Raw genomic sequence first — 144,179 nt, forward strand, 5'->3', positions numbered from 1 at the left:
GGAACCAGAATCATCGGTCGCAAGGGATCCGAACCCAGTCCGTAGCTCTGCGACGGTTCTCCTAATATTTTCGATTTCTGCTACCCAGCATCTATTTGTTTCGTCACTTTGCATAGACAAACGTAACATATCCTCTTGTAAACGGGCAATACTCTCTTGCTGTTTTTGAATGCTATCCAATATTGTTCGCAACGTTGGATCCGTTGAGGTAGAAGTTTGAGATTCGTTTGTCTTAGACATCTTCCTGCTTTCGGGCGAAGATGAGTCTTGGCTACTGAAGCTAGATTTTCTTTCACGGTAACGTACGAAGGAATCCAGTTTACCTTCCTTTGTCACTTCACTCGGTTCGTGATAGTTACTTCGTTGTTGCGGATGACCGTAGTCCCAAATAATTCTATCTTCCGTAGATGATGAATGTCTTTTGGTTTCCGAACAAACACTTTTCACTATCCTGGCAGTAATCGCCAAAAATGTCACGTAAAATAAAAAGCAGGAGGCTCGAACGAAAAGAAAAAATTAAGATAACAAAAAAACAAGAGAATTTATTTCTGAATTTACACTGACTGCGATTTTGTTCTGAGCTCCAGCCGTGACTTTCCAAGACTGAAGCTCTTACAATTTGACTTTCGGTAACATCTGTTTCTTCTTTGTTTGTCATCCCTCAATATCCCCACTACCCTGTAGGCGTACGTGACCGTTGTCACACTTCTAGGACATTCGGTGGAAGGACCGTTAGGATACAGATGACTCATTAGGCACTTCGGCGATATACATTGTCGCCAAGGCCGCCACATCTCTATCTCCATCATCGGTCCATCGGATTTGAAGTATGCCGGTCGTGACAAGAGCAAGGTCGTTCAAGATGAAATCCTCGGCCCTTGTTAAATCGTCTCGGTCGGGGTCGAACAATGCGTTCGCCAGCATCCTCGTTTCTCGGTGATTGCACATAAAGCTGCAATTACTAGAACTTCAGTGGGCGGTAAGCGCTGGTGCTTTTTCCAGTCTCGCGTTCGCGCTTACTCTTACGCACAGTTCGCCGCTGCACTCGCGTGCGTTTGCAGCCGCGTTCATCCGTCCATGTGGCTGCCAGTCGTAGCACGAAGCTCGGTCATCGCGTTTACTCCACTTTTTCGTCGAAACCTTCTGTCCGGGGGTATCGCGATCGACCCGAGATCCGATCGATCGTCTTATCCTTCTGTCCTTTTCGCGAAAGTCGTTCGAATTTCTGTGACGCGCGCGTGGAAAATACTGGCGCGAATCTTCGAGTTAGTGAGAATCTTTGGCTCGAATTTGACGATTCGTTCGCGTGGGAATCGCACGGCGAGGCGTGCGATTGTCGCGATCGCTCTTATCGCTCGCTCCACTTACGTTCCGCTTCGTTCTACCGACTACTAGTTTGCTGCATTCCCGGTTACTTTACTGGTGGTGAATCGTTAATCGACGCGAGTTACCGCCGACGAGTTTGTTACGATACGCAAGTACAGTGGAAAAATGAGTTTAGCGAAACAGTTTCGTAAAGCTAAACGATTGGACGAATCGAAAGGAATTGGAAGTCGTTCTAAGAATTCTGTTCGAAGACAGCTTTGAGAAGGCGAACGGCGATTGAAAAAAGAAGAAATTGAAAGACGTCGAAGGAAATCGAGAAACGTTCGAATTCAACGAGGCAGTTTCGTACGCCTAGAGAGGACGATCGAAGGAAATTGAGAAAGATTCGTCTGTAATTTAAGATTCTGTATCAATTTGGTATAAATAGGTCGAGCAAATATTCACGGTTAATCTTTTCGATAAAACACTACCTACAAAACCACTGCATTCTATGATTTCATTTCATCTCTGGTGTACCGTAGAATCGTTCCCTTTTTCATTATTTCGATCGATTAAACAACACCCTGTGTATTAAAACCAACGATTCACCTTCGTATTACTTCCGCGCGAGCTACGTGATGAAGCGCGAGACATTGAAAATGTTAGAACGCGAGAGTATCGTCGCATCCGCGTCTATATGACACGGCGTTTCGAACGCGTTACGAACCGGCGAAATGAAATGAGAATATCGGGTCTGCGAATTAGCTGCTTTCATTGCGATAACTACGTCTGCGAGTGAACGAGCATGCCTGGCGAGTTTTGGGTAGCCAGAAAATCCTATTGAAATTTCGATCAAAGCGCGCGAGACATGACGCGATCGAAACTTCCCAGTTTTCTCCTCGCCACGTGGCTGCTCGGCACGATCGCTACTAAGTCGCGAATGAGCGACTTTCTGCAAAGCTTGCAGGAATACGAGATCGTTTACCCTCGAGTGATCCCGAATGAGAGCGCGCGGAACAGAAGATCGACCCACGAATACCGAGAAACTTGGCGCGAGTATCTTCACCAAGAGCCGGTGTTCCTCGAGATCAGCAACTGGACCTTAAGGACCATGGCCAACGATCCATTGATACTGTCGTCGAATTTCACCGTGAATTGGGTGCGCCAGGGTAAAACCAAGTCCGAGCGACGTAACGCCAAGGCGAACTGCGATCTTCCACAAGGCAGCTTGGAAGGAGACGCGAGTTCCTTCGTCGTCGTGACGATATGCGAAGAAGAAGTGTACGCCTTGATGTTGATCGGGCAGAGATCGTTCTTCGTTCAGCCGCTGACGAATGGCCAGCATGTGATGTTTCAGCCGAAAAACGAAAAGTGGTGGTCGATCAGGAATAATTCGAGCTTCGTGTCTGTGAATCCGGAAAATCCTGCAGGTGAGAAGGATCGTTATCGCGATGGCTTTTCATCTTTCGTTAGACGGTTGGATGTAGGTGATTGGTTGATCGATTTACCGACTTCCTTGCCAATTATGTTATAAGCTTCTTACTTTGCGATCCGCCGTTAATTGCTTCTTCTATTCTAAAATTGACTCTGATCGTGATACTGTAAGAACTGATAGCGTCGATATGATAATACCATACATAGAGTATGAGAGTAATCGTAGTACAAACGAATATATATATATTCGGTTTAATAAATTTAATTTAATAAATTTAAACCGTCAAACAGGAAGGGCTTAATCTGCAGGCAAAAAGAAGAAAAAGAAATAATCATTTACAAAGCGAACGACCATTAGCTAATTCCAATTTGAAAATATAGCTAAAGTCAAAGTCATTTTGAACAAATGTTTCCTGTACGCGTTACCGTTTGGCATGGACGAACGTCTCGGACGTTGATGTCCGTACATTTATATATATGTCGGATAGAAGTCAGGATTAAGGAGATGGGCGTTTAATGAATTTTCATTAGGGTTGGCCATTGCCGTGATACGATGGAGAGTTTATTAGCACAGACTTATTAACAAGATTAGGCACTCGTAGCACTAGTGATAATGACCTTAGGTTCGAAACGAATCCGCAGTCCACGGGACTCTTTTATTCTTTACTCGTAGGCAACGCCTAGGTGGTACTCTCAGTTAGCCCGCGAAGTAAGCACTCTATCGAAATGATATCTTAGTCGATGAAATCGTACTCGAAGCTCTCACGATGACACTGTCTAGGAAAAATTGCCCCACTCTCTAGCGACACCAGGTCTTTTATATTCGTGGAGACAAGTCTTCGTTCAGAGAGTGAGGGAAATTGCCGTTGTTGTTAATTAGTCAGTCTTTGGAAGTGTCCTTCACGGAAAAGACTGTTTGCCTATTTTCGTTAATCAAGGTTTAAGGTTTATGACGGGTCGATGTTTTGCGAATATGTCTCGACAACCGGCAATCGACCTACCCATAGAATAGGGTCTGCTTATGACGAGCCATGAGACAGAAACCGTTAGTATGCTTACTGTCAAGTGCCGTTACAACTATTTCTTTTTATGGAGGGCTATAGACTTTTTCATGACTTTGTTAGAAAAACGTTCGTCCCTTGACCGCGGCTACGTTCGGTGACTGGTTGTCACCTCGAACCCAAACTCATTCTCATAGATTGCAGGCAATTACAATCGGGCTGAAGGACGGTGATTGTTTAACTACGGCTATGGTGAAATCCAAACTACAATATTAGGGGTTTTTCCCCGGTTTCAACGGAAGGCTCCGGTGTCGGAGCCATATATATATATGTCGGAGATGTCGGACATATATATATGTCGGAGATGAAAGAGCACCGGAGCCTTCTCCTCGGAACTTTGGGAAGACACCTAGTACTGTAATTTAGATTTCACCATAGCCGTATTAAGAAAACCGTTGTCATTCGATCCGACTGTACTTATTCGAGATTTATGATAGTGAGCTCGGGCTCGAAGCGACAACCAGTCGCCGAACGTAGTCGCGGTCAAGGGGATGAACGTTTTGTTTAACCAAGGCAGGAAGTAACTCTATGACTCTCCTTAAAAGAAATGCTTGGGACAGGGTGCGATGGTAAATGTCTCAATGGTTTCTGTCCCGTGGCTCGCCACACGCAGACTATGCTTCGAGTAAGACGATTACCAGATGTTGATGCGTCTCCACAGTACATGTTCGGCTAGCCCGAGGACCCGCTATAAATCTTAAGATCTATTTAACGAAAGTCCTTCAAACCGACAAACAGCCTTTGTTCCGACTACGGGAAAATTGGAGAAATCTATCCTTCCACGAACGACGCTTCCCGCTAGCAACTTTTCCCAAGGACAGCTAATATCTTTCTCTAACCACCAACATGGAAATTGACCAATTAACAGTAACTCCAATTTCCTTCACTTTCCGAATGAAGACTTTTCTTCACGAATCCGATGATCTCGTGCCCTTAGACACACCCATCATAGTTTTCCTCGACAGCGTCACCGTGATGGAGAGACACACTTTCGTACGATTTGAACGACGATACAAGTAATTCTCCGGTACGTAGTGCTTGTTCTGTGGCGACCTGAATATAACTTAGACTTCCACGAAATATACACGTTCGACATCCCGTTGACCGCGGATTCGTTACCGGACCCGAGGCCATTGTCATAGCGCCGCCAGTATCTAACATTGTGATTAGTTACCAACGCTGTAATACCACTCACTTGTGCCAATAAACTCTACCATTGTTACACCGCATCGATGGCCAATATCAACGAAGATTCATCGAACACCTCCACCCCCAATCCTATCGTCCAGCCGACATATATATATGTCGGAGATGAAAGAACACCGGAACCTTCCCTTTGGAACTTTGGGAAGACCCCTAGTATTGTAATTTAGATTTCACCATAGCCGTATTAAGAAACTGTTGTCATTCGATCCGACTGTATTTATTTGAGATTTATCATAGTGAGCTCGGACTCGAGGCGACAATCAGTCGCCGAACGTAGCCGCGGTCAAAGGGATGAACGTTTTGTCTAACAAAGGCATGAAGTAATTCTATAGCTCTCCTTAAAAGAAATACTTGGGACAGGGCACGAGGGTAAACATTTCAACGATTTCTGTCCCGTGGCTCGCCACACGCAGACTTTGTCCTTCGGGTAAGATGATTGCCAGATGCCAACGCATCTTCACAGTATATGTTTAGCTGGGCGAGGACCCGCTACGAATATTAAGTTTCAATTATACAAAGTCTCTCAAATAGACAAATAGCCTGTGCTCCAACTACGGGAAGATAAGAGAAATCTATCCTTCCACGAACGACGCTTCCCGCTAGCAACTTTTCCCAAGGACAGCTAATATCTTTCTCTAACCACCAACATGGAAATTGACCAATTAACAGCAACTTCAATTTCCCTCACCCTTCGAACGAAGACTTTTCTCCGCGAATCCGATGATCTCGTGCCCTTAGGCACACCCATCATAGTTTTCTTCGACAGCGTCACCGCGACGGAGAATCACTCTCTAGTGCGATCTCATCAGTAATCGACCTGTCTTTCGTATACGTAATAATTGCCCCTTTCTCTAACGTACAGTGTAACTTAGACGCTAACGAAGGGTAAAGTTCGTCATCCCGTTGACCGCGGATTCGTTATTGAGCCTAGGATCATTGTCATTTGCTTCTCGAGTATCTAATTATCGCGATTACTTGTCCAATTCCATCATAGTCATATTTGCACTAGTAAATATCTCCTCTATTGCATAATGATCACGTCTAGCGCCAATAGGGATTCGTTTCACGCCTTTAACCCTAACTCTAATCTTAACGCCAACCCGACATATATATGCATTTCTGATAATCATTTTCAACTCGCACAGGAAAGAAACATCACTGAGGCTACCGTGAATTAAATTCGCGTATCAAGTAACAGGATAGATACGATTCATACGAAGCTTTGCGTCGTTATTCGAGGTAGGAAAAGCTTTAGCAGTGATATCGAGAAAAGCGAAACTACGAAATCATCGCTGTCGTCGAGACAGAAATTGCTGCGAATATCGCGGAAAGCAGAGCGACGGTAAAGAGTATTACAGGAAAAAGTTGTTCGGAATATTAGCATTGGCAAACATATTTCAAAGCCGTTGAATATGGCGAGATTGTCCGCTTTGTAAATATTTACCGAAAAACATGTCGTACGAAGCTGGGCAATAAACGCGTTTTTCCACAGTTACAAACAAGTATCGTACGTATGAAATAAGTAACGACGAATTTTCCATTTCACAGCACGCGACAATTGACCGTATTATCAGCGTTTCGTCAGAGTTTCAAGAACTGCGTTTTCTTTTCTGTATTTATGGTTTCGCAACTGTAAAACGGAAGGTTTATTCTGGAGATGCGAGTTCGCGTGAACAACTAGCGCAACGAGTAAAAACACGCGGTTTTTGCAACTCGATCGAATTGTTAGCAACTGTGTGTACGAGATCGTATTACTCCCATCGTTGATCGATGTCAGGCTTCTATCCGAGCACACGGACAACGTTCTCCAACGACCAATCAAACATACCAGATAATAATTATTCATTGTATCATTATTGTAGCTATTAACGACACGGGCTTGTTGTCGCATGATAAAAAGCATGCAACTGCGCTGACACGATAATACAGCGAACTTTTGCACGCTGCGATGGAAAACGCGTCGTTACCTGTTTCGTACGAACGATACTCGTTTGTAATTCTGTAAAGAAACGTCCGTTGACGAACATTATATAAAGTTCTTCCTTCTTCTTCTTCTTCTTGTCTGTAAATCAACTCCTTACAATTTGACGGTTTAAATTTGGCACACCCCGTATATACAGGATGCAACGGAACAACGTCTGAAAGCGAGAACAACGCGAATCCTTGTGGAAAAATGAAGAAAAAGTATAGGATAAAACGTTCTCATTTTCGATTTGGAGAATCGAGTCTGAAAATTTATCAAGTATACTCGAACTGTATCTGAATATCGGTTCGAATAATAAATTTATTTAATTATATAATTAATTTATTACAAAGGAAATACAATCTGGATGTGAATGTTAAATGGAAACAAATTTTGCTAAGTTGAAAATCGATCGTATCGTAATTACCACGACTCGTTGTTTACAGATTAAAAATCTGTTTTACGAATACGAGGAGCTATATATCTACTATTATTAATCAATTTTTATGAAAAATTTCGTACGATGCGCGGATAAATTCTAATTTGATAAATTGTTGGAAACGTGGAAAATTGAATGCAATAAAATTACGTGGCACGGTTTACACGGTTGCAACTTTATGACCCACTTAGGTCAAGTAGCAATGAAATTTATTGCATATATCGGAAATTCAAGGCACGTAATTGGCAGTTTATAAACAAATTATTTGTTCTCTTAATTAAATTTCCCGCGTCGAAAGCTGTGAAACGTTTTTGTATCGAAATCGAAGAATCCAACATCGCGATCCTATGAATCGAAGAATGCGACGTAAATGTTCGAAGTATGGTTGAGAAACGATAGAAAATTCCAAGTGTTACGCTGTATTTCTCGTTCGATTTAAATCGAAATTTTAATGAGGAACAGCGCCGATTGATATTTAAAAGTGAAACGGTTAAGAGCAACGATACAGGTTTTGTTAAAAGCAATTGGTCTATTTACCTCGCTGTTTAAACAGGTTTGTTTGACGTTACTTTGGTCAATTTCCATTGACACTTTTATAGATAGCATTCTTTTTTACGGATGGAAAGCCGTCTGATGGAAATTTGTCTGAAATGTCCGTCGTAAAATTGCATTTTCGCGGGCAACAGAAAACAATGGAATTTTGTACAAAAGCGCAATACTTTAATTAGCGCAAAATTCCATCTTCCCCGCTGGGAAATTGAATTTTCTATTAAAGCGTGATACGTTTAATCAGCGGTGGCGTAAATTCAACAAACTAACAACTGGAATATTGACTTGTCACAATTTTGTGACACCGTATATGTCGTTGATACGTTCCAGTCTGGTCGTATTTACAATTTCAGAAATTTTGCAACTATTTTTTCATTTTATCCGTAACGAGAATAGCGAAGATAAGACAGGCAAACGTGGTAAAACGTTGATAATTCGGTTACAGGGAAATCGAATAAATTTGAAGTTGAAGAAAGTAAGAGAAAGTCGAAACGAAGCAAACGCGATTCCTTAAGCCACGATGTTCAGGGATTTTATAATCTTTCCGGTGACGTCTTCGACGTGGAATACCCAGAAGCTGAGAAATTGATTCTGTACGATGAAAAAGACGATGTCTCCACAGAATACAACGATACAATAGTGGAAGAATTATCGATCGACGTAAATCCTGTTGAGAAATGCTCAGTTGGTATGACCGCTAGTTACTAAAAGGTTACTAGGGTTATGTTGGTACGACTCCTAACGACGCTCTTTTGCCATAGGAGTCGACCACGCCTTAATTGCTAAGACGCATTGGGAGAGTTTAGACGTTTGCTGTGTGATTTGGTGTTTTGTATAAGAGAGAAAATAAAAGGTGTGATAACCAATCCGAGTGGATCCGAGATTGATTATCAACCCCAACCTATATAAAATAACAAATCCCGAGGAAATTGGATATTTCTCTGGTCCTAAATGGCAAAGGAACAGATTATCAAGTAAGTCAAATATTTTTCCAAATGCCATTCTTGTACAATCGTTGCTTTTCTACTTACCACGTACAATATAGCGGTTAATAAATTAACGAATCATCGAATATTACTGAAAGAAAGAAATTGTACTGATATTCCAATCTATCGTGTACAAAAGTAATAATAACAGCATGTAATATAAGAATAGCTTATCTTCAGCCTTAAAAGGAACTCGGTTTACAATTATTCTCCCTATTGCGTTCCACTCTCGCTTGATCTTCTACACGTTCATCTATATTTCGCTGTTTTTAATTTATTTTATTATTCCCTGTCTATTACACATATGTATATTGTCCATTGCACGAATCTTTATCTATCTTGCCTAATTTAATGTAAAAAAATAGAAAAATAGAAAAATTTGCTGGAGGAATACGTTTACCAAAATTTGTCAAGAATTTTAAAGAAATTTGCAGGATGAAATTCACGGTGATACCGAATTGATATTTTTGAAATTATACTTTTGAAATAATTATTTATATCATAATAATTATTCCACGAATACTTGCTCGTAGATATTAATTTATGCTTTTAATAATCATGCGTTTAAGCTATCAAGTCGAGTCGAGTAGACTTTCTAATTTCGTGGAAGATAAGTCGATTTCTAAGATAAGTCATTTCATAGAGAAAAGACCAGCTGCTAAGGATTCGCCGCCACGATGGCTAGAGCTTGGAATAGCTGCTGATTACTCCGTGGTAGATTTTCATGGAATTCGAGTACAGCAATATATCTTGGCTCTTTTAAACATCGTAAGTAATACCAAACGAAATTCTGTTATTATACTTAGATATAGAATACCTTCTCCTACATATGTACGCAAGCAACCGGGAAACATAGGGCAGAGTTATGCGTATCTCTGTATTTTCAAGGTACGCTACTTGCTTTCAAACATCTCGATCGTATATTCGGATGGAAGCTCTGTATTTTCTGTTTACACTGTTCAAAGCTTGCACGTATCTTTTAAAAAGTTCAGCGAATAATTTATCCGTAATGGAATTTTGTAATCGATTAATTTCAGCCATTCGGTAATTGGTTTTCCAATGCTGTTGAGATTAATAACGTACATTTCCTAAGATAAATATAACGAATAAAATTAATTTTTTAGGAAAATTATATAAGATACGATGTATTTACGAGAGTTTTGAATAATAATTTATTTGTAAGGCTGTAATACTGTTTTAACGCCTGTTACATTTTCGTACGTATTTTAATCCTAGGTCAGTGCAATTTACATGGACCCATCGCTCGAATCCAACATGATTCTAGTGATCGTACGAATGATTTTATACGCGGAAAAACGAGACGTTATAGTAAGCGATTTCCATTAAATTAAATCATTTAACTAAAGTAGTAACTATCTGAGATACGCATATGCGAGTGTCAATTATTTTATTTTCTACTTATCTGTACAGTGTATGGTATATAAATTATATAGGTCAAAATATCTGCGCATGACGTTCTAGATCGATAAAATGCAACGAGTTCCATTTTGTTAAATTGGACAACCGTGAACGATCCCTTGAAAACAAATTTCCAAACAAACAATTTTCACGGATCATTGACAAACCTCGCATTTATCGTGTATCCGAAATATCTGTATAATCGACTATTAAACCTTTTTCATCTCTTAAGAATCTTAATTTAATGTTATAGACCTATGATAATATCATTGATATACGACACTTGCGATTCCTTTTACTTTTCTTTTTCTGCTATTCTTCTCTGCTGTTGAATCAACATTTCAACATTTTTCAGGAAGATTAAAATACTAATAGCGTTACAAGTTACATTTGATTACAATCAACAACACGATTACTTGCACATATATTTATTATCATTGACGAATATTTATATATAGTATATAATGCATGATGTAATAATAAATATAATATATTCGTAATATTTGCTAGCTTTTATTAAGAAAATATTAATAAATTGTCGTAGGTCCGCCGTGGCGATGCCAGACGATCTCTCGAGAACGTGAACAAATGGAACAGAAAGATGCTGTCCTCGAAGGACGTAAATCACGATGTTGCTGTATGGTTGACGCGATTAGATATAGGAGGTCCTTCTGGTTACGCACCTGTGTCAGGAGTATGCTATCCCGCGAGATCGTGCGCGTTAAATCGAGACGAAGGCTTGACCAGCACCTTTATCATCGCTCACGAAGTAGCACACATGTGAGTGTCCCACATGTTGGGATATCGTTGGCAAACTGAAATATTTATAACTGGCCTAGGTATTTACGCAGAGACCGTGTGCTATTTATTTATGCAAATACGTACTTTTACGAGAATAATTTGAAAAATGAAATCTCCATAGGAGAACTTATTATCTTTACCGAATATCACAACGAGTACTGTACTTTGAATCTGCCATAGATTTTTGCGTATTATGTGCGTTCTTGCATTCCTCCTTTCACCTACGATGGCTCTTAAACAAGAAACGATATCGTAACGAGAAATACAACTTAGCTGAGCGTCCACTTTGGTTCCACTAGTGTTGTCCCATACGACTTTGTGTTTGACCTCGCTATTAGGGGACTTTTTACCCAACGTTTCCTTCATCGCCTTCACTACCTTCGATTTATCAAACTTGAGACTTAAACTGGCCGTTACTAAATCTTTCGGCTTCTTCGACATCGGTTGGTGTCTCTTCGTGAACCAATTCGACGGTGCCATAAAGGTCGAAATAGCGGCTTTCGAGGATCCGCTAAGCTTACTTTTAGCTCCGTACAATGTCGACACGTCGAAGCTATTGGAACGGAAGCTCTTCGATCGACTTCCTTTCTGTTCGGTCGTTTTTCCGGGCCAGTTTGATTTGCTATCGTCCCGGGAACTCGGCGCTTCCTCGCCGCATCGGTTGATTTCCATCGCGGAAGACGCTAACGAGCTTACGATCGATATCAGATCCGTATTAGAGCAGACAATGCCCGCAGCACCGGAAACGGATGCACTCGCGGCTCTTGGCAGTTCCGAGACGCGCTTTCGGAGAGAAGACGTCGGCGAAACCGACGGAGTAGGCATTTCAGAGAATCGTTGTTTCGGCTGTTGAGTGTAACGTTGAGCGGAACTGTTACCCTCCAGCGGCTGTATTTCGTACACTTGCTCCGTCGACGTCCTGTACATCCTTAAGCGCACCTGGCAAACGGATTGCTTTTATTCGAAAGACAGTTTCTTTTTTATCATAATTCGTGCGTTATGATACACGTTTCGATGATTGAGCCGTTAAGCGTGACAAAGCGATGGAATTGTTTTGCACAGAAATTCTGGTTCTAAAATTATGTTAGGGATTCTAGGGCGTAATAACATCTTGGAACGCAAAGTTATCGATGTGTCGATGAAAGTTAAGCGAGCTTTATCGAAGCACACGTTCGAGTCTTTGGACGATTGCTAGGAATACGCGTAATGTTCTTTTCTGTGAGCTGAAAAGTTGAACGACTATAAAAGGCGTTTGTAGAGGATTTGAAAGCGGAAGAAGAGGCAGATTATTTAATACATAATATCTTCCTTTATAATATATCTAATATCCTAATAATTAGATGAACGTAATACAAATGTTTAGAATCAGAAATTATCTGTTTATATAGAGATCTGTTTGATGCAAGATCTAAAATCAATCAAATCGGATTGTATGGATTGTGTATTTGTCTGTGTTAATCCTTTGACGTCGATACCAACGATGTATATAGCGAATGGCGGTTATCAGCCAAGATTATGAGCACGTACGCAAACAGACTATAATATTTTGCAAGAATGAAATGTCTTGGTATGGTACGCTTTAATCTATCTATCCAAGTCAAAATAAGTATAAAAATCGCGTGGCAATCAACATATTAAAAAAAAAAAAAAAAAAAAAAAAAAAAAAAAAAAAAAAAAAGGAGAAACAGATGCTTCTATTTATATTCATATTAAAATGATACATATTTGTAATTTTCTGGTAAACTATATCGGTACTCGCATAAAAGTAGATATAGTCATTGAGATTGTGGCTCTATAAATCTCAAATTTAATTCTTCAACACGTTGAGTGTTTAGGTGTTTAGGTGTTTAGGTGTTTAGGTGTTTAGGTACGCAAATAGACTAGAATATTTTGCAAGAATGAAATGTCTTGGTATGGTACGCTTTAATTTATCTATCCAAGTCAAAATAAGTATAAAAATCGCGTGGCAATCAACATGTTAAAAAAAAAGAAAAAAAAAAAGAAAAAGAAAAGGAGAAACAGATGCTTCTGATTGTTTAGTGCATTTTCATAAAATCTTCTAAATGTTTAATTCTCATAGAATAAAAGGGAGAGCATACGTTTGAATCTCAGCAGATTTTATTAATTCTTTGAAACCATAAATATAATATGAGTATTACATCAACTTTAGTTCACACGTGTAACAACATATTATTCTGCACGTAACAGTTACATTTAATGAAACATTTATTTATCCAGTAAATCCATATTCTCTATTAAACGTTCGTTTATTAATAAAACTGCCATAATCGTCCACGCATTGTTCGCTTCCTTAATTATTTTTCAAAGTATAACGATAATCAATGATGCAACAGAAATATCACGTAACATCCCAACAATCTTACATGAGATTTTAGCTGTTTTTACTATACAAATTAAGTCATTATTAAAATAAGTCATTATAATAATATATATATGTCGGAGATGACAGAACACCGGAACCTTCCCTTTGGAACTTTGGGAAGACCCCTAGTATTGAAATTTAGATTTCACCATAGCCGTATTAAGAAACTGTTGTCATTCGATCCGACTGTATTTATTTGAGATTTATGATAGTGAGCTCGGGCTCGAGACGACAATCAGTCGCCGAACGTACCCGCGGTCAAAGGGATGAACGTTTTGTCTAACAAAGGCATGAATTAATTCTATAGCTCTTCTTAAAAGAAATACTTGGGACAGGGCACGACGGTAAACGTTTCAATGGTTTCTGCCCCGTGGCTCGCCACACGCAGACTTTGTCCTTCGGGTAAGATGATTGCCAGATGCCAACGCATCTTCACAGTATATGTTTAGCTGGGCGAGGACCCGCTACGAATATTAAGTTTCAATTATACAAAGTCTTTCAAATAGACAAATAGCCTGTGCTCCAACTACGGGAAGATAAGAGAAATCTATCCTTCCACGAACGACGCTTCCCGCTAGCAACTTTTCCCAAAGACAGCTAATATCTTTCTCTAACCACCAACATGGAAATTGACCAATTAACAGCAACGTCAATTTCCCTCACCCTTCGAACGAAGATTTTTCTCCGCGAATCCGATGATCTCGTGCCCTTAGGCACACCCATCATAGTTTTCTTCGACAGCGTCACCGCGACGGAGAGTCACTCTCTAGTGCGATCTCATCAGTAATCGACCTGTCTTTCGTATACGTAATAATTGCCCCTTTCTCTAACGTACAGTGTAACTTAGACGCTAACGAAGGGTAAAGTTCGTCATCCCGTTGACCGCGGATTCGTTATTGAGCCTAGGATCATTGTCATCAGCTTCTCGAATATTTAATTATCGCGATTACTTGTCCAATTCCATCATAGTCATATTTGCACTAGTAAATATCTCCTCTATTGCACAATGATCACGTCTAGTGCCAATAGGGATTCGTTTCACGCCTTTAACCCTAACTCTAATCTTAACGCCGACCCGACATCAGAAGTGGGATCAGTGCCGATTATAACAGTGTTAGAACTTACGACCATCGTGCGCGAGTAATTCAGTCGCTAGTGCAAAATCGAGTGTGAAACCTAACAAGTTTTCGCTACCACGTTTTAACCCTTAAAATCGCATGTTCCGACCCCGCTGCATGGGGCGCAGCTGTCAACCTGATTATGAAAGGAAACCATAATTTCAATAACGAGTGGCGAGTCGACTTCTACGTACTGGAAGCATCATTGGGTAGATCAAGTCATCTGGGTGAGTCGTTTCCATTTTACTCCGATTCGGGAGCCGAGCGTTCACTAATTAAAGAGTCCGTGGCCTCGAGATTTCTGGCAAAAGAATGACTGACATATTGGTAATGCGAGGAGTAGGAAATACCTGTATTAAACATACGCCTCCCATTTGTTCATCGTGTGTATTAATGATTTTTACATCGAAGATAATTTCTCATGTCCTTGCTGATAGTTATCTAAAATATGATATCGCGATTAGTTGCGGAACTCTAAGTCTGGGTTTTGACGTAACATTTACACAAAATAGCCTCGCTATGTGTAAAACGAAAATAATTAATGTCTGTAATGAAACCACTGCAAACGAGATCGTCGTTAATGAAGTTGACGCTGATGTACATGGTAATAATAAAAGTCGATCAATTTCGCTTCTCGACAAATTCAAAGATTCATTCGTTACGGGTTTCCTACGTATTCGCGTAAATGCAGGCCGGTTAGAAATACGATTAACTGATCCTAACACCACCGTAGGAGGAAGTCCTTATAGACTTAGCGAGGAGGAGCGGAGAGCGGTACGTGAGAAAATAAGCGTTCTAATTAAAGCAAAGATTATAAGGCCTAGTAATTCGCCATTAGCGAGCCGTAACTCGTGAAGAAAAAAAAAACGGCTCAGATAGATTACGAATGGATCCCCGAGATCTAAATCAAAGTATCGTCACGGATCGGTACCCTTTACTCCTTATTGCGGATCAAGTCGCGAGATTGCAAGAGGCGAGATATTTTATTAGCCTGGATATGGCCAGCGGGTTTCACCAAATTCCTATTTATCCTAATTCAGCGGAGTATACAGCGTTCGTTACGACAGACAATATGAGTAGATGACGATGCCGTTTGAACTGAAAAAAATTGCACCGTCCGTTTTTCGGAGGGCCATTCGCAAGGCCCTAGGCGACCTCGCTCATTCGTACGTTGTTATTTATTTCGATAACGTTCTAATTATTGCCGACTCGATAGATCAAGCTTTAGGAAGATTGAACACAGTATTAGATATCCTCGTAAAAGCAGGATTCTCTGTTAACTTTGCGAAATGTTCTTTTCTAAAAACATCGGTGCTCTATTTGAGATATGTAATTCATAACGAAGAAGTTCGTCCCAACCCGGGTAAAATACACACCTTAAGTTCTTTACCTGTGCCAACGGCCGTCACACAGTTCAGGCAGTTCATAGGGTTAGCTTCGTACTTCCGAAAGTTCATCCCTAAATTCTCACAGGTGATGAAACCCCTGTATGCGCTCATCTCAGATAACAGAAATATAACTTGGACAGATAGGCACGAGAAAATAAAACAGGGAGTTTCCGCCCTGATCGACGCGCCGGTGTTAATGATATTCGACCCCAATTATCCGATAGAACTACATACTGACCCTAGCTCGGAGAGTTACGGGGCGATTTCGACGCATCAAGTTGAAGGTAAAGGCAAAGTAATAGGGTATTACAGCAAAAGAACTACCCTCGCGGAATCTAGGTATAATTCCTACGAACTAGAGACGATAGCAGTCGTAAACGCAGTCGAGCATTTCCGTCACTATCTACATGGAGGGGAATTTCTTGTCGTCGCGGATTGCAACTCGTCGAAAGCGTCGAGTAATAGAGTACATTTAAATGACAGGGACCATAGGTGATGGGCCTACTTGCAGACTTTTGTTTTTATGACATTTTGTACCTGGAAAGTAAACGGACGGCCTACGTAGATTTCTTCTTGCGAAACCCCGTAGACTTAGACCACCGTAAAATTGATAAAATTGGGGAGAAAGAAATCAATCTGGCCGAAATATCGGAAGACTGGCTACTAGCCGAACAACGTCGTGATTCTCAAACCTTGGAAGTCGTCAAGGAATTGCAAAACGATGAGCTCGCGGAAGACACCGCGAATATATACGAATTACGGTCCGGTACTCTTTACCGTAGGATACAAAGAAAAGACAGGACTCTCTGTTTACCTATAGTCCTAAGAGGTTTTAGATAGTCTGTTATTAACCATGTGCACCAGTCAATTATGCACTTAGGTTGGGAGAAAACGCTCGAGAAACTATACGAGTATTACTGGTTCGAAGGGATGGCGAAGTACGTTCGCCGATTCATTGAGAACTGTCATGCTTGTCAAGTTTCGAAAGCTAGTTCAGGTAAGATACAAGCCGAACTACATCCTATACCTAAGACCAGCATACCCTGGCATACGGTCCACATGGACATAACAGGCAAGTTGAGTGGTAAAAGCGATTCAAAGGAGTACGTCATTGTTTTGATCAACGTGCTCACTAAATTCGTATACCTGCATCATAATCGTAAGATAGATTCCCGTAACACCATTAAAGCGCTTAAATCCGCTATATTTTTATTCGGAAGTCCCTGCCGATAATAGCAGATCAGGAAAGATGTTCTAAGGGTAAAGAATTTCGAGAATTCTGCGAAAGCAAACGAATTAAAGTTCGCTTGATAGCGACCGGTGCTAGTAGAGCCAATAGACAGGTAGAACGTGTTATGCGTACATTGAAAATATGTTCACGGTAGTAGAGACGACCGGGCGGTCATGGCAAGACGCGATTGGGGAGATACAATTGGCCCTGAATTGCACCACCAACCGCGTGACTAAGGCGAGCCCACTGGAACTACTAATCGGTAGGACAGCAAGACCGTACGACTTGTTGCTACCTGATAGCGTTGAAGAAAGAGGAATAGACATCTCCGATGTAAGACAACAGGCGACAAAAAAATATAGCAAGTAGCACCAAACACGACAAAGAAAGATTCGATAACACCAAAGCTAAAGTGGTTAGGTTTAATGTCGGTGATTTCGTATTGCGCAAAATCGAGGAAAGAAACCAAATCAAGTTAGATCCAAAATTTAGGGGCCCATTCGTAATAGCAGAGATTTTGGAAGGGGATAGATATACTTTAAAGATATTAGACGGCAAACGATCGTATAAATACAGTCATGACAGATTAAGAAAAATGCCGAATAGTTGCGTTCCTGCTGAGTTGGACGTCTGTAGTGATGACAATGGCAGTGACAGTGACGATATGACTACACCGATCTCAGAGGATCATTAACACTATGACCATGACATGTAACACAGTGTTTCCACACACAAGCCTAGTGTTACCATACACTAGCACACAAGCCTAGTGCGACCACACACTAGCATTCGATATTTCCACACAAGCCTAGTGCGACCACACACTAGCATTCGATATTTCCACACAAGCCTAGTGCGACCACACACTAGCATTCGATATTTCCACACAAGCCTAGTGCGACCACACACTAGCATTCGATATTCCCACATAAGCCTAGTGTGACCACACACTAGCATTCAGTGTCTCCATACACGCCTATTACATCAATGCACTCGTGTTCAGTGTCTCCATACACTGCACTCGCATTCAGTGTCTCCATACACACCTATTACATCAATGCACTCGTGTTCAGTGTCTCCATACACTGCACTCGCATTCAGTGTCTCCATACACGCCTATTACATCAATGCACTCGTGTTCAGTGTCTCCATACACTGCACTCGCATTCAGTGTCTCCATACACGCCTATTACATCAATGCACTCGTGTTCAGTGTCTCCATACACTGCACTCGCATTCAGTGTCTCCATACACGCCTATTACATCAATGCACCCGTGTCCAGTGTCCCCATACACTGCACTCGCATTCAGTGTCTCCATACACGCCTATTACATCAATGCACCCGTGTTCAGTGTCTCCACACACGCCGAGTGCGGTAATATGATCCAACAAACTGAGACTCGTCCGTGTACGAAATCGAAAATGATCTGTCATGTCATTACGGTCTGACTGGTAACTCACAAAATGCAACTGGCGCTTTGAATACCAATCATAATGCTACTGACTTTTGTGTTTTTTTTTCTTCCCTACTTTATCATTGAACGTCCGATCGAAATTTTTGTTGTTAACCTGGGCCCTTGACCTATTTGGACAGTTAGTTAAACCATAAATAAACTAGTGTAATATAATTTAGCTAAAGTATAAAGGAGTAAAATATTAGTCATATCAAGTCTAATGTTGGGAGAACCCAATATTTTAGATCCACCCGAGGACGTGTGATAGTCAGAATGGCCGTGTCGGAGATGAAAGAACACCGGAACATTCCCTTTGGAACTTTGGGAAGACCCCTAGTATTGTAATTTAGATTTCACCATAGCCGTATTAAGAAACTGTTGTCATTCGATCCGACTGTATTTATTTGAGATTTATGATAGTGAGCTCGGGCTCGAGGCGACAATCAGTCGCCGAACGTAGCCGCGGTCAAAGGGATGAACGTTTTGTCTAACAAAGGCATGAAGTAATTCTATAGCTCTCCTTAAAAGAAATACTTGGGACAGGGCAAGACGGTAAACATTTCAACGATTTCTGTCCCGTGGCTCGCCACACGCAGACTTTGTCCTTCGGGTAAGACGATTGCCAGATGCCAACGCATCTTCACAGTATATGTTTAGCTGGGCGAGGACCCGCTACGAATATTAAATTTCAATTACACAAAGTCTCTCAAATAGACAAATGGCCTGTGCCCCAACTACGGGAAGATAAGAGAAATCTATCCTTCCACGAACGACGCTTCTCGCTAGCAACTTTCCCCAAGGACAGCTAATATCTTTCTCTAACCACCAACATGGAAATTGACCAATTAACAGCAACGTCAATTTCGCTCACCCTTCGAACGAAGACTTTTCTCCGCGAATCCGATGATCTCGTGCCCTTAGGCACACCCATCATAGTATTCTTCGACAGCGTCACCGCGACGGAGAGTCACTCTCTAGTGCGATCTCATCAGTAATCAAACTGTCTTTCGTATACGTAATAATTGCCCCTTTCTCTAACGTACAGTGTAACTTAGACGCTAACGAAGGGTAAAGTTCGTCATCCCGTTGACCGCGGATTCGTTATTGAGCCTAGGATCATTGTCATTAGCTTCTCGAGTATTTAATTATCGCGATTACTTGTCCAATTCCATCATAGTCATATTTGCACTAGTAAATATCTCCTCTATTGCACAATGATCACGTCTAGCGCCAATAGGGATTCGTTTCACGCCTTTAACCCTAACTCTAATCTTAACGCCGACGCGACATATATATGTAGTATCTATTTACAAGTATCGCAGATTACCTCTTGAAAAGTAAGAAAACATAAAGACTAAAGTAAAGTTGTAAATCTAAACTACAGTTCAAGTTATACAAGGCATGCAAAGCTTCTCTTGAAACGTTAGGTGCGTACTTCGATATACAATATAAAGTAACATAGCCCGCGAGAAAAGCTATATAGTACATACCATACAGATCCCTCGCCATAACTTTGTCAATATGCTCAACGAAATCGGTAATTTCGGCGCCACCACTCAAACGCCGTTTCTCTCGCTTTGGATAATTGAATTAAATCCAGATCGTCCATGTTTACAGCGAAGCAACACGTGATACCGCCAAAAGTGCTTTCCATCCCCTCACATAACTGACATCGGCCGTCCGTGGATCCAACGGAAGGATTTTGAACGTTGGAGAATGCGTAACGCTGATTGGCTATTGAGCTCGGGGGTCGATCGTAGAAGGGGACGCCGGGTCGCAACGAGCCTCACAGTACCACTTCGACTGTGAACGCGATAGGAATTGGATCGTCTATTTTACAAAGCTCCTTTATCTTTTGCAACAATTACATTCGAATGTCTTTTCAAGCGCTAACGACATAATCGACGTTTGGTAAGCGATTAGTAACTGCGAATTCGTAGAATTCGTGGATAATTCTCGAGCTGTTTCGTGCGTACGCGATATTAAGTGGCACGCAAACAGGTGCACCTATTCGCGTAGCGCAAGAAATGTATCACGGAGGTCGTTCGAATTCGGGTGCACGATCTATGCCTATGACTGTGCAGTAGGGCATACTCTTCTCGACCACTTGTCTGGCGCCAACCACCACTATTGTCTCGCGAAGGCCAAGCTGTAAATCTTCGTTGCTTATACCGTTTTCTTGGTGAGTGTTAATTTTTTACTTATTCGATGGTATAATAATACCGTTATTACGAGGTAAAAGTTTTTGGATGTGTGATTTCTTGATTGAAGAGACGCTATCATTATTAAAAGTTTGAATATCCCGCCACTAGCGAGGGAAACATAATACAGAATGATTCTTTCATTTGCTTACATTCGATTTGTTAATTTTACTCCTATTCTCCTTTTTAATTCGTAATTTAATTGTGAGGACATATGCTATGGAGCAATTTTTGTTACTTTTAGCGTCGTTGCTTTATTTGTTAAGACTGTTGAGCAATACGATCGTTTACTTTATTTACTGCCTTGTTTGCTATTATTCTACTTTTAAAGACAGGTATTTTAGAAATATAAACTTCTACATATTGGTATAATATTGATATACTTGAGATAAGCTCGTTTATGCTGTTACTGTTTAGGATCGTTTATTCATTAAAGTTATTGTAATCATATGACAACGAGAACTAGTGTAAAATATATAAAATGTATAGTTCTATTTTAATAATCAATTTTTAGTGCCTTTAGCGAAACGAATTGATTCGTATTAAAAATGTCGTTTAGTGAATAGGAAAATAGGACACTGAAGGTTTAACTAATTTAAAAGGATTTAGTTATTGAAGATAGTACTTGCTGAGCAAATGGATCGCGAAGTTGTCATAATGCTACAAATGATACACGCTTGTTAAATGAAAATCCATCGACTTTTCATTTTTCCATTTGTTTAAGAAATATGTTGTCCTATTAGTTTATTCCATTAATATTTATAATGATATATGCAAACAAAAGTGTATAAATAATAATATGCAAATAATTTTTTAACTTAAATGTCACTTATTTAATGTTTTATAGAATGCTATAAGTATACTACTGATAAGATTAATTAATCGAGAACGGAATTAATGCTGTTTACTGTAATCAGAAAGAAAATGGATTAAGGAGCGAGAAGATTTCGAACGTAGCGAAATTATTTGTTGATTGAATATCTCCTCCAACCCGACAAGCAATGCGGGTTATTACAAGTAGTTTTTACTTAATTTCCAATTAGTTATCGTATCTATAAGGTGTGGTCAAAGTTTTGGTACATAAATTTAGCTTGCATCGTATTATACCGATTTATTTATATGTCCTTTTTTATATGATTTATGTTATTGAGTTAGGATTATATTAAATTATTAATAAAATGAAAGAAAAATGGAAATTAAAATTAAATAAAATAGAATTGCATTAAATAAGAAATAGAAATAAAGTTGAACTAAAGCAAATTCAATTAAATTATTTCTTTTTACTTGCCTATGGGATTCTGGGATTATTAAAGTTCCTATTACGTACTCGTATTCTCGCTAATTCTTAAAATGAATTGACTATGAAATGAATGAGACTATTTCTCCGATTATATTAAATAGGCAATATCAATTACGTGTAATTGAATACATTATTCGAACGTTTTCTACAGAACTCTTGTTATTAATACATTATGGAAAATTTGAAACCAATTCGATATATATATATAGAGGTTGCAATGCATTTATTGCAAACATATGCTTAACGAAAAATTAGTATACAACATTAGTAGTAGTCTCAAACATACAATTAATTGCAGTAAATGTCCTGCGACTCTTACATACATTGTCATACTCGTTTGAAATTGTAATAATACGTTAATCTTGTCACAGTATCGATAGGATATCAAGATATTCTTAATAATATGTCCACAAGGAGTTTGCAGGGATATTCAAATATTTTCGCGAACCACTGTAATTCAGCACAAGAGCAGAAAATTCCAGATTTTTTAGTTCTCGATCAGAGTGAATGTTTATACAAGTAACATTCGCTATCTGTGTCCATATTTACCGAACATTTCTATTAAACCTGCGCCAAGCTCGTAGAATGCCTCAGGTCGTATATGAGATGTCAGTTTTATCAAACGAAACGGGACCAGCTCCGTCTTACGTTTTCGATTAATTTTTTTCAAGATCTTGCTCTTGCATAATTAAATAATTTGAAAATTTATAATAATATGTATGTAGTATCTTAATGGGTCTTAGAGGAAAGGACAAGTAATGATGTTTTGATTTAATTAATAATATTCGAAGCAACGAAATAATTACAATGCTGTCGTACGTCTTATTTTCAGACGCGGCTTTCGACTTCCCGATTCACACTCTTCGGCTTCTACACTCGCTCGCTCTCGCTTCTCAATTCACACTCTGCACACCTTTCGCATCCGTTCTCTCCGGCTTCTCAACTAATACTGACTTTAACGTTTCTTTTGTCTTTTCCCGTCGTTCGAGACACGTGTCCCGAAACGCGCGTGGCCAGGGTCACGCGGGCCCTTACCACGAAACTTAAAAAGGACCGACGACACCTTGATGTACCCGACGATGCCGCGGCTCTCGCGACATTGTTTACGATTCGGCAGATATCTTAGGCCTTTTGTCCACGATACTACATTCGGCCATCCTGCAATAACATCTGCCCTCAGATGTGGTCTTCAATTTCGCTATCGTCGGATGCGTCGTCTTCGGCGTTGAGGACCCAAGGCTTCATGAAGTCGGCGGTCGTCGACGTGTGCGTAGGCCCCTCATGCTCCCCCACCTTCTCCACCATGTATCGGTCATTCCGCATCGTTCGCAATACCCGGTACGGACCTAAAAATTTTCCCCCGAGTTTTAAACCCGGGCCAAACTGAGTTCTCTTAATTGCTACCAAATCTCCCCTTAGGTACTGCTTCGCGCTCTTCCGTCTTTTGTTAAAATTCTTTCTGTTTTCCTCTTGCGTCGCAGCGATCTTCCTTTTGGCGTCCTCGCGTAACTCACGACGCTGTTCCTCGAATTTTGCAGCCCATTCTTCGTCGATTAATCTTCTGACCTGCGCATCTTCCTTGATTTGCATTTCAACCCCGACAAGTAGCTGGAAGGGAGTTTTTCCCGTGCTTCTGTTTATGGTGGAATTCAAGTACCTCTGGACTTGGTCGACGTGCTTGTACCAATCATCGAGCTTAGGAGCAGCCAATTTAGTTAATAATGGTATGAGTGTCCTGTTGACCCTCTCTACCTGTCCATTCCCCCTCGGTACCCCCGTCGTGATTAGCAAATGCTCGATGTTTTCTTCTTCGCAGTATTCTCGGAAGGCGTTGGATGTGAATGCTGTTCCCCGATCGGAGATGATTCGTCGTGGATTACCAAAAACAGCCGCCTGCCTCTTTAACCGGTCGATAACGTCCGCGGCATTAGTAGACTTGGTGGGATAAAGCCACGTAAACTTAGTGAACGCATCCACTACTACAAAGATGTGTGCATATCTTTTCCTTGTAGCTGTCATGGGTCCCACATGGTCGATATGGTACGTGTCTAGCGGGGTGTCTCCTTTGTCTAAGGGGTTTAAATATCCCTCCTGTTTGCCCGATTTTCGTTCGGCTAGGATACAGTCAAGACAGTTAGATATCACATGTTCGACCTTCTCACGTAGTCCCTTAAACCAAAAGTCTTTCTTGACTATCGCCTCTGTCTTGGTGACCCCGAAGTGCCCCCGTTCGTGTGCCCGCCTGACTATCTGAATTTGCATGGCCTTCGGCACTACTACTAGCAAATCGTCCTCACATTCTTTATACAAGATGTTGTTCCTTATAGCATATCCCTCGACCTGATTGCGCGTTACAGCATCCACAATCCCGCGGACCTCAACGTCCTTGCCCTGCGCACTTCTCAACCGCGCGATCAGCCCGTCTTCGCTTTCCGTTACGAACATAGTGCTTGGCAGTGGATTCCTACTCAGAGCATCCACATGCTGCATTCTTTTCCCCGGTCGATGACACACCTGATACTTAAACTCACTTAACAATATCGCCCATCTAGCTACGCGCACGCACAAATCTTTCTTTTTCATCGTCATGGTGAACGCTTGACAATCCGTGACAATAGTGAACGGCATACCTAACAGGTAAACCCTAAACTTATTTAACGCCTTTACTATCGCCAGTACCTCCAGTTCATAGCTGGTGTACTTTGCTTCCGCGGAAGTGGTCTTTCCACTGGCGAAGTAGACCGGGTGAAATTTTCTGTCGTTTAGATCCAGCTGCATTAGAATCGCCCCGTAACCCTCCGCGGACGCGTCTGTATGCAATTCAGTCTCGGCGCCTATCCTATATAGTTTTAACACAGGCCCGCTGGTAAGCGCTGCTTTTAAAGTTTCGAACGCTTCTAATTCTCGATCCCCGAACTGAAACTCTACCTCCTTTTTCAACAGGTCCGTTAGAGGCCTAGCAATCTTCGCATAACCCCTAATGAACTTTCGAAAATACCCCGTAAGTCCCAAAAAACTCTGAACTTTCCTGACAGACGTCGGCCTGGGAAAATTCGCAACGGCCCTAGTTTTATGGGTGGACGGCCTTATGGTGTTTTCCGAGACTATATGTCCCAAATACTCAATCTCCTTCTGCATAAAGCGACATTTCTTCCAGTTTATGACTAAACCATGCTGCTTAGTTAACTCTATGACCATTAGCAAACGTTCCCACGCCTCCTCTAAACTTCTGGCAAGAATAATAATGTCGTCCATGTACACAATGACAATACCCTTGTTCATCAGTTCCTTGAAAATCATCGAGATGTACTTCTGGAAAACAATAGGAGAAATTTTTAAACCGAACGGCAACTTCAAAAATTCGTATTGCCCTGTCGGCGTGACGAAAGAGGTGTACTTTTGGCTGTCTTTGTCTAAACTCACGTGGAAAAACCCATTCTTCAGATCTATCGTCGTGAAAAACTGAGCGCCCTGCAATGCATCTAACACGTCCTCAATCAAAGGCAACGGGAAATGAGGACACTCGATGAGCTCATTAAGCTCGCGGAAATCGACACAGACCCTGATGGAGTCGTCTTTCTTTCTAACTACAACTATGGGACTTGCGTACTCCGAGTCCGATGGTTTTATAATACCTTCGTCTGTCCACGCCTCCATCAAATCGTCCACTTCCTTTTTCTCAGACGGCGCCAGCCGGCGCGGTCTTCGTACCACGGGTTTGTCGCTTTTCAATACGATTTTCGCGGTTATCCCGACATCCCGCGTCTTCTCTGGCTTATACTCCCTAATGATATCGCGGATCGCTTCACGGTAGTGAGGTTCTTGTACGTGCGCTAGATCTATCTCGTCGGTCTGTTCAATCGCGTTGACCTTCAGTACCTCCGACGCGTTTTCGTGACCGTCATCCTGCCCGTCAAGCTGTAGGAAGCTCACCTCGCCCCGTTTGACACGCAACTCTATCTGATCCAAAAAATCAGTACCCAGCAGCAGGCTGTGGTTCCTCAATACCTTATTTGAGACGACGTGCAACGTGACCGTGAATGCACACCCGTCGACCATCATTATCTTTGTAAATTCGCCCCAGGTCTCATTGCCCGTGGAACCCAAACCATCAAACCTAAGCTTACCATTTCCTAGCGGTGGTGATCCTAACCTCTCATACTCGTCTGATCGTATGAACGTGAGATCACTACCCGTATCTACCAACGATGTAAACCTACATCCGTCTATCGTCACCTCCTTCATGTATCTCTTCTTCTCGGGTCTTGAAATGATGTAGGTCTTCTTCGGTTGTGCTGTACACCTTGACGCCATGTGCCCAAGTTCGTTACACCTGAAGCACCTCACACCTTTCTCTTTCTTCGGACACGTAGCACTTAAGTGACCGTCGCCGCCGCAACTGAAGCACTTCTTGGTATCACTGCTCGTTTGTCTCGTCTGACTCCGCATTGCTGACCGTTTTGCTTTATCGTCCTTGCGTTCCCCAGATTTTGTTTTCGCCCTCATGTCACTTTTCATCGCTTCATACTGCTTGAAGCGTTCCTTCAGCTGCTGCATATTCCTGGCCCCGTATAGTATGGCTTTATTCGCAACCTCATCGGGAATACCCTGGATAATATAGTCGATTACCGACTGTGTATCGACTCTTCCTTGTCTCGCAATCTCACGCATATTATACATATACTGAAGCAGACTCTCGTCTGTTCTTTTCGTTCTATGCGCTAATTCTTGATGTACCTCCCGGTCACTCACTATGTCTGGGAATTCATCTACCAACGCCTTTTTAAACTTCGCCCAGGACTTCGTGCATCGTTCTTGGCGTGCGAAGGCTTGAGCAGAGCCTGTGAGAAGCTTCCTGGCGAAAACCACCATGTGGATGTCCGACCAGCCACACACTTCCGCCATTTCCTCGAAATCCTTTATCCACTGGCTTACATTCGGTAGATCATCTCCGCTAAATCTTCCTAACGAGTCTTTTACGTCTTCGAACGTTAACGCCGTGCACTTAGGCTCGTCTTGTCCTCGTCGTCTTACCACTGGAGTCACCCGAACTCCGCCGTCTTGACTACTGAGATCGTGATTCCCTGGACCGTTGCCGTCTAAACGGTCCCCAATCACGCCCATCTCATCGTCGTCGTCGTCTTCTAAAACATCATCGTCGTCGTCGTCTTCCTCCCGTGCACCGTGTTCCCGGTCTAAACGTACCGCAGCCAGCAATCGCGCTACCAGCTCGCCCTTTCTACCCGTTAATCTCAGCCGTCGTTTTCTCAGCTCGTCTTTCAACTCAGGTATTTGCATCTGAGCCACCTGCTCGTTAGTCAAAACTGCTTCACCTGCATTGTAGTCACTCATCGTTCCGAAATATCACTTTCACTTGTCACTTAGCGCTCTAGATCCCGGCTGAGCCCCCAAAATTATGTAGTATCTTAATGGGTCTTAGAGGAAAGGACAAGTAATGATGTTTTGATTTGATTAATAATATTCGAAGCAACGAAATAATTACAATGCTGTCGTACGTCTTATTTTCAGACGCGGCTTTCGACTTCCCGATTCACACTCTTCGGCTTCTACACTCGCTCGCTCTCGCTTCTCAATTCACACTCTGCACACCTTTCGCATCCGTTCTCTCCGGCTTCTCAACTAATACTGACTTTAACGTTTCTTTTGTCTTTTCCCGTCGTTCGAGACACGTGTCCCGAAACGCGCGTGGCCAGGGTCACGCGGGCCCTTTCCACGAAACTTAAAAAGGACCGACGACACCTTGATGTACCCGACGATGCCGCGGCTCTCGCGACATTGTTTACGATTCGGCAGATATCTTAGGCCTTTTGTCCACGATACTACATGTATATATAGAAATTTAATAGAAACAAATAGCAGGTGGACTTGTTAGATCGTCAGAAAATTATAGATTGTTATGTTTATGTATCGTTCGTATGACACGCTGTAAAAGTAAGAAACGATAATTATAAATTTATCGAAATATATTTATTATAAAGAGAAAAGAGAAAATGGCAGGGAAATATAGAGGAAAATTTGTTCGTAGGACGCTTCGTATTCAAGAGATTCCAAGATTGAAAATTTGCCTACCAAGTATACTCGAACTTGGCTCATTACGTGATAAATTAAAAAAATGTATTTTTCCTGAAAACAATGCGTCTTGCGAATAAATTTTGTTCCACATTCTCAGTTTATTTTCACACGTAGAATAGCGTCCTGTCGATTGTTTACTCCTCTTCGGTCCAGAATTAGCCATGTTCTAGTACGCTTGGTAAATTTTCAAACGCGATCTTCTCGAAAATAAAGAATCCTGTATATTCGAATTTAAGTTGTCGAACGAAACTGATTTATACAAATCAAATGTATATCATCGAATATACAATTTGTTAAATAATACTCGTTTTAATCTACTTATGAAAGATTATGATACACGAAGAACTTATCGTTAGAATCAAATTATTTCTTTCGCTAAGCTTCGAATCTCAAAAATTTAACGTAGATATTTCCATCAGGTATTTTGGCATCGGAAGGAAAATTCCACGAACTTGAACCAATTTTTATTACTTTTCCGTCAAAACAATTCCCTGCTTCGTCTGACTTCGCGCTGAAATAACGCGTGATACACATAGCTTGCATTTCACTCTCAATATTATTTTGATCGATATCCGAGCCGAAAGTACTTGCCATTTCGATTTAATAACGCACTTACGTATTTATATCTCATTTATATGTGTCCTATGGTTTTAAAAATATTACGAGGCTGTACATGACGATAACAAGCGAAACGAGAAAGTAGAATATTGCTTGACTTTCGATGTTACATCGATGTTTTAGCTGTATATTCTACGATCGATGGAAATTCGTCAAGCACAATGAAATTTGAATTTTAATCAAACCTTCGAACTAAAAGTATTTTCCATTTCGATCTCATAATACAAATTCTATGCCATATATTCATCATGTCTTTTGAAATATTATTCTCCGATCACGATCAAACAATAACAATAATGACAATGACGTAGAATACATTTAACTTTGCATATTATATCCGTTATTATATATTCTAATATTATATATTCTGCAACCGATTAAAATTTCCAAAGTACAAATCGAATTTCAACTAAAGTTGATTAAAATCAACTGTTCGAACCGAAGGTATTTTCCATTTTGACTTAATAACGCAAATAATAACAAGAATACTTATTCATATTTTTTCTTCTGTCTAAATATTATTAAAATCGTGCAAGGTGGTGTGCAACGAAAATAAAAAAATCGAGATGACAGAAATGGCCCTTAAACGCATAACTGCGCAACTATACGTTCAATTCCAAGCATTTCAATAACAGTCCCCGTAGTAGGAAACACTTCAAGTATGCGCTATCCTTGAATGAAGGAGTTAGACAAACTGACCGTCTACTCATTGTGGAAGCGCTCGATAATTACCAGTTCCTGGCGATTTTCTTCCTTACCGGTGTCTTCAATGAAAAGTTAGTCCATGTATATTACTTTAAAGATTCAACCGGGATAATTAAGTTTCGAAAGTCCTTTAGACGCAGTCGTTTTACGGAAGCCGGAAAAAGAAGAGAAATTAAATTTCGTGCTACAACGTTCGTATAAATATCAGATTTTAGATTCAAAGTTTCCAATATATATATTTTTCGATCTTTTTTTTTTCTCCATTCGATATGATGATTACGGTGACTCGAAGTTGTTCCCATTCGTTAGAAGATGCGTATGTACTAACAATTAAATAATTTCCTTATAAAAGGAAAGAAACTTTTGGGACAAAGTAATATGTTCCTTCTTACGATAAAATACCCACTGTACGTAATATTTGCGCGCAACGATGGTAACAATAATATTAATTTCTTGATCCTTTTTTGTTTTTATTTGTACAAGATTTACGATAGTTTCATTAATATAATTGCGCGTAATTAACGACATTACAATGTGATCGATCGATACTCATTGAAGACTGGCTTGTTTAGATTGGAAATTTCCATAACATTCATCCCTAATCATCTATGCAGATTCCAGATATGTACCGTTATACCGTGTTGCGTGAACAACGAAATAAGCGTAACCCGTATCATCGGTTGACACAGCCAACATAGTTAAGGTAAACCAATTAAGGCAACGAGTTAGTAAAACGATTACCCTTCACGTTTTCTCCACGTTATAATCGTGTACGATCCGCCTACCATGAGAAAGGTTATTTGGCAATAGACAAAAAATAGTAAAAAGTCATGTAACAACTATAGCAAGAATCCGATATTAACCGGTTAACCGAGTCATTTTTTAAACTAGTTTTTTAAACGTAATTTATTTTTAACGGAAATTAAACGTCGCGTAGATAAAAGAACAGCAATTGGTAATTTGTATACTGTTCGTGGATTTCTAGCCATGGAACGTTAAAAACATAGACAGTTAAAATACTATAATAATACGAATCCGACAGACAAGCAACGATAATTTATTGAAAATCGGTAATGAAAAACGAACGGAATTTGCAAGAAAACAACATTATAAGTTGTTATTTTTAATATTAGACGCTTGCCTATTATTGGGTTGGCAACTTAGCGATTGTGGATTTTGTCATTAGGTGGTATTGACAAAATTCGCAATCACATAGATGCCAACCCAATATTTATCGTATGCAAGAAGAACCTTACGATATCTCGAGCGATTTTAATCGAGGTATAGTTGCAAACAACTTTTTTCATTAACTGCTGCAACTGCTATCTTAAAGTATATAAGCACGAGCGGAATATTTGGAAAAGAAGCGAAGAAAGAAACGTTTTGCGTTTGTAACAAAATTGAAGGACGAACATCCTTTAGACAAACTGTCAAGGCGGATATTCATAAATAAAATTGTTCGTTGTATGACTACGGATACGATGAAGAAAGCTTTCTCGCTTTAGTTAGAGTTTAGGCATTCCCACGTCGGATAAATAGATTCGCAAAGCGGAAATAATAGTCTTGCGAGTTCTTCTCGCGAAAAGTACGACGTTGGCTGATAACGAATTAACGAAACTTTACGAGATCTTGTACGTCGTGTAATTGGGAACTTTGTTCGGGTACGAATGAAACTTGTACAGGAGCGACGGGAAGCATAATATCGCCGACAGCCTCAAAATATTTATAACAGCCACAATGTGATCAAATCGCGAGTTTAAACGAATGATCCGTTAATAAATATCAGACGAAGCAGGGAATTGTTTTGACGGAAAAGTAATAAAAATTGGTTCAAGTTCGAGGAATTTTCCTTCCGATGCCAAAATACCTGATGGAAATATCTACGTTAAATTTTTGAGATTCGAAGCTTAGCGAAAGAAATAATTTGATTCTAACGACAAGTTCTTCGTGTATCATAATCTTTCATAAGTAGATTAAAACGAGTATTATTTAACAAATTGTATATTCGATGATATACATTTGATTTGTATAAATCGGTTTCGTTCGACAACTTAAATTCGAATATACAGGATTCTTTATTTTCGAGAAGATCGCGTTTGAAAATTTACCAAGCGTACTAGAACATGGCTAATTCTGGACCGAAGAGGAGTAAACAATCGACAGGACGCTATTCTACGTGTGAAAATAAAATGAGAATGTGGAACAAAATTTATTCGCAAGACGCATTGTTTTCAAGAAAAATACATTTTTTTAATTTATCACGTAATGAGCCAAGTTCAAGTATACTTGGTAGGCAAATTTTCAATCTTGGAATCTCTTGAATACGAAGCGTCCTACGAACAAATTTTCCTCTATATTTCCCTGCCATTTTCTCTTTTCTCTTTATAATAAATATATTTCGATAAATTTATAATTATCGTTTCTTACTTTTACAGCGTGTCATACGAACGATACATAAACATAACAATCTATAATTTTCTGACGATCTAACAAGTCCACCTGCTATTTGTTTCTATTAAATTTCTATATATACATGTAGTATCGTGGACAAAAGGCCTAAGATATCTGCCGAATCGTAAACAATGTCGCGAGAGCCGCGGCATCGTCGGGTACATCAAGGTGTCGTCGGTCCTTTTTAAGTTTCGTGGTAAGGGCCCGCGTGACCCTGGCCACGCGCGTTTCGGGACACGTGTCTCGAACGACGGGAAAAGACAAAAGAAACGTTAAAGTCAGTATTAGTTGAGAAGCCGGAGAGAACGGATGCGAAAGGTGTGCAGAGTGTGAATTGAGAAGCGAGAGCGAGCGAGTGTAGAAGCCGAAGAGTGTGAATCGGGAAGTCGAAAGCCGCGTCTGAAAATAAGACGTACGACAGCATTGTAATTATTTCGTTGCTTCGAATATTATTAATTAAATCAAAACATCATTACTTGTCCTTTCCTCTAAGACCCATTAAGATACTACATACATATTATTATAAATTTTCAAATTATTTAATTATGCAAGAGCAAGATCTTGAAAAAAATTAATCGAAAACGTAAGACGGAGCTGGTCCCGTTTCGTTTGATAAAACTGACATCTCATATACGACCTGAGGCATTCTACGAGCTTGGCGCAGGTTTAATAGAAATGTTCGGTAAATATGGACACAGATAGCGAATGTTACTTGTATAAACATTCACTCTGATCGAGAACTAAAAAATCTGGAATTTTCTGCTCTTGTGCTGAATTACAGTGGTTCGCGAAAATATTTGAATATCCCTGCAAACTCCTTGTGGACATATTATTAAGAATATCTTGATATCCTATCGATACTGTGACAAGATTAACGTATTATTACAATTTCAAACGAGTATGACAATGTATGTAAGAGTCGCAGGACATTTACTGCAATTAATTGTATGTTTGAGACTACTACTAATGTTGTATACTAATTTTTCGTTAAGCATATGTTTGCAATAAATGCATTGCAACCTCTATATATATATATCGAATTGGTTTCAAATTTTCCATAATGTATTAATAACAAGAGTTCTGTAGAAAACGTTCGAATAATGTATTCAATTACACGTAATTGATATTGCCTATTTAATATAATCGGAGAAATAGTCTCATTCATTTCATAGTCAATTCATTTTAAGAATTAGCGAGAATACGAGTACGTAATAGGAACTTTAATAATCCCAGAATCCCATAGGCAAGTAAAAAGAAATAATTTAATTGAATTTGCTTTAGTTCAACTTTATTTCTATTTCTTATTTAATGCAATTCTATTTTATTTAATTTTAATTTCCATTTTTCTTTCATTTTATTAATAATTTAATATAATCCTAACTCAATAACATAAATCATATAAAAAAGGATATATAAATAAATCGGTACAATACGATGCAAGCTAAATTTATGTACCAAAACTTTGACCACACCTTATAGATACGATAACTAATTGGAAATTAAGTAAAAACTACTTGTAATAACCCGCATTGCTTGTCGGGTTGGAGGAGATATTCAATCAACAAATAATTTCGCTACGTTCGAAATCTTCTCGCTCCTTAATCCATTTTCTTTCTGATTACAGTAAACAGCATTAATTCCGTTCTCGATTAATTAATCTTATCAGTAGTATACTTATAGCATTCTATAAAACATTAAATAAGTGACATTTAAGTTAAAAAATTATTTGCATATTATTATTTATACACTTTTGTTTGCATATATCATTATAAATATTAATGGAATAAACTAATAGGACAACATATTTCTTAAACAAATGGAAAAATGAAAAGTCGATGGATTTTCATTTAACAAGCGTGTATCATTTGTAGCATTATGACAACTTCGCGATCCATTTGCTCAGCAAGTACTATCTTCAATAACTAAATCCTTTTAAATTAGTTAAACCTTCAGTGTCCTATTTTCCTATTCACTAAACGACATTTTTAATACGAATCAATTCGTTTCGCTAAAGGCACTAAAAATTGATTATTAAAATAGAACTATACATTTTATATATTTTACACTAGTTCTCGTTGTCATATGATTACAATAACTTTAATGAATAAACGATCCTAAACAGTAACAGCATAAACGAGCTTATCTCAAGTATATCAATATTATACCAATATGTAGAAGTTTATATTTCCAAAATACCTGTCTTTAAAAGTAGAATAATAGCAAACAAGGCAGTAAATAAAGTAAACGATCGTATTGCTCAACAGTCTTAACAAATAAAGCAACGATGCTAAAAGTAACAAAAATTGCTCCATAGCATATGTCCTCACAATTAAATTACGAATTAAAAAGGAGAATAGGAGTAAAATTAACAAATCGAATGTAAGCAAATGAAAGAATCATTCTGTATTATGTTTCCCTCGCTAGTGGCGGGATATTCAAACTTTTAATAATGATAGCGTCTCTTCAATCAAGAAATCACACATCCAAAAACTTTTACCTCGTAATAACGGTATTATTATACCATCGAATAAGTAAAAAATTAACACTCACCAAGAAAACGGTATAAGCAACGAAGATTTACAGCTTGGCCTTCGCGAGACAATAGTGGTGGTTGGCGCCAGACAAGTGGTCGAGAAGAGTATGCCCTACTGCACAGTCATAGGCATAGATCGTGCACCCGAATTCGAACGACCTCCGTGATACATTTCTTGCGCTACGCGAATAGGTGCACCTGTTTGCGTGCCACTTAATATCGCGTACGCACGAAACAGCTCGAGAATTATCCACGAATTCTACGAATTCGCAGTTACTAATCGCTTACCAAACGTCGATTATGTCGTTAGCGCTTGAAAAGACATTCGAATGTAATTGTTGCAAAAGATAAAGGAGCTTTGTAAAATAGACGATCCAATTCCTATCGCGTTCACAGTCGAAGTGGTACTGTGAGGCTCGTTGCGACCCGGCGTCCGCTTCTACGATCGACCCCCGAGCTCAATAGCCAATCAGCGTTACGCATTCTCCAACGTTCAAAATCCTTCCGTTGGATCCACGGACGGCCGATGTCAGTTATGTGAGGGGGTGGAAAGCACTTTTGGCGGTATCACGTGTTGCTTCGCTGTAAACATGGACGATCTGGATTTAATTCAATTATCCAAAGCGAGAGAAACGGCGTTTGAGTGGTAGCGCGAAAATTACCGATTTCGTTGCGCATATTGACAAAGTTATGGCGAGGGATCTGTATGGTATGTACTATATAGCTTTTCTCGCGGGCTATGTTTCTTTATATTGTATATCGAAGTACGCACCTAGCGTTTCAAGAGAAGCTTTGCATGCCTTGTATAACTTGAACTGTAGTTTAGATTTACAACTTTACTTTAGTCTTTATGTTTTCTTACTTTTCAAGAGGTAATCTGCGATACTTGTAAATAGATACTACATATATATGTACGTTAACTTGTAATGTGTAATATTCCTGTTTGGTTAGGTCTATATTTTCTAATGTGACAAATATGTGTATGGTGGCCATCTTGTACAAGTAAACTGATATTATTAGCGTAATTTTACAAATTACAAGTCATAAATTATTCCTTTTTCCAAACAAGGAAATATACGAGAAAAAATAGAACAGATTCTTACGATTATTTTTGTGAAGTTTTGAAAAAATCATGTATTTAAGTATTCACGAGAAAGGGGAGACAGAAAAGAAATGCAAAGATGGAAGGTTTCGAATATGTAAAACGTAGTGAAATCCGTAAATGATTTCATGACTGCTCTTGAACATTTCTTACAAACAAACGAGTCATCTCATACTTTCCTACAGGAGAAGTACATATTCATCAGAAAAAATTCCATTGATGTTGTCTATGAATGCTTATGCATCCAGCGAAGTCTGTGATTATTTTCTTTATCGGGAAACATACGTTATAGTTTTGAAGTTATAGTTTTACATTATTTGTTCACAATCGTTATAAAAAGACCGGAAATGTATTCAGGTCACGCACATGCTTTACTGCTTTATACGTACCATCGATGTTAAAAAACAACTCGCATCGAAAGGATTAATATAATTTTTATTTAAATTTTTTATTTCGTATTCATAAACGAAAACTGTGTTGTGTTGTTTGTCCGCAAATATGTAAAACGATTCCATTATATTATAAAGTTCTGAAAATCGATAATTTTCGTTATACATTTCGTTAGTTAAAATAGTTAAATGACTTTCCAGAAACAAATCATGCTTCATGGACATTTTGAGCTTAGTTAACGTAAAAGTTAAACCTTGTTCTGTAATTAGTTAAGTTACATGAAATTAAATGGAATTCAAGTAGCTGGTATGTAAATGATACTTAAACTAACATGTAATGCTTAAATCGTAAAATAAATATACATCTAAAATCAGTTAAATTTAGGGAATCAATATCGATAAACGCGAAACTATAAATAACATCTTTAAGTCAAAGATTATTTGAAAGAATTTCAATTTCACTTCAAACTTGAAAGGATATTTCAGATCAAGTAAATAACAAATTTATACCGGTATAGTGATCGCATGTTTCTTGAATTCAAACAATTTGTGTAATCGGTACGAGAATGTATGCAATATGGGATATTAAAGAGAATCGCATTAGGCATTATTGCACCATGTACGTCATAAATCGTCGATGAAAGCTCTGAAGCGGGCAAAAAAGTTTATAGCTTCGATAAATAAACTGTTCTTTGTAAATGATAGGTTAAAAAGTAGGTAATCAGCATTAATATCAATAGGATATTCCATCGAATAATTTTAAGGATCTTTGTATTATAACATATCCTTTAGATAAAAGATAATTGTTAGTTTTATAACGAAGAATCCACAAGTGTTTCTACAGTAACAAAGTAATTAACGTTTCCTTAAGGGACTAATTCTTGTTACAGATTTCTTTCACCTTCATCTTTGAAACTATTCATAAATTATATTTATATCTTTCAAAAAATCACATCCTAATCCTTAATAATGCTCACAGTTTTGTAGTATTTAATATCTTTTGATTTATTCGAGATTTCTTCAAATCTAATACAGAATTCAAAATGTTTCACGTATTTATTATAGTCTATAGATTATGCTTACAGACTTGGTTCATGTATGTACGTATGTGTATTATACATTATTGTATTTAAGAATTTATATGATCGTCCCATGAAATACCTCTAGTCTGTAGGAAACAGTCTGTTGCTACTATGGTTTAGATGAAAGAATATTATGACATGTCGTTTAACTGTATGATACCATCTATTAATGTACCAACGATGACTTTAATGACAGTCTAATAGATATTGCGCTACAACTTTTATCGACGTGACTTATTTCTATGATGCACTTCGACAAGCTGATTTCAGCCAAATCAAGTCAAACGAAGTTTCTTATGTTTAATATTCATATAAACTTACTATGCATGTACGTAGTTTGTTTCAATAGCATCTACGTACTTTAAGAAACTAGTTGATGACGTTGTTTCAATAACACAATCATAGTGGTTTTTAGAATAATCATGATTCGAACGCAGACTATTAGGGGATGATATGTTTTAAGAACAAAAATTATAGTTTTCCCTTCTAAAACATGAGATTGAGATTGAAATAATTTTGAAAGAAGAGCGAAATAATTTTAATTCTTTAACCATTTAACTCTACCTTAATAACAAAATACAAGAACGTGTTAAGTATACATTATTACTAATTTAATTATTTATATCACTAATAAACAATATTCTTAATTCGCAATTCTTATATCATTGAACTATACTATTAATGAAATGATTTTATATAACTTGCAATTCAATGGAATAAAAACATGAATGAAATATTTAAACATACCTACGTACATAGATTTCCAATAATTTTACGTAACTTTATGAATTAAAACGTTATAATATATTTTGCATATATATACGGTATATATCTGTTACATTTATCAAAAATGATTCTTGTTCAATTACATTCGCCACTTATATCGCGGAAGCGTAAAATTATTTCAAACAATATGAAAATAATTTATCGTGAAAAATATTTTACGTATTGTTTCTCGTTTTTATCGTAAATTAAGCACGTTCCCATTTCTTGCCATAAGAAATAATGGATAATCGATAACAATAGCGTAACGAAAGTAAAAATTATTGTTCATTCACGTTTTGAACGTAATTTTATCAGCTGTACTTTTTCAGCTACTTTGATTTTACTTAATTTCAAAGAACATATTTAAATAATAGCTGGCTTAACGTATGAAATATAACGTCGAAATATTACCGCGACTGTCTTGAACAGATTTCCGCCTGTAGATGACTTTAAACGTTTCCGTATCTCGTAATTTGCGAGAAACGAATCTCACATACATTTCTACGAGACCTTGCTCTGTCCACCTTGCAGTTCTTTCCTTGATTGACTTTCAAATTTCCCCCTGGATTCTAGGCTGTTTCTGTCATATAGAGTGAAGAGTTCGCTGGCCCTCGAAGCAAAGAGACAAGCACATAGAAAGTCTGCCTTTGGGGTTGGAAGTAAGCATAATTTACGATACGATGATCTAATCCCTTCATCACGCTTGGAATATACATGGTTGCCTGTAAAAGGACGCAGTTTTATATTCAGCAAGTTGCAAAGAAAAGATCTATGTCATTTTGTGATCTTATAGTACTCACTCGAGAGAAAAGGAAATTTTAATCAACGTTATATAATATTGATGAAATCCAATTGCTGGGTCAAGAAGAAGAGAAAAATATCCTCCGCCATTGATAAGAAATATTTCATTTGACTTTCTGTTTTAATATACTGCGGGCACGAGAAAATATTTGCGCGTGTCCATATTTTCCAATGAACCGTTTTCCTATCAGCTTTTATATTTCAAATCAAATCCTTATAATCGTATGAAAGTACCATTAAATAATACCAAGTTTAATACATGTATCATGTATTTATATTCATATTATTTAAATACCTTTCGTAGTCACTGTATAACTGCCATCTATGGATAACACATAATTCTCTATTTTTTCCTTCTGTAGCCGATATTGCACGACATGCATTATTTATTGATTTGTACGTGTGTCCACAATAGGTAGATTTCTCTCTATGTGTATTCATAAAAAAAATTCGTTGAATTCAAATCAGATGATGGAGGAGATTATTTTATTGGACACGTTTATTCTATCTATTCTATCGAGGGTTCGATTTAAACGTTCGATTTAAATGTTAAATAAAAAGTACGGTATATCAAATAAATAGGATTAATTTTTGGATCTACGCTTATCAGATATTTTATACTTCTCTCATTAAACATGTACTACAAATTTACGAAGTTTTAGATTACTTCCTTGTAACATTCTCTCTCTCTCTCTCTCTATATATATATATATATATATATATATATTTGTATATATATATATAAATATACAAATATGTACATATATATAAGATCGTAATCCGGGGATAATTCAGGGATCTATTCTGTAGTCTGAAAATCGAGTTTTTATTATGGAGTAAATGATAAAATACAAAAATAAACAACAATTAATATGCGTCTATAACAATAAATAATAATTATATAAACGGGAAATAAAAAGTCTTTAGTACAATGTTTACCTGAAAATCGAGAATCGATTTTCAACGTCCTGAGCTACCGATCTTTCTTCTTCAGTCTTTAAAATTTTAAATAACTATTCTGTAACCTTGTCTGTCTCTAATGTAACTCTCTGTCCGTCCGTTCGCGAAAAATTTGCTTCTTAAAATGGTCGTCCATAAAACAAAAGAAGGTCTGTCCGTGAAACACAGCCTGTCGTGCTACCCGTAAAACAAAAAGAATCCCTATCCTACATGAACTCTAGGGAGTTTATACCGCCCCTCGAATGGGGAGTGGAACAGATTCCCTTCAGATCCCCGATTACCGTTATCCACTTCATATATGGAGTTTGAAATCCTTCTTAGAATTATGAAAGGTCCTTTCCTAATTTCTTCCAGCTTATTTCTATTCATTTTTTTTCCGTTATGGGTGAAGACCATATCACCGATTTTAAATTCGTGTTCTCTTCTTTTTTTATCGTATTTTTGTTTGTTAATTTCGAAATTTCTTGTTGAGTTTTTGAATGCTTCTTCTCTGTCTCTTTTTAGGTTTATCTTATTCTCCATTATTTCCTTAGGGACGATTTCAATCATTTTTCCATTCAGTAAATGATTTGGGGCAAACCCCGTTACACTGTGTCTGGTGTTATTGTTTTCTTCTACGCTTTCTTCTGTGATTTTTGTCCAGTTTCTCTTATTTTTGTCTGAATTACATCTGATCCTGTTTACTAATGTTTGATTTACCCTTTTGTTCAGTCCATTGGAGGATGGGCAGTCTGTCGAGGTGAAAATTAATTTAATGTTCCTTTTCCTCGTATACTCTTGAATTTCTTTGGATGTCATTACTGGGTATCGGTCTGCAAGGATAATTTTTATGCAATCAGTTTCTCCTGTCGAGTCTATAAGTTTTATGATATCTTCTGTGTGTTGTGTTTTCGATGTGGACATAAAAACAGCCCTTGAAAAATGATCGATGAGTATGTGCATGTATTTCTTTGGTGAGTTGTTATTGGGTGAAATCGACCTGGGAAATTCAGTGCTTCATAAATCATACAAGGTTGTTTCTTGGGCAGTGGTTCTGGCTTTCTGTCCAATCTTGCGTTACTCCCTTGTGTTTTTCTTCCCTTCGTCTGATATTGCCCCAAGAATCCGATTAAGCCATTTGTTGATTGTACTGTTTCTTTATCGATTTTATCTTGAATGTGTATGGGTAATCCAATAACAATTAGATTTATCCCTGTCTCTTCAGAAGTCTTCCTCCTTACTTCCAATATTAATCATTCCTTTTTTATGGCATATTCAGTGAATGAACCTGAAATGTATTTAAAGTTATAAGCGTATCGTACTGCAGACCAACCTTTATTGCCAGAAGCTTTTTGAACTGCCACCTTCCAATTTTCCCAGTTGTATTCTTCATCCTTCGGCAGATTTGTCTGGTACCATTCTGATGCTGTTTTTCCCAGATATTTCTTCAAATTCTTGATCCTTTTTTCATCAGTTTGGATTTCGTATTTTTCGTATTCGGTTTCATACTCATATTAGAGTATGGAAGGGATGCGTATGTGAAATATGAATATTTCATACTCCAATCTGTGGCTTTTTGCGTTCCATCAAATTGTTTTATGACAAAGTCTGTTCCTTCTCTCTCATGCATGTTTTGTTTCTGGAAGATTTCTAATAATGTTTCTGTTTGAAGATTGGGCTTTTCGATTTCGGTCTTTATTTTCCTTGTGGGGATGATCTCCGATTCTTCTAAGTAAATATCTCGAAACACGAAGTTTAAACTTGTACCGATGTATGACGCTGCCGTTGCGTCATCCATCGTGAGTGCAATGTTTCTGTAATGGCTTACCTTGGTTAAGTTGTTTGCGGCTTTCTTCACTATCGATAAACTGAATAACCGCGGACGATGATCTCTTGCTTGATATTCTGGAGGAAAGACATCACATACTTCATCTTCTGGTTTTCTTATGGATTCTTATGCATTCTATTTTCTCCCTCTTGCGTTCTCGTTCACGGCGATACGTAGCTTCACTTCTAACGGCATGGCGTAGTGAAAATCGATTTGTAAGATGGTAATTTGGTGATAATTCAGGGATCGATTCTGTAGTCTGAAAATCGAGTTTTTATTATGAAGTAAATAATAAAATACAAAAATAAACGACAATTAATATGCGTTTATAACAATAAATAACAATAATTATATAAACGGGAAATAACAAGTCTTTAGTACAATGTTTACCTGAAAATTGAGAATCGATTTTCAACGTCCTGAGCTACCGATCTTTCTTCTTCAGTCTTTAAAATCTTAAATAACTATTCCGTAACCTTGTTTGTCTCTAATGTAACTCTCTATCCGTCCGTTCGGGAAAAACGTGCTTCTTAAAATGGTCGTCCGTAAAACAAGGGAAGATCGGTCTGTCCGTGAAACACAGCCTGTCGTGCTACCCGCGAAACAAAAAGAATCCCTATCCTACATGAAATCTAGGGATCTTGCATATATATATGTATCCTTTTAAAATTCTAAAAAATTATACAGATTCATAAAAATATAGTTAAAGACTTTGTAATATAGCGGTTTTTAAATAAATATATATAGTTTTTAAATAAATGTTAAATTTCTTCCGACTATTCGTATCACATTACGATTATGCTCTTTTAGTTCTATAGCTTACGAAGTTAGTTTAGAAGTCGAGGCTTACCTCACAGGCTTACACAAAAGTATTGGTTGAAGTTTTCCTATCAAAAAAAAAAAAAAGTAAAAAAAAAGGAAAAAGTTGTAATCGCTTTAATCCGCAGGTTGTAGTTAACACGTTTGTGTTTCGATTTAAAAGTTAATTCAATTAATCCATAATATCGAAATGTTGCTAACTGTTATTTTATATTTTTTTTATATTATTTGATATTTAATCGTTTGATGAATACCATAGATATCTGATATTTAATCATTTAGATGAATTTCATAGATATGTAATATTTCATCGTTAGATGCGTTCCATCAAAGTTTAATATTCATCCGCCCACGTTCTCTAAGGGAAGATTTCATATAAACTAATATTCATAACGTTTTAAGACATTTATAAAATAATTACGTAACACTTTATGTTAATTTGGAAATTTAAATAAATTAGAGAATTATCAACACCATTCGTTGTTATAACGATGCTTAATAACTCGGAATACAAACAGCTTTCAAGTAATCGGATAAAATTTATCATGCTGCTAAAGTAAAAGTATGATTTATACAAGGTAAAATCTCCTTTGTAAGTAGTGTGATGCTCGTAATGTCAGGCACACGAAGTATACGCGCATATTATATCACGTAATTTCAGCTTTATTCCATCTCTTAATCGCTTGGTTTGAAGAAGCCGTAAGTAACAAGCGAAGCCATAGCGTAAAATAGTTTTATTAAACTTGTAAACAAATATAAGAAATATAGTCGTAGTATCCAACTGCAAGTTCAAATGCGAAAAATAACGTTCGGGAAAATTTGTGACATGGTGAGAAATTTTATACTCATATCCTAAATTGATAACATATATATTATTTGTAGAAAATTATATTTATTTGTATATATGTAAACATAATATCTATTAATGAAAAAGTTAATTAAGAAATATTCTATTATTATTACTATTCGTATCAATTATTTTTCATTTAATAAAAAACTAGTGTACACCAACTCATGTTCATTCTACTGATCTTATTTTTACGGTTCGAAATATATATATCGAATTTCGATTTTCCATCGTGTTTCGCTTATGATTCGTAAATATTAATTAGCATGCGATTAATTGGTGTTATAATTCAGAATGTTCGATATTCATTTACATTTATATTACTTTCACGTTATAGTTAAATATTTAACGTTGGTTAAATATTTTATTATTTGAAAGACTTGTGTCTATACTTCATATGCGACAAAAATTGAGAATTATTCACGTTTTTTAATTTAACGATCCTACTTTTATTTCAATTAAATCTCGATTCTTAAACTTTCATTTATTCGCGTCAAAATTAAATCCTAAGCTTCAATCCTACGCTTCCCTATGTAAAAACCTTTTAATCCTTATTTTTCGAATAGTTTGCGAGAATTTATCTTCGCGCAAGAATTAACGCCACTCAAGTACTAATTGATTCCATCTCCAGACCGCTTAAGTGACATTCGATTGTCGCTTGAGTAGTTCTTATCCTCGCTGTAAAATACGACAGAATTTCGATTCCTCGATCATTAATTACATTATGAGACTACTTTCTCACGCTTTTCCATTCCACGCCGTGATTCCGCTCGCCTAACTACTCTTTCGTTATAGCGCCGATCAGACTTTCAACAAGGTCACGATTAATCTCGATAATGAAATTTCCATCACTATCGCAATAAAAAAGATTATTCTACGTTAAGCTATATCTTCTTTTTTTAATTGACAGAATGCATCGATACGTTGATCGCCACGTGAATTTTATAGATTTTGGCCAATAGATCGAATAGAAACACAGAGTGTGATTCTACGTGAAAGATAAGAAAGATAGGAAAAACACCTGGTATGATTTATTACAATTAATTTTTTTTCATCCGAGGATCGAAATTGAGGATTTAACCGGTGTACTGAAATTTTTACAAATTTTATTCCACATTTTCCACTCGGTTTTTCACGTAGAATCAGTAATTGCTCGCTTCTGCCGCAATATTTTTCAGCCCATTTACATTATTAAAAGAAACGTTTTACTTTTCCAAGGTATTGTATTACATTCGCGCACTCTTCTCCGACAACGTTACCTAATTCCTTCATATCGTCGGAAATTCCTTGGCCCGTGAGATTTAGCCTATTTTAGCGATCCTGGGAAATTCAATGAATAACAGTCGATTCGATCGATACGAGGAATTTTAAAGTTCGTTCCTCGGTATTCGTGTAATTTCATTATTCGCGTTTCATTCGTTGGGAACTTGCGTTAATTTGTTCGCCAACTGGAGGTTGCATAAGTCCGTCGATTTTTATTTCCACGAACTGTTAAAATAGGATAAAATTTTGTTGCCATAAATTGTATTTAACGTCTTTAGCGGAGTTATCAACCACGAGCTATTGTATAAAGCTTATTACTTATTGTATAGAACTTTTACTATATCGTAGATCAATAACGTACTAAGATTATGAAAAATAATTTCACGTGGCTGAGATACGACGGAGATTCGGAAGATTTTGGAGATTTATGCTCGTAATATTAAGACTTATGTACGCGACTCGAATATTTATGTATTCTCCTTCAATATCCTTAATCCCTTCGATATGACGTATAAAATTTACAAATTGCCATTTTAACACAATTCAAATATAGTTCACGTGGACTACACGCGAACGATGTGGTTTCGAATTTATTAACTAAGCGTTATACGTTCCTCAATGTGGACATTACTTATGTACATGGAATGTACGATTATAGTTAGAAACGTGGCTGAAAATACAGATTTGTTAATGGTATAAGTTACAGTTGCACAATGATGAGTCATAGCAGATGAGATTACCATAACTTCGAATATAACTTTTATCGTTACAATTCTATGTTAACGTTGTATTTGCATCTGACAGTTTGTTGAATTGCGTGATATCACGAAGATGGCGAACTAAGTTTAACTTGGTTTAAGAATATAAGTTTAACGATAAGTGAAATCTACCAGTTTCTTCTCTTTTTTCTTCTTTTTTTCTTTTTATTTTGCTTATTTCCTTATTTCGTGAGTTTCGTATAATTCTCATCTATCCAGGAATAATTTAAATGTAGAAAACAATTCAACGAAATGAGAAATATACGTTTGTTTCATGTGCGATTAAAAAATTGCATCCGACGAATTTAATATATCAATTAATAAGTATTATATTTGTTTGGAATGTTATTTCTGCAAAATTGTTTAGAATTGTTCTTTGGATATTTAATAATACGTATCTTGTAAGTTAACGAAGATACTCGTGATTTGTTGTTGTTTTTTTTTTTTATTCATTAATGTAATAAATAAAACTTTTACATACTGCTGTGTCCGCTAAAATAAATTCAGATATTATGGAGGTTTCAAATACGTAACGACAAGAAGATATTGTGCCTGGAAAATAGTAGTAAATGTTGAATATGTCGATGTTAAAACGTCTTTAATATATTCGGTATAAATATATCGAATTTAATTTATTTTCAAATTACATTATTATTTAATGCTCGCGATTAACAACCATTTCCAATTACATATTTAATGATGCATCTATTATCAGAACTTATTAAAACATCGCATCTCATCGAAGATCACGTTATTCTGTGATTGTTTCGTACTCGCTACGTTTTATGTACGTACACGTAATGAGAATTAAAATTTATCGAAGGAGGAGCTGCGGTCTGCGAATAATTTGTTAACAAAAGCGAAAAAAAAGAATCGTGTTAAATCTAACTAAGTATCTCTGTCTGTTGTTACAAATATTACGTTAAAATTGTGTACGAGACGAATAAATCGTAGAGAAATAGGGAATCGAAGAGGCAATTATGGCATAGAAATTAACAGGAAAAAATAATCTTATCTGTTAATTTTTATAGGATAGTTTGCTTTTTAATTTTTATCTATAGGGATAAGAGTAACCATTAGAAATGTAGTATCGTGGGCAAAAGGCCCAAGATATCGGCCGAACCGTATACAAAGTGGCGAGAGCCGTGGCGCCGTCGAGTACATCAATGTGTCGTCGGTCCTTTCAAGTGGACAGTTTTGTGGAAAGAGCCTGCGTGACTCTGGCCACGGGGTTTCGGGACACGTGTTCGATGGGACGAGAAAAAACAAAGAGACGCTAAGGGTAGTGTTAGTTGAGACGCCAGCGAGAACGAATTCAAAAGGCGTGCAGTATGAGTTGAGAAGCGAGAGCGTGCGAGTGCAGATGCCGAAGACGAGAGTTGTAGAGTTGCTAGCGTTGTAGAGAGATCGAGTTGTTAGTTATAGAGTTGCGAGAATGATTTGAACGGAATAAGACTTTTGTGTTTTAGTTCAATTTGAACATTTATCGTTCTCTGTCCATTTAATCTCTGTTATTTTTATTTATCTTAATAAATAGTATTAGGAGAATTTTACAAATCTAAATCATCCTAATCCTATCCTTTTTCCGATACTACAGAAATACTTATAGAAATTTAATGGAATTTTCTGTTAAAATTACATCTACCTTGATTGAAGGAAATTTTAATTAATTTCATTCTTAAAACTCAACGAATCAAAGTAAATGCTTAACATTCGTCATACATTAATTGAATTCGCTAAAATTGATGTACCAAATACATTTCACTATGATGAAAATGTTTCAACGTTTGCATCGATATAATAGCGTTTGTACTGGTGTATTTATCGATGATATGTTTACTTGAAATACGTGAAAACAAAGTATAGCTACAACAGGCTGTTTAAAAACAGAATGTAAATTATTGAACGTACTTTCGTACTGTGACGATAAATCGTGGGGATTGTTAATGAATTATTATGCACTCGGTAATAAAATACGCTTGCAAAATACAACATCTTTTTGCATGGAAGCTTTGATATTAATATTAAATATGCAAACAGGATATACAGCGTGATGAAGGCTATTCATTTAGTTTGCTTATTACTTTATAGAATGTTATAAACGTTAATGTTACGCCACGAGGCTTAACACAGGCTGTATTTTCTAACCGTCACTCGCGGCCCTACAATGTCTCAGTCAGATCGTCTTATCTGACCGCCGGATCATATACAATGTATCGACGAGCGCATAGCTGTCGCCAAGCAGCGAGTTCTCGAAACGTCGAATTTGGTCCGTTACGTTTTCCACGCAAGAACAGACATACGTGATCATAGGCGCGAACGGTGGCGTGACCTAAGTATAGTGGGGGTCGTCTTAAAGATGAGACAAAGAAATCATCAAAAGTCGATCAGTTCCTTGTGACGCGTCGAACGTTACACTTTGAGTCAAATTCTGAACGCCAATTCAAGTCGATCCGCGACATAGCCAAACATTCGCTTATTTTATTAAGTATAATATCGTGCTACGTCCACCAAGAGACTAAGCTCAATTGTAAGAGCCTTGCTCTATATTGTATACATCTATATTATCTGCGTGCGATAAAGTTGTTAATTGTTTATATCTTTTCAATCGTGTAGACTAATTGTTGGAAATATATATTATTATAATTCTGTGACTCTCAGTGTTATACCGCATCAACCACCCCGATTATCCTAACCGAAATACGGGGATCGAACTATTCGTGGTGTCGATTATTCTAATCGTAACGGGAATTTACGACTCTCGTTGACGCGTATTCTAACGACCGCGTCTCCCCGCGATAGCTCGAATTTACATTAACTTCATATAGTTTAAGAAAATTATCACGGAATACACGTCACGTTGCACATGGAACATTTGCGGTGACATTTCAAAGACTGATTAACAGAATGTTATTATTGTGCCGTAGAGAAATACGATTAGTGCGCGGAATTTACTCGAAACTATAGTAGAAAAATGGTAATACGGCGTTTATTTAATTAGAATTTCATTTTACGTTTTAATCATTCTTAAGCAACCTTCCTCTTCTATATTTGTAAAAGAGGAAACGAACACCTCGCTTTTTTTCTTCTGGTAACTTCAATCTTGTAATTTTGCTAATAACTTAACGTTATAATAACTAAGATTAATATATTGTATAATAAAAATCCGTAATTCTTTCGAAGATTGACGTTATGTAAGGGTAAAGCTGTAAGTAAACGTTGGTTTATAGATATGAACGTTAACGGTATAGCAAACGTTTATTAAAGTAATAACGCAAATAATAAATGAAATATTTCCTTAAAAATGAAAGCATGCGTTGATCGAATGCAGTTGATTGTTACGTTTGACAGCCTATAAAATTTTTCTGAGAGTTGTGTTAAATAATGAACGTAAAAAATATTACTTTTTGCATGATTTATCATTAAACATGTTTGTTTAATAGAGCGAGCAAAGCAGTCCCGGAAGGATTTGAGTTCTCATCGACCCTTTCTTCCCAGAAATTACGCTCTTGGTGCAACAATTTCAACAATTTTCAGCAGTTGCCAAAATTATTTTAATACAACTTTCAGCTGAAAAATTGTAAGAAATTGTTAGAATTTAATATTAGGAAAAAACGTAATATCGATGTTAAAAGAATTTATAAAGCGACACAGAAAGGACTTATTAATTTCTCGAAAGCAATTGAAAAGAAAAGCATGTTTCTGTTTTTGGGAAGCTTTTAAAGTCAGGTGTTCCATATTAAGTGCAATTAACTTGCAAATATTTATATTTGCGCAGTTCCTTCATTTTGAAATATTCGCAAAATTTGCTGCATATTTCGTGTTCGTTCCATCCTCCGAAATGAAAATAAAAATTTTTATTCAATGTCTGAATATATTTCATTATATTCCATCTTTCTCATGATCGAAAGTTTCTTCTTCTTTTTAATAATTATATCGTAGCAAATACACAAAGATATTCAATTTTGTACGATAAAACAATTTTTACTGTAACATCGTCATTTCACTATTTTATATTTCACTATTTGCAGATATATTATACTTCAGGTAGTATACATAAAGATGAGACTTTGAAAATATAATTCCAACGAATATCGTCCCAACGAACGTTAATTTAATATTAATAGTTTTCACAACTAACAGTTTAATCCTACGCTCGGTATTTTGCCGACGGTAGTTGGTAAGAGAATATTTCTTTTTAAAAAAATTCGTCTCCCTCATGGCTATGTTAAAGAGAATCAATTAATCATTCAACTGCTTCATCATGCTTAATGTGAAAATCGCAGAAAAGTTATAAATACCTGCTATCAATCTTTACACACGTAACAATTGATTTAAATAATTAACTGCATTATATCCAATTATAAATTGCAGAGTACTGATTAATTGCAAAGCGATCATCTGCTATCGCCAAGATATTAAATGAATTAATATCCTCCGTATCGATCAGTAATTTCATTCTCTGTATCTATATGGTGTTTCCTATTAATAAGTTCGCAATTTCACAACTTCCTAAATACGATATTGATATTATATAATCCTACTAGAAACGAAGTACTTTTAATACTTTCCAGATAAATGATTATACACTTTACAAAAGTATCTTTGGTCTGAAAAATCTGCAAATAATCCTTGAATACGTATTCCAGGTAAAATACTCTCGATGTGTATTTTACTCTTCTTTTCTTTTCTTTATTTATTTGTCAAAAAACAAATATATCATTACGTGAAAGTAGCCGATACGATATTTAGAGCATTTCGAAGTTTTCTCTTGGGAGGTTGCAATTTAGAATCCCAAACATTGTTGCAGTAAATCCACGAACAATATACTTAGGCAGAGCGCTCAAATGAAAGCAATAACACTTGTCCCTTGTAGAACTGGAATCGATTTCTCTGCGGCTATTCACCCCTATAAAACATGCAACTGCGGCAGTCTGTTGTGAAATGGTCGATGGGGAATTTGTGATTTCAATTTACGATCAATCGTCCGTTATACTTCACGTCGCTAATACGATAAATTTACGAAGATGTGCAGAAACGGAAAATAGAAAGCGATAAGTTTTATTGCAACGATTAAGCTGCAATTTCCTATAAGTACGCGGAACGCCAAAAGTAAGAAATATAAAAGGCAAATGCTTGCAAGAGAAATGCTTTTCGCAAAAACAAGATATAATAATAATAATATACGTATGTTCGTGCAGTTTGCTACTTTCACGAATACGACTGAATAAACCGAAACGGATAGAGATTTATTTCATCCTCTACGTTTCCTAAACGTTTCATGGACTTTTGCATTTTTAAAATTCCCACAAATGCACGAACATCCGCGATCTAATAATCTAACGATGAGTCCGCTATTTCGGAAGATATTTCTATATTTTGGGTAAATCGTTGCTTTGTAATATTTGACATAAGAGATGCTCGTTAACGAACGCGTAACGTCAGATATCCACGTTTACCGCGACTCTTTCAGGAGAAGAACTTTGCAGCTAGGAGAGTTTTAAGGAACTTTTAATTTAGAAGAATTTTAAAGAACGACCGTAACATGTATATTCCGACGCAAATGTCGTTCCTGATAGGAGAATCACACAGTCGAGTTCAGCAATCGAATCGATGTTCAACAGACGCGAGGGCAGAAGCAGACGAAGAATAAAGAGAGAATAAACACGCACTCGTTAAATCAGCGCAACGAGTAAAGTAGATCTAGCCATTATTCCGTTCTGAAAAGGAAGACGAATGGAAGAGGAAAGGAAGGTTCAAAAGAGCATCGTTCGCTTTGATTATTGACACACGCTCACGCTAATAACGGTCATTGAAAGGCGAACGGAGAATGAGAATTATTGAAACTTGGAAATATCGAAAGCTTGAAGCTTCGCTAATTAAGAGAAGTCAACCGTCATAAACGTCGATGAAGATCCTATCGACGGAAAGTTAGGAAATTTAATCTTTTCCCTTTACGTTTGACTCGAACGCGAACAGTTCGATCTGTTTCTCGTTTGAGGAACGACCTAACGAGTATACAGAGTCTTTCGCGTACATTACTCGTCGGAAGTTTCGAGTCATTGCGCGTTTTTATCAAATTTTGCAGAATTTAAAGAATCGAAGACTTCGCTTTGATAAATTTTTAATTAAAGAAACGTATAGTCGAGTGCAAGCGATTATTGCTGATAACTGTAACATTTATTTTAGTAACGAAATTGACAGGAGATTTGGCATAGATAATACAGGAAAAGTATTTTAAGCTTTCCATATACGAGGGAGAAAAAGTTTAATTATTTATATCGTAAAGTGGCGTCAGGGAAAACCGGTGTCTTATTTCATGAATCTGAGTCTTCTATCGAGTAAACGTTCCTCTTTAATAAAATCTATAACGTGTTAGAACGATACAACAATTTTAGTTATTCCGTAGAGTATTACGACAACAGTCTTGGACCATTTGCATGATGATCAGGATCGCATGGTCAAGCAGACAAGTAAGTGTCACAGTGTAAAAGAAAAATAGTATCGGTGCATGACGTAGGGATGATGTACGGTGGTAAAGCGAAAGCTGAGGGACATTCGAATAAAAAGAAATAATAAAAAGAAAATAGTTATCGGTTATACAATGTGAACAAAATTACGTACGTGTTTAGAGCAACGACGTTGCCTACTACAGTTGTACGGTAACGAGCCTTTAGAATTTAAAGCCTGGATATTACTCTCGCGATGCTCGTCGATTATACGATGGACATTTTTCTAATAGTTTACAGTAAAAATATTCCTACGTCCAATAGATTGAATTTCAAGTTGAAAAATAATATTAGAAAAGACTGAAAACTTCACGATTCCTAGGATTACGTGTAACATTGCGTCTGCGGAGCCAGAAAATTGATCCACCGATTGGTCTCAAAGGAAAGTTATTTATAAGTCAAAGAGTATCGTATTGCATCGTTCTTTCTTTATTCGAAGCACTCGGGAACGTTCGCTGTAAACATTTCCATTGTATCGCGATCAACGAAGAATGATTCGTTTCGTAACTATAATCGCATTTTCATCCATAATGGACAAGACGAAACAAAGCGAAAGGAAAGTTGTACGTTCTCAATTACTCCTATACGGAACAAAGATCAGAAGTTATAAGTTATAGTCATAAGGGGCGACTTAATTGAAAATTACCAAGACACTTGACATCACGCGTTGCTCGTGTCACGTAAAATAAAAAGCAGGAGGCTCGAACGAAAAGAAAAAATTAAGATAACAAAAAAAACGAGAGAATTTATTTCTGAATTTACACTGACTGCGATTTTGTTCTGAGCTCCAGCCGTGACTTTCCAAGACTGAAACTCTTACAATTTGACTTTCGGTAACATCTGTTTCTTCTTTGTTTGTCATCCCTCAATATCCCCACTACCCTGTAGGCGTACGTGACCGTTGTCACACTTCTAGGACATTCGGTGGAAGGACCGTTAGGATACAGATGACTCATTAGGCACTTCGGCGATATACATTGTCGCCAAGGCCGCCACATCTCTATCTCCATCATCGGTCCATCGGATTTGAAGTATGCCGGTCGTGACACTCGAGAGCGAAGTTACGCGGATGTTTATATCGTCTGGGAGTCCCAGAGCAGCAGTTAAGGGTTAATATCGAGAGCGCAGCGATGGTAAACGTTATAATAATACAAAGTTCCGATATTCTCTAACTCTAACCATTCTACAAATTTCATCTTTAAACGGTATCGTGATCTGGTCCTGGTTTAACCAATTGGCTGTTTTCCACGAGTATACTCGTCACGAAGAGATGGCAGTATTTTACGTTACGACGAGCCCCGTCAGTACTAAATTGAAAAATAAAACAGTCGTTTCGTAACAACTTAATTCTATATTATAACAGCCACCCGTATTCCGTGTTCGACGAGTATACTCGCCATCGCTTACTGTTCGCGACACACTTTTAGGTACACGCTTTTCAAAGAGGTCGCAACCGCTAACTGCTAAACTTTTTTATTCTGACATTGAAATTTAACAAGAATAAATCAATATCAGCGGCAATTTCAGTTCTATCCTTGGCACGTAAATACAATATAATTTACCTTTAACGAAAATGAATGCAATTATTCGTAATTATTCGCGATACTATTTACTTATATATTTTCCTATGTTGTCTTACGTATCTGTTATTTGTAATAGATGAGATCGAACGAGAAATATTAGAGGATCAGCAGCAGGGTTAATTTATCAGTGTAAAAATATGCGCAAACTTCCACGATCCAGTTATAACACGCGATATAATTCGCTATTTGCTTAGCTCGCTTCGCCAACTGCCAGCCTCGCTATCTATGTCCATGAGGATCTATTAAGATTATCATTTTAATTACACGTTGGTTGATCGAACGGCCAACGAGAAACGCGGCCGACAATTTTGATTAAATAGCCGCTAGCGTTACCGAGAACACGGCTCGTGTAAAACAATTTCGTCAGACAATTTTAGTTATCGGATTTGTTCGGCGAGACGCGCAAACAAACCGGCTTTCACCTCGTCAAAGGCTACGTTTCACGCGAAACTCGCGCCAGTTACAGCGTTAACTTCCTTTGTAGTATTCATGGTGAAATCGCCAATTCATTTCCACCGTCTAACGAGAAAGACGAAACGGACGTATTCTCGGTGAACGCTTCCCTTTCGCGTCTCTGCCGTTCTTCGAATCGCTCTGCTTCAACGCAGTACAACCAGCCAGCTCTCTCGTTCGACAGCTGACAAATTGCCTGCGTAACTTGTTTGCCGCGACCGCGAGAACTATGTTTTAAGTCGAATGATCGTCAGATGTTACGAACAATTGGAAATTATCTTCATTTCCCATATCGCTGGCCGATGCTCACGATCTGTTCAGTTTGGAAAACATGGAACAGCTCGCTGGACGATTAGTTTGAATTTTACGGAATCGCGTTTGAGGTGGAATATGCCGAGATCGTAGAATCGTTGATGTTCGACTGCTCCCACGAATACTCTGGTGTCTGTACGTTTTATCAGTCGAACCTAACATTTCTCAGTGACGGATAAGTTTCTGTTCTGTCGCGCAACACATCTGCACGCCATCCCGCGCGGCTTGCCAACCAACGGTCTATCTGCCGTCCTTCTAACACTCCAGAGGCCCAAGGACCCACTATAAAGTTGCAATTCTAGCTGCATTGTTCGCACACATGGTCTAAGCACATCTGTTTGCCAGAAAAGACTTTCTAATTCCAGAAGAGTTTTCGGCCGGTTTTTAGAAAGGTCCTTGGGTTTATTACGTGCTCTTCAGAATTACGAAGAAAGCGGAGATATACCTAACGAAAAATCTGAGTTTCCCTGTAAACAATGTCGCCTAGGACCCAAGTTGGTAGGAGGTTTCTTCCTCCTCTCTTCCTTCCTAACATTGGTCCCAACCAATCGACATCGCGGATTGTTGCCCTCACTTTACTAACTAAAAATGTAAGCAACGAATCCGCGTTCTTCGTTCAAAGGGCACACCCATACCAAGCTTTCCTCCGTATTTACATTAGAATAAGCTTCAGAGTTTTCCATCGTCTCTCACGGTGACTAGAGTTCCTGCATTCCCTATAACTCTCACCGTTTCTATATCTCTCAGAATTTCCTACCACAGTCAAAGATCTAACTTCTAACATTAAGTCTCATACCGTGTTACTTTCATATCTATATTATTGCAGCGTGATAAGTTATTAAGTGTTTATATCTATTCAATCGTGTATACTAAGTGTTGGAAATATATATTTTAACTCTGTGAGCCACAGTGTTATCATACCTGAATCACCCCTATTATCTTAATCGAAATACGGGGATCGAACTATTCGTGGTGTCGATCATTCTAATCGTAACGGGAATTTACGACTCCCGTTGACGCGTATTCTAACGACCGCGTCTCCCCGCGATAGCTCGAAAAAACAGTTTCTTTTTAAAAAATCTACACATTCTTTTCTCTGTTCGAATAGAATAGAATAGAATTCCGATAAATAAGAATTTGGTATGAAACTAACAACGCTCCAGTCGTACAGAAAGAAAATACAATTTAATTAAAAACGTGGGAGGTGGTGTAAGAATCGGCGATAGAATTCATCAAGAGTACGTGACGTTGGAAAAGCTACAGTCACAGATGTTAGAAAATGGAAACGTGATATTGAGAATTATGTAAAGCACGTGGATTGCTCGAATGATGGGGTAACTGTGGGGAAACCTTAAATACACTGATGTAATGGGATGGTTTCGTTGTGATAAAGACGATAATAACGACGATTTTATACAAATGGAAACAGCCAGCTAAAACGATAATGGAGAGGCACTTTCCCATGCCGAAGCACCCACGCCACTCGAAAAAGGGGCTTCGATCGTATAAAATTCACCGCGCAAAAGCTCCCAGGTACAGAGAAAATGTAATTTTACGCAGTTATTTCTACCGAAAGAATCATGTGACGTGGTGCTTAAAAAGATATGGAATGTATAAATATTCAAAAAATCAATTTTATAAAATTAAATCTATCGATCCATTAATAGGATTAAAAGAAAGGAATACATCCGAAATGTACACAAAATTGAAGGAAAGGAAGATTTGTATAAAAATTGTAATAATACGATGCAGCAATTTCACGATACCATTTAATTAAAGTGGGTGTATATTTTTTTGAGAGCATCCTCTGTATATCAGAAATATATTACGAAATAGAAATATGTTATTACTGGTTTTCCGATGAGAATCCGAAGTGTATCAAAAATTTAATCGGCGTAGATATTTATCGACGCAACAGTTGCAATTTCACAGATACAAATATCTTGCGAGTTCTCTCATCGTCGTAATTTGTATCTCCTTTATATACATCGTCTGTCTGAATATTCTTTCTAATATTCTAAATAGACTGTAGATTTTGATGCAAATTCATATTTTTGAGGATATGATTGAAAAGAAAAAAAAAAGAGAAGTAAAGAGTATTTTGTATATTTTATATTTTCTTTCGTATCACGTGCATTTTGTACAATTTTATTGAAATTGGATTACAAGAGCCAAGCAAATCGAACATCAAACGGACTACGCGTCGTGTGTTACTTTATAGGAAAATCACGACGATGTCTGTAACATTCGTAGTATTTTACGATCCTATCTACGATAGCAATTAAAAGTTCATCAAACAGATGATTACATCACGTACGAGCCATTTGAAAGTCAAATTGTTCCATTTTCCGAAAATTTATTCTTTCTAACTCTTTAAGAGTATTACATCGTGGCTTATTAACATACTAAGTAATAATTGACTGTTCGAATAGTTTGATGATTTTTGGAAAGTACGTGTCCCTGATAAATATAACTTCTACGCACACTTCCAAATCCGTTTGAAATTTCATCGATACGATCAAGTTAGGCGTGTCTCGCTACAGTGCTGCAATGATCATTTCGAAATGCTTCGTATATCATATACGCAAAAAGTTTCCAGCAACGTTGAAACAGATTCGCGAGCCACGTGTAATTTATTTATAAAAGATTTTTGCAACTGTCGAGACATCTTGGTATCTGTTAATAATCGTTGAGATATCATTGCAATCAAGTAAGTGCACTGTATCATACTTTTATAGATAGCATTCTTTTTTACGGATGGAAAGCCGTCTGATGGAAATTTGTCTGAAATGTCCGTCGTAAAATTGCATTTTCGCGGGCAACAGAAAACAATGGAATTTTGTACAAATGCGCAATACTTTAATTAGCGCAAAATTCCATTTTCCCCGCTGGGAAATTGAATTTTCTATTAAAGCGTGATACGTTTAATCAGCGGTGGCGTAAATTCAACAAACTAACAACTGGAATATTGACTTGTCACAATTTTGTGACACCGTATATGTCGTTGATACGTTCCAGTCTGGTCGTATTTACAATTTCAGAAATTTTGCAACTATTTTTTCATTTTATCCGTAACGAGAATAGCGAAGATAAGACAGGCAAACGTGATAAAACGTTGAAAATTCGGTTACAGGGAAATCGAATAAATTTGAAGTTGAAGAAATTAAGAAAAAGTCGAAACGAAGCAAACGCGATTCCTTAAGCCACGATGTTCAGGGATTTTATAATCTTTCCGGTGACGTCTTCGACGTGGAATACCCAGAAGCTGAGAAATTGATTCTGTACGATGAAAAAGACGATGTCTCCACAGAATACAACGATACAATAGTGGAAGAATTATCGATCGACGTAAATCCTGTTGAGAAATGCTCAGTTGGTATGACCGCTAGTTACTAAAAGGTTACTAGGGTTATGTTGGTACGACTCCTAACGACGCTCTTTTGCCACAGGAGTCGACCACGCCTTAATTGCTAAGACGCATTGGGAGAGTTTAGACGTTTGCTGTGTGATTTGGTGTTTTGTATAAGAGAGAAAATAAAAGGTGTGATAACCAATCCGAGTGGATCCGAGATTGATTATCAACCCCAACCTATATAAAATAACAAATCCCGAGGAAATTGGATACTTCTCTGGTCCTAAATGGCAAAGGAACAGATTATCAAGTAAGTCAAATATTTTTCCAAATGCCATTCTTGTACAATCGTTGCTTTTCTACTTACCACGTACAATATAGCGGTTAATAAATTAACGAATCATCGAATATTACTGAAAGAAAGAAATTGTACTGATATTCCAATCTATCGTGTACAAAAGTAATAATAACAGCATGTAATATAAGAATAGCTTATCTTCAGCCTTAAAAGGAACTCGGTTTACAATTATTCTCCCTATTGCGTTCCACTCTCGCTTGATCTTCTACACGTTCATCTATATTTCGCTGTTTTTAATTTATTTTATTGTTCCCTGTCTATTACACATATGTATATTGTCCATTGCACGAATCTTTATCTATCTTGCCTAATTTAATGTAAAAAAATAGAAAAATAGAAAAATTTGCTGGAGGAATACGTTTACCAAAATTTGTCAAGAATTTTAAAGAAATTTGCAGGATGAAATTCACGGTGATACCGAATTGATATTTTTGAAATTATACTTTTGAAATAATTATTTATATCATAATAATTATTCCACGAATACTTGCTCGTAGATATTAATTTATGCTTTTAATAATCATGCGTTTAAGCTATCAAGTCGAGTCGAGTAGACTTTCTAATTTCGTGGAAGATAAGTCGATTTCTAAGATAAGTCATTTCATAGAGAAAAGACCAGCTGCTAAGGATTCGCCGCCACGATGGCTAGAGCTTGGAATAGCTGCTGATTACTCCGTGGTAGATTTTCATGGAATTCGAGTACAGCAATATATCTTGGCTCTTTTAAACATCGTAAGTAATACCAAACGAAATTCTGTTATTATACTTAGATATAGAATACCTTCTCCTACATATGTACGCAAGCAACCGGGAAACATAGGGCAGAGTTATGCGTATCTCTGTATTTTCAAGGTACGCTACTTGCTTTCAAACATCTCGATCGTATATTCGGATGGAAGCTCTGTATTTTCTGTTTACACTGTTCAAAGCTTGCACGTATCTTTTAAAAAGTTCAGCGAATAATTTATCCGTAATGGAATTTTGTAATCGATTAATTTCAGCCATTCGGTAATTGGTTTTCCAATGCTGTTGAGATTAATAACGTACATTTCCTAAGATAAATATAACGAATAAAATTAATTTTTTAGGAAAATTATATAAGATACGATGTATTTACGAGAGTTTTGAATAATAATTTATTTGTAAGGCTGTAATACTGTTTTAACGCCTGTTACATTTTCGTACGTATTTTAATCCTAGGTCAGTGCAATTTACATGGACCCATCGCTCGAATCCAACATGATTCTAGTGATCGTACGAATGATTTTATACGCGGAAAAACGAGACGTTATAGTAAGCGATTTCCATTAAATTAAATCATTTAACTAAAGTAGTAACTATCTGAGATACGCATATGCGAGTGTCAATTATTTTATTTTCTACTTATCTGTACAGTGTATGGTATATAAATTATATAGGTCAAAATATCTGCGCATGACGTTCTAGATCGATAAAATGCAACGAGTTCCATTTTGTTAAATTGGACAACCGTGAACGATCCCTTGAAAACAAATTTCCAAACAAACAATTTTCACGGATCATTGACAAACCTCGCATTTATCGTGTATCCGAAATATCTGTATAATCGACTATTAAACCTTTTTCATCTCTTAAGAATCTTAATTTAATGTTATAGACCTATGATAATATCATTGATATACGACACTTGCGATTCCTTTTACTTTTCTTTTTCTGCTATTCTTCTCTGCTGTTGAATCAACATTTCAACATTTTTCAGGAAGATTAAAATACTAATAGCGTTACAAGTTACATTTGATTACAATCAACAACACGATTACTTGCACATATATTTATTATCATTGACGAATATTTATATATAGTATATAATGCATGATGTAATAATAAATATAATATATTCGTAATATTTGCTAGCTTTTATTAAGAAAATATTAATAAATTGTCGTAGGTCCGCCGTGGCGATGCCAGACGATCTCTCGAGAACGTGAACAAATGGAACAGAAAGATGCTGTCCTCGGAGGACGTAAATCACGATGTTGCTGTATGGTTGACGCGATTAGATATAGGAGGTCCTTCGAGATCGTGCGCGTTAAATCGAGACGAAGGCTTGACCAGCGCCTTTATCATCGCTCACGAAGTAGCACGCATGTGAGTGTCCCACATGTTGAGATATCGTTGGCAAACTGAAATATTTATAACTGGCCTGGGTATTTACGCAGAGACCGTGTGATATTTATTTATGCAAATACGTACTTGTACGAGAATAATTTGAAAAATGAAATCTCCATAGAAGAACTTATTATCTTTACCGAATATCACAACGAGTACTGTACTTTGAATCTGCCATAGATTTTTGCGTATTATGTGCGTTCTTGCATTCCTCCTTTCACCTACGATGGCTCTTAAACAAGAAACGATATCGTAACGAGAAATACAACTTAGCTGAGCGTCCACTTTGGTTCCACTAGTGTTGTCCAATACGACTTTGTGTTTGACCTCGCTATTAGGGGACTTTTTACCCAACGTTTCCTTCACCGCCTTCACTACCTTCGATTTATCGAACTTGAGACTTAAACTGGCCGTTACCAACTCTTCCGGCTTTTTCGACATCGGTTGGTGTCTCTTCGTGAACCAATTCGACGGAGCCATAAAGGTCGAAATAGCGGCTTTCGAGGATCCGCTAAGCTTACTTTTAGCTCCGTGCAATGTCGACACGTCGAAGCTGTTGGAACGGAAGCTCTTCGATCGACTTCCTTTCTGTTCGGTCGTTTTTCCGGGCCAGTTTGATTTGCTATCGTCCCGCGAACTCGGCGCTTCCTCGCCGCATCGGTTGATTTCCGTCGCGGAAGACGCTAACGAGCTTAGGATCGATATCAGATCCGTATTAGAGCAGACAATGCCCGCAGCACCGGAAACGGATGCACTCGCGGCTCTTGGCAGTTCCGAGACGCGCTTTCGGAGAGAAGACGTCGGCGAAACCGACGGAGTAGGCATTTCAGAGAATCGTTGTTTCGGCTGTTGAGTGTAACGTTGAGCGGAACTGTTACCCTCCAGCGGCTGTATTTCGTACACTTGCTCCGTCGACGTCCTGTACATCCTTAAGCGCACCTGGCAAACGGATTGCTTTTATTCGAAAGACAGTTTCTTTTTTATCATAATTCGTGCGTTATGATACATGTTTCGATGATTGAGCCGTTAAGCGTGACAAAGCGATGGAATTGTTTTGCACAGAAATTCTTCAACACGTTGAGTGTTTAGGTGTTTAGGTACGCAAATAGACTAGAATATTTTGCAAGAATAAAATGTCTTGGTATGGTACGCTTTAATCTATCTATCCAAGTCAAAATAAGTATAAAAATCGCGTGGCAATCAACATGTTAAAAAAAAAAAAAAAAAAAAAAAAAAAAGAAAAAGAAAAGGAGAAACAGATGCTTCTGATTGTTTAGTGCATTTTCATAAAATCTTCCAAATGTTTAATTCTCATAGAATAAAAGGGAGAGCATACGTTTTAATCTCAGCAGATTTTATTAATTCTTTGAAACCATAAATATAATATGAGTATTACATCAACTTTAGTTCATACATGTAACAACATATTATTCTGCACGTAACAGTTACATTTAATGAAACATTTATTTATCCAGTAAATCCATATTCTCTATTAAACGTTCGTTTATTAATAAAACTGCCATAATCGTCCACGCATTGTTCGCTTCCTTAATTATTTTTCAAAGTATAACGATAATCAATGATGCAACAGAAATATCACGTAACATCCCAACAATCTTACATGAGATTTTAGCTGTTTTTACTATACAAATTAAGTCATTATTAAAATAAGTCATTATAATAATATATATATGTCGGAGATGAAAGAACACCGGAACCTTCCCTTTGGAACTTTGGGAAGACCCCTAGTATTGAAATTTAGATTTCACCATAGCCGTATTAAGAAACTGTTGTCATTCGATCCGACTGTATTTATTTGAGATTTATGATAGTGAGCTCGGGCTCGAGGCGACAATCAGTCGCCGAACGTAGCCGCGGTCAAAGGGATGAACGTTTTGTCTAACAAAGGCATGAAGTAATTCTATAGATCTTCTTAAAAGAAATACTTGGGACAGGGCACGACGGTAAACGTTTCAATGGTTTCTGCCCCGTGGCTCGCCACACGCAGACTTTGTCCTTCGGGTAAGGTGATTGCCAGATGCCAACGCATCTTCACAGTATATGTTTAGCTGGGCGAGGACCGGCTACGAATATTAAGTTTCAATTATACAAAGTCTTTCAAGTAGACAAATAGCCTGTGCCCCCACTACGGGAAGATAAGAGAAATCTATCCTTCCACGAACGACGCTTCCCGCTAGCAACTTTTCCCAAGGACAGCTAATATCTTTCTCTAACCACCAACATGGAAATTGACCAATTAACAGCAACTTCAATTTCCCTCACCCTTCGAACGAAGACTTTTCTCCGCGAATCCGATGATCTCTTGGCACTCTCATGATCGTGCCCTTAGGCACACCCATCATAGATTTCTTCGACAGCGTCACCGCGACGGAGAGCCACTCTCTCTAGTGCGATCTCATCGGCAATCGACCTGTCTTTCGTATACGTAATAATTGCCCCTTGCTCTAACATACAGTGTAACTTAGACGCTAACAAAGGGTAAAGTTCGTCATCCCGTTGACCGCGGATTCGTTATTGAGCCTAGGATCATTGTCATTTGCTTCTCGAGTATCTAATTATCGCGATTACTTGTCCAATTCCATCATAGTCATATTTGCACTAGTAAATATCTCCTCTATTGCATAACGATCACGTCTAGCGCCAATAGGGATTCGTTTCACACCCTTAAACCTAACTCTAATCTTAACGCCAACCCGACATATATATATATATATATATATATATACATACATATATATATTTTATACATACATACATATATCAATTTTTATACACATAATTATACATATTCATTTTCATTTAATATTTTCATTTAATAATTTAATAAACCTTCGTCCCGCAAAGGCAAATAAATTCACGTATAACATTTCTCTTCAGCGGCATTGTTCTAGGATTGTATTTGTTGAAAGAAGGATAGCATTAAGCGCTGGAATAAAGAATGACGAATCGTTATTCTTTAACCATCGTACTTAGACACATATTTATTGAGCTACTTGTATTTTAATCGAAGTCTAATATCCTCCATCTGTAGGTGTAAATATTACTGCCGTTGTTAATGTTATTTAAGTTTTACTACTGGAAAGGACATTTAAGTTTGAAGGCAGGCAAGTCTACTGTTCTTAAAGCTGACATTTAGACATCTAAGATTTTTTGTGTCTTTATTGACAAAAATATATTTGACTTTGCATATCTAAAATAAAGGATTTGCGTTATATAAAATAAATAGATCATCTTTCTTTAGAAAATTCAATGTGGTGAAATTAGAATATGAGATAAAAGAAATACTATGCATATGATTTGATTGAAATTTTGAAAGTGTATAGACCCTGTTTTAGAAATATGAGTATTAATTCGGTAGACTATAAATTTATATTACAAAATTAACTGTTTTCTACTTTTGTTGTACTTTTCTTCTACTTTCTGGACATTTTACTGAAAATGCTGGAGATTTTAAATCAGTAATTAATAAAGTGAATTCATAAAATAACTTTTAAACGCATTGCTATCTAAAGTACAAATTCTTACGTTTTTAAAAATATATTCTTATAGTTATTGTATGTAACGTACTTGAATCTTTACGTGTATGGTTAAAATATTTTGTCCGCATTTTATTCAGTCATTTAAAATATCAAAGCAAACTTATTTCAAGTGAAAAATAATCCTTATTCCTATAAGCAGTATTCATTACAAGAACTAATTTTACATATATAATCGTAACAAAAAAGAAACATTAAACAGGCATTTATAGTTATTGACATTTATCTTTTGTATGTTCATTTACGAGGAAATGGTACTTAATGTAAAAGCGACTGGATTTCATATTTTTAACTATTGTGTACATGTATTGAATCTTATTGTTCTTCTTAAAAATTAAATGAATACTCATAATCCTAAAACATCCTTTCTATGTTGTACTAGATATATATACAATTAAAATGTGTAATAATGTGAATGATAAACTAGTTCGAATAATTATTTTGCTTAAACGTAAGTTAATTGAAATCAGATGAATGTTATACACGCATTATACCGTGCATTATGAACTATTGATTGATTGATGCTCATATTTAATTATTAACGAGAAAATTAGAAAAATCAAATTGAATTTAATCTGTCCTTCTTATATTTATTAAGATGAGTTCTGGGGCTTGAAACACTCGAGATTAGAAATTTTGATTAATGTTTCACATTATGACTGGACGCTTGTTGTAATATCTTTTGTACGAGATACACTATACATACACAAGATCAAAATGGAATTTCGAAACGGTCGTATCGTTCAACAAAAATCTCTTTTATCTTTGATCCTCTTCATAAAAATGCAATTCTCCTTTACAGAACATCATATAACATTTATTGTACGATATATTGTTCAATTATATTTCGAAATTTTCAGCTTCGAATCTTTGTTTAATTATACTGTAGAATTAAATATCATGCGTTATTTAAATATAGAGATAGACTAAACTTTTGTCCACATTTATTAAAGCTGTACAAACTGAGATGTTTAAATTTGCGAAATTTCATGGACTTTTATATTTAATTTTTCATCATGAATCCCGCTTTGCGATACAATACATATTAGATTTATAATATCTTAAATTTACAGTACCAATGCTGATTTTATCTGAAACTATTTGTTTGCAAATGATATCTTTCTTCGTTGGAATTACCCTTCACTTATAAATTAATAATTATTAATATTGAACAGTATTGTTAAACTTCAATAAAAATAGGATCGATAACTAAATGTTAGTTAAAGAAACTTCCTATTACAGGTATAACAAATCATATTGAATTTTGTTTAGAAAACAATAATAAAAATGGGTGTCTTTTTGTGAAAATAATTTACAGCATATCACTCGACTTATTCATATAAGAGATATTAGTTTGTTTAAATACCCTGTTGCACCCTTTTATTCATTTTCAACCCAATTTTTTCACAACATTAAAAAATATTTTAAGCCTGAAGAAAAACATGAAAAACTTCTTATTAGCATGATTTCATGCTAAACATCCTCTTCGTAAAACATGGAAATGTTGCAGGATAACAAATCAGAAAAGATATATTAAATAAATCACAGTTCAGGTATCTATAACATGTGATTCTCTTAACAAATCTGTTTCATTCATCGAGCAACTGCAAAATTTCCGTAAAATCAGAAGCGGTTTCACAAATTATAGGCATTCGTAAACATGATAGATAAGAGTTAGTATCGCGGCGTTTTAGAGTATCTATGAGCGTAATATGGAAAGTAAAAAGATGTATAATAAAAATAGTTCACTTTCCAAGCTATCACTAACATTGTAACGAATTATTATACATATAACGGCTCACGAAAGTACTCGGACGCTTACAGAAACTTTCCATGAATATTTTGTTGAAGTTTTTCATGAATTTCAAGATGCATTAGGCTGTCTCAAAAGTTTCTTTCGTTTTGTTCTATTACTACAAAATAGATCATACATAAATCGATAAAATAATATAAAACAAAAAGTGTCGTGCATCTATTATTTCCTTATGAAACGAAAGAAACTTTTGAAATAAATGTAAATAGGAATTATAAGATGCTTATTGATTACCATCGGTATTTGGACAGTTAATTATGTATTGTATAAATAAGTCACAATATTTTTAGTAGCAGCATTTTTACCCCTAATCAATCATATGTTTAAAAATACTCTTTACATTGTACATTAGTTTTTTGCTATGTGTACGTCTGCAATAAGCATCTTCTAGCTTCCATATATATATTTCCAAATTAGTCTCAATTTTTACCGGTGTAATCATGATAGACACGTCTCGTTACATTGAAGTGAAGTGAAGAAAAACACTTTTCATTCAAATACGTAAACACATAATATTCATAAATTTATAAGAACAATTTTGTCCGTAGGTATTTGGTAGCGCAATTGAGAAGATGTTTTTTTTTTATTTATTAGAATATTTACAATCAATTCTCGTTGAGAATTTTCAGTAACTTAGTTTGGCGTGATACAATGACATGGATTATAATAGTTTTATATTGTTGGTTCTAGTAGAAACTAAGGATTTAATCTAGAGGGTATTTTCTTTTTAGTCTGCGGATCTGGTCCGTCGTGTCCAGTAGTTGGGTCACTAATGGGATGTGGTGGTTGTTGACTCTTGTGTTATATCTGCTTCTGGACTTGTGTATTTTATCTTTGACTGTAGGTATCTTGAGGTCACGGTGGATTGTTTCGTTGGTAACATACCAGGGTGCATTTAATAGGGATCTTAGCGTTTTCGATTGGAAGCGTTGGAGTATTTCAATGTTGGAGTTACTTGCTGTTCCCCATAGTTGGATTCCGTAGGTCCAGACAGGTTTTATTACGGCCTTGTAGAGGGTTATTTTGTTCTGTATGTTTAGTTTGGAGCGTCGGCCCGTGAGCCAATAGAATTTTCTTAGTTTTTCCTTTAGTTGCTTTGTTTTTTCTGAGATATGTTTTTTCCAAGTTAGCCTCCTGTCCAGGGTCATGCCCAGGTATCTTACGGAGTCCTTGCTTGGGATTATTGCGTTGTTAATGGTGACCTGGGGGCAGGTTTGTTTTCGGAGCGTGAATGTTACACGGGAGGATCTTTTTTCGTTTATTTTAAAACCCCAATTTTGGAACCACTTTTCCATGGAGTCGAGACTTCGCTGGAGAGTGGATGAGGCAATTGCCGGGTCTGCGTGGGTAGCTAATAGTGCTGTGTCGTCGGCAAATGTTGCTATTGTTACCTCGTTTGATATAGGTAAGTCGGCAGTGTAGATGGAGAACAGTAGGGGTCCGAGGACACTACCTTGGTGTATGCCGGATTCTATTGGGAATGTTGCGGAAGAGGCGCCTAGGCTTTTAACTATGAATTGTCTGTTGGTTAGGTAGGATTTTAAGATGGAGTAGTATGGATGGGGTAGGATCTTTTTGATCTTGTAGAGTAGCCCTTCATGCCATACTTTATCGAATGCCTGTTGGATGTCTAGGAATACCGCTGAACAGTATTTTTTCTTTTCAAGGGTTTGGCTGATCATGTGGGTTATGCGGTGGATTTGCTCTACTGTTGAGTGTTGTTTTCGGAAGCCGAATTGGTGGTCTGGGAGTGTTTTCAATTCTTCTAGGAGTGGGAGGAGACGATTCGTGAGCATTCTCTCGAATAGTTTAGACAGGGTAGGTAAAAGACTGATTGGGCGATAGGAGGTGGTTTCATATATTGGTTTACCGGGTTTAGGGATGAGGGTGATTAGTGAGATTTTCCAAGCCTTGGGAAAGTGTTGAAGGCGGAGGATAGCGTTAAAGATTGATGCGACGAGTGCAATCCATTTTATGGGAAGTTCCTTGATTGCTTTATTTCCTATTAGGTCGTGACCTGCTGCTTTCTTGGGGTTTAGGCGACTGATTGCTTGTATAATCTCTGCAGAAGTGAAGGGCTCAATAGGAGGGGACATTTGGAAGGGAGTGTGCAGGTATTCGGTGACGTCCGCTGCAGCTATGGAGGAATGGGGTTGAAATACTTCAGTCAAGTGTTTGGCAAATAGGTTGGCTTTTTCTATAGGGCTACGCGCCCATCCACCCTGCGGACGGCGGATTGGAGGTATTATTTGTGGGGGACGCGTGAGTTTCCTGGAGGCTTTCCATAGTGAGTAGTTAGAGTCGGCTGTGGGGGACAGGCTGGCGAGATATTTGTGAAAACGGTCATTATTGTAGTTTTTTATGGTTTTGGATAGTTTTCTAGTTGCGTTGTTTAGTTTGCGTTTGTCCTCCGGTGTTCTATGGGTCTGCCATATCCTTCTTAGTCTACGTTTTTCTGCTATTTTTTTTAATATGTACTGGGGGTATTCGTGATTGCTGATGGACGTTATTGCCGGTGTGGAGAAGCGGATAGCGTTTATTATGCTCGTGTTTAGGTATTCCGTGACTGCTTCGATTTCTTCATTGGTTTTTAGTGAGGTTGAGGCTGAAGTTGTGTGGGTAAAGACTTCTCTAAAGAGCTGCCAGTTGGTGTGTTGGTTATGAATGGAGCCATTAGGTGTATTCTCGATGATTGTTGAAATGACTGTTACTATCACGGGGGAATGGTCGGAGGAGAGATCAGCCGAGGAATTGATTTGGACGTTTCTTGACGAGATATTTATAGTTATGAGGAAATCAAGGAGATCGGGTATTTTGTTTGTGTCGGTGGGCCAGTGTGTGGGTTCGTATGTGGTAAGGTAGTTGAGGTTGTTGGTTATTATGCTGTTGAGGAGGTTTTTGCCTCTTACTGTAACCAGTCTGCTGCCCCATTGGGTGTGTTTGGCGTTGTAGTCTCCTCCGGCTATGAATCTATTGCCCAGGGTGTCCAGGAAGTTGTCGAAGTCTTCTTTGGCGATGGAGTGTCTGGGAGGGCAGTATACAGCTGAAGTGATGATTGTACCATGACAGTCTTCTATTGCTACGTTTGTTGCTTGGAGGTAGTCTTTCTGGAATGGTGGAAGTTCGTAGTGCTTGATGTTTGATTTGATTATGATTCCGGTGCCGCCGTGGGCCTTTCCGCTGGGGTGTTGTGTGTGGTAGAAGTTGTAGCCATGTACTTTGACGTAGTTTTTGTCGGTGAAGTGGGTTTCGGATATGAGCATCACATCGATTTGCTGTTGTTTTAAGAATAGTTCTAGTTCAAATTTGTGCTGAGCTAGACCGTTGGCGTTCCACAGAGCTATTCGCATTGGTTTTATTTTGCTTCTGTGCATATGAATTTGTCCATGAAGAGTGTGAGTAGTGACAGCAAGTTGTTAATTTGCTCAGTTTGCTTCTCGATAAGTTTTTCGAGTCTGGTAAAGTTGTCTGTGTTTTGTGGGGTGGGAATTCTATTTTCTGTGTGTACACTGTGTGTTTTCGAGTTGTTTACGTTTCCTTGCGTTGCCTGCGCATAGGATACTGTTGGTGTGGTGAGTTTTTGGTGTTTAGGTTCTTGTATGGTTATGTCCTTGGGTCTCAGTTTTGGATACTTTATATTATGTAGTGTTTTGTAGGCTGAGCATCCTTTGTAGTTCGCAGGATGCTCTCCTTGACAGTGGATACACTTGGCGGGGGTTTCCGGGGATTTAGTGCATTGGTCAGTGGGGTCATTACCTGCACATTTTACGCACCGGAAGTTATGATTGCAGTATTTCTGCGTGTGGCCGTACCTTTGGCACCTTTTGCATTGTATTATTTCTTTCTTTACAAGAGGTGGCTCGAACTTAACTATGGAGTTCATCAGCCGATTGATGTTGTAGATTTCTTTGTTGTTTGTTTTTTGTTTTAAGTCTATAAAAAATAAGGATAGTGTAAATTAAAAATAAGGATAGGAAAATAATAAACATGACTAATCTGAATAGTTTAATTGTCATCTTTATCCAAGACTCGCATAGTCAATCGAGCCATTCGGAAACCACATTGACCAACTCCAAAATTGAAAAGTAGAGAAAAGTAATTACAAGTATCGCAAGTGGTGAGACAATATGCGATAAAAGTGAAAAGATGAGCTTGGCGTCAAGCTCTAAGGAACTAGAGGTTTTGTGAGAATCAATCGTGTACTTGAACGATGAAATTGCGAAATTATGGGATTGTCTAAAGATGAAGTTGGTCAATTTGACTTTCGCCAGGCTCGATCGTCACTACGACAGTTCTCGCGTATCGAAACTATCTTGATGTTTGTGTCGACAGGTGAGACGAATGAGCGATCGTGGCGGAGAAGGATCAGGACCATCGCCGAGGGAAGCTACTTTCCTGTCCACTCTCTCTCAAACATCGGCTCCTCAGATAGGTGGCCGAAGACATTCGGTCGTTACGATTGAAAGAGTGTCACCGACTTTGTTTGGCCGTAATCGTCGCGAATCAATCGCCGGTTTTCCTCTTGGAGGCGTGACCAGAATATTGCCGAGTCGTCGAGATCCAGAGTCTCTAGAATGTCCGCACCACCGAGCGGTAGAGGAAGCACGCACGTAAAAGCGAGGAAGGTAAGGATCTTTCGTTTATTTTAGCCGTTCTATCTCCGCTAGTTTGCAGACTAAGAAAAACCGAGTTTAAAGTTGACGAACTTCTATACGATCGTGCGAAGTTAAGATTTGAAAGAACCAAATATTCGTTGCTTTACAAATATACGTCCGTACAATCCGATTTGATTGATTTTAGACCTTGCATCAAATAGATCTCTATATAAACAGATAATTTCTGATTCTAAACATTTGTATCGCTTCTTCTTCCGCTTTGAAATCCTCTACAAACGCCTTTTATAGTCGTTCAACTTTTCAGCTCACAGAAAAGAACATTACGCGTATTCCTAGCAATCGCCCAAAGACTCGAACGTGTGCTTCGATAAAGCTCGCTTAACTTTCATCGACACATCGATAACTTTGCGTTCCAAGATGTTATTACGCTCTAGAATCCCTAACATAATTTTAGAACCAGAATTTCTGTGCAAAACAATTCCATCGCTTTGTCACGCTTAACGGCTCAATCATCGAAACGTGTATCATAACGCACGAATTATGATAAAAAAGAAACTGTCTTTCGAATAAAAGCAATCCGTTTGCCAGGTGCGCTTAAGGATGTACAGGACGTCGACGGAGCAAGTGTACGAAATACAGCCGCTGGAGGGTAACAGTTCCGCTCAACGTTACACTCAACAGCCGAAACAACGATTCTCTGAAATGCCTACTCCGTCGGTTTCGCCGACGTCTTCTCTCCGAAGGCGCGTCTCGGAACTGCCAAGAGCCGCGAGTGCATCCGTTTCCGGTGCTGCGGGCATTGTCTGCTCTAATGCGGATCTGATATCGATCCTAAGCTCGTTAGCGTCTTCCGCGACGGAAATCAACCGATGCGGCGAGGAAGCGCCGAGTTCGCGGGATGATAGCAAATCAAACTGGCCCGGAAAAACGACCGAACAGAAAGGAAGTCGATCGAAGAGCTTCCGTTCCAATAGCTTCGACGTGTCGACATTGCACGGAGCTAAAAGTAAGCTTAGCGGATCCTCGAAAGCCGCTATTTCGACCTTTATGGTACCGTCGAATTAGTTCACGAAGAGACACCAACCGATGTCGAAGAAGCCGGAAGATTTAGTAACGGCCAGTTTAAGTCTCAAGTTCGATAAATCGAAGGTAGTGAGGGCGGTGAAGGAAACGTTGGGTAAAAAGTCCCCTAATAGCGAGGTCAAACACAAAGTCGTATGGGACAACACTAGTGGAACCAAAGTGGACGCTCAGGTAAGTTGTATTTCTCGTTACGATATCGTTTCTTGTTTAAGAGCCATCGTAGGTGAAAGGAGGAATGAAAAAGAAAATCGTAAATCGTAAAATTTCTTCCAGAGAATGCACTTTATCGTAAAAATTAATAAAGTCAACAACAACGTGAAATTAAATAATTGTTGTTTGATATTCTGTATTATCGATATAGGTGAAACGCGGAGAAGATAATTTGCAATCATTGCGGACAATATCGCAGTAACATTATTATCAATCGGTAATATTAAAGATAAAATTCATATGGGATGAAAACAGAGCGTCAAAAGTGGTTATTTTTCGATCTTCTTGCGAAGGGAAAATTCCTGCAAAATGTTTAAGAACGGCTCTCAACAAGGAATAAAAAATGTTATTACAGTTCCATTTTCGTGTTCGTTTTTTTTCTACATGATCCATGTGAAATAATTCTTCAGATGCTCTGCTGGTAAATGAATCGACGTTTGTAATAGAGGAAATATGAAGTACAGCGAGGTCGTTGTTGGCTATTGTTCTACACCGATATCGACAAAATAATTCTTCGACAACTCTATTGATAAATCAATTGTAGTTTGAAATCAAACGAATCTGAAGTATCATCAGTTTGTTGCTACGAGAACAATAGCCACCAACGATCTCGCAGTAATTCGGATTCGTTCGATTTTAAACTTCAATTGTTTTATCGACAGAATCTCTGAATAATTATTTTGCTGGTAAATTCTGCTGGTATATCGATTAGAGTTTGGAATCGAGCAAATACGAAGTACAAGATGGCTATTGTTCTCACGTAGCAACAGTCTGATAGTATTTCAGATTCGCTTGATTTCAAACTTAGTTCCCTTGGTTTAATTACTGATTTATCAGCTGGATCAAAATTTAAAGAAAATGAAGATCAAGTGTAGCGCGTAAGTTTGATCTCTGCTTAATTTTTTCATCTCTACACTCATCTTATCTTCCTCGCTTTTAGGTCTGCGATGTCGTCCATAATGTCCAACCGAAGATTGTGCGTACTTCCTCTACCGCTCGGTGGTGCGGACATTCTAGACTCTGGGTCTCGACGATTCGGCAATATTCTGGTCACGCCTCCAAGAGGAAAACCGGCGATTGATTCGCGACGATTACGGCCAAACAAAGTCGGTGACACTCTTTCAATCGTAACGACCGAATGTCTTCGGCCACCTAGCTGAGGAGCCGATGTTTGAGAGAGGGTGGACAGGAAAGTAGCTTCCCTCGGCGATGGTCCTTGTATTTTCGAGCTATCGCGGGGAGAAGCGGTCGTTAGAATACGCGTCAACGGGAGTCGTAAATTCCCGTTTAGGCGCTCTAGGCCCTTGAGAGTTATAGGAACTGTCGGAGTTCTGGATAATGTGAGAGCCTTAGGAGACTCTAGGCCGTGTAGGCACCTTGAGAAATGATGAAGGAACTCTGAAAGATATAGGAACGGTGAGAGCTATAGGGATTATGGGAACTCTAGACACCGTGAGAGACGATCAAACACTTAGAGAGGTAGGAACGGTGAGAGTTGTAGGAAATGCAGGAACTCTAGGCACCGTGAGAGACGATCAAACTCTAAAGTTTTATTCTAATGTGAATGCGGAGGAAAGCTCGGTATGGGTGTGCCCTTTGACCAAAGAATGCGGATTCGTTGCTTACATTTTCAGTTAGGCAAGTGAGGGCAATGATCCGCGATGCTGATTGGTTATGACCAATGTTGGGAAGGAAGATAGGAGGAAAAAGCCTCCTACTAACTTGGGTCCTAGGCGACATTGTTTATGGGGAGACTCGGATTTTCCGTTAGGGAGATCTCCGCCTTTTTCGTTAGGCCACTACCTGCTTTCTCCGCAATTCTTAAGAGCACGTAATAAACACAAGGACCCTTCTAAAGAACCAGCTGAAAACACTTCTGGAATTAGAAAGTCTTTTCTGGCAGACAGATTGACTCAAACCATGTGTGCGAACAATGCAGTTAGGATTTCACTTTATGGTGGGTCCTTAGGCCTATGGAAGGTTCGAAGGACGGCACGTAGACCGTTGGCTGTCACGCCGCGCGGGATGGACTGCGGATGTGTTACGCGGCGTAACAGTCCTGATTCTTCTCCGCCACGATCGCTCATTCGTCTCACCTGTCCACACAAACATCAAGATAGTTTCGATACGCGAGAACTGTCGTAGTGACGATCGAGCCTGGCGAAAGTCAAATTGACCAACTTCATCTTTGGACAATCTCATAATTTCGCAATTTCATCGTCCAAGTACACGATTGATTCTCACAAAACCTCTAGTTCCTTAGAGCTTGACGCCACGCTTATCTTTTCACTTTTATCGCATATTGTCTCACCACTTGCGATACTTGTAATTACTTTTCTCTACTTTTCAATTTTGGAGTTGGTCAATGTGATTTCCTAATGGCTCGATTGACGACTATGCGAGTCTTGGATAAAGATGAAAACGATTTGAATTCAAGTAATTCGAAACCATTTTGTCAATGTGAACCTATTATTTTACCAATGTGAATCTGTAATTTTGCTTGAAATATCCTTCCAAGTTTTTATGATGATTCAGACTGGTCAAGTTACCTGAATCAAACAACTATTTTCACGTTACTTGAAACTATTTTGTTAACGTGTACAGTTGCTTAAATCAAGCAACTATTTTCAAGTAAGTTAAAATCATTTTGCCAATGTGAACCTGTAATTTTGTCTGAAATATCCTTCCAAGTTTTTATGATGATTCAGATTGGTCAAGTTACCTCAATCAAGCAACTATTTACAAGTAACTTGAAACTATTTTATTAATGTGTGCAGTTGAGTGAAGCAAGTATTTTCAAATAACTCGAAGCTATTTTGTTAACGCGTACAGTTGCTTGAATCAAGCAACTATTTTCAAGTAAGTTGGAACTATTTTGTTAACGCGTACAGTTGCTTGAATCAAGCAACTATTTTCAAGTAACTCGAAACTATTTTGTCAGTGTGAAACTATATAGACACTAGTTAATTCCCATACACATGTATAATGTACAATGTATAATAAACAGAGCTATTTTTTCAGATCAGAAGGTACGATCAATCTTTTTCTTTAAATATATTATGCTAAAAAGATATAAAATGGATTCGGAAATACAAATAATTCCCTTTATTTAGCACACAACTGTTATACATATATCTTATACTCTTAAGACCTCAAAAACCTACTCGCACGCACGCTTGCTGTCAACCGACTCTTCCAGATACTTCTAACGACTGGCTTTTGTCTTTTGTCTCAACCAAGACCCGGACGTCCTCTGATGCTTACACACACATTCACATGTACAGTGTAAATGTATCATATTCCCAACAATTGTATTGGAAAAATTTGAAATGGATCGGAAAATGTATATGGAAGTTACAGGACCTTTCTCGAAAATTATCGACAGTTCAAATATCAGGTTGTACAACAAAAGAGTCTTTCGTTTTATAAGAAAATAATAGACGCACGACGTTTCTTGTTTCCTTTATTTTATCGAACTACGTACGTTCCATTTTGTTCTATTAAGGTAAAGACCACGACATTTGACAGATTAGCTGTCGTGTTTGTATAAAGATGCATTGTCGTAAAAGACATATTCGTAGAGGAAAGACACTTTTGGGGCAACCTAATATTTGGCTGAACCTGACAAAACTGTACGCTTGTAATAAATAAAAAAAAAGCCTGCTACGCCCTTTCGATCATTTTAGCTCGAGTTATGTATGGGTCGACCCAATTACGTTCTTACAACGTTAGAGGATACCTTCGTTTTGAAGAAAATGAAAAAAGATCGCACATTTTCGTTTCAATTTTCTTGATTAAAAATCTTCTCCCAACGTTACAAATATGTTTTATTATCGTTAAAATAGGGACAGACTCGAAAGTACAAAAATTGCAGAGTCGCAACTGATGTAACGAACATAATCATGATAGTCGTCTCGTTACAGCGTTAACGGGATTTCAAAATGTTTGGCATAGTACGCGATCCTACGCAAAATTTCCGCCAGCTCGGTGAAGTTTCGGCTATCCGAGTCTCGTATTATACGATGTGTTTCCAGCTTTCTCCTAACTGCGCGTTTTTTTTTCGAAATTTTAACGCCGGCACCGCGCGAACAAAGTAAATAGATTAATTGAACTTTTAATCGATCAAATAGTCAACTAAACTGAAACGCAAGTACGATGTTAAGTTATCGAAATCAATTTTACGATTTTACCGTACGAACGCCGGTATCATCCGACCTTTCGGTATTTTCCGAGTTTTCTATTGTTCGTGTGATACGCGTCACCTCGGAACGATCAAGATTATTCGAACACTTTCGCAAGCCATAATAAGATTACAGAAAAAAGTACTTTGCTGTGAATACACGTTTCATCGGAGGAATCGAAATTTGTACAGGACGAAGTAACGTCGTTCGAACGAAGCTGCGATAGACTTAAAGTTGGGCTGTACAATTTCTAGATTTATATTAATCTTATAGAACGAAAAGACCCAGAGCTCTATGAACGTTCTAAGAGAACGGATCTCCTTCGGCGTAAATGGCGCTCCTTATCGGCGAACGGCTACAATATCCTGAATCTTTCTTTTCGACGGTTTCCACGTCGATCGAGAGAAACTATTCGTCGAACTGGACTATCCGTGGCTGATCTATTACGGCAGAAAGTGAAAAAGAACGTAAACGAAGGAAATGGCCGACATAAAGGACGATAACTGTTAATTTAAACGTAATAGAACGAAAGAATACGACGTATTCGTTAAAGGATATTTAAGACAATTTAAATTAAAATCGATTTTCACACGACGTTCTTCGATTTTTTCCAGAACCAGATTATATCTATGATAACGTTTCGATTATATCGTTTTATGCAAAAGAAAGCCAATTATATGATTGAAAGTAGAAATTTGGATCAACGTATGGATATCCTCCTATTTCGTTGCACGAGTTGCGAATAACCTGTCGAATAATGATAAAGATAGAAACGAATATGACAAAGGCATAACGAAGGAACTAATATTCAGAATTTCGTGCGTTTAATTCCTCGAAAATTGCACTTTTAAACGCATCGGTCTCGCAGTTCAACCTGCCGGGAACAAAGAATTTTATCGGAAACATCGTTCTAACATTTCAATTTTACAAACGTTTCGCTCTGCTTCGTTAAAAGCTGCGCGTATTTGGTAGATAGAAAATTATGCACATACGTTAAAACGTATAACGCGCAACAGGCAAGGATATACGCGTACGCGCTGCAAACGCGTTAAAAGCGAAAAATATCGCTGAAATTATTTTCCCATAATAAAGAAATCGTCGGGCCTCTTACGAATACAAAAGATAATTCGTTAAGATTATAGTGTATATTAATTTTACCATAACGAGTTTAACAGAGCTTTCGAAACTAAAAGCTTTATCACAGACGATAAACCCTTTGAGTGCTGAATACTCACGGCCTATGTCGTCCGTAAAGACGGCGCGTGTCTAGCGCTGACGATCGCTGTGGATGGAATACTTTTTCGTTAGACTGAACTCTGTTGATTAACTATTCAAAGCGCAAATCGTAATAAGTTATAGTAGTTTAAATGATTAAAATGAAAGAGATTAAATGATTCAAGAGCGTTATATTTTAGTTATTTTTAATTATTTATTATAAACATTGAAATTTACAGTTAACTAGAATTTGCGTAATAAACTAGAAAACTAAATTTAGTAAATATGTGAAATCCCTAGAGTTCATGTAGGATAGGGATTCTTTTTGTTTTACGGGTTGTAAATTCGAGCTATCGCGGGGAGACGCGGTCGTTAGAATACGCGTCAACGGGAGTCGTAAATTCCCGTTACGATTAGAATAATCGACACCACGAATAGTTCGATCCCCGTATTTCGGTTAGGATAATCGGGGTGGTTAATGCGGTATAACACTGGGAGTCAGAGTTATAATAATGTATATTTCCAACACTTTATACAATCACACAAAGTAGTAACGCCGTTGAAAAGATATAAACAATTAACAACTTTATCGCACGCAGATAATATAGATGTATACAATATAGAGCAATGCTCTTACAATTGAACTTAGTCTCTTGGTGGACGTAGCACGATATGATACTTAATAGAATAAGCGAATGTTTGGCAATGTCGCGGATCGACTTGAATTGGCGTTCTGTTCAGAGTTAGACGTTAGGCGTTAGAATTTTGACTAGCTGGTCGCTCTTGCGTTGAGATGGAAGAAAGTTCAGTGTGGGTGTGCCCTTTTGCATGACGAACGCGGATTCGTTGTTCACACTTTTCGTTAAGAAAAGTGAGGGTAACGATCCGCGATGTCGATTGGTTATGCCCTACGCTGATGCTTGAAGGGATGGGTAGAAGGCCTCCTACCATCGTGGTTGATAGGTGACCTTGTTCATGGAAAAACCTGATTGTTTTATTAGCTAGCTATTCGATTCTTCCCGATGGGTGCGTGTTCGCTTTCTCCGTATTTTTTCAGCGCGCCTAATAAATCCAAGGACCTCTCTAAAAACCAGATGTGGTTCGAAAATATGTTTGGCTTAAGAAATTCTTCAGGACAAAGGGGTTGAATGAAGACGCCTGTTGATACAATACAGTGACAGCGAAAGAATATATTGGGTCCTTAGGTTTATTGAGGGTCGGAGTGACGTTACGCAGGCCGCTGGCTGTCCGGTCGCGAGGGCTGGCATGCAGATGTTTAGGCGACGTAACACGGGTAGCACGACAGGCTGTGTTTAACGGAGAGATCGATACGGACGAGCAGTTGAAGAAGTACGTGTTCCCCAGACGGACAGACAGAGAGTTACATTAGAGAGACAGACAAGGTTATAGAATAGTTGTTTAAGATTGTAAAGACTGAAGATTTAAGATTTAAAGATTGAAGAAGAAAGATCGGTAGCTCAGGACGTTCAGGTAAACATTGCACCAAAGACTTATAATTTCCCGTTTAGATAATCATCGTTATTGATTGTTATAGACGCATATTAATTGTTGTTCATTTTTGTATTTTATCAAATCATTTCATAATAAAAAAAACTCGATTTTCAGACTTCAGAATCGAAATATTAAACTCCCAATAGACGATGAGACAGCAGCACTGATACCGATACGGATTCAAACTTCGTATTCCGAGACATTGTCTTAGAGGAAGCATAAATAACATCCACAAGAAAAACAAAGACGGAAATGGAGAAACTCAACGTGGACATGGAAAAACTTCTAGAGACCCTTTAAAGACGAGATAAGAGGGAAATAGTTGAAACAAACAACAATATAGAACGATTAGAAGGAACTCAGAAAGCCACAAACTGGATATCAGAGTATGAAGAGGAATGCAAAAAATACAAAATAAAAAGCGATGAGGAAAAGTCAAAGGTTTGAGAAAGTACCTAGGAAAAACAGCAAAAAGGCGGTACCAAACAAATCTACTGAAAGCTGGAGGACACAACTGGGAAGATTGGAAAGAAACATTTATCAAAGCCTTTAAGAATAAAGGTTGGCCGGCAACTGTGCATGCTTACAACTGTAAATACCTTTCAGGTTCGTTCGTAGAATATGCAATAGAGAAAGAACGACTAATATTGGAAGTAAAAAGGGAAATGGATGAAGAGGTGAGGATACACCTGATTGTCATTGGATTACCTATCGAAGTCCAAGACAAAATCGAAAGGGAAAATATACAGACAACAAATGACCTAATAGGAATATATTTAAATATATTATGCAAACGTTGGACAACGTTATGTTTTGTTAAGCTAACAGGATACACTAAAAATACATTATCAAGAAAGGGGATGTGGCCCATAAGCAAGTATGTTCTTCTACATATGACCATCAGACAGTACCTGTGATGCGGTTATCCCGGAAGTACATTGCGGAGTCGGTAGAGAGCGTTTCCTGACCTCTCGCCAGGGAGACAATAGATGAGGATTTAAGGGTGTCGAATCGGGATCCATGCAACGCGGAGGCGACTCGTTCCTTCGCCCTTCCTCTTCCTCTTCGCCCTTCCTCTTCCTCTTCGCCCGATGTGCTTTCCTTTATGACGATTTGAGGCTCGCCATAGTTTGCCACATTCACATTCGGGCTGCACAATTGTCTTCTCATCTTGATTTAGAAAACTCTCACTTGAACATAAATAAAACGTTTCTTCGTTGAAACCGTATCATAGTGGAGAACGATCGAACAGTACAAAAGAATGAATAAAATTAAGTCACATTTTTATTAATTTTCTTTTGTATCTAAAAACAAATCTGATAGATTCAAAGATACAAGATCTTTGAAAATATCGTATGGAATTTAATACTAATTTAGTGTGCAATTAAAAAATTACTATACTATTTTATTTCTCCTATATACATGTTGGAGATAAAAGGACATCGGGGCCTTTCTTTTGGAATTTTTCGGAAGACCCCCAATACTTTAGTCTAGACTTTTTATTATAGCTGCACTTAAATAATAAAACTCAGAAGTAGTTGTTTATGATTTAATCCGACTATGTTTACCCGAGATTTATGACAGTAGGCTTGGGCTCGAAGTGACACAACTGGTCGCTAAACGTAGCCACGGTCATGGCATGGACGTTTTTACCTAACAAAGCTATGGAGTAATTGTATAGATCTCCTTAAAAATATAGTTGACCCGAGGGGTACAGAGACGAGTATATAAGTGCAGTTCCATTTGGACTGAGGGAGTTCTACTTATACTGTAGACAAGTAAGTTGAGTTCTACTTATATCGTAGACAAGTAAGTTGAGTTACACTTGAATTGTGGACAAGTAAGCTCAGTACGACTTAGACTTTGGAAGAAGACGTATTTGTTATCCCTTTGACCATGGATTCGTTATTGAACCTAAGATCATTGTCATTGGCATCTCGAGTATCTAATTGCCACAGTTACTTGCCAACTCTGTACCATATCGGTACTGTAATCATGTCGGTACCAGTAAATACTATCCATATCGTATAACAACAATGGTTAATCCAAATGAAGATTCGTTACACGCCCCTAATCCCAATGAGAACTCGAGATATGTGTATTTTTCTTTTCTTTTTGCTTAAAAGATTTCCTGTTTATTGTCACATTAGAATGTCAGATTCTTTTGGCACACGAAGGCTTCGTAAATATCAGAAGGAATATAGCGTGGAAAAATGTTGTTTTATTTTTAAAGTTCTACGCTTCGCTACTTTTTTCCTAGTACGTTCGCTTTAGCAATAACACTGACTTTTTCGCCCGTTAAAAACGGATTACGCAGACGCGCTCACGCAGCACGTGCCCAGAACGAATGTTGCGAGTCGATATTTTCTTTTGCGAATCGCTCTCGTTATTTCGTTGGAAATGTTACCGTGCGGATATCAAACAGCCATTGGAAGTTATTAGACGTTAAAATTTGGCGACAGCTTCGCGTATTCCACCAGTTTCTCGATATTCCCCTTCGAACCTACAAATTGCTTCCGTATCTCGCCAACAGCTAGTCCTCGTATCTTACGCAGACGTCGATTAGAAGTAGAATTTTCGATAAAATTTAAATTTCCCTTTTCAGTTCGTACTTCGATTTATGGGCTCGTACATACGTTTCTCTCTTATATATTACGTGCATTTGCATATATATCTGTTTCTCTATCCCATGCGTCGTAGTTTTTGGATGAAACCAACAGCTTGTACACACGTGCAAGATTTTATTTTTCGTGATAAATCGAACAAGAATATATTCTTTCGTGCTTAGGGCGAGGTTTAAGGCGAGGAAGGCCCGAACCGTATCGAAGTTCTAAAGGTACGTGACCAAGGACATGTCGCCGGAGGAGTTCCTGAGCAGATTCGACGACACACTGAAGAAGGAGGACCTCAACGCGGCTATCGGAGATGATGGGGCCGAGCCCTTGCAAAAGAGCATCGAAGGTACGTGCGAAGGGATGCTAAGGAAGTCGAACTGTGCGGCGAGCCGCAAGTACGCGAACTACTGGTGGAACCCGATGATCGCGGAACTGAGAACGCAGGCGCACAAAGCGCTCAGGAAGGTGACGAGAGAAAGGAAGAAGAATGCCGGCAACACCGAGCCCCTCGTCAACGCCTACAAGGAGATCCGAAGGCAGTTAAAAAAGGAGATCGCCCGCAGCAAAAAAACAGCTTGGGCAGAATACTGCAAGATACTGAAGAGCGACCCTTGGGGCAAACCCTATCGCACGGTCATGAAGAAATGTAAAAGCAAGGGACCAACCAACGACATGCCGATCGACATGGTGAAGGCAGTCCTACAGAGGCTATTCACCTTGGGACACGGACCCCCCCCCCCCATTATGAGGGCCGCGAAGAGGCAGAGACCGAAGAAGAAGGAGATATTAGCCTCAGCGTCGCCATCGGCGAAGGCGATGTCGTCGATGCCGCCGGAAGAATGAACACCAAGAAGGCTGCAGGAGTCGATGGCGTGCCGGGCGAGATCGCGAAGCTGATAGCGAGTCGCAGGAGCGAGCTCGTGACAAGGCCGTTCAACGGCATCACCGAATCAGGAAGGATCCCAGACTGCTGGAAGACGGCCAGAGTAATACTGCTAAGGAAACCGGGAAAGGATCCCAGTCTCCCTAACGCGTACCGGCCGATAAGCATACTCCCAACCATGAGCAAGATCTGGGGAAAATGCTTTAAGAAGATCATCGAGAGATGCATCGGAATGGACCCGTTCCATCGGAGGCAATATGGCTTCAGAAAGAAGAGGAGTACGGTAGATGCCATCACGCAGGTGATAAAAGTTTGCCAACATCTGCAAACAGAAGAAGGTAATTTGCGTGATGATCACCCTGGATATTAGCAATGCCTTCAATTCGCTCAGCTGGAAGAGCATATACGAGGAATTTGACAAGAGGAAGCTGCCATGGAAGGTCAAAAGGCTAATCGGCAGTTACCTATCCGGAAAGAGGATCATCGTGAGCAACCAGCACGGCACGGTGGAGCACGAGGTGGCGGCAGGAGTTCCGCAGGGATCCATCCTCGGACCATTCCTGTGGATCTTGGTATACGACCGGTTGCTCGAGAGACTCGACAACATGCCAATGGTCAGAGCAACCTCCTTCGCGGATGAGCTGGCCATCACATGTTCCGTCGGGAGGAACGAAGAGGCCACCGCCAAGGTCAACACGATGCTAAGGATCGCCAACGATTGGTGCACGAGTGTCGGGCTCACCCTGGCGAGAGAAAAGACGGAGGTCATGCTCATCACAAGCTTGCGAGTGCCGAGAGTGGTGAAACTCAGGTTGGGCTCCTCGGACATCGAAACGGTCGATCGCATCAGGTATCTCGGAGTCGTCATCGACTCCAGTCGGAGGTTCGGTGCGCATATCGAGATGGTGTGTAATAGAGCCGACAAGTTAATAGGAGCCTTTAGGGGAATTCTACCCAACATCAACGGGCCGACCAGCTTGGCTCGTAGGCTCTACTACAATGTGTGGGAGTCCATCGTAACTTACGGAGCACCGGTGTGGGCTAGAGCAGCGAATACCGATAAGAACAGGAAAAAGTTGAAACGAGCACAACGAACGGCCCTGTGCATAACAACGACGGCATACCGTACCGTCTCCCACGCGGCACAAAATATCACAAAGAAGCCAATACCGAGTGCGTTGCTATTTACCAAAAAGAAGATGGACATCGATCACCACATCATGCAGCTGCTAACCGGGCATGGGAGCTTCGGTGTCTATAGGAAAAGGATTGGCAGGGACAGCGACAGCAACTGTCTCGACTGTGGAGACCCGAACGACGGTGCAGAGCACGCCCTCTTCGCGTGCCCGAAGTGGACGGACAGAAGGATCGAGCTGGAGAACGCTCTGGGCGGGAAGATAGACGTGGGCAATCTGATCGCCACGTTGACCGCCAAGAACGAGAGCTGGAATAAATTCAGGCAATTCTGCAAGACCGTCATGTGCCACAGGAGGGTGACAGCGAGGGCCTGGGAAGAGGCAAGGAGGAGAACGAGCGAAACAACAACTACGCGGAGCAATGAGGGCAAGAACACGAAACAACGAAAAACCGCAGAAGGAGACCAGCCCAGTATTCTGAACTGGCTGAGAGGACGACATGAGCAGTAACTGCCCGAAGAAGTAGATACAACGGGGCACGAAAGGACAACCCTGATGACTGCCGACAGTTTTTACCGGGGTTGTCTGCCCTCTAAGCGGAGGAAGAAGGAGGAGGGGTTTTTAGTGGGTATGGCAACGACATCCGACCGACTCCCACATAACCCAGTGATGCGGGTCACTGGGCATGCGTAATAGCATTTTCCCCTCCCCACGCAAAAAAAAAAGTCATACGAGTAGCATTGAATCGGTGGAAATATCGAATTTCGAAAGTTTGATTCGAGTCCAAGATACGAGATTCCAAAGAGAAAGTTCGCCCTCAGGTCGACGATATCGATTTAATATTACATGCGATTTATTTTCGTTCGCTGAATCAGTGAACTTCTACATTTCACGCGGTTCATCGGGTCGAATGATTTTTCTGCATACAAAGGGCCGGAAAATTTGAAACATACTGTAGCCTAAACCGGTCGCCGGATTAAACTCGACGAAGCTTCGAATCGAGAAAAACGTGCAATCGTAATCTGGCTTTTACGAAAATGGACACAACGACGTTACCGGACAAATAACGAAATTCTTGTCCATTATTGAAATTCTATTGAAATTCTATTAAATCGCCAACTACGTTCTTATTGAAATTTTCATTTATTTCTTTTTAAACGCACGATCGAATTTATCGCACGCGTACTCTTCTGATTATATTCTATCGTTGATATTATTACGACGAACATTGTACATAAAAATTTAGAAAGTTACTATGCACAATATTTGATTTTTCCTCAATTTTACTTTAACGAATTTCGAGTTTTAATTTACGTTACTTAGAAAGTTCGAATTTTCTCCGTTTATGGCAATACGAAACTATTAGGTCGTCCGAAAAGTTTCTTTCGTTCTATAAGGAAATAATGGATGCACATTTTCCGTTTTATATTATTTTATCGAATTACCTATGATCCGTTTTGTTTTATCAAACTAAAGATCACAATGTTCGACAGATTAGGTTTTATGTTTGTATAAAGATGCGTCGTTGAAAAAGACGTCTCTTTGAAAGAAAGACACTTTCCGGACAACCCAACATACAGGGTGGTTGGTAACTGGTGGTACAAGCGGGAAGGGGGTGATTCTACGCGAAAAAAGAAGTCGAAAATATAGAATAAAAATTTTTCGTTCGAGGTTTTATTTTCGAGCAATTGAAAGAAAAGATTATTGTAGCCTTTCATACTTTAAAACAAACGAATGCGTTAGAAAGTGTTCATAGAAATTTAATTAGAAGAGCAGAAGTATGTGTTGGACAGAATGGGCAACACTTTCGGCAATTTTTGTAATAATAAACTTTATGATTACTTCATGTTATTTCATTATGTATTCCTAATTTTCCGTTACGGCAAAAACAAACTTAAACTGCGATAATATCCATCGAGACAACGATGTACAGTGAGGTCCGTTATAACGAGACGTGATAAAGTGCACGCGTACCGAGCGAAAATTCAAAGTCGATTTTCTCGAAAACGAAGCCTCAAACGAAAAATTTTTATTCTATATTTTCGACTTCTTTTTCGCGTAGAATCACCCCCTTTCCGTTTGTACCACCAGTTACCAACCAACCTGTATAATATTACTGGAAACATTGTACTCGGACACAAGGTTTAATACGATGCTTTAAATAATAGAAGTTTCAGATGGAACGATAATATTGGGTTGGCAACTAAGTGATTGCGGATTTTGTCAGTGCCACCTAATGATAAAATCCGCAACCACTTAGTTGCCAACCCAATATAAAATATTAGGAGGAAAAAGTCCGAAATAGTAAAAGTTCGTGGTCGACTAAGTGCAGACCAGCATTTTCATGGCGATAAATTAAGTTGAAGCACAATATCATTAATTCTCGATGCTGCAGCGCTCGCCAAGTTTTATACCCCAATTTCGTCCTCGTTTCGACAAATGAAAATACTCCTGATGCTTGAAGAAAATTTCGAACTTTTAACGTTCGAAGAAAGAAACTTGCATATAAAGTAACGGTTCTCTCATATTTTCCTCAAACTCGAGAAAGTTTGTTAACGAAAGGAAGATACGACCGAGTGGAAACTGTGGACAGAATGAAAAATATCTAAACACCCAGAATAACAATCAATTACGAAATTACGAAGAAAAAGTCACACAAATATAAGTCGTGTAATAAATAAATTTCGTAAAACATCGATAAACATTGCTTTGTTTGCTGTTAGTTTGTTATCAACTAAACTGTACATGTAAATGATACTATATCGCGTTAATTTGAATCCAAATTTTCAAAGTTTGAAGAGAAATCGTAAGAAATTTCTACGTGCAACATATTTTTCAGTTTTTACTTTTCCACCTTTTTATTTCTTTTTGCAATGCTTTGTTACGTTACGCGAGATTATAAAAGTTGAGAATCGCGCGGAATAAAACGAACAATAGTACATTTTACTTTCTCGTATAATCTCGATGAGAAAAACAAAATTGTAGCGTATATGGAAAACAAATTTTCGTTCTGCGTAAAATCTCGAGAAATTCTTCCTTTCTTCGTCCGTGTCAGATGATAGACGAATGACGCATCAGATGACTCGTGCGATTCCTTAGCATAGAAGAGTGAATTGAAATATTCACGAAGCGCGATGTACTGTTAACCAGTTAACCGTGGAATTTAGTTTTAGAAATCAACGTGAATAAAATGCAAATAAAAATAAACGACGACGAGTATACACGTCGAACACAAAGAAAATGTGTTACGTGTTCCTGTTATAAGTTTTACGACGACGTTAAACCAAAATGACGATGGCTTACATTTTTCTTCGAAAAAATGAATTATTTCCCACATAAAATGTTAAAATTGTAACAAAATAACAAAATTCGTAAACAAGAAAAATGTGAAAAGATAGAAGAAATTCAGTGGATCCTCCCAGTGTGGTATTTCTCGAAACAGAATATCGCACAAAGTGGCACTTGGCAAATCTAACACCAGCAACGTGAAGTGGATTCGATCAATGATATAACTGGTATAAAATTGGGGAAATGTTTTTTGATAGGAAGCGTAGGTTTTACGGTTGAACTCGTAGATGGTGGAGCAACTTTCGAAGCTCGTGTTCGTGGAATTGCATATTCGATAATTTATTCAACACACATTCGACCAAAAAACTGAATCGCATTATATTTTCTGTATTATATTTCGATCGTTATCGGGGAATACCGGACACACGCAGTAAAACATCCACTCAATTTGCAAGCATACAAAATTGCGCAAACAATTCGGGCATAGCCGATATATCGGTGAAAATAATCAACTGAGTTTATAAAAAGGAATACGTTGTACAGGGAATAACCGATATAACAAAGGAACAAATCAAATTTTTCAGTTTTACTGACAAAGCGAACGTATCACTAAATAACATTCTTAGCGCTTCTTACTAAAATTTGGAATTTTTATGGTAAATGGTAATGTTTTATATTATACGACAGATGAAACACACCGAGATTAACATTTTTCTCGACCTGTTTAATTCATGAAACGCGGTTAACTGTTTAAAAACGCTATCGACGATAGCTTTTCGAAAGATGTATAAATAAAACGAGGAGATAGAGCGAAATGAAATAACAACGAGTCGTTCGATTTCTCGTTATGTCGTGTTGTTAAGAAGCAACAGAAATGAAATTTCAATTTTCCATTAGAATCGACGGAAGGATCAAACGACGATACGGTAAGAGAAATCGCATGATTCCACTCAAGTGGCACCGTTTTGTCAACGCAGGCTAACGCGTGACCTTCGTTTCGATCAACATGGTTCAACATGGATCATACCGCCTGTGCTGTCAGATGTTCAGCCAAATGGTGTTTGCATTTGTCGTAGATAAAACGCTTGGAAAACTCGTCGCGCGCTAGTGCGCTTCTCCGTTTTCGCATGAAATCTCCGACTTTTTTCTACTTTCCTAGTTTCCTATTTTTTCTTTTTATCCGTTCTATACGATTCGCCTCTGAAAGGTTATTCTTGCTGTACCGCTACTATTAGGTTGTCCGAAAAGTTTCTCTCGTTTTATGAGGAAACAATAGACGCACGTTCTTTCTTTTATATTATTTTGTCGAATTACGTACGATCCGTTTTGTTCTGTTGAGATAAACACCGCGATATTTCACAGACTTACTTTCACGTTTGTACGAAGGTGCACTGTTGTAAAAAATTCTTTTTGCGAAAGAAAGACACTTTTCGGGCAACTTAATACGTTGTGTTCGTTTTATAAAGAAATAATAGACGCGCGATGTCCTTTCTTTTATATTAGTTTATCGAATTATGCACGAACATAATAATAGAGATATAAGGAAATGGATCGCACCTAATTCGATAAAATGATATAAAACAGAAATTGTTGCTCATCTATTATCATTTTATGAAACGAAAGAAACTTCTCGGACAACCTAGTACATCGAACGACTACCGTTGAATAAATTCTCTAAAAACGAAAATGTTTTTAATCGAATTAAACGATCGAGATGGCTGTAATACTTTTGTAGGATTTTACGAATACTTACCGAGCGTTGAAAGTTCGATGTGCTCAAATACTTATAAGCGATTTTTCTTTCTCGAGACGATTCCCTTTCGTTCGCGAACAACCTAAAAATGGAAAAAATATCGTTAACGGGTGTGTTCGTGGTAATCGTAACAACGTCGTTAACCGATTTATCGATGAATCGTTACGTGTGCTTTACGTTCTTTGCGAGATTCCACGACAAATATCGTTACGCGCGAGTTAATCGAGTAAACGACGTTTAAAACGGTTTAAAGTTATTCCCGATATCGCAACTATAAATAGGGAAATGATACAAAGAACAGTGTTTTAAACCTTTGAGTGCTGTGGGCGCATATAGGTGTCTGGCGAAAGCTATCGGTGTGGACTAAGGACATATATATGCGTTTTCTGTAAGTGCTCGGCATGGACTAAGGACGCATGTATGGGTTTTTCAATTTTTCCGAACACCTATGCAGAAGTAATACTATTACGTTTGCGTGAAATAAATATAAATGCATTCCTTACGGCAGTAAACAAATGCCAATAGTACCTCGTTATTGTTGAAGTGGTCACCACTTGTAAGAAAACTCTACATCTGGTTTTTTTAGTTTTCCCAAGCACTGAATTTTTCACACACAACTAAATTATTAACTCGTGTTATATTTATAAGGTTCAATAATGCGATAATTCAGGGATCGATTCTGAAGTCTGAAAATCGAGTTTTTTTTATTATGAAATGATTTGATAAAATATAAAAATGAACAACAATTAATATGCGTCTATAACAATCAATAACGATGATTATCTAAACGGGAAATTATAAGTCTTTGGTGCAATGTTTACCTGAACGTCCTGAGCTACCGATCTTTCTTCTTCAGTCTTTAAATCTTAAATCTTCAGTCTTCACAATCTCAAACAACTATTCTATAACCTTGTCTGTCTCTCTAATGTAACTCTCTGTCCACCCGTCTGGGGAACACGTGCTTCTTCAACTGCTCGTCCATGCAATAAAGGAAGATCGGAAGATCTTGTATCTTTGAATCTATCAGATTTGTTTTTACATACAAAAGAAAATTAATAAAAATGTGACTTATTTTTATTCATTCTTTTGTACTGTTCGATCGTTCTCCACTATGATACGGTTTCAACGAAGAAACGTTTTATTTATGTTCAAGTGAGAGTTTTCTAAATCAAGATGAGAAGACAATGGTACAGCCCGAATGTGAATGTGGCAAACTATGGCGAGCCTCAAATCGTCATAGACGAAAGCACATCGGGCGAAGAGGAAGGGCGAAGGAACGAGTCGCCTCCACGTTGCATGGATCCCGATTCGACACCCTTAAATCCTCATCTATTGTCTCCCTGGCGAGAGGTCAGGAAACGCTCTCTACCGACTCCGCAATGTACTTCCGGGATAACCGCATCACAGGTACTGTCTGATGGTCATATGTAGAAGAACATACTTGCTTATGGGCCACATCCCCTTTCTTGATAATGTATTTTTAGTGTATCCTGTTAGCTTAACAAAACATAACGTTGTCCAACGTTTGCATAATATATTTAAATATATTCCTATTAGGTCATTTGTTGTCTGTATATTTTATACTCTCTATCTTCTCCCCTTTCGCGTTCTCGGTCATGACGACACGTAGGTTAACTCTCAGCGGCATGACGTGGCGAAAATCGATTTATAAGGTTCAATAATGGGATAATTCAGGGATCGATTCTGAAGTCTGAAAATCGAGTTTTTTTTATTATGAAATGATTTGATAAAATGAAAAAATGAACAACAATTAATATGCGTCTATAACAATCAATAACGACGATTATCTAAACGGGAAATTATAAGTCTTTGGTGCAATGTTTACCTGAACGTCCTGAGCTACCGATCTTTCTTCTTCAGTCTTTAAATCTTAAATCTTCAGTCTTTACAATCTTAAACAACTATTCTATAGCCTGGTCTGTCTCTCTAATGTAACTCTCTGTCCGTCCGTCTGGGGAACATGTACTTCTTCAACTGCTCGTCCGTATCGATCTCTCCGTTAAGCACAGCCTGTCGTGCTACCCGTAAAACAAAAAGAATCCCTATCCTACACGAACTCTAGGGATTTTACATATTTACTAAATTTAGTTTTCTAGTTTATTACCCAAATTCTAGTTAACTGTAAATTTCAATGTTTATAATAAATAATTAAAAATAACTAAAATATAACGCTCTTGAATCATTTAATCTCTTTCATTTTAATCATTTAAACTACTATAACTTATTACGATTTGCGCTTTGAATAGTTAATCAACAGAGTTCAGTCTAACGAAAAAGTATTCCATCCACAGCGATCGTCAGCGCTAGACACGCGCCGTCTTTACGGACGACATAGGCCGTGAGTATTCAGCACTCAAAGGGTTTATCGTCTGTGATAAAGCTTTTAGTTTCGAAAGCTCTGTTAAACTCGTTATGGTAAAATTAATAGACACTATAATCTTAACGAATTATCTTTTGTATTCGTAAGAGGCCCGACGATTTCTTTATTATGGGAAAATAATTTCAGCGATATTTTTCGCTTTTAACGCGTTTGCAGCGCGTACGCGTATATCCTTGCCTGTTGCGCGTTATACGTTTTAACGTATGTGCATAATTTTCTATCTACCAAATACGCGCAGCTTTTAACGAAGCAGAGCGAAACGTTTGTAAAATTGAAATGTTAGAACGATGTTTCCGATAAAATTCTTTGTTCCCGGCAGGTTGAACTGCGAGACCGATGCGTTTAAAAGTGCAATTTTCGAGGAATTAAACGCACGAAATTCTGAATATTAGTTCCTTCGTTATGCCTTTGTCATATTCGTTTCTATCTTTATCATTATTCGACAGGTTATTCGCAACTCGTGCAACGAAATAGGAGGATATCCATACGTTGATCCAAATTTCTACTTTCAATCATATAATTGGCTTTCTTTTGCATAAAACGATATAATCGAAACGTTATCATAGATATAATCTGGTTCTGGAAAAAATCGAAGAACGTCGTGTGAAAATCGATTTTAATTTAAATTGTCTTAAATATCCTTTAACGAATACGTCGTATTCTTTCGTTCTATTACGTTTAAATTAACAGTTATCGTCCTTTATGTCGGCCATTTCCTTCGTTTACGTTCTTTTTCACTTTCTGCCGTAATAGATCAGCCACGGATAGTCCATTTCGACGAATAGTTTCTCTCGATCGACGTGGAAACCGTCGAAAAGAAAGATTCAGGATATTGTAGCCGTTCGCCGATAAGGAGCGCCATTTACGCCGAAGGAGATCCGTTCTCTTAGAACGTTCATAGAGCTCTGGGTCTTTTCGTTCTATAAGATTAATATAAATCTAGAAATTGTACAGCCCAACTTTAAGTCTATCGCAGCTTCGTTCGAACGACGTTACTTCGTCCTGTACAAAGTTCGATTCCTCCGATGAAACGTGTATTCACAGCAAAGTACTTTTTTCTGTAATCTTATTATGGCTTGCGAAAGTGTTCGAATAATCTTGATCGTTCCGAGGTGACGCGTATCACACGAACAATAGAAAACTCGGAAAATACCGAAAGGTCGGATGATACCGGCGTTCGTACGGTAAAATCGTAAAATTGATTTCGATAACTTAACATCGTACTTGCGTTTCAGTTTAGTTGACTATTTGATCGATTAAAAGTTCAATTAATCTATTTACTTTGTTCGCGCGGTGCCGGCGTTAAAATTTCGAAAAAAAAAAACGCGCAGTTAGGAGAAAGCTGGAAACACATCGTATAATACGAGACTCGGATAGCCGAAACTTCACCGAGCTGGCGGAAATTTTGCGTAGGATCGCGTATTATGCCAAACATTTTGAAATCCCGTTAACGCTGTAACGAGACACGACTATCATGATTATGTTCGTTACATCAGTTGCGACTCTGCAATTTTTGTACTTTCGAGTCTGTCCCTATTTTAACGATAATAAAACATATTTGTAACGTTGGGAGAAGATTTTTAATCAAGAAAATTGAAACGAAAATGTGCGATCTTTTTTCATTTTCTTCAAAACGAAGGTATCCTCTAACGTTGTAAGAACGTAATTGGGTCGACCCATACATAACTCGAGCTAAAATGATCGAAAGGGCGTAGCAGGCTTTTTTTTTATTTATTACAAGCGTACAGTTTTGTCAGGTTCAGCCAAATATTAGGTTGCCCCAAAAGTGTCTTTCCTCTACGAATATGTCTTTTACGACAATGCATCTTTATACAAACACGACAGCTAATCTGTCAAATGTCGTGGTCTTTACCTTAATAGAACAAAATGGAACGTACGTAGTTCGATAAAATAAAGGAAACAAGAAACGTCGTGCGTCTATTATTTTCTTATAAAACGAAAGACTCTTTTGTTGTACAACCTGATATTTGAACTGTCGATAATTTTCGAGAAAGGTCCTGTAACTTCCATATACATTTTCCGATCCATTTCAAATTTTTCCAATACAATTGTTGGGAATATGATACATTTACACTGTACATGTGAATGTGTGTGTAAGCATCAGAGGACGTCCGGGTCTTGGTTGAGACAAAAGACAAGAGCCAGTCGTTAGAAGTATCTGGAAGAGTCGGTTGACAGCAAGCGTGCGTGCGAGTAGGTTTTTGAGGTCTTAAGAGTATAAGATATATGTATAACAGTTGTGTGCTAAATAAAGGGAATTATTTGTATTTCCGAATCCATTTTATATCTTTTTAGCATAATATATTTAAAGAAAAAGATTGATCGTACCTTCTGATCTGAAAAAATAGCTCTGTTTATTATACATTGTACATTATACATATGTATGGGAATTAACTAGTGTCTATATAGTTTCACACTGACAAAATAGTTTCGAGTTACTTGAAAATAGTTGCTTGATTCAAGCAACTGTACGCGTTAACAAAATAGTTCCAACTTACTTGAAAATAGTTGCTTGATTCAAGCAACTGTACGCGTTAACAAAATAGCTTCGAGTTATTTGAAAATACTTGCTTCACTCAACTGCACACATTAATAAAATAGTTTCAAGTTACTTGTAAATAGTTGCTTGATTGAGGTAACTTGACCAATCTGAATCATCATAAAAACTTGGAAGGATATTTCAGACAAAATTACAGGTTCACATTGGCAAAATGATTTTAACTTACTTGAAAATAGTTGCTTGATTTAAGCAACTGTACACGTTAACAAAATAGTTTCAAGTAACGTGAAAATAGTTGTTTGATTCAGGTAACTTGACCAGTCTGAATCATCATAAAAACTTGGAAGGATATTTCAAGCAAAATTACAGATTCACATTGGTAAAATAATAGGTTCACATTGACAAAATGGTTTCGAATTACTTGAATTCAAATCGTTTTCATCTTTATCCAAGACTCGCATAGTCGTCAATCGAGCCATTAGGAAATCACATTGACCAACTCCAAAATTGAAAAGTAGAGAAAAGTAATTACAAGTATCGCAAGTGGTGAGACAATATGCGATAAAAGTGAAAAGATAAGCGTGGCGTCAAGCTCTAAGGAACTAGAGGTTTTGTGAGAATCAATCGTGTACTTGGACGATGAAATTGCGAAATTATGAGATTGTCCAAAGATGAAGTTGGTCAATTTGACTTTCGCCAGGCTCGATCGTCACTACGACAGTTCTCGCGTATCGAAACTATCTTGATGTTTGTGTGGACAGGTGAGACGAATGAGCGATCGTGGCGGAGAAGAATCAGGACTGTTACGCCGCGTAACACATCCGCAGTCCATCCCGCGCGGCGTGACAGCCAACGGTCTACGTGCCGTCCTTCGAACCTTCCATAGGCCTAAGGACCCACCATAAAGTGAAATCCTAACTGCATTGTTCGCACACATGGTTTGAGTCAATCTGTCTGCCAGAAAAGACTTTCTAATTCCAGAAGTGTTTTCAGCTGGTTCTTTAGAAGGGTCCTTGTGTTTATTACGTGCTCTTAAGAATTGCGGAGAAAGCAGGTAGTGGCCTAACGAAAAAGGCGGAGATCTCCCTAACGGAAAATCCGAGTCTCCCCATAAACAATGTCGCCTAGGACCCAAGTTAGTAGGAGGCTTTTTCCTCCTATCTTCCTTCCCAACATTGGTCATAACCAATCAGCATCGCGGATCATTGCCCTCACTTGCCTAACTGAAAATGTAAGCAACGAATCCGCATTCTTTGGTCAAAGGGCACACCCATACCGAGCTTTCCTCCGCATTCACATTAGAATAAAACTTTAGAGTTTGATCGTCTCTCACGGTGCCTAGAGTTCCTGCATTTCCTACAACTCTCACCGTTCCTACCTCTCTAAGTGTTTGATCGTCTCTCACGGTGTCTAGAGTTCCCATAATCCCTATAGCTCTCACCGTTCCTATATCTTTCAGAGTTCCTTCATCATTTCTCAAGGTGCCTACACGGCCTAGAGTCTCCTAAGGCTCTCACATTATCCAGAACTCCGACAGTTCCTATAACTCTCAAGGGCCTAGAGCGCCTAAACGGGAATTTACGACTCCCGTTGACGCGTATTCTAACGACCGCTTCTCCCCGCGATAGCTCGAAAATACAAGGACCATCGCCGAGGGAAGCTACTTTCCTGTCCACCCTCTCTCAAACATCGGCTCCTCAGCTAGGTGGCCGAAGACATTCGGTCGTTACGATTGAAAGAGTGTCACCGACTTTGTTTGGCCGTAATCGTCGCGAATCAATCGCCGGTTTTCCTCTTGGAGGCGTGACCAGAATATTGCCGAATCGTCGAGACCCAGAGTCTAGAATGTCCGCACCACCGAGCGGTAGAGGAAGTACGCACAATCTTCGGTTGGACATTATGGACGACATCGCAGACCTAAAAGCGAGGAAGATAAGATGAGTGTAGAGATGAAAAAATTAAGCAGAGATCAAACTTACGCGCTACACTTGATCTTCATTTTCTTTAAATTTTGATCCAGCTGATAAATCAGTAATTAAACCAAGGGAACTAAGTTTGAAATCAAGCGAATCTGAAATACTATCAGACTGTTGCTACGTGAGAACAATAGCCATCTTGTACTTCGTATTTGCTCGATTCCAAACTCTAATCGATATACCAGCAGAATTTACCAGCAAAATAATTATTCAGAGATTCTGTCGATAAAACAATTGAAGTTTAAAATCGAACGAATCCGAATTACTGCGAGATCGTTGGTGGCTATTGTTCTCGTAGCAACAAACTGATGATACTTCAGATTCGTTTGATTTCAAACTACAATTGATTTATCAATAGAGTTGTCGAAGAATTATTTTGTCGATATCGGTGTAGAACAATAGCCAACAACGATCTCGCTGTACTTCATATTTCCTCTATTACAAACGTCGATTCATTTACCAGCAGAGCATCTGAAGAATTATTTCACATGGATCATGTAGAAAAAAAAACGAACACGAAAATGGAACTGTAATAACATTTTTTATTCCTTGTTGAGAGCCGTTCTTAAACATTTTGCAGGAATTTTCCCTTCGCAAGAAGATCGAAAAATAACCACTTTTGACGCTCTGTTTTCATCCCATATGAATTTTATCTTTAATATTACCGATTGATAATAATGTCACTGCGATATTGTCCGCAATGATTGCAAATTATCTTCTCCGCGTTTCACCTATATCGATAATACAGAATATCAAACAACAATTATTTAATTTCACGTTGTTGTTGACTTTATTAATTTTTACGATAAAGTGCATTCTCTGGAAGAAATTTTACGATTTACGATTTTCTTTTTCATTCCTCCTTTCACCTACGATGGCTCTTAAACAAGAAACGATATCGTAACGAGAAATACAACTTACCTGAGCGTCCACTTTGGTTCCACTAGTGTTGTCCCATACGACTTTGTGTTTGACCTCGCTATTAGGGGACTTTTTACCCAACGTTTCCTTCACCGCCCTCACTACCTTCGATTTATCGAACTTGAGACTTAAACTCGCCGTTACTAAATCTTCCGGCTTCTTCGACATCGGTTGGTGTCTCTTCGTGAACCAATTCGACGGTACCATAAAGGTCGAAATAGCGGCTTTCGAGGATCCGCTAAGCTTACTTTTAGCTCCGTGCAATGTCGACACGTCGAAGCTATTGGAACGGAAGCTCTTCGATCGACTTCCTTTCTGTTCGGTCGTTTTTCCGGGCCAGTTTGATTTGCTATCGTCCCGCGAACTCGGCGCTTCCTCGCCGCATCGGTTGATTTCCGTCGCGGAAGACGCTAACGAGCTTAGGATCGATATCAGATCCGCATTAGAGCAGACAATGCCCGCAGCACCGGAAACGGATGCACTCGCGGCTCTTGGCAGTTCCGAGACGCGCTTTCGGAGAGAAGACGTCGGCGAAACCGACGGAGTAGGCATTTCAGAGAATCGTTGTTTCGGCTGTTGAGTGTAACGTTGAGCGGAACTGTTACCCTCCAGCGGCTGTATTTCGTACACTTGCTCCGTCGACGTCCTGTACATCCTTAAGCGCACCTGGCAAACGGATTGCTTTTATTCGAAAGACAGTTTCTTTTTTATCATAATTCGTGCGTTATGATACACGTTTCGATGATTGAGCCGTTAAGCGTGACAAAGCGATGGAATTGTTTTGCACAGAAATTCTGGTTCTAAAATTATGTTAGGGATTCTAGGGCGTAATAACATCTTGGAACGCAAAGTTATCGATGTGTCGATGAAAGTTAAGCGAGCTTTATCGAAGCACACGTTCGAGTCTTTGGGCGATTGCTAGGAATACGCGTAATGTTCTTTTCTGTAAGCTGAAAAGTTGAACGACTATAAAAGGCGTTTGTAGAGGATTTCAAAGCGGAAGAAGAAGCGATACAAATGTTTAGAATCAGAAATTATCTGTTTATATAGAGATCTATTTGATGCAAGGTCTAAAATCAATCAAATCGGATTGTACGGACGTATATTTGTAAAGCAACGAATATTTGGTTCTTTCAAATCTTAACATCGCACGATCGTATAGAAGTTCGTCAACTTTAAACTCGGTTTTTCTTAGTCTGCAAACTAGCGGAGATAGAACGGCTAAAATAAGCGAAAGATCCTTACCTTCCTCGCTTTTAGGTGCGTGCTTCCTCTACCGCTCGGTGGTGCGGACATTCTAGAGACTCTGGATCTCGACGACTCGGCAATATTCTGGTCACGCCTCCAAGAGGAAAACCGGCGATTGATTCGCGACGATTACGGCCAAACAAAGTCGGTGACACTCTTTCAATCGTAACGACCGAATGTCTTCGGCCACCTAGCTGAGGAGCCGATGTTTGAGAGAGGGTGGACAGGAAAGTAGCTTCCCTCGGCGATGGTCCTGATCCTTCTCCGCCACGATCGCTCATTCGTCTCACCTGTCGACACAAACATCAAGATAGTTTCGATACGCGAGAACTGTCAATTTTGGAGTTGGTCAATGTGGTTTCCGAATGGCTCGATTGACTATGCGAGTCTTGGATAAAGATGACAATTAAACTATTCAGATTAGTCATGTTTATTATTTTCCTATCCTTATTTTTAATTTACACTATCCTTATTTTTTATAGACTTAAAACAAAAAACAAACAACAAAGAAATCTACAACATCAATCGGCTGATGAACTCCATAGTTAAGTTCGAGCCACCTCTTGTAAAGAAAGAAATAATACAATGCAAAAGGTGCCAAAGGTACGGCCACACGCAGAAATACTGCAATCATAACTTCCGGTGCGTAAAATGTGCAGGTAATGACCCCACTGACCAATGCACTAAATCCCCGGAAACCCCCGCCAAGTGTATCCACTGTCAAGGAGAGCATCCTGCGAACTACAAAGGATGCTCAGCCTACAAAACACTACATAATATAAAGTATCCAAAACTGAGACCCAAGGACATAACCATACAAGAACCTAAACACCAAAAACTCACCACACCAACAGTATCCTATGCGCAGACAACGCAAGGAAACGTAAACAACTCGAAAACACACAGTGTACACACAGAAAATAGAATTCCCACCCCACAAAACACAGACAACTTTACCAGACTCGAAAAACTTATCGAGAAGCAAACTGAGCAAATTAACAACTTGCTGTCACTACTCACACTCTTCATGGACAAATTCATATGCACAGAAGCAAAATAAAACCAATGCGAATAGCTCTGTGGAACGCCAACGGTCTAGCTCAGCACAAATTTGAACTAGAACTATTCTTAAAACAACAGCAAATCGATGTGATGCTCATATCCGAAACCCACTTCACCGACAAAAACTACGTCAAAGTACATGGCTACAACTTCTACCACACACAACACCCCAGCGGAAAGGCCCACGGCGGCACCGGAATCATAATCAAATCAAACATCAAGCACTACGAACTTCCACCATTCCAGAAAGACTACCTCCAAGCAACAAACGTAGCAATAGAAGACTGTCATGGTACAATCATCACTTCAGCTGTATACTGCCCTCCCAGACACTCCATCGCCAAAGAAGACTTCGACAACTTCCTGGACACCCTGGGCAATAGATTCATAGCCGGAGGAGACTACAACGCCAAACACACCCAATGGGGCAGCAGACTGGTTACAGTAAGAGGCAAAAACCTCCTCAACAGCATAATAACCAACAACCTCAACTACCTTACCACATACGAACCCACACACTGGCCCACCGACACAAACAAAATACCCGATCTCCTTGATTTCCTCATAACTATAAATATCTCGTCAAGAAACGTCCAAATCAATTCCTCGGCTGATCTCTCCTCCAACCATTCCCCCGTGATAGTAACAGTCATTTCAACAATCATCGAGAATACACCTAATGGCTCCATTCATAACCAACACACCAACTGGCAGCTCTTTAGAGAAGTCTTTACCCACACAACTTCAGCCTCAACCTCACTAAAAACCAATGAAGAAATCGAAGCAGTCACGGAATACCTAAACACGAGCATAATAAACGCTATCCGCTTCTCCACACCGGCAATAACGTCCATCAGCAATCACGAATACCCCCAGTACATATTAAAAAAAATAGCAGAAAAACGTAGACTAAGAAGGATATGGCAGACCCATAGAACACCGGAGGACAAACGCAAACTAAACAACGCAACTAGAAAACTATCCAAAACCATAAAAAACTACAATAATGACCGTTTTCACAAATATCTCGCCAGCCTGTCCCCCACAGCCGACTCTAACTACTCACTATGGAAAGCCTCCAGGAAACTCACGCGTCCCCCACAAATAATACCTCCAATCCGCCGTCCGCAGGGTGGATGGGCGCGTAGCCCTATAGAAAAAGCCAACCTATTTGCCAAACACTTGACTGAAGTATTTCAATCCCATTCCTCCATAGCTGCAGCGGACGTCACCGAATACCTGCACACTCCCTTCCAAATGTCCCCTCCTATTGAGCCCTTCACTTCTGCAGAGATTATACAAGCAATCAGTCGCCTAAACCCCAAGAAAGCAGCAGGTCACGACCTAATAGGAAATAAAGCAATCAAGGAACTTCCCATAAAAGGGATTGCACTCGTCGCATCAATCTTTAACGCTATCCTCCGCCTTCAACACTTTCCCAAGGCTTGGAAAATCTCACTAATCACCCTCATCCCTAAACCCGGTAAACCAATATATGAAACCACCTCCTATCGCCCAATCAGTCTTTTACCTACCCTGTCTAAACTATTCGAGAGAATGCTCACGAATCGTCTCCTCCCACTCCTAGAAGAATTGAAAACACTCCCAGACCACCAATTCGGCTTCCGAAAACAACACTCAACAGTAGAGCAAATCCACCGCATAACCCACATGATCAGCCAAACCCTTGAAAAGAAAAAATACTGTTCAGCGGTATTCCTAGACATCCAACAGGCATTCGACAAAGTATGGCATGAAGGGCTACTCTACAAGATCAAAAAGATCCTACCCCATCCATACTACTCCATCTTAAAATCCTACCTAACCAACAGACAATTCATAGTTAAATGCCTAGGCGCCTCTTCCGCAACATTCCCAATAGAATCCGGCATACACCAAGGTAGTGTCCTCGGACCCCTACTGTTCTCCATCTACACTGCCGACTTACCTATATCAAACGAGGTAACAATAGCAACATTTGCCGACGACACAGCACTATTAGCTACCCACGCAGACCCGGCAATTGCCTCATCCACTCTCCAGCGAAGTCTCGACTCCATGGAAAAGTGGTTCCAAAAATGGGGTTTTAAAATAAACGAAAATAAGATCCTCCCGTGTAACATTCACGCTCCGAAAACAAACCTGCCCCCAGGTCACCATTAACAACGCAATAATCCCAAGCAAGGACTCCGTAAGATACCTGGGCATGACCCTGGACAGGAGGCTAACTTGGAAAAAACATATCTCAGAAAAAACAAAGCAACTAAAGGAAAAACTAAGAAAATTCTATTGGCTCACGGGCCGACGCTCCAAACTAAACATACAGAACAAAATAACCCTCTACAAGGCCGTAATAAAACCTGTCTGGACCTACGGAATCCAACTATGGGGAACAGCAAGTAACTCCAACATTGAAATACTCCAACGCTTCCAATCGAAAACGCTAAGATCCCTATTAAATGCACCCTGGTATGTTACCAACGAAACAATCCACCGTGACCTCAAGATACCTACAGTCAAAGATAAAATACACAAGTCCAGAAGCAGATATAACACAAGAGTCAACAACCACCACATCCCATTAGTGACCCAACTACTGGACACGACGGACCAGATCCGCAGACTAAAAAGAAAATACCCTCTAGATTAAATCCTTAGTTTCTACTAGAACCAACAATATAAAACTATTATAATCCATGTCATTGTATCACGCCAAACTAAGTTACTGAAAATTCTCAACGAGAATTGATTGTAAATATTCTAATAAATAAAAAAAAAACATCTTCTCAATTGCGCTACCAAATACCCACGGACAAAATTGTTCTTATAAATTTATGAATATTATGTGTTTACGTATTTGAATGAAAAGTGTTTTTCTTCACTTCACTTCAATGTAACGAGACGTGTCTATCATGATTACACCGGTAAAAATTGAGACTAATTTGGAAATATATATATGGAAGCTAGAAGATGCTTATTGCAGACGTACACATAGCAAAAAACTAATGTACAATGTAAAGAGTATTTTTAAACATATGATTGATTAGGGGTAAAAATGCTGCTACTAAAAATATTGTGACTTATTTATACAATACATAATTAACTGTCCAAATACCGATGGTAATCAATAAGCATCTTATAATTCCTATTTACATTTATTTCAAAAGTTTCTTTCGTTTCATAAGGAAATAATAGATGCACGACACTTTTTGTTTTATATTATTTTATCGATTTATGTATGATCTATTTTGTAGTAATAGAACAAAACGAAAGAAACTTTTGAGACAGCCTAATGCATCTTGAAATTCATGAAAAACTTCAAAATATTCATGGAAAGTTTCTGTAAGCGTCCGAGTACTTTCGTGAGCCGTTATATGTATAATAATTCGTTACAATGTTAGTGATAGCTTGGAAAGTGAACTATTTTTATTATACATCTTTTTACTTTCCATATTACGCTCATAGATACTCTAAAACGCCGCGATACTATCTCTTATCTATCATGTTTACGAATGCCTATAATTTGTGAAACCGCTTCTGATTTTACGGAAATTTTGCAGTTGCTTGATGAATGAAACAGATTTGTTAAGAGAATCACATGTTATAGATACCTGAACTGTGATTTATTTAATATATCTTTTCTGATTTGTTATCCTGCAACATTTCCATGTTTTACGAAGCTTTAAATTAAATTTCACAAGTTTATTTTCCTTAAGCTAAAGACGATGCTGGTGAAATATTTATTTCTGAAGTAAAAAGTAAAAATATAGCTTACATATTGCTTGTATTTAATCATGTATTACGATTAATCCTGTTGCGATACTATATTTCAGTTAGGCTCTGGTTTTAGTAAACAAGAAAGATTTATAATATCTTAAGAGGATGTTTAGCATGAAATCATGCTAATAAGAAGTTTTTCATGTTTTTCTTCAGGCTTAAAATATTTTTTAATGTTGTGAAAAAATTGGGTTGAAAATGAATAAAAGGGTGCAACAGGGTATTTAAACAAACTAATATCTCTTATATGAATAAGTCGAGTGATATGCTGTAAATTATTTTCACAAAAAGACACCCATTTTTATTATTGTTTTCTAAACAAAATTCAATATGATTTGTTATACCTGTAATAGGAAGTTTCTTTAACTAACATTTAGTTATCGATCCTATTTTTATTGAAGTTTAACAATACTGTTCAATATTAATAATTATTAATTTATAAGTGAAGGGTAATTCCAACGAAGAAAGATATCATTTGCAAACAAATAGTTTCAGATAAAATCAGCATTGGTACTGTAAATTTAAGATATTATAAATCTAATATGTATTGTATCGCAAAGCGGGATTCATGATGAAAAATTAAATATAAAAGTCCATGAAATTTCGCAAATTTAAACATCTCAGTTTGTACAGCTTTAATAAATGTGGACAAAAGTTTAGTCTATCTCTATATTTAAATAACGCATGATATTTAATTCTACAGTATAATTAAACAAAGATTCGAAGCTGAAAATTTCGAAATATAATTGAACAATATATCGTACAATAAATGTTATATGATGTTCTGTAAAGGAGAATTGCATTTTTATGAAGAGGATCAAAGATAAAAGAGATTTTTGTTGAACGATACGACCGTTTCGAAATTCCATTTTGATCTTGTGTATGTATAGTGTATCTCGTACAAAAGATATTACAACAAGCGTCCAGTCATAATGTGAAACATTAATCAAAATTTCTAATCTCGAGTGTTTCAAGCCCCAGAACTCATCTTAATAAATATAAGAAGGACAGATTAAATTCAATTTGATTTTTCTAATTTTCTCGTTAATAATTAAATATGAGCATCAATCAATCAATAGTTCATAATGCACGGTATAATGCGTGTATAACATTCATCTGATTTCAATTAACTTACGTTTAAGCAAAATAATTATTCGAACTAGTTTATCATTCACATTATTACACATTTTAATTGTATATATATCTAGTACAACATAGAAAGGATGTTTTAGGATTATGAGTATTCATTTAATTTTTAAGAAGAACAATAAGATTCAATACATGTACACAATAGTTAAAAATATGAAATCCAGTCGCTTTTACATTAAGTACCATTTCCTCGTAAATGAACATACAAAAGATAAATGTCAATAACTATAAATGCCTGTTTAATGTTTCTTTTTTGTTACGATTATATATGTAAAATTAGTTCTTGTAATGAATACTGCTTATAGGAATAAGGATTATTTTTCACTTGAAATAAGTTTGCTTTGATATTTTAAATGACTGAATAAAATGCGGACAAAATATTTTAACCATACACGTAAAGATTCAAGTACGTTACATACAATAACTATAAGAATATATTTTTAAAAACGTAAGAATTTGTACTTTAGATAGCAATGCGTTTAAAAGTTATTTTATGAATTCACTTTATTAATTACTGATTTAAAATCTCCAGCATTTTCAGTAAAATGTCCAGAAAGTAGAAGAAAAGTACAACAAAAGTAGAAAACAGTTAATTTTGTAATATAAATTTATAGTCTACCGAATTAATACTCATATTTCTAAAACAGGGTCTATACACTTTCAAAATTTCAATCAAATCATATGCATAGTATTTCTTTTATCTCATATTCTAATTTCACCACATTGAATTTTCTAAAGAAAGATGATCTATTTATTTTATATAACGCAAATCCTTTATTTTAGATATGCAAAGTCAAATATATTTTTGTCAATAAAGACACAAAAAATCTTAGATGTCTAAATGTCAGCTTTAAGAACAGTAGACTTGCCTGTCTTCAAACTTAAATGTCCTTTCCAGTAGTAAAACTTAAATAACATTAACAACGGCAGTAATATTTACACCTACAGATGGAGGATATTAGACTTCGATTAAAATACAAGTAGCTCAATAAATATGTGTCTAAGTACGATGGTTAAAGAATAACGATTCGTCATTCTTTATTCCAGCGCTTAATGCTATCCTTCTTTCAACAAATACAATCCTAGAACAATGCCGCTGAAGAGAAATGTTATACGTGAATTTATTTGCCTTTGCGGGACGAAGGTTTATTAAATTATTAAATGAAAATATTAAATGAAAATGAATATGTATAATTATGTGTATAAAAATTGATATATGTATGTATGTATAAAATATATATATGTATGTATATATATATATATATATATATATATATATATATATATATATATATATATGTCGGGTTGGCGTTAAGATTAGAGTTAGGTTTAAGGGTGTGAAACGAATCCCTATTGGCGCTAGACGTGATCGTTATGCAATAGAGGAGATATTTACTAGTGCAAATATGACTATGATGGAATTGGACAAGTAATCGCGATAATTAGATACTCGAGAAGCAAATGACAATGATCCTAGGCTCAATAACGAATCCGCGGTCAACGGGATGACGAACTTTACCCTTTGTTAGCGTCTAAGTTACACTGTATGTTAGAGCAAGGGGCAATTATTACATATACGAAAGACAGGTCGATTGCCGATGAGATCGCACTAGAGAGAGTGGCTCTCCGTCGCGGTGACGCTGTCGAAGAAATCTATGATGGGTGTGCCTAAGGGCACGATCATGAGAGTGCCAAGAGATCATCGGATTCGCGGAGAAAAGTCTTCGTTCGAAGGGTGAGGGAAATTGAAGTTGCTGTTAATTGGTCAATTTCCATGTTGGTGGTTAGAGAAAGATATTAGCTGTCCTTGGGAAAAGTTGCTAGCGGGAAGCGTCGTTCGTGGAAGGATAGATTTCTCTTATCTTCCCGTAGTGGGGGCACAGGCTATTTGTCTACTTGAAAGACTTTGTATAATTGAAACTTAATATTCGTAGCCGGTCCTCGCCCAGCTAAACATATACTGTGAAGATGCGTTGGCATCTGGCAATCACCTTACCCGAAGGACAAAGTCTGCGTGTGGCGAGCCACGGGGCAGAAACCATTGAAACGTTTACCGTCGTGCCCTGTCCCAAGTATTTCTTTTAAGAAGAGCTATAGAATTACTTCATGCCTTTGTTAGACAAAACGTTCATCCCTTTGACCGCGGCTACGTTCGGCGACTGATTGTCGCCTCGAGCCCGAGCTCACTATCATAAATCTCAAATAAATACAGTCGGATCGAATGACAACAGTTTCTTAATACGGCTATGGTGAAATCTAAATTTCAATACTAGGGGTCTTCCCAAAGTTCCAAAGGGAAGGTTCCGGTGTTCTTTCATCTCCGACATATATATATTATTATAATGACTTATTTTAATAATGACTTAATTTGTATAGTAAAAACAGCTAAAATCTCATGTAAGATTGTTGGGATGTTACGTGATATTTCTGTTGCATCATTGATTATCGTTATACTTTGAAAAATAATTAAGGAAGCGAACAATGCGTGGACGATTATGGCAGTTTTATTAATAAACGAACGTTTAATAGAGAATATGGATTTACTGGATAAATAAATGTTTCATTAAATGTAACTGTTACGTGCAGAATAATATGTTGTTACATGTATGAACTAAAGTTGATGTAATACTCATATTATATTTATGGTTTCAAAGAATTAATAAAATCTGCTGAGATTAAAACGTATGCTCTCCCTTTTATTCTATGAGAATTAAACATTTGGAAGATTTTATGAAAATGCACTAAACAATCAGAAGCATCTGTTTCTCCTTTTCTTTTTCTTTTTTTTTTTTTTTTTTTTTTTTTTAACATGTTGATTGCCACGCGATTTTTATACTTATTTTGACTTGGATAGATAGATTAAAGCGTACCATACCAAGACATTTTATTCTTGCAAAATATTCTAGTCTATTTGCGTACCTAAACACCTAAACACTCAACGTGTTGAAGAATTTCTGTGCAAAACAATTCCATCGCTTTGTCACGCTTAACGGCTCAATCATCGAAACATGTATCATAACGCACGAATTATGATAAAAAAGAAACTGTCTTTCGAATAAAAGCAATCCGTTTGCCAGGTGCGCTTAAGGATGTACAGGACGTCGACGGAGCAAGTGTACGAAATACAGCCGCTGGAGGGTAACAGTTCCGCTCAACGTTACACTCAACAGCCGAAACAACGATTCTCTGAAATGCCTACTCCGTCGGTTTCGCCGACGTCTTCTCTCCGAAAGCGCGTCTCGGAACTGCCAAGAGCCGCGAGTGCATCCGTTTCCGGTGCTGCGGGCATTGTCTGCTCTAATACGGATCTGATATCGATCCTAAGCTCGTTAGCGTCTTCCGCGACGGAAATCAACCGATGCGGCGAGGAAGCGCCGAGTTCGCGGGACGATAGCAAATCAAACTGGCCCGGAAAAACGACCGAACAGAAAGGAAGTCGATCGAAGAGCTTCCGTTCCAACAGCTTCGACGTGTCGACATTGCACGGAGCTAAAAGTAAGCTTAGCGGATCCTCGAAAGCCGCTATTTCGACCTTTATGGCTCCGTCGAATTGGTTCACGAAGAGACACCAACCGATGTCGAAAAAGCCGGAAGAGTTGGTAACGGCCAGTTTAAGTCTCAAGTTCGATAAATCGAAGGTAGTGAAGGCGGTGAAGGAAACGTTGGGTAAAAAGTCCCCTAATAGCGAGGTCAAACACAAAGTCGTATTGGACAACACTAGTGGAACCAAAGTGGACGCTCAGCTAAGTTGTATTTCTCGTTACGATATCGTTTCTTGTTTAAGAGCCATCGTAGGTGAAAGGAGGAATGCAAGAACGCACATAATACGCAAAAATCTATGGCAGATTCAAAGTACAGTACTCGTTGTGATATTCGGTAAAGATAATAAGTTCTTCTATGGAGATTTCATTTTTCAAATTATTCTCGTACAAGTACGTATTTGCATAAATAAATATCACACGGTCTCTGCGTAAATACCCAGGCCAGTTATAAATATTTCAGTTTGCCAACGATATCTCAACATGTGGGACACTCACATGCGTGCTACTTCGTGAGCGATGATAAAGGCGCTGGTCAAGCCTTCGTCTCGATTTAACGCGCACGATCTCGAAGGACCTCCTATATCTAATCGCGTCAACCATACAGCAACATCGTGATTTACGTCCTCCGAGGACAGCATCTTTCTGTTCCATTTGTTCACGTTCTCGAGAGATCGTCTGGCATCGCCACGGCGGACCTACGACAATTTATTAATATTTTCTTAATAAAAGCTAGCAAATATTACGAATATATTATATTTATTATTACATCATGCATTATATACTATATATAAATATTCGTCAATGATAATAAATATATGTGCAAGTAATCGTGTTGTTGATTGTAATCAAATGTAACTTGTAACGCTATTAGTATTTTAATCTTCCTGAAAAATGTTGAAATGTTGATTCAACAGCAGAGAAGAATAGCAGAAAAAGAAAAGTAAAAGGAATCGCAAGTGTCGTATATCAATGATATTATCATAGGTCTATAACATTAAATTAAGATTCTTAAGAGATGAAAAAGGTTTAATAGTCGATTATACAGATATTTCGGATACACGATAAATGCGAGGTTTGTCAATGATCCGTGAAAATTGTTTGTTTGGAAATTTGTTTTCAAGGGATCGTTCACGGTTGTCCAATTTAACAAAATGGAACTCGTTGCATTTTATCGATCTAGAACGTCATGCGCAGATATTTTGACCTATATAATTTATATACCATACACTGTACAGATAAGTAGAAAATAAAATAATTGACACTCGCATATGCGTATCTCAGATAGTTACTACTTTAGTTAAATGATTTAATTTAATGGAAATCGCTTACTATAACGTCTCGTTTTTCCGCGTATAAAATCATTCGTACGATCACTAGAATCATGTTGGATTCGAGCGATGGGTCCATGTAAATTGCACTGACCTAGGATTAAAATACGTACGAAAATGTAACAGGCGTTAAAACAGTATTACAGCCTTACAAATAAATTATTATTCAAAACTCTCGTAAATACATCGTATCTTATATAATTTTCCTAAAAAATTAATTTTATTCGTTATATTTATCTTAGGAAATGTACGTTATTAATCTCAACAGCATTGGAAAACCAATTACCGAATGGCTGAAATTAATCGATTACAAAATTCCATTACGGATAAATTATTCGCTGAACTTTTTAAAAGATACGTGCAAGCTTTGAACAGTGTAAACAGAAAATACAGAGCTTCCATCCGAATATACGATCGAGATGTTTGAAAGCAAGTAGCGTACCTTGAAAATACAGAGATACGCATAACTCTGCCCTATGTTTCCCGGTTGCTTGCGTACATATGTAGGAGAAGGTATTCTATATCTAAGTATAATAACAGAATTTCGTTTGGTATTACTTACGATGTTTAAAAGAGCCAAGATATATTGCTGTACTCGAATTCCATGAAAATCTACCACGGAGTAATCAGCAGCTATTCCAAGCTCTAGCCATCGTGGCGGCGAATCCTTAGCAGCTGGTCTTTTCTCTATGAAATGACTTATCTTAGAAATCGACTTATCTTCCACGAAATTAGAAAGTCTACTCGACTCGACTTGATAGCTTAAACGCATGATTATTAAAAGCATAAATTAATATCTACGAGCAAGTATTCGTGGAATAATTATTATGATATAAATAATTATTTCAAAAGTATAATTTCAAAAATATCAATTCGGTATCACCGTGAATTTCATCCTGCAAATTTCTTTAAAATTCTTGACAAATTTTGGTAAACGTATTCCTCCAGCAAATTTTTCTATTTTTCTATTTTTTTACATTAAATTAGGCAAGATAGATAAAGATTCGTGCAATGGACAATATACATATGTGTAATAGACAGGGAATAATAAAATAAATTAAAAACAGCGAAATATAGATGAACGTGTAGAAGATCAAGCGAGAGTGGAACGCAATAGGGAGAATAATTGTAAACCGAGTTCCTTTTAAGGCTGAAGATAAGCTATTCTTATATTACATGCTGTTATTATTACTTTTGTACACGATAGATTGGAATATCAGTACAATTTCTTTCTTTCAGTAATATTCGATGATTCGTTAATTTATTAACCGCTATATTGTACGTGGTAAGTAGAAAAGCAACGATTGTACAAGAATGGCATTTGGAAAAATATTTGACTTACTTGATAATCTGTTCCTTTGCCATTTAGGACCAGAGAAGTATCCAATTTCCTCGGGATTTGTTATTTTATATAGGTTGGGGTTGATAATCAATCTCGGATCCACTCGGATTGGTTATCACACCTTTTATTTTATCTCTTATACAAAACACCAAATCACACAGCAAACGTCTAAACTCTCCCAATGCGTCTTAGCAATTAAGGCGTGGTCGACTCCTATGACAAAAGAGCGTCGTTAGGAGTCGTACCAACATAACCCTAGTAACCTTTTAGTAACTAGCGGTCATACCAACTGAGCATTTCTCAACAGGATTTACGTCGATCGATAATTCTTCCACTATTGTATCGTTGTATTCTGTGGAGACATCGTCTTTTTCATCGTACAGAATCAATTTCTCAGCTTCTGGGTATTCCACGTCGAAGACGTCACCGGAAAGATTATAAAATCCCTGAACATCGTGGCTTAAGGAATCGCGTTTGCTTCGTTTCGACTTTTTCTTAATTTCTTCAACTTCAAATTTATTCGATTTCCCTGTAACCGAATTTTCAACGTTTTACCACGTTTGCCTGTCTTATCTTCGCTATTCTCGTTACGGATAAAATGAAAAAATAGTTGCAAAATTTCTGAAATTGTAAATACGACCAGACTGGAACGTATCAACGACATATACGGTGTCACAAAATTGTGACAAGTCAATATTCCAGTTGTTAGTTTGTTGAATTTACGCCACCGCTGATTAAACGTATCACGCTTTAATAGAAAATTCAATTTCCCAGCGGGGAAAATGGAATTTTGCGCTAATTAAAGTATTGCGCTTTTGTACAAAATTCCATTGTTTTCTGTTGCCCGTGAAAATGCAATTTTACGACGGACATTTCAGACAAATTTCCATCAGACGGCTTTCCATCCGTAAAAAAGAATGCTATCTATAAAAGTATGATACAGTGCACTTACTTGATTGCAATGATATCTCAACGATTATTAACAGATACCAAGATGTCTCGACAGTTGCAAAAATCTTTTATAAATAAATTACACGTGGCTCGCGAATCTGTTTCAACGTTGCTGGAAACTTTTTGCGTATATGATATACGAAGCATTTCGAAATGATCATTGCAGCACTGTAGCGAGACACGCCTAACTTGATCGTATCGATGAAATTTCAAACGGATTTGGAAGTGTGCGTAGAAGTTATATTTATCAGGGACACGTACTTTCCAAAAATCATCAAACTATTCGAACAGTCAATTATTATTTAGTATGTTAATAAGCCACGATGTAATACTCTTAAAGAGTTAGAAAGAATAAATTTTCGGAAAATGGAACAATTTGACTTTCAAATGGCTCGTACGTGATGTAATCATCTGTTTGATGAACTTTTAATTGCTATCGTAGATAGGATCGTAAAATACTACGAACGTTACAGACATTGTCGTGATTTTCCTATAAAGTAACACACGACGCGTAGTCCGTTTGATGTTCGATTTGCTTGGCTCTTGTAATCCAATTTCAATAAAATTGTACAAAATGCACGTGATATGAAAGAAAATATAAAATATACAAAATACTCTTTACTTCTCTTTTTTTTTTCTTTTCAATCATATCCTCAAAAATATGAATTTGCATCAAAATCTACAGTCTAATTAGAATATTAGAAAGAATATTCAGACAGACGATGTATATAAAGGAGATACAAATTACGACGATGAGAGAACTCGCAAGATATTTGTATCTGTGAAATTGCAACTGTTGCGTCGATAAATATCTACGCCGATTAAATTTTTGATACACTTCGGATTCTCATCAGAAAACCAGTAATAACATATTTCTATTTCGTAATATATTTCTGATATACAGAGGATGCTCTCAAAAATATATACACCCACTTTAATTAAATGGTATCGTGAAATTGCTGCATCGTATTATTACAATTTTTATACAAATCTTCCTTTCCTTCAATTTTGTGTACATTTCGGATGTATTCCTTTCTTTTAATCCTATTAATGGATCGATAGATTTAATTTTATAAAATTGATTTTTTGAATATTTATACATTCCATATCTTTTTAAGCACCACGTCACATGATTCTTTCGGTAGAAATAACTGCGTAAAATTACATTTTCTCTGTACCTGGGAGCTTTTGCGCGGTGAATTTTATACGATCGAAGTCCCTTTTTCGAGTGGCGTGGGTGCTTCGGCATGGGAAAGTGCCTCTCCATTATCGTTTTAGCTGGCTGTTTCCATTTGTATAAAATCGTCGTTATTATCGTCTTTATCACAACGAAACCATCCCATTACATCAGTGTATTTAAGGTTTCCCCACAGTTACCCCATCATTCGAGCAATCCACGTGCTTTACATAATTCTCAATATCACGTTTCCATTTTCTAACATCTGTGACTGTAGCTTTTCCAACGTCACGTACTCTTGATGAATTCTATCGCCGATTCTTACACCACCTCCCACGTTTTTAATTAAATTGTATTTTCTTTCTGTACGACTGGAACGTTGTTAGTTTCATACCAAATTCTTATTTATCGGAATTCTATTCTATTCTATTCGAACAGAGAAAAGAATGTGTAGATTTTTTAAAAAGAAACTGTTTTTTCGAGCTATCGCGGGGAGACGCGGTCGTTAGAATACGCGTCAACGGGAGTCGTAAATTCCCGTTACGATTAGAATGATCGACACCACGAATAGTTCGATCCCCGTATTTCGATTAAGATAATAGGGGTGATTCAGGTATGATAACACTGTGGCTCACAGAGTTAAAATATATATTTCCAACACTTAGTATACACGATTGAATAGATATAAACACTTAATAACTTATCACGCTGCAATAATATAGATATGAAAGTAACACGGTATGAGACTTAATGTTAGAAGTTAGATCTTTGACTGTGGTAGGAAATTCTGAGAGATATAGAAACGGTGAGAGTTATAAGGAATGCAGGAACTCTAGTCACCGTGAGAGACGATGGAAAACTCTGAAGCTTATTCTAATGTAAATACGGAGGAAAGCTTGGTATGGGTGTGCCCTTTGAACGAAGAACGCGGATTCGTTGCTTACATTTTTAGTTAGTAAAGTGAGGGCAACAATCCGCGATGTCGATTGGTTGGGACCAATGTTAGGAAGGAAGAGAGGAGGAAGAAACCTCCTACCAACTTGGGTCCTAGGCGACATTGTTTACAGGGAAACTCAGATTTTTCGTTAGGTATATCTCCGCTTTCTTCGTAATTCTGAAGAGCACGTAATAAACCCAAGGACCTTTCTAAAAACCGGCCGAAAACTCTTCTGGAATTAGAAAGTCTTTTCTGGCAAACAGATGTGCTTAGACCATGTGTGCGAACAATGCAGCTAGAATTGCAACTTTATAGTGGGTCCTTGGGCCTCTGGAGTGTTAGAAGGACGGCAGATAGACCGTTGGTTGGCAAGCCGCGCGGGATGGCGTGCAGATGTGTTGCGCGACAGAACAGAAACTTATCCGTCACTGAGAAATGTTAGGTTCGACTGATAAAACGTACAGACACCAGAGTATTCGTGGGAGCAGTCGAACATCAACGATTCTACGATCTCGGCATATTCCACCTCAAACGCGATTCCGTAAAATTCAAACTAATCGTCCAGCGAGCTGTTCCATGTTTTCCAAACTGAACAGATCGTGAGCATCGGCCAGCGATATGGGAAATGAAGATAATTTCCAATTGTTCGTAACATCTGACGATCATTCGACTTAAAACATAGTTCTCGCGGTCGCGGCAAACAAGTTACGCAGGCAATTTGTCAGCTGTCGAACGAGAGAGCTGGCTGGTTGTACTGCGTTGAAGCAGAGCGATTCGAAGAACGGCAGAGACGCGAAAGGGAAGCGTTCACCGAGAATACGTCCGTTTCGTCTTTCTCATTAGACGGTTTTTTTTTTTTTTTTTTTTATTTATTTATTTATTTAAATTCACTATTTGTCCAATTTGGACATTTGGTGGAATTTTTTAGCGGTTAAATTAGCATGTTGGTGGCTACCCCCAGCGGGGTACCATCATCGTGTTTGTTAGGTTATGTCCTTTATAAGGTCTGCTGGGTGCTTCCTTTTTAGTCTTCTGTCCATATTTGTGATTTTGTATGTTTCCGCAGCTAGCCGGTTTATGTGTGTTGCTATTCTTGATTTGTATTTCTCGGAGTATCTGCTGATTTCTTCCTTGACCGTTGGCATTCCCAGGTCCCTTCGTATATCTTCGTTTCTGACGTACCAAGGTCCGTTTACTATTGTCCTGAGGATTTTAGCCTGTATTACCTCTATTTTGTTTATATGGCTCATTGCTGCCGTCCCCCATAGTGGTATTCCGTACGTCCAGATTGGTTTTATGATCGTTTTATATATTTTTACTTTATTTTCTGTGCTTAGTTTGGATTTTCGGTTTGTTAGCCAATACATTTGTCTCCTTGTTTTCTGTATTTTTTCTACTATTGATTTGATGTGTAGTTTCCAGGTGAGTTTTTGATCTAAGTGGAGTCCTAGGTATTTGACATGCTTTGTTTGCGTTATATGCGTACCGTTCAATAGGATGTTTGGTGGTATCTTTTTCCGTAGCGTGAATGTAATATGGTTGCATTTATTGGGGTTTGCTTTTAATTGTTTTTCTTGTAGCCAATTTTCTATTTTTACGATATGTTCTTGTAGTATTTTGACTGCCGTTTCTGGGTTAGTATGTCTGACTAGTATAGCTGTGTCGTCCGCGAATGTCAATACTGTGCTGTTGGTAGTTGTTGGTATGTTCGCCGTGTATAATGTGTATAGTATTGGGCCTAGGACGCTTCCTTATGGTACCCCGGCCTTGATGTCTTTAACTTGAGAATGTGTGTCCTTGATTTTTATTACGAAGGTTCTGCTGCTTAGGTAGGATTTTATTAAGTGGTGTATTTGCTCCGGGAATTGTTTCCTAATTGTTTGTAGTAGACTTTCATGGTTAATTTTATCGAATGCTTTCTCTATGTCTATAAAGAGGGCTGTGCAGTATTCCTTGTTTTCTAGTGCTACTATTATTTCGTTTATAAGCCTGTGCATTTGCTCTATCGTGGAGTGTTTGTTTCTGAAACCAAATTGGTGATCCGGTATTAGTTTTTTTGTCTCTATTATTGTTTTTATCCGGCAATATATTATTTTTTCCAGTATTTTGGAAAATACTGGAAGCAGTGATATTGGTCTGTAGGATGCAGTTTGGTGCGGGTCTTTGCCTGGTTTATGTAACATTTTGATTTGTGCTAATTTCCATGGTTTGGGGAAGTATTGAATTCTTAGAATTGCATTGAATATTATTGTAATTAGTCTTATTGCTTTTGGCGGAAGGTTTTTCAAGATTTTACCATTGATTAGGTCGATTCCTGGCGCTTTGTTGTTTTTTGTTTTATCAATTATGTTTCTAATTTCTTGTGCCGATGTTTTAGGTATGGTGTATTCCTTGTCGGCTGTGGTAGTAGTGGTTTGTGGATCCTCCTCCGTATGACTTTTGAGGTTGCTGTTGTTGATAATGTGTGGTGTGAATGTGTTGCAGAGGTGGATGGAGAATTCTTCAGCTTGTTCTTCGTTGCTTCTTGCCCATGTGTTATCTGCTTTTCTGATTGCCGGGACGGGTATTATTGGCTTCCTTATTTTTTTCGTGGCTTTCCATAGTGAGTAGTTGGTGTTCTCGTGTGTGGAGAGTGTCCCTATGAACTTTGCGAATTCGTTATCGTTGTGCTCCTTTATTTTGTTTTTTATTTCCTTTGCAAGTTTGTTTAAGTGTTTTTTGTTTTCTCGGGTTCTGTATTTTTGCCATTTTGCTTTTGCTTTTCTTTTTTCTTTGATTTTGTCGAGTATTTCTTGCGGGATTGTTATTGTTTGTCTGCTGGTTGGTTCGGGAGTAGTGGTTGTCCTTGCTGCTTCCTGAATAGTTGCTGTCAATGTTGCTACTGCCTGTTCTATGTGTTCAGGAGTTTTTAACGGGATGTTGCAGTTTATTTTGCTTTCTATTATTTCTTTGAAAGTTTGCCATTTGGTGGTTTTGTTGCATAGTGTTTCTGGTTTGCTATAGTGAATTGGTTTGTTTCTGTATTCAATTATTATGGGTGTATGATCGGAGCTGAGCTCGAGGTTGGGTGTTATTTTTAGTTTATTTGTGTTTAGTCCCCTTGTAACTGCAAAGTCCAGAAGATCTGGTTTTTTGTTCAGGTCAGTCGGCCAATGTGTCGGTGTTCCTGTGGATAATATATTGAGGTTATTATTTCTTATGTATTTTTCCAGTGTTCTACCTCGAGGTGTAATGTTTCTTGACCCCCAAAGCGTGTGCTTTGAGTTGTAGTCTCCCGCTGCGATGTACTTGTCCCCTAGGTCCTGGAAGTATTCTTCCCACATTTGTGTTGTTATTTTGTGTCGCGGAGGCACATATACTGCTGACAACTGGAAGTAGTTGCTGCTAGTTTGGACTGTAACAGTGGTTGCTTGTAAATATTCTTTGTTAACTTGGCTGTGTAGATAATGTTTGATATCGTTTCTGACTATCACTGCTGTCCCTCCGTGAGCTTTTCCTGAGGGGTGTTTGGTATCATATATGGTGTAGTATGGTATTTTCAAGTAGCTTTTTGTAGTGAAGTGTGTTTCTGAGACAAGTAGTATGTCTATATCGTTATTGTATATGAATGTTTTAATTTCGAGGGCTCGTTGTTGCAGGCCATTTGAGTTCCAGGCTGCTATTTTTAGAGTGTCCGTTTTTATTTTTTGCTTAGCACGTTTGTAATTAGTTGTAGCATGACTGTGATTTGTTGAGTTTGCTGTTTTAATACTGCATTTTGTTCGCTTATCATTCTGGTTAGCATTTCGGTGTTCTTTATGGATTGTTTGAGTAGTTCTTTGATTTCTGCAGTGTCATTGTTACTATTGCTGTGGTATTGGTTTTGTGTATGTGTTGATTGGCTGGTTATTTGAGCATAGCTTAGACCACCAATGGTGTTGGTGCTGATAGGTTTGGTGTTTGTTGCTTGCTCTGTACTTGGAATTATTTCAGGATTTGTGCTGTCCTGTTGGGCTTGTGTGTTAGTGATTGTTCTGCTTCGTAGGGGCGGGAACAGTTTACGTTGTAATTGTTTTCTTACTTCACATCCTTTATAGCTGGCTGGGTGGTTTCCGTTACAGTTGTAGCATTTAACCTCCTCAATTTTTCCCGTGGATGGGCAGTGTGTCGTGAGATGATTTTTTGCGCATTTAACGCATGCCGGGGTTCTATTACAATAATTTTTGGTGTGTCCGTATTGTTGGCATCTTATGCATTGTGGGATTTCTTTTTTATGCCTGGGTGGCTTCACTTTTACTATTGTGTTTAGTAATTTTTCTATATCGTATATTTCCTTATTGTTGTTTTTAGGTTCTAGTTCAACTAGGAATAGCGGTAGTGGTTGTTTGGTATCGTATTTGTTTATGTTATTTATTGACCTTACTTGGTGTCCGATTTTTGCCAGTTCTTCACTTATTTTTCCAGTGTTTGTTTTTGGGTGTAGTCCCCTGATTACTGCTTTGTAGCTTTTGTCTGTTTTGAGCTGAAAAGTGTGATATGCTGCATTTTTTTCCTTTAGTGATCTTGTAATTTTTCTGAATGTTTCTGGGGTGTTGGTTTGTACTTTAACCTGGTCTATTTTTATCTGTTTGATGATGTAGTTGTCTTTCCCTGCGATGTTGTTTAGCAGTTCGATGAGGGGGTCAATTATTTTTGCGTCTACGTATATTGGTGGTGGTTTGGGTGTACGGTTTGTCGGACTTTCAGTTGGGTCCGTTGCTGCCTCTTCTGGCAGTGCGCTGAATGGATTGTGCAGTTTGATATCTTGTAGCCATTGTTTTTTTTCATATGTATCAATTTTCCTAGCGCTTGCGAGCGGGGTTACCTTCCGTTTTTTGCTGGAGGTTGCCACCGTCCAGCTTTCTTCCTGGTGTATTGGTATGTTTTGCTCTTCGTCGGATTGTGTTGTTTCCATAATATCATCATTTTTCTCTACATATGTAGAGTCTGTAGCTTTATTTATGAAAAATGTTTCACCGGAGTTAATTATTTTTATTGGTGGAATCTGCATGATTCCACGTTTTGTCTATTTTTGGCTTTAACTTTGTCCCTATCTCTTCTCTCTTGCCGCACTTTCACTGGAGCACTGTTTCGCACGTCCGTTTAGGTCGCCTGCCCAGGCGGAACTGATGCAAACGTTAAAACATTTTCATCATGGTGAAATGTATTTGGTACATCAATTTTAGCGAATTCAATTAATGTATGACGAATGTTAAGCATTTACTTTGATTCGTTGAGTTTTAAGAATGAAATTAATTAAAATTTCCTTCAATCAAGGTAGATGTAATTTTAACAGAAAATTCCATTAAATTTCTATAAGTGTTTCTGTAGTATCGGAAAAAGGATAGGATTAGGATGATTTAGATTTGTAAAATTCTCCTAATACTATTTATTAAGATAAATACAAATAACAGAGATTAAATGGACAGAGAACGATAAATGTTCAAATTGAACTAAAACACAAAAGTCTTATTCCGTTCAAATCACTCTCGCAACTCTATAACTAACAACTCGATCTCTCTACAACGCTAGCAACTCTACAACTCTCGTCTTCGGCATCTGCACTCGCACGCTCTCGCTTCTCAACTCATACTGCACGCCTTTTGAATTCGTTCTCGCTGGCGTCTCAACTAACACTACCCTTAGCGTCTCTTTGTCTTTTCTCGTCCCATCGAACACGTGTCCCGAAACCCCGTGGCCAGAGTCACGCAGGCTCTTTCCACAAAACTGTCCACTTGAAAGGACCGACGACACATTGATGTACTCGACGGCGCCACGGCTCTCGCCACTTTGTATACGGTTCGGCCGATATCTTGGGCCTTTTGCCCACGATACTACATTTCTAATGGTTACTCTTATCCCTATAGATAAAAATTAAAAAGCAAACTATCCTATAAAAATTAACAGATAAGATTATTTTTTCCTGTTAATTTCTATGCCATAATTGCCTCTTCGATTCCCTATTTCTCTACGATTTTTTCGTCTCGTACACAATTTTAACGTAATATTTGTAACAACAGACAGAGATACTTAGTTAGATTTAACACGATTCTTTTTTTTCGCTTTTGTTAACAAATTATTCGCAGACCGCAGCTCCTCCTTCGATAAATTTTAATTCTCATTGCGTGTACGTACATAAAACGTAGCGAGTACGAAACAATCACAGAATAACGTGATCTTCGATGAGATGCGATGTTTTAATAAGTTCTGATAATAGATGCATCATTAAATATGTAATTGGAAATGGTTGTTAATCGCGAGCATTAAATAATAATGTAATTTGAAAATAAATTAAATTCGATATATTTATACCGAATATATTAAAGACGTTTTAACATCGACATATTCAACATTTACTACTATTTTCCAGGCACAATATCTTCTTGTCGTTACGTATTTGAAACCTCCATAATATCTGAATTTATTTTAGCGGACACAGCAGTATGTAAAAGTTACATTAATAAAAAAAAAAAAAAAAACAACAAATCGCGATTATCTTCGTTAACTTACAAGATACGTATTATTAAATATCCAAAGAACAATTCTAAACAATTTTGCAGAAATAACATTCCAAACAAATATAATACTTATTAATTGATATATTAAATTCGTCGGATGCAATTTTTTAATCGCACATGAAACAAACGTATATTTCTCATTTCGTTGAATTGTTTTCTACATTTAAATTATTCCTGGATAGATGAGAATTATACGAAACTCTCGAAATAAGGAAATAAGCAAAATAAAAAGAAAAAAAGAAGAAAAAAGAGAAGAAACTGGTAGATTTCACTTATCGTTAAACTTATATTCTTAAACCAAGTTAAACTTAGTTCGCCATCTTCGTGATATCACGCAATTCAACAAACTGTCAGATGCAAATACAACGTTAACATAGAATTGTAACGATAAAAGTTATATTCGAAGTTATGGTAATCTCATCTGCTATGACTCATCATTGTGCAACTGTAACTTATACCATTAACAAATCTGTATTTTCAGCCACGTTTCTAACTATAATCGTACATTCCATGTACATAAGTAATGTCCACATTGAGGAACGTATAACGCTTAGTTAATAAATTCGAAACCACATCGTTCGCGTGTAGTCCACGTGAACTATATTTGAATTGTGTTAAAATGGCAATTTGTAAATTTTATACGTCATATCGAAGGGATTAAGGATATTGAAGGAGAATACATAAATATTCGAGTCGCGTACATAAGTCTTAATATTACGAGCATAAATCTCCAAAATCTTCCGAATCTCCGTCGTATCTCAGCCACGTGAAATTATTTTTCATAATCTTAGTACGTTATTGATCTACGATATAGTAAAAGTTCTATACAATAAGTAATAAGCTTTATACAATAGCTCGTGGTTGATAACTCCGCTAAAGACGTTAAATACAATTTATGGCAACAAAATTTTATCCTATTTTAACAGTTCGTGGAAATAAAAATCGACGGACTTATGCAACCTCCAGTTGGCGAACAAATTAACGCAAGTTCCCAACGAATGAAACGCGAATAATGAAATTACACGAATACCGAGGAACGAACTTTAAAATTCCTCGTATCGATCGAATCGACTGTTATTCATTGAATTTCCCAGGATCGCTAAAATAGGCTAAATCTCACGGGCCAAGGAATTTCCGACGATATGAAGGAATTAGGTAACGTTGTCGGAGAAGAGTGCGCGAATGTAATACAATACCTTGGAAAAGTAAAACGTTTCTTTTAATAATGTAAATGGGCTGAAAAATATTGCGGCAGAAGCGAGCAATTACTGATTCTACGTGAAAAACCGAGTGGAAAATGTGGAATAAAATTTGTAAAAATTTCAGTACACCGGTTAAATCCTCAATTTCGATCCTCGGATGAAAAAAAATTAATTGTAATAAATCATACCAGGTGTTTTTCCTATCTTTCTTATTTTTCACGTAGAATCACACTCTGTGTTTCTATTCGATCTATTGGCCAAAATCTATAAAATTCACGTGGCGATCAACGTATCGATGCATTCTGTCAATTAATAAAAGAAGATATAGCTTAACGTAGAATAATCTTTTTTATTGCGATAGTGATGGAAATTTCATTATCGAGATTAATCGTGACCTTGTTGAAAGTCTGATCGGCGCTATAACGAAAGAGTAGTTAGGCGAGCGGAATCACGGCGTGGAATGGAAAAGCGTGAGAAAGTAGTCTCATAATGTAATTAATGATCGAGGAATCGAAATTCTGTCGTATTTTACAGCGAGGATAAGAACTACTCAAGCGACAATCGAATGTCACTTAAGCGCTCTGGAGATGGAATCAATTAGTACTTGAGTGGCGTTAATTCTTGCGCGAAGATCAATTCTCGCAAACTATTCGAAAAATAAGGATTAAAAGGTTTTTACATAGGGAAGCGTAGGATTGAAGCTTAGGATTTAATTTTGACGCGAATAAATGAAAGTTTAAGAATCGAGATTTAATTGAAATAAAAGTAGGATCGTTAAATTAAAAAACGTGAATAATTCTCAATTTTTGTCGCATATGAAGTATAGACACAAGTCTTTCAAATAATAAAATATTTAACCAACGTTAAATATTTAACTATAACGTGAAAGTAATATAAATGTAAATGAATATCGAACATTCTGAATTATAACACCAATTAATCGCATGCTAATTAATATTTATGAATCATGAGCGAAACACGATGGAAAATCGAAATTCGATATATATATTTCGAACCGTAAAAATAAGATCAGTAGAATGAACATGAGTTGGTGTACACTAGTTTTTTATTAAATGAAAAATAATTGATACGAATAGTAATAATAATAGAATATTTCTTAATTAACTTTTTCATTAATAGATATTATGTTTACATATATACAAATAAATATAATTTTCTACAAATAATATATATGTTATCAATTTAGGATATGAGTATAAAATTTCTCACCATGTCACAAATTTTCCCGAACGTTATTTTTCGCATTTGAACTTGCAGTTGGATACTACGACTATATTTCTTATATTTGTTTACAAGTTTAATAAAACTATTTTACGCTATGGCTTCGCTTGTTACTTACGGCTTCTTCAAACCAAGCGATTAAGAGATGGAATAAAGCTGAAATTACGTGATATAATATGCGCGTATACTTCGTGTGCCTGACATTACGAGCATCACACTACTTACAAAGGAGATTTTACCTTGTATAAATCATACTTTTACTTTAGCAGCATGATAAATTTTATCCGATTACTTGAAAGCTGTTTGTATTCCGAGTTATTAAGCATCGTTATAACAACGAATGGTGTTGATAATTCTCTAATTTATTTAAATTTCCAAATTAACATAAAGTGTTACGTAATTATTTTATAAATGTCTTAAAACGTTATGAATATTAGTTTATATGAAATCTTCCCTTAGAGAACGTGGGCGGATGAATATTAAACTTTGATGGAACGCATCTAACGATGAAATATTACATATCTATGAAATTCATCTAAATGATTAAATATCAGATATCTATGGTATTCATCAAACGATTAAATATCAAATAATATAAAAAAAATATAAAATAACAGTTAGCAACATTTCGATATTATGGATTAATTGAATTAACTTTTAAATCGAAACACAAACGTGTTAACTACAACCTGCGGATTAAAGCGATTACAACTTTTTCCTTTTTTTTTACTTTTTTTTTTTTTGATAGGAAAACTTCAACCAATACTTTTGTGTAAGCCTGTGAGGTAAGCCTCGACTTCTAAACTAACTTCGTAAGCTATAGAACTAAAAGAGCATAATCGTAATGTGATACGAATAGTCGGAAGAAATTTAACATTTATTTAAAAACTATATATATTTATTTAAAAACCGCTATATTACAAAGTCTTTAACTATATTTTTATGAATCTGTATAATTTTTTAGAATTTTAAAAGGATACATATATATATGCAAGATCCCTAGATTTCATGTAGGATAGGGATTCTTTTTGTTTCGCGGGTAGCACGACAGGCTGTGTTTCACGGACAGACCGATCTTCCCTTGTTTTACGGACGACCATTTTAAGAAGCACGTTTTTCCCGAACGGACGGATAGAGAGTTACATTAGAGACAAACAAGGTTACGGAATAGTTATTTAAGATTTTAAAGACTGAAGAAGAAAGATCGGTAGCTCAGGACGTTGAAAATCGATTCTCAATTTTCAGGTAAACATTGTACTAAAGACTTGTTATTTCCCGTTTATATAATTATTGTTATTTATTGTTATAAACGCATATTAATTGTCGTTTATTTTTGTATTTTATTATTTACTTCATAATAAAAACTCGATTTTCAGACTACAGAATCGATCCCTGAATTATCACCAAATTACCATCTTACAAATCGATTTTCACTACGCCATGCCGTTAGAAGTGAAGCTACGTATCGCCGTGAACGAGAACGCAAGAGGGAGAAAATAGAATGCATAAGAATCCATAAGAAAACCAGAAGATGAAGTATGTGATGTCTTTCCTCCAGAATATCAAGCAAGAGATCATCGTCCGCGGTTATTCAGTTTATCGATAGTGAAGAAAGCCGCAAACAACTTAACCAAGGTAAGCCATTACAGAAACATTGCACTCACGATGGATGACGCAACGGCAGCGTCATACATCGGTACAAGTTTAAACTTCGTGTTTCGAGATATTTACTTAGAAGAATCGGAGATCATCCCCACAAGGAAAATAAAGACCGAAATCGAAAAGCCCAATCTTCAAACAGAAACATTATTAGAAATCTTCCAGAAACAAAACATGCATGAGAGAGAAGGCACAGACTTTGTCATAAAACAATTTGATGGAACGCAAAAAGCCACAGATTGGAGTATGAAATATTCATATTTCACATACGCATCCCTTCCATACTCTAATATGAGTATGAAACCGAATACGAAAAATACGAAATCCAAACTGATGAAAAAAGGATCAAGAATTTGAAGAAATATCTGGGAAAAACAGCATCAGAATGGTACCAGACAAATCTGCCAAAGGATGAAGAATACAACTGGGAAAATTGGAAGGTGGCAGTTCAAAAAGCTTCTGGCAATAAAGGTTGGTCTGCAGTACGATACGCTTATAACTTTAAATACATTTCAGGTTCATTCACTGAATATGCCATAAAAAAGGAATGATTAATATTGGAAGTAAGGAGGAAGACTTCTGAAGAGACAGGGATAAATCTAATTGTTATTGGATTACCCATACACATTCAAGATAAAATCGATAAAGAAACAGTACAATCAACAAATGGCTTAATCGGATTCTTGGGGCAATATCAGACGAAGGGAAGAAAAACACAAGGGAGTAACGCAAGATTGGACAGAAAGCCAGAGCCACTGCCCAAGAAACAACCTTGTATGATTTATGAAGCACTGAATTTCCCAGGTCGATTTCACCCAATAACAACTCACCAAAGAAATACATGCACATACTCATCGATCATTTTTCAAGGGCTGTTTTTATGTCCACATCGAAAACACAACACACAGAAGATATCATAAAACTTATAGACTCGACAGGAGAAACTGATTGCATAAAAATTATCCTTGCAGACCGATACCCAGTAATGACATCCAAAGAAATTCAAGAGTATACGAGGAAAAGGAACATTAAATTAATTTTCACCTCGACAGACTGCCCATCCTCCAATGGACTGAACAAAAGGGTAAATCAAACATTAGTAAACAGGATCAGATGTAATTCAGACAAAAATAAGAGAAACTGGACAAAAATCACAGAAGAAAGCGTAGAAGAAAACAATAACACCAGACACAGTGTAACGGGGTTTGCCCCAAATCATTTACTGAATGGAAAAATGATTGAAATCGTCCCTAAGGAAATAATGGAGAATAAGATAAACCTAAAAAGAGACAGAGAAGAAGCATTCAAAAACTCAACAAGAAATTTCGAAATTAACAAACAAAAATACGATAAAAAAAGAAGAGAACACGAATTTAAAATCGGTGATATGGTCTACACCCATAACGGAAAAAAAATGAATAGAAATAAGCTGGAAGAAATTAGGAAAGGACCTTTCATAATTCTAAGAAGGATTTCAAACTCCATATATGAAGTGGATAACGGTAATCGGGGATCTGAAGGGAATCTGTTCCACTCCCCATTCGAGGGGCGGTATAAACTCCCTAGAGTTCATGTAGGATAGGGATTCTTTTTGTTTTACGGGTAGCACGACAGGCTGTGTTTCACGGACAGACCTTCTTTTGTTTTATGGACGACCATTTTAAGAAGCAAATTTTTCGCGAACGGACGGACAGAGAGTTACATTAGAGACAGACAAGGTTACAGAATAGTTATTTAAAATTTTAAAGACTGAAGAAGAAAGATCGGTAGCTCAGGATGTTGAAAATCGATTCTCGATTTTCAGGTAAACATTGTACTAAAGACTTTTTATTTCCCGTTTATATAATTATTATTTATTGTTATAGACGCATATTAATTGTTGTTTATTTTTGTATTTTATCATTTACTCCATAATAAAAACTCGATTTTCAGACTACAGAATAGATCCCTGAATTATCCCCGGATTACGATCTTATATATATGTACATATTTGTATATTTATATATATATATACAAATATATATATATATATATATATATATAGAGAGAGAGAGAGAGAGAGAATGTTACAAGGAAGTAATCTAAAACTTCGTAAATTTGTAGTACATGTTTAATGAGAGAAGTATAAAATATCTGATAAGCGTAGATCCAAAAATTAATCCTATTTATTTGATATACCGTACTTTTTATTTAACATTTAAATCGAACGTTTAAATCGAACCCTCGATAGAATAGATAGAATAAACGTGTCCAATAAAATAATCTCCTCCATCATCTGATTTGAATTCAACGAATTTTTTTTATGAATACACATAGAGAGAAATCTACCTATTGTGGACACACGTACAAATCAATAAATAAAGCATGTCGTGCAATATCGGCTACAGAAGGAAAAAATAGAGAATTATGTGTTATCCATAGATGGCAGTTATACAGTGACTACGAAAGGTATTTAAATAATATGAATATAAATACATGATACATGTATTAAACTTGGTATTATTTAATGGTACTTTCATACGATTATAAGGATTTGATTTGAAATATAAAAGCTGATAGGAAAACGGTTCATTGGAAAATATGGACACGCGCAAATATTTTCTCGTGCCCGCAGTATATTAAAACAGAAAGTCAAATGAAATATTTCTTATCAATGGCGGAGGATATTTTTCTCTTCTTCTTGACCCAGCAATTGGATTTCATCAATATTATATAACGTTGATTAAAATTTCCTTTTCTCTCGAGTGAGTACTATAAGATCACAAAATGACATAGATCTTTTCTTTGCAACTTGCTGAATATAAAACTGCGTCCTTTTACAGGCAACCATGTATATTCCAAGCGTGATGAAGGGATTAGATCATCGTATCGTAAATTATGCTTACTTCCAACCCCAAAGGCAGACTTTCTATGTGCTTATCTCTTTGCTTCGAGGGCCAGCGAACTCTTCACTCTATATGACAGAAACAGCCTAGAATCCAGGGGGAAATTTGAAAGTCAATCAAGGAAAGAACTGCAAGGTGGACAGAGCAAGGTCTCGTAGAAATGTATGTGAGATTCGTTTCTCGCAAATTACGAGATACGGAAACGTTTAAAGTCATCTACAGGCGGAAATCTGTTCAAGACAGTCGCGGTAATATTTCGACGTTATATTTCATACGTTAAGCCAGCTATTATTTAAATATGTTCTTTGAAATTAAGTAAAATCAAAGTAGCTGAAAAAGTACAGCTGATAAAATTACGTTCAAAACGTGAATGAACAATAATTTTTACTTTCGTTACGCTATTGTTATCGATTATCCATTATTTCTTATGGCAAGAAATGGGAACGTGCTTAATTTACGATAAAAACGAGAAACAATACGTAAAATATTTTTCACGATAAATTATTTTCCTATTGTTTGAAATAATTTTACGCTTCCGCGATATAAGTGGCGAATGTAATTGAACAAGAATCATTTTTGATAAATGTAACAGATATATACCGTATATATATGCAAAATATATTATAACGTTTTAATTCATAAAGTTACGTAAAATTATTGGAAATCTATGTACGTAGGTATGTTTAAATATTTCATTCATGTTTTTATTCCATTGAATTGCAAGTTATATAAAATCATTTCATTAATAGTATAGTTCAATGATATAAGAATTGCGAATTAAGAATATTGTTTATTAGTGATATAAATAATTAAATTAGTAATAATGTATACTTAACACGTTCTTGTATTTTGTTATTAAGGTAGAGTTAAATGGTTAAAGAATTAAAATTATTTCGCTCTTCTTTCAAAATTATTTCAATCTCAATCTCATGTTTTAGAAGGGAAAACTATAATTTTTGTTCTTAAAACATATCATCCCCTAATAGTCTGCGTTCGAATCATGATTATTCTAAAAACCACTATGATTGTGTTATTGAAACAACGTCATCAACTAGTTTCTTAAAGTACGTAGATGCTATTGAAACAAACTACGTACATGCATAGTAAGTTTATATGAATATTAAACATAAGAAACTTCGTTTGACTTGATTTGGCTGAAATCAGCTTGTCGAAGTGCATCATAGAAATAAGTCACGTCGATAAAAGTTGTAGCGCAATATCTATTAGACTGTCATTAAAGTCATCGTTGGTACATTAATAGATGGTATCATACAGTTAAACGACATGTCATAATATTCTTTCATCTAAACCATAGTAGCAACAGACTGTTTCCTACAGACTAGAGGTATTTCATGGGACGATCATATAAATTCTTAAATACAATAATGTATAATACACATACGTACATACATGAACCAAGTCTGTAAGCATAATCTATAGACTATAATAAATACGTGAAACATTTTGAATTCTGTATTAGATTTGAAGAAATCTCGAATAAATCAAAAGATATTAAATACTACAAAACTGTGAGCATTATTAAGGATTAGGATGTGATTTTTTGAAAGATATAAATATAATTTATGAATAGTTTCAAAGATGAAGGTGAAAGAAATCTGTAACAAGAATTAGTCCCTTAAGGAAACGTTAATTACTTTGTTACTGTAGAAACACTTGTGGATTCTTCGTTATAAAACTAACAATTATCTTTTATCTAAAGGATATGTTATAATACAAAGATCCTTAAAATTATTCGATGGAATATCCTATTGATATTAATGCTGATTACCTACTTTTTAACCTATCATTTACAAAGAACAGTTTATTTATCGAAGCTATAAACTTTTTTGCCCGCTTCAGAGCTTTCATCGACGATTTATGACGTACATGGTGCAATAATGCCTAATGCGATTCTCTTTAATATCCCATATTGCATACATTCTCGTACCGATTACACAAATTGTTTGAATTCAAGAAACATGCGATCACTATACCGGTATAAATTTGTTATTTACTTGATCTGAAATATCCTTTCAAGTTTGAAGTGAAATTGAAATTCTCTCAAATAATCTTTGACTTAAAGATGTTATTTATAGTTTCGCGTTTATCGATATTCCCTAAATTTAACTGATTTTAGATGTATATTTATTTTACGATTTAAGCATTACATGTTAGTTTAAGTATCATTTACATACCAGCTACTTGAAATCCATTTAATTTCATGTAACTTAACTAATTACAGAACAAGGTTTAACTTTTACGTTAACTAAGCTCAAAATGTCCATGAAGCATGATTTGTTTCTGGAAAGTCATTTAACTATTTTAACTAACGAAATGTATAACGAAAATTATCGATTTTCAGAACTTTATAATATAATGGAATCGTTTTACATATTTGCGGACAAACAACACAACACAGTTTTCGTTTATGAATACGAAATAAAAAATTTAAATAAAAATTATATTAATCCTTTCGGTGCGAGTTGTTTTTTAACATCGATGGTACGTATAAAGCAGTAAAGCATGTGCGTGACCTGAATACATTTCCGGTCTTTTTATAACGATTGTGAACAAATAATGTAAAACTATAACTTCAAAACTATAACGTATGTTTCCAGATAAAGAAAATAATCACAGACTTCGCTGGATGCATAAGCATTCATAGACAACATCAATGGAATTTTTTCTGATGAATATGTACTTCTCCTGTAGGAAAGTATGAGATGACTCGTTTGTTTGTAAGAAATGTTCAAGAGCAGTCATGAAATCATTTACGGATTTCACTACGTTTTACATATTCGAAACCTTCCATCTTTGCATTTCTTTTCTGTCTCCCCTTTCTCGTGAATACTTAAATACATGATTTTTTCAAAACTTCACAAAAATAATCGTAAGAATCTGTTCTATTTTTTCTCGTATATTTCCTTGTTTGGAAAAAGGAATAATTTATGACTTGTAATTTGTAAAATTACGCTAATAATATCAGTTTACTTGTACAAGATGGCCACCATACACATATTTGTCACATTAGAAAATATAGACCTAACCAAACAGGAATATTACACATTACAAGTTAACGTACATATATATGTAGTATCTATTTACAAGTATCGCAGATTACCTCTTGAAAAGTAAGAAAACATAAAGACTAAAGTAAAGTTGTAAATCTAAACTACAGTTCAAGTTATACAAGGCATGCAAAGCTTCTCTTGAAACGTTAGGTGCGTACTTCGATATACAATATAAAGAAACATAGCCCGCGAGAAAAGCTATATAGTACATGCCATACAGATCCCTCGCCATAACTTTGTCAATATGCGCAACGAAATCGGTAATTTTCGCGCCACCACTCAAACGCCGTTTCTCTCGCTTTGGATAATTGAATTAAATCCAGATCGTCCATGTTTACAGCGAAGCAACACGTGATACCGCCAAAAGTGCTTTCCACCCCCTCACATAACTGACATCGGCCGTCCGTGGATCCAACGGAAGGATTTTGAACGTTGGAGAATGCGTAACGCTGATTGGCTATTGAGCTCGGGGGTCGATCGTAGAAGGGGACGCCGGGTCGCAACGAGCCTCACAGTACCACTTCGACTGTGAACGCGATAGGAATTGGATCGTCTATTTTACAAAGCTCCTTTATCTTTTGCAACAATTACATTCGAATGTCTTTTCAAGCGCTAACGACATAATCGACGTTTGGTAAGCGATTAGTAACTGCGAATTCGTAGAATTCGTGGATAATTCTCGAGCTGTTTCGTGCGTACGCGATATTAAGTGGCACGCAAACAGGTGCACCTATTCGCGTAGCGCAAGAAATGTATCACGGAGGTCGTTCGAATTCGGGTGCACGATCCATGTCTATGACTGTGCAGTAGGGCATACTCTTCTCGACCACTTGTCTGGCGCCAACCACCACTATTGTCTCGCGAAGGCCAAGCTGTAAATCTTCGTTGCTTATACCGTTTTCTTGGTGAGTGTTAATTTTTTACTTATTCGATGGTATAATAATACCGTTATTACGAGGTAAAAGTTTTTGGATGTGTGATTTCTTGATTGAAGAGACGCTATCATTATTAAAAGTTTGAATATCCCGCCACTAGCGAGGGAAACATAATACAGAATGATTCTTTCATTTGCTTACATTCGATTTGTTAATTTTACTCCTATTCTCCTTTTTAATTCGTAATTTAATTGTGAGGACATATGCTATGGAGCAATTTTTGTTACTTTTAGCATCGTTGCTTTATTTGTTAAGACTGTTGAGCAATACGATCGTTTACTTTATTTACTGCCTTGTTTGCTATTATTCTACTTTTAAAGACAGGTATTTTGGAAATATAAACTTCTACATATTGGTATAATATTGATATACTTGAGATAAGCTCGTTTATGCTGTTACTGTTTAGGATCGTTTATTCATTAAAGTTATTGTAATCATATGACAACGAGAACTAGTGTAAAATATATAAAATGTATAGTTCTATTTTAATAATCAATTTTTAGTGCCTTTAGCAAAACGAATTGATTCGTATTAAAAATGTCGTTTAGTGAATAGGAAAATAGGACACTGAAGGTTTAACTAATTTAAAAGGATTTAGTTATTGAAGATAGTACTTGCTGAGCAAATGGATCGCGAAGTTGTCATAATGCTACAAATGATACACGCTTGTTAAATGAAAATCCATCGACTTTTCATTTTTCCATTTGTTTAAGAAATATGTTGTCCTATTAGTTTATTCCATTAATATTTATAATGATATATGCAAACAAAAGTGTATAAATAATAATATGCAAATAATTTTTTAACTTAAATGTCACTTATTTAATGTTTTATAGAATGCTATAAGTATACTACTGATAAGATTAATTAATCGAGAACGGAATTAATGCTGTTTACTGTAATCAGAAAGAAAATGGATTAAGGAGCGAGAAGATTTCGAACGTAGCGAAATTATTTGTTGATTGAATATCTCCTCCAACCCGACAAGCAATGCGGGTTATTACAAGTAGTTTTTACTTAATTTCCAATTAGTTATCGTATCTATAAGGTGTGGTCAAAGTTTTGGTACATAAATTTAGCTTGCATCGTATTGTACCGATTTATTTATATATCCTTTTTTATATGACTTATGTTATTGAGTTAGGATTATATTAAATTATTAATAAAATGAAAGAAAAATGGAAATTAAAATTAAATAAAATAGAATTGCATTAAATAAGAAATAGAAATAAAGTTGAACTAAAGCAAATTCAATTAAATTATTTCTTTTTACTTGCCTATGGGATTCTGGGATTATTAAAGTTCCTATTACGTACTCGTATTCTCGCTAATTCTTAAAATGAATTGACTATGAAATGAATGAGACTATTTCTCCGATTATATTAAATAGGCAATATCAATTACGTGTAATTGAATACATTATTCGAACGTTTTCTACAGAACTCTTGTTATTAATACATTATGGAAAATTTGAAACCAATTCGATATATATATATAGAGGTTGCAATGCATTTATTGCAAACATATGCTTAACGAAAAATTAGTATACAACATTAGTAGTAGTCTCAAACATACAATTAATTGCAGTAAATGTCCTGCGACTCTTACATACATTGTCATACTCGTTTGAAATTGTAATAATACGTTAATCTTGTCACAGTATCGATAGGATATCAAGATATTCTTAATAATATGTCCACAAGGAGTTTGCAGGGATATTCAAATATTTTCGCGAACCACTGTAATTCAGCACAAGAGCAGAAAATTCCAGATTTTTTAGTTCTCGATCAGAGTGAATGTTTATACAAGTAACATTCGCTATCTGTGTCCATATTTACCGAACATTTCTATTAAACCTGCGCCAAGCTCGTAGAATGCCTCAGGTCGTATATGAGATGTCAGTTTTATCAAACGAAACGGGACCAGCTCCGTCTTACGTTTTCGATTAATTTTTTTCAAGATCTTGCTCTTGCATAATTAAATAATTTGAAAATTTATAATAATATGTATGTAGTATCTTAATGGGTCTTAGAGGAAAGGACAAGTAATGATGTTTTGATTTAATTAATAATATTCGAAGCAACGAAATAATTACAATGCTGTCGTACGTCTTATTTTCAGACGCGGCTTTCGACTTCCCGATTCACACTCTTCGGCTTCTACACTCGCTCGCTCTCGCTTCTCAATTCACACTCTGCACACCTTTCGCATCCGTTCTCTCCGGCTTCTCAACTAATACTGACTTTAACGTTTCTTTTGTCTTTTCCCGTCGTTCGAGACACGTGTCCCGAAACGCGCGTGGCCAGGGTCACGCGGGCCCTTACCACGAAACTTAAAAAGGACCGACGACACCTTGATGTACCCGACGATGCCGCGGCTCTCGCGACATTGTTTACGATTCGGCAGATATCTTAGGCCTTTTGTCCACGATACTACATGTATATATAGAAATTTAATAGAAACAAATAGCAGGTGGACTTGTTAGATCGTCAGAAAATTATAGATTGTTATGTTTATGTATCGTTCGTATGACACGCTGTAAAAGTAAGAAACGATAATTATAAATTTATCGAAATATATTTATTATAAAGAGAAAAGAGAAAATGGCAGGGAAATATAGAGGAAAATTTGTTCGTAGGACGCTTCGTATTCAAGAGATTCCAAGATTGAAAATTTGCCTACCAAGTATACTTGAACTTGGCTCATTACGTGATAAATTAAAAAAATGTATTTTTCTTGAAAACAATGCGTCTTGCGAATAAATTTTGTTCCACATTCTCATTTTATTTTCACACGTAGAATAGCGTCCTGTCGATTGTTTACTCCTCTTCGGTCCAGAATTAGCCATGTTCTAGTACGCTTGGTAAATTTTCAAACGCGATCTTCTCGAAAATAAAGAATCCTGTATATTCGAATTTAAGTTGTCGAACGAAACCGATTTATACAAATCAAATGTATATCATCGAATATACAATTTGTTAAATAATACTCGTTTTAATCTACTTATGAAAGATTATGATACACGAAGAACTTGTCGTTAGAATCAAATTATTTCTTTCGCTAAGCTTCGAATCTCAAAAATTTAACGTAGATATTTCCATCAGGTATTTTGGCATCGGAAGGAAAATTCCTCGAACTTGAACCAATTTTTATTACTTTTCCGTCAAAACAATTCCCTGCTTCGTCTGATATTTATTAACGGATCATTCGTTTAAACTCGCGATTTGATCACATTGTGGCTGTTATAAATATTTTGAGGCTGTCGGCGATATTATGCTTCCCGTCGCTCCTGTACAAGTTTCATTCGTACCCGAACAAAGTTCCCAATTACACGACGTACAAGATCTCGTAAAGTTTCGTTAATTCGTTATCAGCCAACGTCGTACTTTTCGCGAGAAGAACTCGCAAGACTATTATTTCCGCTTTGCGAATCTATTTATCCGACGTGGGAATGCCTAAACTCTAACTAAAGCGAGAAAGCTTTCTTCATCGTATCCGTAGTCATACAACGAACAATTTTATTTATGAATATCCGCCTTGACAGTTTGTCTAAAGGATGTTCGTCCTTCAATTTTGTTACAAACGCAAAACGTTTCTTTCTTCGCTTCTTTTCCAAATATTCCGCTCGTGCTTATATACTTTAAGATAGCAGTTGCAGCAGTTAATGAAAAAAGTTGTTTGCAACTATACCTCGATTAAAATCGCTCGAGATATCGTAAGGTTCTTCTTGCATACGATAAATATTGGGTTGGCATCTATGTGATTGCGAATTTTGTCAATACCACCTAATGACAAAATCCACAATCGCTAAGTTGCCAACCCAATAATAGGCAAGCGTCTAATATTAAAAATAACAACTTATAATGTTGTTTTCTTGCAAATTCCGTTCGTTTTTCATTACCGATTTTCAATAAATTATCGTTGCTTGTCTGTCGGATTCGTATTATTATAGTATTTTAACTGTCTATGTTTTTAACGTTCCATGGCTAGAAATCCACGAACAGTATACAAATTACCAATTGCTGTTCTTTTATCTACGCGACGTTTAATTTCCGTTAAAAATAAATTACGTTTAAAAAACTAGTTTAAAAAATGACTCGGTTAACCGGTTAATATCGGATTCTTGCTATAGTTGTTACATGACTTTTTACTATTTTTTGTCTATTGCCAAATAACCTTTCTCATGGTAGGCGGATCGTACACGATTATAACGTGGAGAAAACGTGAAGGGTAATCGTTTTACTAACTCGTTGCCTTAATTGGTTTACCTTAACTATGTTGGCTGTGTCAACCGATGATACGGGTTACGCTTATTTCGTTGTTCACGCAACACGGTATAACGGTACATATCTGGAATCTGCATAGATGATTAGGGATGAATGTTATGGAAATTTCCAATCTAAACAAGCCAGTCTTCAATGAGTATCGATCGATCACATTGTAATGTCGTTAATTACGCGCAATTATATTAATGAAACTATCGTAAATCTTGTACAAATAAAAACAAAAAAGGATCAAGAAATTAATATTATTGTTACCATCGTTGCGCGCAAATATTACGTACAGTGGGTATTTTATCGTAAGAAGGAACATATTACTTTGTCCCAAAAGTTTCTTTCCTTTTATAAGGAAATTATTTAATTGTTAGTACATACGCATCTTCTAACGAATGGGAACAACTTCGAGTCACCGTAATCATCATATCGAATGGAGAAAAAAAAAGATCGAAAAATATATATATTGGAAACTTTGAATCTAAAATCTGATATTTATACGAACGTTGTAGCACGAAATTTAATTTCTCTTCTTTTTCCGGCTTCCGTAAAACGACTGCGTCTAAAGGACTTTCGAAACTTAATTATCCCGGTTGAATCTTTAAAGTAATATACATGGACTAACTTTTCATTGAAGACACCGGTAAGGAAGAAAATCGCCAGGAACTGGTAATTATCGAGCGCTTCCACAATGAGTAGACGGTCAGTTTGTCTAACTCCTTCATTCAAGGATAGCGCATACTTGAAGTGTTTCCTACTACGGGGACTGTTATTGAAATGCTTGGAATTGAACGTATAGTTGCGCAGTTATGCGTTTAAGGGCCATTTCTGTCATCTCGATTTTTTTATTTTCGTTGCACACCACCTTGCACGATTTTAATAATATTTAGACAGAAGAAAAAATATGAATAAGTATTCTTGTTATTATTTGCGTTATTAAGTCAAAATGGAAAATACCTTCGGTTCGAACAGTTGATTTTAATCAACTTTAGTTGAAATTCGATTTGTACTTTGGAAATTTTAATCGGTTGCAGAATATATAATATTAGAATATATAATAACGGATATAATATGCAAAGTTAAATGTATTCTACGTCATTGTCATTATTGTTATTGTTTGATCGTTATCGGAGAATAATATTTCAAAAGACATGACGAATATATGGCATAGAATTTGTATTATGAGATCGAAATGGAAAATACTTTTAGTTCGAAGGTTTGATTAAAATTCAAATTTCATTGTGCTTGACGAATTTCCATCGATCGTAGAATATACAGCTAAAACATCGATGTAACATCGAAAGTCAAGCAATATTCTACTTTCTCGTTTCGCTTGTTATCGTCATGTACAGCCTCGTAATATTTTTAAAACCATAGGACACATATAAATGAGATATAAATACGTAAGTGCGTTATTAAATCGAAATGGCAAGTACTTTCGGCTCGGATATCGATCAAAATAATATTGAGAGTGAAATGCAAGCTATGTGTATCACGCGTTATTTCAGCGCGAAGTCAGACGAAGCAGGGAATTGTTTTGACGGAAAAGTAATAAAAATTGGTTCAAGTTCGTGGAATTTTCCTTCCGATGCCAAAATACCTGATGGAAATATCTACGTTAAATTTTTGAGATTCGAAGCTTAGCGAAAGAAATAATTTGATTCTAACGATAAGTTCTTCGTGTATCATAATCTTTCATAAGTAGATTAAAACGAGTATTATTTAACAAATTGTATATTCGATGATATACATTTGATTTGTATAAATCAGTTTCGTTCGACAACTTAAATTCGAATATACAGGATTCTTTATTTTCGAGAAGATCGCGTTTGAAAATTTACCAAGCGTACTAGAACATGGCTAATTCTGGACCGAAGAGGAGTAAACAATCGACAGGACGCTATTCTACGTGTGAAAATAAACTGAGAATGTGGAACAAAATTTATTCGCAAGACGCATTGTTTTCAGGAAAAATACATTTTTTTAATTTATCACGTAATGAGCCAAGTTCAAGTATACTTGGTAGGCAAATTTTCAATCTTGGAATCTCTTGAATACGAAGCGTCCTACGAACAAATTTTCCTCTATATTTCCCTGCCATTTTCTCTTTTCTCTTTATAATAAATATATTTCGATAAATTTATAATTATCGTTTCTTACTTTTACAGCGTGTCATACGAACGATACATAAACATAACAATCTATAATTTTCTGACGATCTAACAAGTCCACCTGCTATTTGTTTCTATTAAATTTCTATATATACATGTAGTATCGTGGACAAAAGGCCTAAGATATCTGCCGAATCGTAAACAATGTCGCGAGAGCCGCGGCATCGTCGGGTACATCAAGGTGTCGTCGGTCCTTTTTAAGTTTCGTGGAAAGGGCCCGCGTGACCCTGGCCACGCGCGTTTCGGGACACGTGTCTCGAACGACGGGAAAAGACAAAAGAAACGTTAAAGTCAGTATTAGTTGAGAAGCCGGAGAGAACGGATGCGAAAGGTGTGCAGAGTGTGAATTGAGAAGCGAGAGCGAGCGAGTGTAGAAGCCGAAGAGTGTGAATCGGGAAGTCGAAAGCCGCGTCTGAAAATAAGACGTACGACAGCATTGTAATTATTTCGTTGCTTCGAATATTATTAATTAAATCAAAACATCATTACTTGTCCTTTCCTCTAAGACCCATTAAGATACTACATAATTTTGGGGGCTCAGCCGGGATCTAGAGCGCTAAGTGACAAGTGAAAGTGATATTTCGGAACGATGAGTGACTACAATGCAGGTGAAGCAGTTTTGACTGACGAGCAGGTGGCTCAGATGCAAATACCTGAGTTGAAAGACGAGCTGAGAAAACGACGGCTGAGATTAACGGGTAGAAAGGGCGAGCTGGTAGCGCGATTGCTGGCTGCGGTACGTTTAGACCGGGAACACGGTGCACGGGAGGAAGACGACGACGACGATGATGTTTTAGAAGACGACGACGACGATGAGATGGGCGTGATTGGGGACCGTTTAGACGGCAACGGTCCAGGGAATCACGATCTCAGTAGTCAAGACGGCGGAGTTCGGGTGACTCCAGTGGTAAGACGACGAAGACAAGACGAGCCTAAGTGCACGGCGTTAACGTTCGAAGACGTAAAAGACTCGTTAGGAAGATTCAGCGGAGATGATCTACCGAATGTAAGCCAGTGGATAAAGGATTTCGAGGAAATGGCGGAAGTGTGTGGCTGGTCGGACATCCACATGGTGGTTTTCGCCAGGAAGCTTCTCACAGGCTCTGCTCAAGCCTTCGCACGCCAAGAACGATGCACGAAGTCCTGGGCGAAGTTTAAAAAGGCGTTGGTAGATGAATTCCCAGACATAGTGAGTGACCGGGAGGTACATCAAGAATTAGCGCATAGAACGAAAAGAACAGACGAGAGTCTGCTTCAGTATATGTATAATATGCGTGAGATTGCGAGACAAGGAAGAGTCGATACACAGTCGGTAATCGACTATATTATCCAGGGTATTCCCGATGAGGTCGCGAATAAAGCCATACTATACGGGGCCAGGAATATGCAGCAGCTGAAGGAACGCTTCAAGCAGTATGAAGCGATGAAAAGTGACATGAGGGCGAAAACAAAATCTGGGGAACGCAAGGACGATAAAGCAAAACGGTCAGCAATGCGGAGTCAGACGAGACAAACGAGCAGTGATACCAAGAAGTGCTTCAGTTGCGGCGGCGACGGTCACTTAAGTGCTACGTGTCCGAAGAAAGAGAAAGGTGTGAGGTGCTTCAGGTGTAACGAACTTGGGCACATGGCGTCAAGGTGTACAGCACAACCGAAGAAGACCTACATCATTTCAAGACCCGAGAAGAAGAGATACATGAAGGAGGTGACGATAGACGGATGTAGGTTTACATCGTTGGTAGATACGGGTAGTGATCTCACGTTCATACGATCAGACGAGTATGAGAGGTTAGGATCACCACCGCTAGGAAATGGTAAGCTTAGGTTTGATGGTTTGGGTTCCACGGGCAATGAGACCTGGGGCGAATTTACAAAGATAATGATGGTCGACGGGTGTGCATTCACGGTCACGTTGCACGTCGTCTCAAATAAGGTATTGAGGAACCACAGCCTGCTGCTGGGTACTGATTTTTTGGATCAGATAGAGTTGCGTGTCAAACGGGGCGAGGTGAGCTTCCTACAGCTTGACGGGCAGGATGACGGTCACGAAAACGCGTCGGAGGTACTGAAGGTCAACGCGATTGAACAGACCGACGAGATAGATCTAGCGCACGTACAAGAACCTCACTACCGTGAAGCGATCCGCGATATCATTAGGGAGTATAAGCCAGAGAAGACGCGGGATGTCGGGATAACCGCGAAAATCGTATTGAAAAGCGACAAACCCGTGGTACGAAGACCGCGCCGGCTGGCGCCGTCTGAGAAAAAGGAAGTGGACGATTTGATGGAGGCGTGGACAGACGAAGGTATTATAAAACCATCGGACTCGGAGTACGCAAGTCCCATAGTTGTAGTTAGAAAGAAAGACGACTCCATCAGGGTCTGTGTCGATTTCCGCGAGCTTAATGAGCTCATCGAGTGTCCTCATTTCCCGTTGCCTTTGATTGAGGACGTGTTAGATGCATTGCAGGGCGCTCAGTTTTTCACGACGATAGATCTGAAGAATGGGTTTTTCCACGTGAGTTTAGACAAAGACAGCCAAAAGTACACCTCTTTCGTCACGCCGACAGGGCAATACGAATTTTTGAAGTTGCCGTTCGGTTTAAAAATTTCTCCTATTGTTTTCCAGAAGTACATCTCGATGATTTTCAAGGAACTGATGAACAAGGGTATTGTCATTGTGTACATGGACGACATTATTATTCTTGCCAGAAGTTTAGAGGAGGCGTGGGAACGTTTGCTAATGGTCATAGAGTTAACTAAGCAGCATGGTTTAGTCATAAACTGGAAGAAATGTCGCTTTATGCAGAAGGAGATTGAGTATTTGGGACATATAGTCTCGGAAAACACCATAAGGCCGTCCACCCATAAAACTAGGGCCGTTGCGAATTTTCCCAGGCCGACGTCTGTCAGGAAAGTTCAGAGTTTTTTGGGACTTACGGGGTATTTTCGAAAGTTCATTAGGGGTTATGCGAAGATTGCTAGGCCTCTAACGGACCTGTTGAAAAAGGAGGTAGAGTTTCAGTTCGGGGATCGAGAATTAGAAGCGTTCGAAACTTTAAAAGCAGCGCTTACCAGCGGGCCTGTGTTAAAACTATATAGGATAGGCGCCGAGACTGAATTGCATACAGACGCGTCCGCGGAGGGTTACGGGGCGATTCTAATGCAGCTGGATCTAAACGACAGAAAATTTCACCCGGTCTACTTCGCCAGTGGAAAGACCACTTCCGCGGAAGCAAAGTACACCAGCTATGAACTGGAGGTACTGGCGATAGTAAAGGCGTTAAATAAGTTTAGGGTTTACCTGTTAGGTATGCCGTTCACTATTGTCACGGATTGTCAAGCGTTCACCATGACGATGAAAAAGAAAGATTTGTGCGTGCGCGTAGCTAGATGGGCGATATTGTTAAGTGAGTTTAAGTATCAGGTGTGTCATCGACCGGGGAAAAGAATGCAGCATGTGGATGCTCTGAGTAGGAATCCACTGCCAAGCACTATGTTCGTAACGGAAAGCGAAGACGGGCTGATCGCGCGGTTGAGAAGTGCGCAGGGCAAGGACGTTGAGGTCCGCGGGATTGTGGATGCTGTAACGCGCAATCAGGTCGAGGGATATGCTATAAGGAACAACATCTTGTATAAAGAATGTGAGGACGATTTGCTAGTAGTAGTGCCGAAGGCCATGCAAATTCAGATAGTCAGGCGGGCACACGAACGGGGGCACTTCGGGGTCACCAAGACAGAGGCGATAGTCAAGAAAGACTTTTGGTTTAAGGGACTACGTGAGAAGGTCGAACATGTGATATCTAACTGTCTTGACTGTATCCTAGCCGAACGAAAATCGGGCAAGCAGGAGGGATATTTAAACCCCTTAGACAAAGGAGACACCCCGCTAGACACGTACCATATCGACCATGTGGGACCCATGACAGCTACAAGGAAAAGATATGCACACATCTTTGTAGTAGTGGATGCGTTCACTAAGTTTACGTGGCTTTATCCCACCAAGTCTACTAATGCCGCGGACGTTATCGACCGGTTAAAGAGGCAGGCGGCTGTTTTTGGTAATCCACGACGAATCATCTCCGATCGGGGAACAGCATTCACATCCAACGCCTTCCGAGAATACTGCGAAGAAGAAAACATCGAGCATTTGCTAATCACGACGGGGGTACCGAGGGGGAATGGACAGGTAGAGAGGGTCAACAGGACACTCATACCATTATTAACTAAATTGGCTGCTCCTAAGCTCGATGATTGGTACAAGCACGTCGACCAAGTCCAGAGGTACTTGAATTCCACCATAAACAGAAGCACGGGAAAAACTCCCTTCCAGCTACTTGTCGGGGTTGAAATGCAAATCAAGGAAGATGCGCAGGTCAGAAGATTAATCGACGAAGAATGGGCTGCAAAATTCGAGGAACAGCGTCGTGAGTTACGCGAGGACGCCAAAAGGAAGATCGCTGCGACGCAAGAGGAAAACAGAAAGAATTTTAACAAAAGACGGAAGAGCGCGAAGCAGTACCTAAGGGGAGATTTGGTAGCAATTAAGAGAACTCAGTTTGGCCCGGGTTTAAAACTCGGGGGAAAATTTTTAGGTCCGTACCGGGTATTGCGAACGATGCGGAATGACCGATACATGGTGGAGAAGGTGGGGGAGCATGAGGGGCCTACGCACACGTCGACGACCGCCGACTTCATGAAGCCTTGGGTCCTCAACGCCGAAGACGACGCATCCGACGATAGCGAAATTGAAGACCACATCTGAGGGCAGATGTTATTGCAGGATGGCCGAATGTAGTATCGTGGACAAAAGGCCTAAGATATCTGCCGAATCGTAAACAATGTCGCGAGAGCCGCGGCATCGTCGGGTACATCAAGGTGTCGTCGGTCCTTTTTAAGTTTCGTGGTAAGGGCCCGCGTGACCCTGGCCACGCGCGTTTCGGGACACGTGTCTCGAACGACGGGAAAAGACAAAAGAAACGTTAAAGTCAGTATTAGTTGAGAAGCCGGAGAGAACGGATGCGAAAGGTGTGCAGAGTGTGAATTGAGAAGCGAGAGCGAGCGAGTGTAGAAGCCGAAGAGTGTGAATCGGGAAGTCGAAAGCCGCGTCTGAAAATAAGACGTACGACAGCATTGTAATTATTTCGTTGCTTCGAATATTATTAATTAAATCAAAACATCATTACTTGTCCTTTCCTCTAAGACCCATTAAGATACTACATACATATTATTATAAATTTTCAAATTATTTAATTATGCAAGAGCAAGATCTTGAAAAAAATTAATCGAAAACGTAAGACGGAGCTGGTCCCGTTTCGTTTGATAAAACTGACATCTCATATACGACCTGAGGCATTCTACGAGCTTGGCGCAGGTTTAATAGAAATGTTCGGTAAATATGGACACAGATAGCGAATGTTACTTGTATAAACATTCACTCTGATCGAGAACTAAAAAATCTGGAATTTTCTGCTCTTGTGCTGAATTACAGTGGTTCGCGAAAATATTTGAATATCCCTGCAAACTCCTTGTGGACATATTATTAAGAATATCTTGATATCCTATCGATACTGTGACAAGATTAACGTATTATTACAATTTCAAACGAGTATGACAATGTATGTAAGAGTCGCAGGACATTTACTGCAATTAATTGTATGTTTGAGACTACTACTAATGTTGTATACTAATTTTTCGTTAAGCATATGTTTGCAATAAATGCATTGCAACCTCTATATATATATATCGAATTGGTTTCAAATTTTCCATAATGTATTAATAACAAGAGTTCTGTAGAAAACGTTCGAATAATGTATTCAATTACACGTAATTGATATTGCCTATTTAATATAATCGGAGAAATAGTCTCATTCATTTCATAGTCAATTCATTTTAAGAATTAGCGAGAATACGAGTACGTAATAGGAACTTTAATAATCCCAGAATCCCATAGGCAAGTAAAAAGAAATAATTTAATTGAATTTGCTTTAGTTCAACTTTATTTCTATTTCTTATTTAATGCAATTCTATTTTATTTAATTTTAATTTCCATTTTTCTTTCATTTTATTAATAATTTAATATAATCCTAACTCAATAACATAAATCATATAAAAAAGGACATATAAATAAATCGGTATAATACGATGCAAGCTAAATTTATGTACCAAAACTTTGACCACACCTTATAGATACGATAACTAATTGGAAATTAAGTAAAAACTACTTGTAATAACCCGCATTGCTTGTCGGGTTGGAGGAGATATTCAATCAACAAATAATTTCGCTACGTTCGAAATCTTCTCGCTCCTTAATCCATTTTCTTTCTGATTACAGTAAACAGCATTAATTCCGTTCTCGATTAATTAATCTTATCAGTAGTATACTTATAGCATTCTATAAAACATTAAATAAGTGACATTTAAGTTAAAAAATTATTTGCATATTATTATTTATACACTTTTGTTTGCATATATCATTATAAATATTAATGGAATAAACTAATAGGACAACATATTTCTTAAACAAATGGAAAAATGAAAAGTCGATGGATTTTCATTTAACAAGCGTGTATCATTTGTAGCATTATGACAACTTCGCGATCCATTTGCTCAGCAAGTACTATCTTCAATAACTAAATCCTTTTAAATTAGTTAAACCTTCAGTGTCCTATTTTCCTATTCACTAAACGACATTTTTAATACGAATCAATTCGTTTCGCTAAAGGCACTAAAAATTGATTATTAAAATAGAACTATACATTTTATATATTTTACACTAGTTCTCGTTGTCATATGATTACAATAACTTTAATGAATAAACGATCCTAAACAGTAACAGCATAAACGAGCTTATCTCAAGTATATCAATATTATACCAATATGTAGAAGTTTATATTTCCAAAATACCTGTCTTTAAAAGTAGAATAATAGCAAACAAGGCAGTAAATAAAGTAAACGATCGTATTGCTCAACAGTCTTAACAAATAAAGCAACGACGCTAAAAGTAACAAAAATTGCTCCATAGCATATGTCCTCACAATTAAATTACGAATTAAAAAGGAGAATAGGAGTAAAATTAACAAATCGAATGTAAGCAAATGAAAGAATCATTCTGTATTATGTTTCCCTCGCTAGTGGCGGGATATTCAAACTTTTAATAATGATAGCGTCTCTTCAATCAAGAAATCACACATACAAAAACTTTTACCTCGTAATAACGGTATTATTATACCATCGAATAAGTAAAAATTAACACTCACCAAGAAAACGGTATAAGCAACGAAGATTTACAGCTTGGCCTTCGCGAGACAATAGTGGTGGTTGGCGCCAGACAAGTGGTCGAGAAGAGTATGCCCTACTGCACAGTCATAGGCATAGATCGTGCACCCGAATTCGAACGACCTCCGTGATACATTTCTTGCGCTACGCGAATAGGTGCACCTGTTTGCGTGCCACTTAATATCGCGTACGCACGAAACAGCTCGAGAATTATCCACGAATTCTACGAATTCGCAGTTACTAATCGCTTACCAAACGTCGATTATGTCGTTAGCGCTTGAAAAGACATTCGAATGTAATTGTTGCAAAAGATAAAGGAGCTTTGTAAAATAGACGATCCAATTCCTATCGCGTTCACAGTCGAAGTGGTACTGTGAGGCTCGTTGCGACCCGGCGTCCCCTTCTACGATCGACCCCCGAGCTCAATAGCCAATCAGCGTTACGCATTCTCCAACGTTCAAAATCCTTCCGTTGGATCCACGGACGGCCGATGTCAGTTATGTGAGGGGATGGAAAGCACTTTTGGCGGTATCACGTGTTGCTTCGCTGTAAACATGGACGATCTGGATTTAATTCAATTATCCAAAGCGAGAGAAACGGCGTTTGAGTGGTGGCGCCGAAATTACCGATTTCGTTGAGCATATTGACAAAGTTATGGCGAGGGATCTGTATGGTATGTACTATATAGCTTTTCTCGCGGGCTATGTTACTTTATATTGTATATCGAAGTACGCACCTAACGTTTCAAGAGAAGCTTTGCATGCCTTGTATAACTTGAACTGTAG

The 144,179-nt window shown here is 37.6% G+C and overlaps 1 protein-coding gene and 11 long non-coding RNA genes across 14 annotated transcripts; 7 read left to right on the forward strand and 5 right to left on the reverse strand.

Annotated features, from left to right (window-relative positions):
• The first annotated feature begins 8,699 nt into the window (after positions 1-8,699).
• Positions 8,700-10,866, forward strand: LOC126914875 (uncharacterized). Its single transcript, XR_007709895.1, has 4 exons — positions 8,700-8,931; positions 9,587-9,711; positions 10,180-10,272; positions 10,426-10,866. It is a non-coding gene; the product is annotated as an uncharacterized LOC126914875 (long non-coding RNA).
• A 24,423-nt stretch (positions 10,867-35,289) lies between these two features.
• On the forward strand, positions 35,290-39,042 carry LOC126914921 (uncharacterized). Its single transcript, XR_007709941.1, has 2 exons — positions 35,290-35,348; positions 38,551-39,042. It is a non-coding gene; the product is annotated as an uncharacterized LOC126914921 (long non-coding RNA).
• Positions 36,158-39,961, reverse strand: LOC126914832 (uncharacterized). Its single transcript, XR_007709842.1, has 4 exons — positions 39,718-39,961; positions 38,778-39,100; positions 38,389-38,699; positions 36,158-36,270 (listed from the first exon to the last, which is right to left on the reverse strand). It is a non-coding gene; the product is annotated as an uncharacterized LOC126914832 (long non-coding RNA).
• Positions 39,962-57,257: 17,296 nt separating this feature from the next.
• LOC126914847 (uncharacterized) lies at positions 57,258-59,848 on the forward strand. Of its 2 annotated transcripts, none has more exons than XR_007709863.1 (5): positions 57,258-57,465; positions 57,539-57,751; positions 58,407-58,531; positions 59,000-59,092; positions 59,727-59,848. It is a non-coding gene; the product is annotated as an uncharacterized LOC126914847 (long non-coding RNA). The 2 variants fall into 2 exon arrangements; XR_007709864.1 differs by lacking the exon at positions 59,727-59,848 and adding an exon at positions 59,246-59,261.
• Positions 59,849-71,096: 11,248 nt separating this feature from the next.
• LOC126914858 (uncharacterized) lies at positions 71,097-71,584 on the forward strand. The gene is made up of 2 exons (XR_007709878.1): positions 71,097-71,187; positions 71,290-71,584. It is a non-coding gene; the product is annotated as an uncharacterized LOC126914858 (long non-coding RNA).
• A 317-nt stretch (positions 71,585-71,901) lies between these two features.
• On the reverse strand, positions 71,902-79,297 carry LOC126914906 (uncharacterized). Its single transcript, XR_007709926.1, has 2 exons — positions 79,046-79,297; positions 71,902-72,455 (listed from the first exon to the last, which is right to left on the reverse strand). It is a non-coding gene; the product is annotated as an uncharacterized LOC126914906 (long non-coding RNA).
• An 8,163-nt stretch (positions 79,298-87,460) lies between these two features.
• Positions 87,461-89,944, reverse strand: LOC126914863 (uncharacterized). Its single transcript, XR_007709883.1, has 2 exons — positions 89,656-89,944; positions 87,461-87,891 (listed from the first exon to the last, which is right to left on the reverse strand). It is a non-coding gene; the product is annotated as an uncharacterized LOC126914863 (long non-coding RNA).
• On the reverse strand, positions 87,909-88,770 carry LOC126914826 (uncharacterized). The gene is made up of 3 exons (XR_007709834.1): positions 88,631-88,770; positions 88,338-88,495; positions 87,909-88,255 (listed from the first exon to the last, which is right to left on the reverse strand). It is a non-coding gene; the product is annotated as an uncharacterized LOC126914826 (long non-coding RNA).
• LOC126914907 (uncharacterized) lies at positions 89,086-94,913 on the forward strand. Its single transcript, XR_007709927.1, has 2 exons — positions 89,086-89,216; positions 94,360-94,913. It is a non-coding gene; the product is annotated as an uncharacterized LOC126914907 (long non-coding RNA).
• Positions 94,302-96,062, reverse strand: LOC126914798 (uncharacterized). Of its 2 annotated transcripts, none has more exons than XR_007709815.1 (2): positions 94,711-96,062; positions 94,302-94,648 (listed from the first exon to the last, which is right to left on the reverse strand). XR_007709815.1 is itself a non-coding variant. In XM_050719220.1 (2 exons), the coding sequence occupies exons 1-2, from the start codon at positions 95,833-95,835 to the stop codon at positions 94,508-94,510; spliced, it is 348 nt and encodes a 115-aa protein (XP_050575177.1). In that variant the 5' UTR covers positions 95,836-96,062; the 3' UTR covers positions 94,315-94,507. The 2 variants fall into 2 exon arrangements, 1 of the variants encoding a protein (XP_050575177.1); XM_050719220.1 differs by having other exon boundaries at positions 94,315-94,648; positions 95,629-96,062.
• Positions 96,063-123,176: 27,114 nt separating this feature from the next.
• LOC126914913 (uncharacterized) lies at positions 123,177-124,327 on the forward strand. The gene is made up of 3 exons (XR_007709933.1): positions 123,177-123,220; positions 123,297-123,584; positions 123,752-124,327. It is a non-coding gene; the product is annotated as an uncharacterized LOC126914913 (long non-coding RNA).
• An 11-nt stretch (positions 124,328-124,338) lies between these two features.
• LOC126914844 (uncharacterized) lies at positions 124,339-125,717 on the forward strand. The gene is made up of 3 exons (XR_007709858.1): positions 124,339-124,584; positions 125,202-125,524; positions 125,603-125,717. It is a non-coding gene; the product is annotated as an uncharacterized LOC126914844 (long non-coding RNA).
• The last annotated feature ends 18,462 nt before the right edge of the window (positions 125,718-144,179 follow it).

This window comes from Bombus affinis, chromosome 3 (genome assembly GCF_024516045.1).
Source record: "Bombus affinis isolate iyBomAffi1 chromosome 3, iyBomAffi1.2, whole genome shotgun sequence".
NCBI lineage: Eukaryota > Metazoa > Arthropoda > Insecta > Hymenoptera > Apidae > Bombus > Bombus affinis.

Coding starts and splice junctions, on each gene's coding strand:
- LOC126914798 (XM_050719220.1), bottom strand. CDS start 95,835: ATGGTACCGTCGAATTGGTTCACGAAGAGACACCAACCGATGTCGAAG. Junction 94,649..95,628: donor GAACCAAAGTGGACGCTCAG/GTAAGTTGTATT, acceptor CCTCGCTTTTAG/GTCTGCGATGTCGTCCATAA.